Consider the following 121,896-nt stretch of genomic DNA (forward strand, 5'->3'; position numbering starts at 1 on the left):
TGATTTCCCTGGGCTTTTACAACTACATGTAGGATGAAGACATACGCTGAAGACCAATGGAAAGTTAAGTACCAGTTATCAGTTCCCTTTTCTATAAAGGGTAACCATAAAGTTGGGAAACACAAACAATTTTATTTTTTTTACAGATTTATATTATTTTATGTTACATTATGTATCAACTTTACAGATAGAACCCCTCTGATTACTTGCTTCTTCTGCAGTATGCTAAAAATAAATTATTTATTTATTTTTAAAGATTTTATTTATTTGAGAGAGAGCGAGCTTGAGCACTAGCTGGGGAGTGAGGCAGAGAAAGAGGAAGAGGGAGAAGCAGACTCCCCACTGAGGATGGAAGCCCCATGTGGGATCATGACCTGAGCTGAAGGCAGAAGCTTAACCTACTGAGTCACCTAGGCACCCCGAGATTTATTTAGTAAAAGTGAGAGAAGTCAACTGAGACAACATATTGAAGATGCTTCTGCTAGGATTGAGGAAAATGTATTACTGCACCACACTGATTGCAACACAAACTATACATCGGTAGAAGGGATAACGCACTTAGCATGCCAGGTAATGTCATGGAACGTATCATATAACATAATGGTAAAGCAAGAAACCATTTATTATGCATATTCACCTGAGTTTCCTGAATTTATGGTCAAGTTATAAAGCTGTCTAATGTTGTTTTATGCACACCCCTTTGTAATTCCATAGGGTCACTTTAGCCTTTCTAGGATATAATAAAATTCCTTAAGTTTCATTTGACCTAGATTTAATCTTTAACTTCAAAGAAAAGGGGTTTTTCATTTTGATGATTTTATTTTGATTTGACACAAGTGAACTTCTGGAGAATTTGGTTCTTTGCTTCGAGAAGGGTAAAGTTGCCTGAGTTTTGGCAGTTAAAATATGTGCACACTCTGCAGCTACAGAGAAACAGACATGCTCTTTGCTGTATTTCCCCAAGGACTTGTTTTGTCAGTGCAGTCATAGTGGTGGGTTGGATGGCACTTCTAGGGTACAAGTTTGGGGACCTTGTGAGAAGAGAAATTTTCATGAAAGATGTCACTTCCTAAAGACATTATTGCATGCATCTTCAGGGACACAGCAAAGCTCATTCCAAAGGCTTTCTTAGGAAATGTTCAACCATCCAATCTTTTTAACCTATATGATACTACTGAGGTTCTTATATTTAAGGTGGTTGTGCTTTATCCAAATAGATTGATTTTTACAAATGCAGAACTAATTTATGAATAGTTTTAAGAAACACAAAAATAGTCATAAAGGCTGTAAGCTCTTTGTAAGCAGGAATAATGCTTCTTGTCCAGCAATACATATAGAAGACATTGGCTAAAAATTTAATAATTATTTGATTGATGGCAATAATGATTTACCATGGTTTTCTCCTTCCAAGTTATTTTTCACATTAATAAATCAATGCCGTGTGTTATAGGACAGTTTTCAATAAGCTTAGATAATTCAGCCTGGGCAAATATATAGGCTCTTGGGTAAACTGTATTAAAGAACAAAAAATAGTGAAAACATGTAAAAAAAGGACGCCTGGGTGGCTCAGCGGTTAAGCGTCTGCCTTCCGGCTCAGGGTGTGATGGTGGAGTCCTGAGGATGGAGTCCCACATCGGGCTCCCCACATGGAGCCGGCTTCTCCCTCTGCCTATGTCTCTGTTTCTCTCTCTGTGTGTGTCTCTCATGAATAAATAAATAAAATCTTTTTAAAAAAATGTAAAAAATGTTTTACAACCAATTTTTCCTTTGAATATTGACTAGATGGACAAAATGAGTATTTGGGGCACGGGGCTGAGAAACACCTTTGTTGTTAGGTAGCTTTACAGGGTGTGCATGAATTACCTGTCAAATAATCAGTACTTTCCTTTCCCAGAGGTGAAGATACTTAATTCTTCAAAAGTATACCTGAAAGACAGAGTGTTGTGGCCAACCTGTGTTGTCCCCACAAGTTTGCTGTCTCTAAGTTTGCCAAGTTCATGTTTGTCTGCCGGGCAAGTAAGTTAAACACAGAAAACAATGATCATTGAACAGTATTCCTACTGTATTGAGAATTTCTTTCAATTTGAAATAGGCATATGCATTTCAAGAAGTGAGCTATAAACAAGGGGGCAAATGGGTATCTGTTCAGATGGAAGCACAGCAGCACTGGGTATCATCCCGTTGTCACTGGGATTCCTCATCTGTCCAGCATTAGAGCTGGTCCACACGATCCCTTCTGCCTGTCAAAGGTTACAGTTACAATTTATCACATCTCTTATTATTTATTTTTTGTTTTCCAATATTTTTTAATGTTTTTTAAACAGAGAAGTTGGAAGTAATGTACAATGAACACCCATCTACCTACCATGTAGAGTCTATAACACGTTGGTATACTGGATTGGTCACATGTATATCCAGCTATCCATCCCTCTATCCATCCTTCAATCTTTTAGAACGTACATTTCAAAAGAAGTCGCAGATATTAGTATACTTCCTCCTAAATACCTCAGTGTGTATAGCATTAACTGGAGGTCAATTTTGCTTACAGTTGTCTTTTGGGTTAAATCTTTTATTTTTAAAAATATTTTATTTATTTGAGAGAGAACAAAGAGGAAGGGCAGAGGCAGACTCCCCACGGAGCAGGAAGCCCAGCGATGTGATGTGGGACTCCATCCCAGGACCTTGGGATCACGACCTGAGCTGAAGGCAGACATCCAACTGACTGAGCCACCCAGGCACCCTAGGTTAAATCTTTAATCTTTAACATGAATGTTTTTCTTTCCTAACATTTATCATGGTTAGCAACTATGTACTTTTTGGTATGTATATTTGGTTGATGTTTGCCTCTCCCTTTAAGGCAACAAGGGACTATGCCATTTTGCTTACCAAGATAGCCACAGGAGCTAGTATTCCAGTAGATGTTCAGTATACTGTATATTTGTTGGGTAACATATAAAAAGCCAGAAAGAAATAGATAAAGGATGAAGCTATAGAAATGCTAAGAGAAATAAACTATGGCCTCTCAAGCCAGTCTAAATGTCTGTTATTATGACTGTTGTTTCTGTTGGGCCATTTAAAGCCATTTTGGTAAATGGAGCAGGACATGATTGCTAAGGAAATTGGCACTGTATGTTGGTTCAATTAAGAAAATAAAATGAAGTACTCTGAGGATCTTCACTGATTGTTCTACATATAAGTAAGTTCCTAGGGTTCTGGATGTCTATTTGGTAAGGAAGCTTACGGTATCTCAGGTTGTAATTTAGACATACATACATCCTATCCTCCCTCCAGGCTTGAGTCTTTGATAACCAACTTTTTCCTCAAGATGAAATTTCATATGAAAAACACTTAAGCCATGGGCAAATATATTGACCTAAATGCTGATTGATTACAAACCTCACATTTCGTACTTGAAGATAGGATCTCCCTCTCTCCTCAGCCATGGGGAACCTCCCTTCCTACCCTGACTCCTCTTGGCTATTCTCCTCGCTCCTTTTTGTGATACCATCTCTAAATTGGGATTATGTCTTTGTGAGATATCTAGACTTTGGTGAAACCGCATAATGGATTCTTGTTAATCTTGTCTCCAGTGTTTTTGAGGGTGTCCAGTGTGGAATTTTCTTAGGTGACCTTAGCTACCCGATCATTTGAGATTTTGCTTTTCTTATCTTTCTTGCCTCAGGAGCATTTGACAACTGGCTTTATATCATTGAGCGTCCAGAGGCCAGACAACAATGACCCATCCTCAGGATACATCACTCCTCAAAACTTTTTTTTTTTTTTTTGGGGGGGGGGGGGAGGATTTGGTCGATCTGTTAGATTTCCAGAACAGGTAATTGCAGATTTGACCTCATGTGAATGTCCTTGGGAAGAATCTGACCTCAAAGGACCTTTCCAGTTCACATGACAGGTTACAGAAATTTATCCGTTCTTTTTGAGTTAGTGTTCTGCTCCTGTGCTTCAAATGTAAGGATGTGTGTGTGTGTGTGTGTGTGTGTGTATGGGGGGGGGCGCAGACACACGAAGTCATCTTTGTGAGAATGGTTTCTTCAAAAGGACAAGAACCAGGGGGACTCTGAAAGCACTGTGACCTTGGGGAGGAGGAGAAAGCTCCTAGATTCGGTGCCAGGGCCAGTAGGGGAGGGCAAACTTCTTTATCCGGGAAAGCAGCCACACGGTGTCCTTCAGATGATGGGACTGAAGACCCGCTCAGTGGCTGCCTTCCTGCGCTCCAGCGCCGCCCTCCAGCCGCCAGCCCTCCCGGCCGCCGCAGCGCCTCTCCGCCCGCCCGGCCCCGGTCTCCAGGGGGGCCCTCCGCGCCCAGCCGCTCGCCCACCGCGCAGCCCGCTTCGGCCGCGCCGCCTCCAGTCCTCGGAAGAGGGATGAGCCCGAGGACTCCGCCACCGGGCAGCGAAACGCTCCGTAACTCACCGTCAGGCGTCACCCTCTAGATGTTCCTCCCACGCTCACGGCTTTGGGTCACCCCTGCATCAACCCGAAGAGCCAGAACCCGAAAACCACCGAGCGCGGAGCCGCCCCGCGCTTCCCCGCCGGCGACGGGCGGTCCGGCTGCGGCGCCCCCGCCCCCACCCCCGCCCCGCGTCTCGCCGCCGGGCCCGGCCGACTCCCCGCCGACTCCCGGCCGCGCCGCGGGGCCCTCGCGGGGCGCGCGGGTCCCGTCCCCGCGGGCCGCCCCCGCCCCCGCCCCCGCCCCCCGCCCGGGCCTGGGCCTCTCTCCGCCCGCCTCCCGCTCGCAGCCCGCGCCGCCCCGCCTCCCGCCCCGCCGCGGCTGCCATTGGTGCCCGTCCGCCCCGGGAGCGCGCCCATTGGCCGGGCGCGGAGTCACTCGCCGGCGCATTCCGCCGCCCGCAGGCTTGCGGGGAAACTTCCTTATTATTGTGACGCCGAATCGGAGAAACCCCGAGCGGGGCCGGAGGGGCTGTCACGGGCGGGATCCCGGGCGGCGCGCTGTGCTCGCGGTCGCCGAGGTACGCGGCTCGGGGCCGGGCTTCCGGGGAGGGCGCGCCGCGTTCCGCGGGCTCGGCTGTCGGCGCGCGGCTCCCGGAGGGGCGGCTGCGGCTGCGGCTGCGGGGCGCTCCCCGCGGCGACGCGGAGCCGGGCGCGCGGGCAGGTCGGGTCGGGTCGGGGCGCGGCGCGGCGCGGGCGGCGGGGTGGCCGCGGCCGGGCGCGCCGGCCTCGGTTCTCGGGGCTTGCGCTCCGACCGACAGAGCCCCCGCGCCCGGGAAGGCCGGAAGCAGCCGTGAGAATGGGAGCGCCCCCCGCCCCAGGTCGGCTGCGTGCGGCCCCGGAGGGATTGCGACGCAGCAAGTCCCGGGGAGGACCCTCCCCTTCCTCCTCGCCGGTCCCGCTTTGCATTCCGGGGCTGCGGGGCCAGCCTCGCGGTGAGGGGCCGCGGGAGCCGGCGGGGCCTCGGCGGCCGCGAGGAGTTGGCTCGGGGGGCGCCGCGCCCGGCACCCCCCGCCCCGCGGAGGCCGTGCCGGCTCGCCTCGCCCGGGGGCGCCTGCGGGGCGGGGCGGGGCCGGGGACGGTGTGTGTGGACACGTGCGTGTGTGTGCGGGCGCGCAAGTGCGGAGCGGGCGCGGGCGCGGGGGGCCGGAGGCACCTGGAGCCGCTCGCGGACGTGTGCAGTGGGCCGGGCCGGGCCGGGCGGGGCGGGGCGGGGCCGCTGACGGAGCCGGGCGCGGGCGCGGGGCAGCCGGGGAGCGGCCCCCGAAGCCGCTGGATGCGCCCGGGCATCCGGGGAACGTGTCTTTGAACTTTGCTTTTGGCCTGTTCGCGGCTTGGGCGCTGTTGTCGGGTTACCTTGTACTTCAGCTTTTAAATCCTGCCCATTAGGAAGGAAGTACCTTGAATTCACAGCCGGGCAAAGCCTTTCAGGATGTGCTCGCATTCGTTACACGCGGAATGCCTGGGGATAGACGATTCGAGAGCCCTCTTCCATTTTTGTGTGTCTTCTGGCTCCTTCCACAAATAGGAAGCTATTTCTAGAACCTTTCATTTGATGATCTGATAACATCAAGAGAGCTGATTTTTAACTCCAGACCGAGAAGAAGAGAGACAAGTGAAACGAGGATTGGCAGCCTCTTTAAATGCAGTGACTCTGGAGAGAGATGCCTTGTTTCAGTAGGCAGATTGCTGTGAAGCTCGCTCCCTCTCTCTCTTTTGTACTTTATTTTACTCTGGGGGCAGGGGAATGGCATTATTAATCAGAAAAGGGGAGTAATGTGTTTAACCTCCTTTGAAAGCAAAGCAGATGAATTACACATTATTGTCTTGACCACACTAGAGGCTAGGAACCTTCTGGAGAGCGTATGCAGGAATCAAGGAGGAAGGCTTGAAGCCTCTTTGGCAAAATGCCTCCTTTGGCATGTAAAAAAGAAACAGTTGATTAGCATACAGTTTTACTTGTTCTGTAAGTAGAAGTAGTTGGGTTTTTATTTTTGAAAAAAGAAACAGAGATTCTAAAATGTTCCAAATGGTGTGGGGAGTCGTCGGTTATAGCATTTCATTCTGAGTAACAAATTTAAATCTCTTTAAGATTTGCATAATAATTAAAAACATCTTTGAAAACTTGAGAGTTGAACTCCTCTTGGAGGTACGAGATAGTTTTGCTGCAGTTTCAGAAATAAAAGTAATGTTCCTCCAAGTTGATTGGGATTTTCTACCGAAGAAGATAGAAACGGTTATGATGGTAATATATTAAAATTATGAAGGACTTTTGAGAGACTTAACCGTGCCTCTCCGATAGTCTCATCTTGTTTTGCATGAAAGAGGATGTGGTGATGACAGGAATGAAAGAGAAAGTCTTCAGAACACAGTTCTGGCAAAATAAGCTATGATGTGTGCAGTACATGGAAACCATGGAGGAAGATAGACAAAATGGAATTATTTTTCGAACTTCTTTCTTTTTTAACCTAAATGGGAGATAGAAAAATCATTTTATTTTTCCTTTATATCTACTGCAAATGCCAGTCATTTTTAAAGGTGGTATCTGTGTCTCAAGTTCCCTTTTAGAGGCGACATCTTTGAGGTTGGTTAGAGGTTATCTTATTGGTATTTAACCAGACTCCTGTGTGGAGATGCAGTGTTTGGGGAATATTCAAGCTGCATGATAGGAAGGTTCTTATTTTTCAGAAGTTTACTTCTCGTTTTCTTTTCAGTAACGTGACAGCACTTTGCGGCACTGTGCTAATAATGGTAATTCTGATTTCTTTAACTTTCAGGTCTGTGAGGGGAGGGAAAACCATTCTGGCATCTACTCCAAATGCCAAGGGTGTGACCTGCGGTGAGTTACCTTATTTCTCTGAATCCAGTTTCCTCATCTTGTACATGGAGATAATATCACAGTTATCTGGGATAACTCACAGAATTGACAGGATTAAATAAAATGAACTATGTAAAGAACTCCCGTGCCGCCTAGAAAGAAAGGGACCTTAACAAATCCTTAGTGACTTCCCTCTGCTGTGATGTAGTGAAGAGAACAAGGTGAGCCCAGGAAGTAGGAGACCTAGTTTTTGGTCTCTGCTTCAACAACTTACTTCTCAGAGGACCGAAGTTACTTGGCCTCGGAAGGCTTCAGCTGCCATTAAAATGAGGTTAGGAGTGTAAGCCTCTTGCCTAGAGGTTGGATCAAATGGACTTTTAAGGTCTTTTTAATAAGATTATCCTTTTGATGATATAACTCTGCTCTCTTTAGAAATTTACTGCCTTTGGAAATAGTACTTACTGGTGTCAGGGGCATATATTTCCATGTTTGAACCAGTAAGTGGATTAATATTATTATAACTCAGGATGGATATGGGGGGGAAGTCTGGTTATCTGTTGAGATTGTTTCGCTCACCTCTCCCCAGGTCTCTGGCTAACATAGGTTCTGTTTGCCTATAAACGTCACCAGTGATTCAGCTAATATAAGCTCACTAACCGTGGGCAGTTTTCTTTAAACATTTATTTTCAAAATTGGTGAAGGGGTGGAACTGACTTCATTCTGTTTGAGAGATGGTATTGTGTCATGTTTAAGAGCATGGACTTTGGAATCTAGATGAGATTTGAACCCTGCCTTTCGCACTTACTAAGTTTCCATTTCAACTATTTATTTACATGTAGTGTCTTGGGCACTTAACCTAAGCCTTGAAGTTATTGTAAAGGGCAAACTACATATCTATGTAAGGTTTTTAGCAAGACTCAGACACATCGTGGGCTTGCAGTAATAGTAACTTTTCTTTATTTAGCGAGTATTTATTGAGGTTTGACTGTGTGGCAGAGACTTCTCTAAGGTTAGGGAAATGAACAAAAGAGGCTTAGTCCTTCCCTCACAGAGTTTACATTCCTGAATTCCTGCATGCTGGCAATATTGAGAAACACCACCGTTTAATGACAGCTTCAATCGTAGAAAGCATTCTACTTTCAGATCTGCTAAAACGTGGTGAGAGGAGGGTGCATTTTAGAATGGAGGAAAAATATTATTATTTTTTTGTTACTGCACAAGGAATGTTTCTCTAGCGTTACCTAGAAAACAAAACAGTTAACAAGCTTAAGTTTCAGGAGTGCTGGTTTTCCCTGATTTGGGTTCAGTTCACTAGGCACTTACCAACCGTCTGCTGTGCTCCTGCACTGTGCTGAAAACTAGAGACACAGTTGAGTGAAACCTATCCCTGCCATGGAGAGGCTCCCAGCCTTTGCATGGGTAGAGGATTGATGGGTGAGATGCAAGAAGCAGCAACACTACCTCAGTAGTACTTTGCATTTCTTTTATTGTGAAGTATAGTTGTAGGTATAAGATAGTATATGTAATATGTGTGCTAAGAAACAACAAAAAAAAGGACAGAAGCAGAACATCAGCCAAGCTATCGAAGCTCCCATTGTGCTTCTTACAGATTGTACCTTCCAACTCTCCTGTCTCCATAATCATTACCTTGTATTTTATATTTAATCAATTAATTAATTAGGTTATTTATTTATTTATTTATTTTTGCTTTTCTTCCTAGTTTTGCCAACACTGATGCTTTTATCTCCAAATGTTTGTTATACTTGTGTTGGATTTTGTAAAAATACATCAGTTTCTAAATTTTTCTGTAGCTCTTTCTCTCCCCTCAACATTGCTTTTAAGGGTTAGCTTCACTGGTGCTTGTAGAGTGCCTTTATTTTTCACTGTTATGCCACAGTTTATCCATTTTCTTATTGATGGACATTTGGGTTGTCTTTGTTTTATCTATTTCAAACAGGGCTAAAAAATGGACATCCAAAAAAAAAAAAAATGGACATCCTTGTGCATGTATATTGAGGTACATGTCTATGGGATTCTTGCTTCATTGTACACCAAGGTAGCCACTAGCCCTAAATGACTTAAACATTAAAATTAAAAATAATTTCGGTCCCCAAGTTGTTATTAACCACATTTCACATGTTCAGTAGCCACATGCAGCTAGTAGCTACCATATGGGACAGTGTAGGTATGCCACATTTCCATCTTTGCAGAAAGATCAGTTTGTAGGTTTCACCCAACTTCGTATCTCCAGTTCTCCGCATAGTGGAGGAGCCCTGTAGATGCTTGGTAAGTTGGAGAGTGTTGGTATATGTGTAGGAGTGAAATTGCCATGCTGGGGGCCTTTCACATCTTCACCTTTACTAGATAATGCCAACTTGTTTTCCAAAGTGGTTATGTCAATTTACGCTCCTCCCAGCTGTGTGTAAGAGTCCTGGTTGCTCCATATTTTTGGCTTGGCACTGTCAGACTTTTCAGTTCTTGCCAGGCTGGTCAAATGTCTTTTAAAGGCAGCCCACAGCTTACACAGACAGCGGAGAGATCATTCTTTTAGCTTCACAAAGCCCAGCACCAGTTAGTGAAGAAGGTACCACCTGTAATGGGATCTTCTGGGGAGGGGTAGAAATGGTTCCTGTGTTGGCTAAAAGAGTCAGAGAAACAGGGATCCCCGGGTGGCGCAGCGGTTGAGTGCCTGCCTTTGGCCCAGGGCACGATCCTGGAGACCCGGGATTGAATCCCATGTCCGGCTCCCGGTGCATGGAGCCTGCTTCTCCCTCTGCCTACGTCTCTGCCTCTCTCTCTCTCTCTCTCTCTCTCTGTGTGTGACTATCATAAATAAATAAAAATTTACAAAAAAAAAAAAATTTTAAAGAGTCAGAGAAACAAAGTCCAGCCAAAGTGGAGTGAACAGCAAGGAGTGGATTCTCATTATTGAAAACTTCTCTTTGCTTTCTGTGCCATTTCTGTCTGGTAGTAACATTTTAAACAATAAAGCGTGTCATCAGAATCAATCTTCTTTGTTGCAGAGTTAATTCTGCATTTGAATTTTGGCTCTAGATTTATTTCAAGCTTGGATTTGGGGAGGGCCTGCAGAGCACTGAAGCCTTGGACATTGCCTTTTCCTGCTGTTGAAAAAGACCCCTCTTCTCCCCGTACACCATTCGGGTAATGGCTTCTAAGCTTATTTGAAAGGACGCTTATCCCTATTATAAATGAGATTAGAAGTCCTGCCCGAGTGTTATTTAGGTTTCTGTGACTTTCAGACAAGGAATAAGAATCAGTCATTAGGCTGCTGTGTGCATAGCCTGATTAATAAGACAAAGTTTAGGAATTGCAGCTTATCTTTTAGCATTCAGCTTACTAGGACTGATAAAAAAGAGCTTTATCTACCTCCACCCCCCCCAGCCCCCCACCCAGAATTTAAAAGAAAAGCATGCAAAAAACTTTCTCCTAGCAACCTCAAATCCCCTTCATGAAAGTTATGGCAGATGGTGGTAGTGCTGCTTTGCTGTGGCACAGATTTGGCGGAACACAGCTAATGCTAACCACAGGGAGGAAGAAAGGAGTCACACCCCCACCCTCTTTTGGGAACTGTCCTGTTTGCAGAGGGTCTCAGGGAAGAGCACTAGGACTAGGGAGTAACAGTGGTACAGCAGTTAGCATTTGTTAGTCACTTAGTTCTGTATGTTGGGCATCAGGCTAAGCACTCTTTCTTCTCCCCATTTTAGAGACAAGAAACAGGAAACAGTGGCAAAATATCTTTCCCAGGGTTTCACAGCTTGCATGTGGTTAACTCAGGCTTGAACTTTAGTTCTTTTGACCCTTAAACCCTGCAGAGATTACCCTGAATCTTTTACCAAAAATAGATGAGGAGAAAGGCTGGGAAAAGTACCAGGTGTGACATCGAGGGAACGGAACAGAATGTCTTTCTTCCTTTTGCTTTGTGATGGGGAAGTAAGGCAGGAAAAGGAGGGGCTGGGACTGCAGTGGCTGGCGTAGGTGCTGAGCTGAGCCAGAGTGCGGTCCTGTCTTCTGCAGCATTGTTCTGAAGTGTGTGTTCTGAAAGGAAGAAAAAGAGTCAATTCCTCTAGGAGTAAGGAAGAGACAGTGAGTGAGGAAAAGCGGGTAGGGGAGGACCTGGGAGAGCAAAATGCCAAGTGATGAAGAACATTGCTGAAGCTAGACCTTCCACTCCAGTCGCTCCTGTGTTTTAGGGCTTTTCTAGGGTGTGCTTTTTTAGGTGAAAGCTGTGTTAATGGCTGCTTCTCTTCACTGCACTGAACTTCTCTCCTGAAAGCTAGATGATTTTAGTACCTCCTGCTATAGTTTTGGCAGAGCATCACAATGACCTAGATCACGTTTCTAATTAGAGTTACTAATCCATTCATGGGAACACATTTTATTTGTGGTTGCTCTTTTGTTACTTCTAGTAAGTAGTTGTTATTTGATTACTTGAAAATTCCATTACTATCACTCAGGTGGGAAGGATTTTTGAAGTTTTCATGAACAATAGTTCTATTTGTATTTTTGGAAATGAATGGTAGTTAAATCAGGATGAGGCCGTACATCAGGCTGCTTACTCAGGCTTGCTATTGGCCAGAGCACCCAGAGTTCGGCTGACTCTCAAGGACTGACTCATGCTAAACAAACTTACAAGAAGCTAATACATCCTGGATGCCAAATTAATAATGAGCAATAGAAATGCCAAGAAGGCTGGGACGTTTGGGTCAGCTGGTCATGGTGTTCTTTCCCCGTAGAAGCTACCTTGGAAACCAAGTTATTTAAGGTTGCTTGTTAATCATGGAATATAAGCAAGGCAAGTGGCTGGGTGAATTTAATGACTAATATTATGGAGTCTGATCTACCCACCACCACTGTTGGGCCGTGATTACTTAGCATTTCACAGGTTGACTGTAATGGTACCCATTCTTCCTGGGCAGTGCTGGAGACATTGGGGAGTTCTGACCCTTTGGCTATCCGTTTTATAGGTTCCTTATTATATGGCATAATGGTCATGAGCACAGACTTTGGGCCTAAAGCCAAACTCTGCTATTACCTAGTTGTGTGATTTAGTTAAGCCCTTTCATTCTCTGTCTCATTATCTCTTTCTTTTCTTTTATCCTTTTTTTTTCAGTTCCACTTTTTTTTTTTTTTCAAGATTTTATTTACTTATGAGAGACACAGAGAGAGGGGCAGAGACCTAGGCAGAGGGAGAGGCAGGCTTCTCACAGGGAGTCCGATGTGGGACTCAATCCCCGGACCAGGGATCACACCCTGAGCCAAACAGACGCTCAACCACTGAGCCACCCAGGTGTCCCAGTTCCACTTTTTTTAATCTATAAATTAGACATGATAATAGCAGCACCTGCCTCATAGAAGATTAAATGAGTTGATATCTGTGAAGCACATAGAAAAAGTGCCAGACTCAGAGAAAGTTCAAATTAAGTCTTACCTGCTGTTATTATTAATAACGTCATTAATAATGTCAGTTAGGACTTTTTTAAAATTTCAAGTGACAAATACAATTTGAACCATCTTAAATAAATAGAAAAGGGAGACCTAGACTATATACAGTTGATTTTCATTATTCATGGTAGTTATGTTCTGTAAAGTTGTTGGAAACACTGAGCTACTGCTCCTATTGAAATACAGGCTTAAAAAAAAAAAAAAAGATATACAGGCTTAGGTTCCTGCTGAGAGTCTCTGCTTAGCCAATCGGTATATAACCTCGTTCTGTGTGTGTTTATGTGTGTTTCTGTTTAGACACCTAATTTAGGGCAGCCCGGGTGGCTCAGCTATTTAGTGCTGCCTTCTGCCCAGGGCCTGATCCTGAAGATCCGGGATCGAGTCCCACATCAGGCTCCCTGCATGGAGCCTGCTTCTCCCTCTGCCTGTGTCTCTGTCTCTCTCTGTCTCTCATGAATAAATAACTAAAATCTTAAAAATTTTAATATATACTTTTTACAAGTGATTAATCATATACAATATTTCTTTATGACAAAACAGTAGTCAAGAGAATTTTCAACATTTTTCTGATCCTCAGTAATGCGACAGCGTGTTTCTTTGGCTATGCCTTCCAGCAGTGCTGTCCACTACACACCATAATCATCTCGTGAATCCACAGATTCAACTACTTCTCCATATTTTCTGTAGCTTCATTACGCACTATAGATGCTACTTGAGCACTTTCCACAGCTGCTACATGTGTAGATCAGTGAATTTCTTCTTCCTTAAGATATACCCTATTGATTTATTGACATTGAACTCACAGCTAACAGTCCTATAACTCATGGGTGAGTGAAGCTCATCTAACACATGTATTTTCTCTGTGAGGCACAGCACAGCCTTCTTGTACTTAACACTGGACAGGACCAGCACTGTGCTTGGGGGGCATTTTATTTTATTTTTTTAAATATTTTATCTGTTTATTCATGAGAGACCCAGAAAGAGAGGCAGAGACACAAGGCAGAGGGAGAAGCAGGCTTCCTGCAGGGAGCCCGATGTGGGACTCGATCTCAGGACCCTGGAACCCAGAGATCAAGGCCTGAGCCAAAGGCAGCCACTCAACCACTGAGCCATCCAGGCGCCCCTTGGGGCATTTTAAATAACAAAAATCATCAACAAAAATGATAAAAATCTGAAAATTGTGGCACTAAATAGACTGCAGAAAGACCCCTTATTTACAGTATGAGAATTGAATTACAAGAAGGCAGAATGTCCACTTGTTTAACTTTTGCTGGGAAACCTGCATGTAGGGTGACTCAAAAGTTTCACTTCTCTGCTTCTGTTTGAGAATGACTGCAGAGATGCTCCAGGTATTGCCCTTGGGGTACTCATACATTTTAGTGAGTAAGTAAATTCACATGTATGGAGTCCACAAATAATGCAGTTAGGAAAAGTGAAGGTGGGTGCTGGCACCAGGCAAGAAAAGATCCCCAGCTAAGCAACACTCTTGGAGCTCTTTCTGTCCCTTGTCTTTGAAACTCTGTGACTAGGAGAGTTATAATGGCTTACAGGTACCCTCATGTGGCAGGAAACAGAGCTTCCAGCAGTCTCAGTTATCCTTCAAAGGCAAAAGGCAGAGCTCTGTCTAGTCAGCTTCATGGGGAAGGACTCTGGCCCCATTGGGAGTGTGAACCTATCCTTGAACCAATCACAATGGCTTAGGGAACGAACGTTCTCTGATTGGTTTGCTGTGGGTCATGTCTTGTAGCTTAGGGGTGACCCTCTCTGACTGGCTTAGTCAGGGTTATGTGTATGGCTTGGGGGCTATTCTCTGATTGCCTTGGCCAGGGTCATGTTCACCCTTGTGCAAGAGAGGGGCGAGTTTGTTATTAAATGAAGAGGGACTTCGGGACATTGATAAAAGAGCAGTTGATAACACCCTTGAGGAATTTTTTTCAAACTCACCTTTATTATTCAGAAATACTGGACACATTGAGTTGCAGCTTTCTCTTATACTAAATACATTTCAGCCATGTCCCCTGCCCCCTGGTTTATTGATGAGTAGTGTTCCTTGTATGAATATACTGCAGTCTGTTTATACAGCCTCCTGTTGATGGACATTTGGGTTGTTGCCATTTTTGTTTAGTATGAATAAAGCTGCTGTGAGCGTTGTTTATAGATCTTTTTGCAGACATACAGTCATAGCTTCTTGATGTCATATTTTTAGACACACTGTTGTACTTGGCTGGTTAAGGGAATGGCTTAATGCTACAGCTGCCTAATCTCACCCATCATCTCTTAATTCTGATTAGTTTCACCCTCAGAGGGCAAATTTATTTTCAACTTTGCAGGGCATCCTGTATTGTATACTGACTACAATTAGTTATTCCGCAAGTAATTTTTGTGTTCTTGCTCCTGTTGGTGACCTGTAAATCTGCTTGGGTGGCAGCATAGCCTCAGTGAGTAAGACCATGGACCTTGGCACCAGGCCTAGATTCATAGCCTGGTTCTGACTCCTAGCTGTGTGACCTTGGGCATGCTTCTCAGTCTCTGAGGTTCGCTTTATCTGAAAATGAAGCTAAAAGTAGTACTTATGGTACAAGGTTGTTGTGAAGATGAAACGAGATAATGATATAAAATGTTCGTTAGCGCAGTGACTTGTATAGTAAGCTCTGTGATGCTGCTTATGTAATTATTGGTAGATGGGGTAAGAAATGTATGAAACATTACAAATGATGAAAAAAGTTAGGGAAATCTTATGAAAAGATCATGTGAGTTTGCTGGTCTTTTTTTTTTTTTTTAAGATTTTATTTATTTATTCATGAGAGACACAGACGCAGAGACACAGGCAGAGGGAGAAGAAGACTTCATGCAGGAAGTCTGATGTGGGACTCCATCCCCGGGATCATGCCCTGAGCCAAAGGCAGAGGCTCAACCGCCGAGCCACCCAGGCATCCCTGCTGGTCTTTTAAAATGTGTATCCTATGCCCCCTGCTCCACTTTGCATTTTATAATTAACTCAAAGAATAACAGTTAAGCTTAATGTCCTTTTAGTTCTAGAGTCTAGACAAGAAATAATCTTGGGAAGAAACAGAACTTTTTGGTTAAGAAAGCATTTTGAGATTCAGTTTTATATTTTATTTTGGGTTTTCCATGCCTTTCCAGAAAGAATAAAATAACATTATCACAGGTAGCCAAATAATATTCGATTGTATAGAAATACTCCATTTTGTTTATCAATTCAATTGACGAGTATTTGGGTTTATTTCTGCCTTTTGGTATTACAAGTAATGTTGCTGTGAACATTCATGTACAATTTTTTTTTTTAAGATTTTATTTATTTGAGAGACAGAGCACGAGCAGGGGGGAGGGACAGAGGGAGAAGCAGGCTTCCCATTGAGCAGGGAGCTGGATGCAGGGCTCCATCCCAGGACCCTGAGATCATGACCTGAGCCAAATGCAGATGCTTAACTGACTGAGCCATCCAGGCCCCCATTGGTTCAAGTTTTTGTGTGGACGTATATTTGCAGTTCTCTTGGATATATACCTAGGAGTGAAATTGCCAGATCATACGGTAGCTATATATTTAGCCTTTTGACGAAGTGCCAGAATGTTTTCCAAAGGACCTGCACATTTTTATTTCCACCAGCAGTGTGGAAGACTCCTACTTCTCCACATCCCCACAAACATTTGTTATTAGCTGTCCTTTTTGATTATAGCCATCCTAGTGAGTGTAAACTGGTAGAGAGTGATGAGATTTTGTTTCTGTTTTTATGAAAGGGAAGCATAAATTCTAAAAGGTAGTGAAACTTTGGACTGGAGTCAGCAGTAATCAGCCAGAAGTTGATTGAGTAGCTGCTAAATCAAAGAGATATGTTATACTGTGGTCCCTATTTGAGGCAGTTAAAATCTGGCTGAGAAGTTAAGTTACAAGATACAGAGGAAGTCTCCAGTCAAGGCAATATACTAGACTTGTCAGAGGCATGCAGGCTAATTGTGCCTGGAATGATCCCGAGACGCTTTTAGGTAGGAAGTGAAGCTTGACTGAGCCAGAAGGGTGTGTAAGAAGAAATGGCAGAGAAGATAACATTTTTCCCCCACTTTGCATTTTTGTTTGAAGTGGTGAATTATTTACTATCCGTGCTAACAGTAGGCTACCTAAAAGAGTTAATTATTTCAAAAAAATTTAAAACATGAAATCAGAAAACTCAAAATATGCAAGGAGAAAGGACAAGATGAAATTATAAGGATAATTTCCAGAATCTTGCTGCCATAATGGTTTGCAAAGATTGTTTTAGTGAGTCTCCTGTACTCGATATAAAACTTGCATTCTGTCTGTCTTTACTGTTCATTTATACAAACAAAATTTGTCTTTTTTGAAATTTTATTTATTTATTCATGAGAGACACAGAGAGAGAGAGAGAGGCAGAGACACAGGCAGAAGGAGAAGCAGGCTCCATGCAGGGAGTCCGATGTGGACCCCTCAATCCCGGGTCTCCAGGATCGCGCCTTGGGCTGAAGGCGGCGCTAAACCACTGAGCCACCTGGGCTGCCCAACAAAATTTGTTTTAAAAAATTTTAAACTCTTTGCGTGGTGGTTGGTTCGGCTGGCATCATGCGGTGGTGCTGTGGCGGCTCGGGGCGGCGCCTGCTCTCCTATACCGGGGCCCTGCTGGGTGAGGGGACGGCAGCCTCAGGTTGAGCAGGATGAGCTGCCCTTACAGACTAGAGTTTCTAATGTGCCCGTGACTCGCCTTTGGGAGCTGACCCAGCCCAGGGCGCGAAGGGGGCATTCGGCTGCCATTGCCCCCCCCCCCCCCCCCCCCCCCCCGCTCCACTGACCTTGGTGTCCTCCCAGACCCCTGGTCCTCGCAGGCTGATCCGCAGCGCCACCAGGGTGTTTGAAGATTTCCGCCGCTGTTACCCTTCAATCAAGGGTTTTGTTCATGCAGAGGATAACTCCTATCTGGTTGGTGTTGGGCAGATCCTAGGAACTTCCATCTAATTTCCCTGCATTAACCTATGTGAGCAGCTGTCAACTTACTGGAGGAAAGAAACTGCCCAGAAATTTTGAGATGCTTAAATACTTTCAGACCAATTAGACTTATTTAACGTGAATACTTGTTTTTATTAAAAGGATTCCAATAAAAATATTTTAAAATTAAAAAAAATTTAAACTCTTACTGAAACATATAAATAGCATCATTATAAATATTTTCAATGATATTAATATGTATTATTTTGAGATGCAGATTATCTGAAGAATAGTAAGGGGAATGTTGTTTTTTCAGTTGATTATTACTTAAAAGTGATTTTCTCTGACCTTTTTTTTTTTTTTAACCTTTTTTACAGAACTCTCTTCTAGGCTACATGACTCCCTGAAGGATAAAGAACAATGTTATGTTGGGGATATTGGTCTCTGGGCCAACCTGGGATCAGCACCAACCTGCAAGGGATTGTGGCTGAGCCACAGGTGTGTGGATTCATATCTGATAGGAGTGTCAAGGAAGTGGCCTGTGGAGGGAACCACTCCGTGTTCCTACTGGAGGATGGGGAAGTTTATACGTGTGGTTTGAACACCAAGGGGCAGCTGGGCCATGAGAGAGAAGGAAATAAGCCAGGTGAGTACACCTAGTCTGCTTCCATGGTTGGTGAGAAAGAGGGAAAGCTGGTTGGAGATGATCTATCTCACAGAATGTTTGTATCTTTTGAGAGGCTTTGGCCTGGTGCAGGGATCCTCTACTCTTTGGAACTTACGTGTTCAGTTCAAGTCTTTTTTTTTTTTTTTTTTTAAGATTTTATTTATTTATTCATTAGAGACACACACAGAGAGAGAGAGAGAGAGAGAGAGAGAGAGGCAGAGACACAGGCAGAGGGAGAAGCAGGCTCCCTGCCTGTAGCCTGATGGTACTTGATCCTAGGACCCTGGGATCATGACCTCAACCACTGAGTCACTCATGTGCCCCAGTTCAAATCTTTTTTAAAATTTTTTTTTTTTAATTTTTATTTATTTATGATAGTCAGAGAGAGAGAGAGAGAGAGGCAGAGACACAGGCAGAGGGAGAAGCAGGCTCCATGCACCGGGAGCCCGACATGGGATTCGATCCCGGGTCTCCAGGATCACGCCCTGGGCCAAAGGCAGGCGCTAAACCGCTGCGCCACCCAGGGATCCCCCTAGTTCAAATCTTTTGTCAGAAAACCAGACTTTCATTTTTTGTCTTATTAGTTAACATATGTAATATTACTGACCAGGGGAGGGAGGTTGACTAGTTAGTTTAGAGTTAAGAGAAATAGATTTTCCCCAGTAATTGAATGCTAAGGTATTATGATCGCTTTGTGGATTTGTAATCCTCATGCAGTCAATATCGGAAGCATGTTCACCTAATTTTTCCTCCTCATTGGGTGTTCATTTGCCAATTTTGGCAGCATGGTTGTGTTTAGCATTTTAGGCTAAGCACTGTGCTAGGTTCGAAGAACTAGATGAAAGGGAGGTAGTGATGATATGGCTTCAGAGAACCCCTGTGGAAGGATGTGTGAAGTAAGTTGAAGAATATGCTGGAGGCACCTGGGGGAGGGGATTCATTCTGCCTTTGGGGGTCAAGTAGGAAGCATGAGTAGAACTTCACCAAGTGTGTATGTGTATGAATGTGGCAGGAACACTCAGCTTATTGCACACACCTGAGTGTACCCTGTGATTGTTTATTTTTAAAGGTATAGGTATCAAGGCACAATCGTTGTTCAGGGAATGTCGAGTAGTGTGGCAAGGCTGGTGGTGTAGGGTGAAAGGAGATCTTTCCAGGACGGCGGAGACAACACAGTTAGGGTGAACTCTGGAGTCAGAGAATCCTAGTGGAGTCATTACCTGTCTCTGACTGTATTTCTGAGCCTCAGTTCCCTTTCCTGTAAAAAAGAGACTTCCTGGGCAGCCCGGGTGGCTCAGCGGTTTAGCACCGCCTTCAGCCCAGGGCCTGATCCTGGAGACCCGAGATCGAGTCCCACGTTGGGCTCCCTGCATGGAGCCTGCCTCTCCCTCTGCCTCTGCCTCTCTCTCTCTTTGTGTCTCTCAGGAATAAATAAAATCTTTTTTAAAAAAAGAGAGAGAGACTTTCTATTGTAGTGTAGCTCTTGATGCAATAGATTCAAATGGTAAAGACTACTCGCAAAGCTACCTGTGGCCTGTGAAGGCTGCCCTGCTCTCACCCTCTTGTCTGTCTGCTCTTTTACTCTGCCTTCCATGGTCGCCTGCCCTTCAGTCCCTCCTCCCACTCCCCATTTATGTCTTAGAACCTGCGGTGAGAGGATTCAACCTGGGGTGGCAGGTGAGAAAGGAAACAGAAAGCTTGCAGTCCAGCCAGAGCAAAGACCTGTGGGAGGCACCATGGTGAACGCATCTCAGTGCAATGTGACATTGTTCCAGTGGAGCCTCCTGACAGCTCCGTGGAGCGAGTGGTGGGTGGTTTATGGGCTCTAGGAATGAGTGAGCAGGAGCAGTCATTGCTTCTGCCTGCACATTGGGTCAGGCCAACGCCTCAGCCTGCAGCCACTCCCTGTAGGCAAGGCTGACTGATAACAAGAGACTTGAGCTAGAGGTGTGTCAAGAAGGCTTTTGGATTCAATCATAGAATCCAGCCTGTGTTTGTAATCTAAATTTGTAATAAGCAAGACCCTAGTGTAAATTACAGTAGATTCCAGAAATTTCTGTTGTTGGTTAAGCTTGTCTGTTAATTATAAACTCCATAGCAGCTGTGAAATAGTGCCTCTTTGAATGGAAAGATTATGTGGGTGGGCACCTCCCTCTCTTTAACTTTTTTTCATTGGTAGATGTGTTCTAAATTGGGGACCATTTGGGTTTATTTTTAATGAGTGGGAAAAAGAATGAGCTTGTTTTCTACATGTGTTTATTGAGAACTGTGACCTGGAGAGCAGCTAGGAATGGTGGCGGGGTGGGGGGGGGTGTGGAATGTCAGTGACAGACAGACCCTGTTTTTGTGAGATGTGCTGGCTCTAGCTCCCAGGAATGCTACCCCCCACCCTGTGCTGTTTTGGGGGCTGGGTGGGACTTGAGAGAAGACCACTTTCTCAGGATGCTTCTGGGGCAGTAGGCAGGTTTGTGATTTTAGGTTGATATCATTGGCCAGACCAAAAAACTTTGTCATATGAGGGATTAAAAAGAGTGAGGGAAAGGTGGAAACGAGGAGGTAGGGGATGCAATGGGATGAGAGTCTTCTGTTAGAACGTGCGCCGTGAGTCTGTCCTGCCAGTTGATCAGTTTATTTACTTTGTCTCTAACTGGCATGGTTGCAAGGTACACACATTCATTTTTTTGGAGGAATCCTATACCTTTGACATAGCAGTGCTATAAAGCACTCCACAATTATTATGAAGGGTTTCTTTTTTTCTTCCTTGAGAGCATCTAATAGTTACCCATTACTTTTGCTGTTCCTGAGGTACTCTCATTTCTCTTCTTTGTACTGCCCTTATGTGACCAACTTTGTACATGTCTCTGTGTGTGATGGGGATATTTTCCCAGCGTGTTGGGTAGCCTGGGCTTCTAGCTGAGGTGTGTCTCTGACTCATTCATTTGTGCTTTGTCCAAAGGAAAGGAGTCCTATGACTGCCAGAAGCAATTTTTTTTTTTTTTTTTATGGACAGAATATGAAAGTCCCACCTAAACTCAATGTCCAGCTTTTAAAAATAAAAGTACTGGCTCTAACTTTTGCATATTACTCTCCCATATGACTTTTCTCTCTTTCATTCTCCCCATCACATTGTAATTATCAACTTTACCAAATCTTCCCCAAAATCAGTGTTAGTTTCAGTGGTGAGGGCATTGTAGGATTATTACTAATTTCCTCATGTTTTTGCCTAGGAATTCATCTCATAATTTTTGAAGACCTAGAGTTACAAAACTACATTATATAGGAAGACCTGTGTGCTTCCTCTCCTTTTAATTTTTTTTATTTTTAATTTTTTCCTTTTTTTAATAAAGCAAACAAAGCATGAGTATTTTTCCAAAATATGATTTTTTAAGTGAAGTACCTAAACTATAACTGAACATTAAGCACATCTTAAAATATTTTGTTAAACTAAAATAGAAACTAGTTGCCCATAGGAAAAAAAATTCAAGAATTTTACCTTAGTTTACTCTGCTTCTTTTATTCCCATCCAGCCACATTGTCAGCACTGTATTCTTCAGCAGTCTCCTTTCCTCATGCATACTCTGATTTTTCATATTGGGATTTTAGCATCAGCTAATCCTTGTGTTATTAGGGTTGTCTGAATTTATGTAGACCTCTTCTAACCTTCCTTCCTATTTTGAGTAGGCAAGGACTGTGGTAGGTGCAATTATTTAATCTAACTTCACTATGTTAAATTTTTAAAATTCTTCATTGACATTCCAGAAAACCTTTTCATAGGAAACCTCAAGGGTAACCATTTATAAGCAGACTTAACATTTCTGTGCAGCCCTGTTTGATTTATATCTATGATTGGTTCCTTTTACTTCCTCCTGAGTTAGTTTCTCTTTCTTGCAGGTAATTTAATCCAATTCACATTCGCATTTTGTATTCAACCTAAGCATTTCCATAATGCCCATCACCATATGTAACAGCTCTCCCGCTGTTTGATAAATGAGGTTTATAAAGCAGAATATCTCAAAAGCATCCATTCCCAGAGCTATGGTTGCTGCTAACCCTGGTAGAAGTAACACTTTCAGCTAGCTTATCAAGTTCCTCTCGGGCGTCTGAAGGACACGGTAACTCTGTCATGTTAATCAGCTTTTGCCGAAAAGCAAAACTAGCTGAGCTGAAAGGAAATAGAAGACATCCTGTAATGACTTCCTATTACTGAAATGCATGTTTCTATGGGCGTAACTCTGATATAAAAGGCAGAAATGTTCAGATCTCAGCATTGCACTGTTAGGAGCCGCGTCCCTTCCTCATTAGGAGTGGCAGGTGGTTTAGGAGGCTGCACAACCCTTTCTGATGATGGTGACGGCAGTAGTAATCAAACCCTATGGCATGTGGTGAATTCTTTTTAGCTGAGCGGACAACTTTCTGTTCAGAGACCTGGAGCTCAGGAGCCACTGTTATTTAATGATTTTATTTTCTGGGGTGGTTCATCAAAAGTTACTTTTTCCTGTCAGTACTCAACCTACTTTCTTTAAAGATACTTGAAAGTTGTAGAAAATGTTATTAATGAGCATATTTATTTTAAAATTTTTTGAAGATTTTAAAAATTTTATTATTTATTTGACACAGAGAGAGAGGGAGAGTGTGCACAAGCGGAGGGAGAAGCAGGCTCCTAACTGAGCAGGGAGCCTGATGCAGGGCTTGATCCCAGGACTCCAGGATCATGACCTCAGCCAAAGGCAGACACTTAACTGACTGAGCCACCCAGGTGCCCTATGCATATTCTTTAATGTGAGGTGTTATTTGTGACTTAAAAATTTACCATGTTACTTTTAAGTAACTAATGGTGTTTTGCATCATGATACAGGAGACTCAGGTCATTTGTTAATTGTAGAAGTGGTTATATAGGTATTATAATCTCTCTTCCTCTGGAGGAGCTTGACATTTTTTTTTTTTTTTTTGAGCTTGACATTTTTAAGCTGATTAATCCTCATGATAGTTCTATAAAATAGGTCAGTATTATCATCCCAGGCGTGTGTGTGTGTGTGTGTGTGTGTGTATATATATATATACATATATATATACACGCAAAGGAGAACAGGAAAAGGAATTGAGTTTCAGTTTTGCTTGGGTGCTGACAGTTTGGTTTTAGTAATCCTAGAATTTTGTTGATGGACATCTTTTTGCTTCAGGTTGCTTGGAAAGGCACAGTAGAATTTTATTCTCTTACTGGTTTTCTTGTTTACTTTTAATTTCTGCTCATTGCATACAAAAGAAACAAAAAGGATATAAATTTGGCCACCAAGAAGCTTCTATTCTTTAATTTACTGGTTAAATGCCAGATATACTCAACGTGTTTTGATTAAAGTTATGGAGAAACAATTCCCTTTTCATCTTTAAAACCATCAGATGACTGCCAGTCTTTTGAGTTATGCTCTTTTGAGTGCCAGATAATCTGGGGGAAAAAACACACATGATAATTCATTTCTCAGGTTGATAGATCTTATTTTCCTTGCAATTTGCCTCTTATTCTTTGTCCCTTTAATTCCTTGAATTATTTACTTATCATTCAGTCATTGATTCAGCAGATGTTTACTGAGTGACTAGACTACCAGGTTCCTCATTTGTTATAGTTACTGTCAGAACACAGCGCATTTCATGTAGATCCTACCCTCTGGGAGTTAACAGGCTAGGTGGGAATGTTAGATGTGTTCCTGTTGTTCCTTTAAAGATTACATAATCTACTTCACCATTTGCTGAGCAAGTGATCAGGGTTCTAAGTGTGTCAAAATAAGAGTTGTAGTGAAGAGTCAGGTCTGAGTTAGATTACCAACAGTGCTACATTCAGATTTCTAACAAATGCCATCTTTTACAACCACACACATAGAAAGTTCAAGTTTATCTTAGGTTTGTGAGGTTGTGGGAAGAGTGAAATATAGCGGTTCAGAGAAGGGGTAGCTTTGGGAATGGTGTCATTCTCCTGGGATTTTCCGTGATATTAGTGGGTAAGTCCACCCCTTACTTTTGCACTTGATCTTAGCCAAAAGGCTGAGAACGATACCCTTTACTTTTGAATTTTTGTGTTGCAGTAACAATTTTGTCATTTTGATGATCTCTCTTTTTTATACCTTGGTGACCTGTGATCTTGATAGATGTAGGATAGGTAGAATGTTTTTAAGGAATTTACCAGTCTGGATGGTATATGTGTATTCAACTGGTATTTTACAGTTCTTTAGGATCTACCGGAATCTGAGTAAATACCCTTTCATAGCATGAAATGTTTGAAATCTTTGGTAACTCTCCAGCAGATATATATGCTCTCCTATCTTTGTGGATTTTGGATTTGTTTTTCACTCATTTTAAGACATGTATTGCAATTTCTATTACAATTATTAAATGACTCAGAGCAGTTGAAATTGTTATGGTGAATGATTTTAATTTGGAATATTAGCTAATTATGGAGACAGTATAATGAATAAGAGCATGGACTCTGGAGCCAGACTTCCTGTATTGTAATCCTGGTTTTGCCACTCACTGGTTGTGTGATTCTGGGAAAGTTGCTTAACCTCTGTGTCCCAGTTTTCTTAGTAGTAAAATGTGGATAATAATATCTACATATTAGGATTTTCACGAGGATTTAATGAGTTTATCTCAGGTGTTTAGAATAATGCCTGGCCCAAAGTAAGGACTCAGGTGTTCCCAGTAGTAGTATACGTTACAATTTTTTTGATCTTACTATTCTAGCATATTAAATGAATGAATTCATTACATATATATACACAAAAATAAGTACTTTGATCATTTTTGTAGGTTCCCTTAACACTGTAGAATTTGATGAATGGTCTGTGTGTGCATACAGGGGAGGGAGATGCTATAAGCTAGGGTTGTTAAGAGCGGCTTCACACATTATGCCAGTTCTTACATTTAGACTTTTAAAGATACTCTTTATTTTCAGCTTCTTGGGGTCTTTTACCTTATTGGTCCCAAGAAAAATACCTTGCATATATATATTGGGCACTCTGTAAAAATGAGTTATCCACATACGGACAGAAGATAGATATATCTTCTCTGTGTGCTATGGTTAACATTGCCTCCAGCATTCTGGTGCAAAATTACAAAAGGAAGTGGAGTGAATTAGGCCACTGTGGACATTATAGTACAGGAAGGGCTACTGTATGATGCTCCTACAGGATTGGGACTGTTTGGCAACAGTTAGCCAGGTGATTTGATCTTGCCACAGGTCAAGAAAATAGAGTACAATCAATTTATGCTGAGCCCACCTGAATATCTGTGTGTCATTACTTTAGGCTTCTTGTTAGCTTTGATGGGGGTGAATCTTTTGAGCAGGGATCTAAATGACCTGAAAGAAGGTAAGTGGTTTTCCTTTCTGCATTTTGCAGTTGCTTAAGAAGAAATCATTTTTTTTGTTTGTTTGTTTTTTTAAGAAGAAATCATTTTGGAGTCTGAACCGGTCTGATCCCTGCTTTTTAAATTTTTATTTAAATGGGCATGTGTTAGGATGCTTTCAGCTGCAGGTAACAGAGTACTAAGCTAAATTCTGCGGGAACAATAAGTAAAAGAGATCTTAATATCTCTTTATAGAGCATTCTAGGATTGGTTAAATCAGCACAAGGACACCATCAAGCATGCAGGTGCTTCCCATCTTTCTGTTTGGCCATCTTCACTTTGTTGTCTTTTTTCCTTGGGCTTGTCCCTTCGTGGTCACCAGGTGACTGCCACAGTTTCAGGCATCACATTCTCACAAAGCTATATTCAAAGGCAGACAGGAAGGGGCGTTTGCTTTTGTGTTACCTTTCAAGAATGGGGAAAATCTTGCCTAGGAACCCCCTCTACCACATCTTCCTTTGACTCACTGGCCAGGCCTGGGTTTCGTGCCTATCATAGACCAGTCACTGGTGTGCCTGAGTAAGTGAAATAGGAAATACCTGTTTGGAATAGTTCAAGGCTCATCCCCTAGGACTGGGGTCCCACCTTTAGGGTTAAAGGGTTCTAGTGCAAGGAGAAAGTAGGTGATGGCTAATGGGGAAGCAACACAGAGCATCTTCCACAAGGCCAATTTCCTATTGCTTGCAGTCTAGGGTCTTTGATGCTTTAAGGTGGAATCATAGGGTCTTATTATTGCTCCATGTTATAATCTATAGTTATTTTATGAAATCAACACCAACACCTTCACATTGACCTCGAACAAAACTGATGGCTACCATTATGAGCTAATGATTTTGTAGTGTTTATTAATATATGATTTGGAATGGTGTATTTCTTTTTTTTTTTTTTTTAAGATTTTATTTATTTATTCATGATGGACCTAGAAAGAGGCAGAGACACAGGCAGAGGGAGAAGCAGGTTCCATGCCGGAAGCCCAACGCGGGACTCCATCCCGGGACTCCAGGACCGCGCCCCGGGCCAAAGGCAGGCGCTAAACCGCTGAGCCACCCAGGGGTACCCCGGAATGGTGTATTTCTTAAGAATTTGTATCTTTGTATTTAAGTGCTAGGCCCAGTGTGGTAGGCACATAGGGTAGGAAATGTGTTAAGTAAATACATGTCTCATAGGTTTTACTATTTTGTCACTTTGCCTGTGCTCTGTATGGGTTCTGGGAGGTTCCTGGACTTAGATCAACAAAGATCAGAGTGATGTTTGTTTAAGAAGATCAGAGAATTTTAAGGACGGAGGATAAAAGAGTGACTTAAATGGTCAATATTTCCATTTATGAGGCTTCACAACTAACAATGTTTCCAACTAACATTGGATTTAGTATCACACAGCAGAACTTCTCTAAAGGGAGCTGCAGTAGACATGGCTACTTCAGCTCAGTAACCTTTATCAGTTTAACCCATTTTTAGAAAGTCTGCAAAGATCATGAATGTCTGAGAATAGTGTCTTTAGCAAGTAGTATCACTTGGGCCATGAATCAGGCATTCATCTATTAGTGATCCTCCTGCATTTAACTGTCAAATTTAAAATCATGAAGCAAACATTAAAATATATCCTTTACAATGCTTCCCAGCCCTTACCACCACACCTTTCCCCAGCTGTAAGTAAATTTCCAGGTGACTATGAATATCCATTTGTTAATATGATTGATATAAATACCTTCCACTGATAGGCTTTTTTTTTTTTTAAAAGAAAACAGAATGTGTGGGTATGAGTTTATGTATAAGGCAATGGTAGATGGATGGGAGTGGAATTTTGTAGTGATGCAAAGATTTATGCTCCTTGCTGATTCTCTAGCTCACTGATGTGGTTGTAAGATTTTTTGAGCCTGACTTAGAGCCTACATTTATCCCCAAGTGCTTTGCCAGCAAGGGTCTGCTTTGCCACTATGCGGGGGTTTTTTTAGATGCCAGAATTAGCCTGTTATATGGAAAGTTTAATTTTCTTTCTTGTGATATTTTTCTCCTTTGATACTCTATCAGCTCTTGAAATGAAAACATTTGCAGTGGACTCAGATTTTCAAAGGAATATGATTTACCTCATTAAAATTTGAGAGTGAGAACTTTCCATGAGGTTTAGTCACAATAGCATTTCAGCTGTCAACTGTTTGGGGTTATTCATATTGCTAGGAAGAGCATCATAAGGCTCTTTTTGTTTTTCTTTAATGCTATTGCACTAACAGTTGACTGTATTTCCTGTGCTGTACTTTTCATCCCTGTGACTTATTCATTCTGTAACTGGAAGCCAACACCTCCTACTCTGCTTCTCCCATTTTGCTCACTCCCCCTTCCCTCTGGCAGCCACCAGTTGTCTGTATTTATGGGTCTGTTTCTGTTTTTTTTTTTTTTTTTTTTTTTTTTTGCTTGTTTATTCATATGGCTTTTAGATTCCTCATATAAGTGATATTATATGGTATTTGTCTTTTTCTGATTTCTTTCACTTAGTGTAATACCCTCTAGGTCCATTCATGTTGTCACAAATGGCAAGATCTCATTCTTACATCTGAGTAGTATTTTACTGTCTGCATATATGCCACATCTTCTTTACCCATTTATATATGGACAGACGCTTGGGTTGCTTCCATAACTCGGCTATCATAAATAATGCTGCAGTACATAGAGGGGTGCATATAGCTTTTCTAATTAGGTGTTTTTGCTTTCTTTGGGTAAATACCCACAAGTGAAATGAATGAAGTTTCTGTTTTTTATTTTTTGAGGTGCTTCCATACCATTTTGGTGCAGCGGCACCAATTTAGGGCTCTTTTTTCCCCCCTCTTTACAAGTCTTGTTAATGAGAGCTTGCAGAGAGTTCTTAACAATTTAAAGAACCTGTTTCCCACTTTGCATGGATTCGTGGTCAATACATTTTATACTGTGAAAAAAATTTTTCATTGATTGATTTGGAATCAGCCTAGTGCTGCATGATCATGGTTAAATAGATGTGCTGAATGAGACAGCAAGTTCTCCATTCTGCCTGTGCTCAGAGGCTGTGGGGCACAGAATCAAAATAGTGCAGAAACGCGGGGGGGGGGGGGGGGGGGGGGAGGGGGCGGTGCATTATGCCTTGGACGCAAGTGCCCTGGTTTCCTTTAAGAAGGTGAAGGCTGCTTGATGGGCCATGCAGGTTCTCCTCCAAGCCCAGCTGGAAGTAAGAATATTGGCAACCAGGAGAAGAGAAAGGAAAGCTAGAAGAGCAGAGATAGCTAGCAGTCATGCTGAGCTCACCAGGAGGCACAAGTTAAATGCTTTTTTCTTCATATGGAGAAAAGTAGGCTGAGGTAATTATGGAATGTTTTTGTTTACTGTGAGGTGGTATATAATAGAGATACCCCAAACCAGCTAGTCCTGTGTGAGAAGTTGGAAGTTTTTTGAGATGTCTTTATGAGTGTTAGCTCACGCTTTACCCATCTTTCTGTTCTTTGTTCTTCACTGAAGCACAGAAGTTTTGGTGAATGTATTTCGTATTTGCACTGTAGAGACATTGGTGGTGAACAATATATGGGTATATATACTCCGGCTATTTTATGCTCTCCTTTTGGTTGTGGCATATAATACAAATTGACTGGATGCCTGTATCCTTTCTTTACTATTCTAGCTTGTCATAAAGGATGGGCTACCCTCTTATATGGAGGAGGACTCATTTATAGCCTTTATAAAGGTTTTATAAATAGCTACTTTTTATATTTCTAAATTGACACAATGTAATTAGGAGTAGGAAGTGGTGGGCCAGGCCCCCAGAGAGCAATGAGCAATATTTCTCTCCCTCTCTCTATCCTGACTTCTCTGTTTCTGTTACACACACACATGCACACGCACACACACACGCATGGGTTGTATCAGCTGCATGGGTTGAATGCGGGGTGGGGGAGAGTGCCTGTACACTTCACCCAGGAATAGGTAGGGCCACTGGGCCCATGGAGTTTCTTTTCCTTGTCATTTTATGAGCTCAAGAAAAAAACCAAACTCTTAATCCATCTCATCATTCCCCATCCCTTTGTTACATCACTTTATGAATTACCATTTAACTGCCTTGATGGAGTTATTTTGGGTCAGAAAAACATTATTTAAAGTTTGTCCACAGTTAAAATGAACCATTAACTTTTGCAGTGTTCCAGCCAAACAGAGCTTTCTAGAGACCTTCTTGGGACTGACCCTCGTGTGTCCAGTTGGGGAGCTTCAGGCTTCAGTGCATGTGGATGAAACCAACCACTAAAAGCTCTGTGACAGGAAAGACTGGAGGTAATCAAAGAATTAAAGAGAAATGAATTCTTTTCTTTGTTGTAGTTTAAGTGCCTCCTCTCCAGTTGTCATCATGATCAGGCCAGAGCCACAAATCAAGAAGAAGCCATTGGTCTTCTTTTGCTTAGATTTTATTTATTTATTCATGACAGACACACAGAGGAGGCAGAGGCATAGGCAGAGGGAGAAGCAGGCTCCCTGCAGGGAGCCTGATGTGGGACTCCATTCCAAGACCCCAGGATCACGACCTGAGCCAAAGGCAGATGATCAGTCTCTGAGACACCCAGGCTCCACTCTTCTTTCACTTCTGTTCTCTTTCTTTATGGAATTTATGTCTCTGAATTTTGTCTCTGTTTTGTGTAGTTTGTATATTTATATTAAGGACTAGGGTGCTTTGACTTTCTTTACACTTGTATACAGAATTTCTTTCTGGTCAAGATTGTATGGCTGCCCAGGTGACTTGGGCATATGATCCCAGAGTATTTCAGTGGGACAGGATGGTGTACTTAATAAGTGAAATTGATAGAGTTGACTCTTTATCTGCAAATAGACCTAGACCATCTAGCTCATTCCATATTCAAAAGTAACTTCCAGATATATGAAGGACATAAATGTAAAAAGTAAAACTACAAAAAAAAATTTAAAAAAAAACTTAAAGGAATGCATTTAGAACCTTGGGGATTCTAAAGTGAGACAGGTGGTCCAGAAGCCATAAAGGAAGCGATTGGCAGATTTTTAATTTTTTTGTGATCTAAGGCAAGAAAAACAAAAGATGAATCTAAGTTGGGAGAAATAGTGTCACGAATTACCAGATAAAGGTTTCATATCTCAAATATAGCAAAGCATCTTCAAGTTGATAAGGAAAAGATAAGCAGCCCTGTAATAAAATGGGCATTTTACAGAGGAGCACTTGTAAATGGCAAATGAATATATGCAAATATGTTCGGTGAAATGAAGATTAAAATGAGATACCATTTTATTCATCCATTTGATTGGCAAAAAATTTCAGTTAGTAATATCCAACTGCTCACTAGTTTTGGAAAATGGTTACTGCCATGTGCTGATTGAGGCAGTGTGGGCTACTGCCGTCTTTTTGTAAATCAACTGTGGTTAGTAAAATTTAAAATGGTTATACCTTTTGAATAAGCAGTTCTATTTTTAAGCTTCCTTACACAAATAAAAGTGTTAATATATAGCAGAAGAAAATACTTCTAAGGATGCTTACTGCAGCAGTGTTTTCAGTGGCAAGGTAATGGAAACAGCTTGCTCATACTCTAGGGAAGAGGTTGAATAAATATGATGGATAGTCACAAGTTAAAGCTTTGGGTACCATCTTTATACTGATGACTCACAAATTATTTCCAGCCTCATTTTAACTGAATTTCAAACTTGGTGTCCATTTAAGATCTTCACTTGGATGTGTAATTGGCATCTTAAATTTAACATCCCAAGCCAAACCTGATTTTTTTTTCCCCTAAACCTGTTCTCCACCTTGTTTTCTCTATATTTGTATATGGCAGTTCCAGCTCTCAGGTCAAAAACCTTGAAGCCATCCCTGAACCCATCTCCCTCACTTCACTGCCCTGTGAATTTCTCCCCTTACTTGGTCCTAGACCTCCTGTTTCTCTTCCTTGCTTATTTTTCTTCATAGTTTTGGCATATCTGTTATACTGCATTCTATCTGGTCTCTCTTTTATTTAACCCCCATGAGCTTTGGGGCTGTTTTGTATTTCCCAATACCTAGAATAGTGTTTGGCATATGTAAGTACAGCCTTCAGTAACAATATTGTGTATTTGAAAGTTGCTAAGAGAGTAAATCTTTTTTTTTTTTTTAAGAGAGTAAATCTTAAAAACTCTCATAACAAGAAAAAAATTGTAACTAGGTATGGTGATGGATATTAACTAGATTTATTGTGATCATTTCACAATATGTACAAATATTGAGTCATTATGTTGTATATAATGTGTATCAAATATTCCTGAAATCAAGAAAGTTCAGTGCAGTTCCCTGAAAAAAAAAAAAAAAGTCAAGCCAAAACTTTATCGAAAAAAATTTACATCCGTTTGATTTTTCCTTCCTGTGACTCTTATGTGGAATTTATTTCTAGACAGGCTTATGTAGCTTCAGCAGTCAGGCATTTGCTTGTTGGCCTGTAGTGATCTCCATTTCTACAGGTGTGAAACTGAGAAAGAAAGGTACTCTAAGAAATACTGCCGGCACTCCAGGAGATTTGCCTGATTTGTTTTTGGGAAGTATTTATGAAATAAGTTGGAATTACAGTAGACTCTTGAACAACACAGTAGTTTGGTACTGACCCCTGTGCTGTCTCAAATTTGTGTATAACCTTTGCCTTCCTTATAACTTGACTACTAATAGCCTGTGATTGACTGGAAGCCTTGCTGATAACGTAAACTGTCGATTAACACATGTTTTGTATGTCATATGTATTCAATACTGTATTCTTAGAATAAAGAGGAAACCTAGAGAAAAATGTCAAGAGAATCATAAGGGAGAAAAAATACATTTATAGTATCATACTGTATTTGTAAAAAAGAAAAATCCACATGTAAGTGGACCCATGCAGATCAAACCTATGTTATTCAGAGGTCAACTAAATATTATTGGTGCAGAGGACCCAAGTATATTGAGTGTTGACATCCTATATGTCTTAGTTTCTTTACCCAAATATGTGTTGAGTTTCTTTTGTATCTTAAAGCTGTAAGTATTCCAGAATGAGAACCCTATGATTACTTCTGTGGTAGGTAATTACACTTGCATTGCAGTGACAGTTGCTGACTTAGGTTTGTACCTATTCTTCCCCCTGAGACCTCTTTATTTTTAATAATAGCTTTATTAGGTATAATTCACGTACCATGCAATTTACCCATATAAGGTATGTAATTTGGCGGTTTTTTAGTATATTCACAGTTATGCACCCATCACCATGATCAATTTTAGAACATTTTCCTCACCCCAAAAGAGACCTCTTACCATTAGCAGTCATCCAGCTCTTCTCCCATTCTCCAACCACTGGCCTTGGGCAACTGCTCATCTTCTTGTCTTTATAGAGTAGCCCATTCTGGATACTTTATGTAAATGAAATCATAAGTATGTGGTCTTCTGTGACTTGCTGATTTTAATTTAGCATGTTTTTAAAATTTATAGCTTCTATTTCACTCCTTTTTGTTGCCAAATATTTCATTGTATTGATATACCACATTTTGTGTGTACTTGGCAGTAGATGGTCTTTTAGGATATTATTAATAATGCTGCTATGGACATTTGTATACAAGTTTTTGTGTGGATATATGTTTTCATTTCTCTTGGGTATATACCTAGGAGTGGAATTGTTGGGTCATAGTGTAACCGGGTTTAACTTTCTAAGAACTGCAAACTACTTTCCAAAGTGGTTGTACCATTTTGCATTCTTGTTAGCAGAGTATGAGGGTCTGAGACATTTTTTTTTTAGAAAATCAGATCTGTCCATAAGAGTGCCTACCTCAGGGTTATTGTGAATATTAAGTGAGAGAAAGCATATCAAGTACTTCAAAGAGTCCTTGGTATGTAGAAAGCAGGGAACAAATGCTAGAAATTTTTAGCATTATTGATATAATGGGTGCTCCATGTGTTGAACAAGTTCAGAATCGATGCAGTGTTTTGTGTGGCAAAATGCACAAAATTCACTATCCTAACCAATTTTCAGGGTATGGTTTAGTAGTATTAAATACATTTAAAATGTGCTACCATTCACACCATCTGCCTCTAACACTCTTTTCATCTTGTAAAACTGACACAATAATGCCCCATGTCCCTCTTCCCCCAGGCCTCTGGCAGCCACCATTCTGCTTTCTGATTTTGACTGTTCTAAACTACTTTATACAAGTGGAATCATATAATATATCTCTTTTTGTGATTGTCTTATTTCATTTAGCATAATTGCCTCAAGTTTTATCCATGTTGTAACATGTGTCAGAGTTCCTTCTTTTTTAAGCCTGAATAATATTGCATACTGTGATGTACTGCATTTTGTTATTCCTTCATCTGTCAGTGGACATTTTTTTTAATGCAACATACAAACCTTATTTTAAAAAGTAACAGGCAAAGTCAAACAGGCACTTATATTAAGAGGAAAAATTCATCTTGAACACCTTACAATAACCTACTTGCAGTTGCATTTAACTGAACTCTGTTGCTGTGAAGAATACAGCTGATGCACAGGTATGGATTAACAATTTGTACATTTTTTCAAGTATTCACTGAATACTACCTTCTATACACATATACATTAAATTTGAAAAACATTTAATTGACAATCCCCAGTTATACTTCATTTTTGTTGCTCTTTTGGAAGAGGTCATCTAAAGAGAAGAAAATGTGGTTCTGGCTCATGAATCATGTAATGAACACAGCCTAGACTCTGTTGGACATAAGTCTCCTCCACGCCTCTTCAGACATCAGATGGGTTTTCAGTACTTGTTTGGAAAGTTCTCTGGGTAACATGACATGCCAGTACTTGTAGTGCTCATCGAAGTACTTGTCTGAGTAGTAGATCTGCTTGTGGGCCATCCTGCGGGTTGGCAGGAGCGACAGTGTACAAAGAGCCAGCATTGTGGGCCTCAATGTCCAGGTCAGGCCGAGGCAACGACTCGACTGCAATCAACCTGTCAATGGACATTTTGGTTGCTTCCATGTATTTGCTATTGTGAATAATACTTCTAAGAACACGAATGTACAGATACTTTTTTGAGACCCTATTTTCAGTTCTTTTCTACCCAGAAGTAGAATTGCTGTATCATATAGTAATTCTATCTTTAATCTTTTGAGGAAGCATCATACTGTTTTCCCCAGGGGCTGTACCATTTTACGTTCCCATCAACAGTGCACAGGGACTCTGATTTCTCCCCATCCTCATCAACACTTGTTATTTTCTGTTTTTCTGATAGTAGCCATCCTAATGGGTGTGAGGTGGTATATTACTATAATTTTGGTTTGCATTTCTCTAATGATTAATGATATTGAGCATCCTTTCATGTGCTTATGGGCCATTTAAGTATCTTCTTTGGAGAAATGTGTTTTCAAGTCCTTTTTACTTTTTGAATTGGGTTGTCTTTTTGTTAAGTTTTAGGAGTTTTCTATATATTCTGGATCTTATTCTCTCTCTTCTTCTTTTTTTTTATCTTATTCTCTTATCAGATATGCAAATTGCAGCATATTTCCCTGTTCTTGGGTTGCCTTTTGACTCTATTGAAAGTGTCTTTTGATGCATAAAATTTTTTTGAATTCTCACAAAGTCCAATTCATCTTTCTTTTCTTTGCCTGTGCCTTTGGTGTCATAGCCAAGAAATCCAAATGCCAAATCCAGTGTCATGAAGACTTTTAATGCAATATTTCTTAATATTAGAATCAGTTGGACAATTAAAAAAACCAGAAAGCATGTGGTCTTCCTAAATTTGCTGATTCAAGGGCTAGGATGGAGCCAGATGTATGTATTCAGAAAAGACTCCCTTCTGAATATTGACTCTGATGAAGCTGTCTCTAGGCCCTTTCAGGCTGATTTGATGATTCATCCTTTGTCTTCATAATATGCTGTGCACAATTTTGTCATTGGATTTCCCTCACTATAATAGTCTGTCTTCTGTTAGAGATTTTTCAATCATGATGGATAGATGGGTAGGTGGGTGAATTAATAACTGGCAGTTTATCACTCAGGGCACACCTGGGATGTTCCCTCTTCCAAGAAGCCTCCTTTAACTCTCTCTCCCCCATGCATAGGCTGGATTAGATGCCTGTCACATGGGCTGCCTTTAGTAGACTGCACATGCCCCTTTCATTACAGTGTGCTATAACATCAGTTTATAGGCCCTGTTTTCTTCTTCAGTTAGAGGGAACTTGAATGCAGAATCATATTTTATTTGATAGCCTCTTCAAACGGTGTTGGGAAAACTGGACAGCAACAATGCAGAAGAATGAAACTGGATCATTTCCTCACACCATACACAAAAATGAATTCAAAATGGATGAAAGACCTAAATGTGAAACGAATCCATCAAAATCCAGAGGAAAACGCAGCAGTGTCTTACTAAACACGTTGCTGGAGGCCAGGGAAACAAAAGCAAACATATATTATTGTGAGAGCATCATGATAAAAAATTCTGCACAGGGGAGCCTGAGTGGCCCAGATGGTTAAACATCTTCATTCGGCTCAGGTCATGATCTTGGGGTCCTGGGACTGAGCCCTGAGTTGAGTTCCTAGCTCAGTGGGGAGTCTGCTTCTCCCTCTGCCTCTCCCGTGCTACCCCCACGCACGTGCTCGCTCTCTCAAATAAATTAATAAAATCTTAAAAAAAACAACAAAACAAAAACAACCACACCTCTACAGAGTGAAAGAAACAGTCAACAAAACTAAAAGGCAACCTACAGAATGGGAGAAGATATTTTCAAATGACAGATCTGATAAAGGGTTAGTATCCAGAATGTATAAAAAACTTATGAAACTCAATACCCCCAAACCAAATAATCCAGTTAAGAAGTGGGCAGAAGACATGGATAGACATTTTTCAAAAGAAGACATCCAGATGGCTAAGAGACACATGGAAGGATGTCCAACATCAGGGAAATGCAAATCAAAATCATGATGAGATACCACCTCACACCTATTAGAATGGCTAAAATTCAAAACACAGGAAACAAGTATTGGCAAGGATGCAGAGAGAGAGGAACCCTCTTGTACTGCTGATGGGAATGCAAACTGGTGCAGTCACTTTGGAGAACAGCCTGGAGGTTCCTCAAAAAGTTAAAAATAGAACTACCCTACAACCCAGTAATTGTACTACTACATATTTATCCAAAGGATACAAACATATAGATTCAAAGGGATACATGCACCCAGATGTTTATAACAGCATTATCAGCAATAGCCGAACTATGGAGAGAGCCCAAATGTCCATTGAGTAATCAATGGATAAAGAAGTGACACACACACACACACACACACACACTAGAGTATTACTCAGCCATCAAAAAGAATGAAATCTTGCCATTTGCAATGACAAGGGTGGAGCTAGTGTATAATGCTAGGTGAAATAAGTCAAAGACAATATATGATTTCACTCATGTGGAAATTAGGAGACAAAACAGATTAACACATGGGAGGAGGAAAAAAATGAGAGGGGTCACAAACTATAAGAGACTTTTTTTATTTTTTTCATAAGAGACTCTTAATGATAGAGAACAAACAGGGTTGATGGAGGGAGGTGGGGGGATGGGTATTAGGGAGAGCACTTGTCATAAACTCATGAGCTCGTGTCATGAGCACTGGGTGTTGTATGTAACTGATGAATCATTGAATTCTCCTGAAACTGATATTGCACATTATATTAACTAGAATTTAAATAAAAATATGGGAAAATAGAATTATATCTTGTCTTTGATTTCTAATATATATAGAATCTTGTATATGATAAACTTGTAGTTTAGTTTGATGGATGTATTGCATTTTATTTTATTTTATTTATTTATTTATTTTTTTTGCATTTTATTTTATTTTATTTTATTTTAAAAAATATTTTATTTATTTATTCATGAGAGACACAGACTGAGAGAGAGGCAGAGACATAGGCAGAGGGAGAAGCAGGCTCCATGCAGGGAGCCCGACGCGGGACCTGATCCCGGGACTCCAGGATCACACCCTGGACTGAAGGCAGGCACTAAACCGCTGAGCCACCCAGGAATCCCCTGTATTGCATTTTAAAATCAGCTTTCTTGGCGTGCCTGGTTGGCTCAGTGGTTGAGCACCTGCCTTTGGCTCAGGTCATGATCTTGGGGTCCTGCGATCAAGTGCCACATCAGGCTCCCATAAGGAGTTTTACCAGTCATAGAGGATCAGGTGGCCATCACAGTCATGATTGAGAACATTTCTTTTATCCTAACCTTTCTTGTGTTTTTTCCCTACATCTGCTTTTTATTGTTACAGTTTTGACTTTTCTAGGATTTTATATAAGTGGAATCATATATAATCTTTTGTCTATGGCGTTTTAAAATGGTGCTTATGAGATTCATATATTATTGCATATGTTTGTCATATTTTGTTGCTGAATAGTACTCCATTTTCCATTTTATGGATATAATGTTTATCCATTTTTCAGGTAATGGACTTTTTTTTTTTTTTCCAAGTTTGGGCTGCTTTGAGTAAAATTGCTAAGAATATCTGAGTACAATTTCTTTTGGTAGACCTATTTTTAATTTTTCTTGAGTAAATTCATAGGAGCTGATTTATATGGTAATTTTATAAGAAACTGCCAGATTTCCACAGTGACAGTACTATTTTAAATTTCTACCAGCAGTTCATCCTTACCATCACTTAGTATTTATTGTCCATCTTTTAAATTTTAGCCATTGGAATAGAATCTCATAGTGGGTTTAGTATGCATTTCACTAATGACTAATGATCTTAAGCAACTTTTTGTGTGCTTATATTTAGCTGTTCATGTGTCTTATTTTTGGCAAAATGAATATTCGAGTATGTTCCCATTAAAAAAAATAAAAATGCTTTCCTTAATCTTTTTTTTTTTTAAGATTTTATTTTTAAGAATCCCTACACCTAGTGTGAGGCTCACACTTACAATCCTGTGATCAAGAGCCATTTGCTCTTATGACTAAACTAGCCAGGCATTCCACTGCTTGTCTTATTCTTGAGATATAATAGTTATCTATATATTCAGGATGAAGACTTTTATCAGATATTTTGCAAATATCCCAATCTGTGGTTTTCCTTTTCATTTTTTTGACAAGTATCTTTTGAAGAGCAAAAAAATTTTTTTTTCTGAAGAACAAAAATTTTTATTTTGTAGAAATCCAGTTATCAATTTTTACTTTTAGGATTCATTTTTTTTTTTTAAGTTTTTATTTATTTATTCTTGAGAGAGATAGAGAGGCAGAGAAACAGGCAGAGAGAGAAGCAGGCTCCATGCAGGGAGCCTGACATGGGACTCGATCCCAGGTCCCCAGGATCACACCCTGGGCCGAAGGCGGCGCTAAACCGCTGAGCCACTTGGGCTGCCCTGTGTTTTGTGTTTTAAGAATATCACCTAGCCCAAGATTACAGTGCTTTTTCTCCTAAATTTCCTCCATCAAATTTTATAGTTTAGCTCTTAAATTTTGGTCTACGTTCTGTTTCAATTTAATATTTTGTATGTTTGTGAGATAATGGTCAAAGTTTATTTTTTGCATATGGATCAGCTCCTACTGAATTACCATGGTACCTTTGAAAATTAGTTGTACTGATCGATGTGTGTACTGATCAATTTCTGGACATTCTGTTCTGTTAATCTACATACCTGTCTTTAATCAGTATTACACTGTATTGATTATTGTAGCTTTACAGTAAACTTTTAAAGTACGTAGTCCAGATAGTTTAAATCTGACCTTGTTTTTCTTTTTCAGAATATTTTGGCTATTGTAGAAATAAGTGAGTCAGAGAAAGACAAATACCATATGATTTCATTCATTCGTGGAATTTAAGAAACAAAACAGATGAACATAGAGGAAGGGAAGGAAAAATAAAATAAGATGGAAATAGAGAGGGAGGCAAACCGTAAGAGACTTTAACTATAGAGAACAAACTGAGGGTTGCTGGAGGGGAGTAGGAAGGGGCATGCATGGGGTAACTGGGTGATGGGCATTAAGGAGAGCATTTGAAGTAATGAGCCCTGGGTGTTGTATAGAACTGATGAATCACTGAATTCTACCTTTGAAACTAATAATAGAGTATATGTTACTTAAATTGATTTAAATAAAAAAATTTAAAAATATTTTGGCTATTCTAGGTCTTTGGCTTTGCATATGAACTTGAGAGTCAGCATTTCAGTTTTTATCCAGAAGTCCACCGGGATTTTCATTGGGATCACTTTGAGTCTCTAGATCAATTTGGGGAGATTGACATTTTAACAATATTGAATCTTCTGATTCATGAACATGGTATACATCTCCATTTTCTGGGCTGTCTTTATTTCCTTAGCAATATTGTGTACTTCCCAAGAAATAGGTCTTGCACATATTTCGTTTCTAAATACTTCATATATTTGATGTAATTATACATGGTATTTTTAAAACAATTTAAGTTTCAATTTCTTTGGTATTCTGTAGAAATTATATAGAATTTTATATAATATTATATAGAAATATGGTTAATTTTTTGTATATTGATCTTAAATCACCTTTTTAAGGTCTCTTACTAGTTCTAGTAGTATTTTTTTGTGCAGTCCTTATGAATTTCTACATAAGTGATAGTGTTGTCTACAAATCAGTTTTATTTCTTCCTTCCTGACCCTATGTGTTTTATTTCATCTTCCTTCCTTAGTTTACTGAGTGATCTCTAGTACAGTGATGAATAGAAGTGATAAAAGTAGATATCCTTGTCTTGATCCTGATTTTAGTGGAAAAATATTCATTTTAACCATGTGTTTTGTTCACACTGAAAGGTTTTTCTTGGATTCCTTTTATCAAGTTATCAAGATCCCTAATACTTACTAATTTTTCTTAAAACTATGAGTGTTGAATTTTGTGAAATGCTATTCTCAAACTATTGAAGTGATTGAACAGATTTTCATTTTTAGTCTGTTGAGTGGTAAATTACATGGATTATTTGTGTATGTTAAATTGAACTTGCATTCCTAGGATAAATCTCACTTGATGATTTTCACATGTTGTTTTGATTTCTAAAAATTTGGCAAGGTTTGTACATCAGCATTACTGATTTTCTTTTAATGTTTTTGGTTTTGTTCTATGGGTAATGCCAGCCTCAAACAATGAGTTGGGAAGTATTCCCTCTATTGTTTTCTGAGTTTATTTATATTTTATCTAGGCTTATTATAGGTTATTATTTCTTCTTTAAGTAGTTGGTAGAATCACCACTGGAGCCATCTGAGCCTAGAGATTTCTTTAGGGATATTTTTAGTTACAATTTCAGTTTTAAAAAAAGATCTAGAATAGTCAGATTACCTATTTTAGGTGAGTTTTTATAGCTTGTGTCTTTCAAGGAACTTGTCCATTTCACTTAGGTTGTCGCATTTTGGGGCATAAAATTTTTTGTAATGTCCCCTTGTTACCTTTTTCATGTCTGTAAGATCTGTTTTTCTGATATAAATAATTTGTGTATTCTCTGTTTCCTGATTAGACTGGGTAGAGGTTAATCAATTTTACTAATATTTTCAAAGGGTAAGTTTTTGGTTTCAGTGATTTTTCTTTTTTTTTCTTTTTGTTTTCTATTTCATTGGTTTGTGCTATTTTCTTCTATTTACTTTGTACTTAATTTACTATGTTTTTTCAGTTTTTTAATGTGGAAATTCAAATCACTGATTTGTCATTTTTATTCTTTTCTAATAAGCATTTCATGCTAAATACTTCCTTTTAAGCTTCACTTTATTTAGCAGTCTACCAGTTCTTACTGGATCTGTTCTTAGTACTCAAAGTACTTTCTAATAATTTCCCTTATGATTTCTTTGACCTTTGGATTATTTAGAGTATGTAGTTTAATATCCAAATACATGGGGATTTTACTGAAATTTTTCATTTTATTTCTAGTTCAGTACTCTGTGGTCAGAATACGTAGTTTGTATGATTTCAGCCCTCGTAAAATTATTTAGATTTGTATTGTAGACCAGAATATGGTCTATTTTGGTGACTGTTCTGTGTGCAATTGGAAAGAATGTGTTTTGCTATTGGTGGGTAGAATGTTTTATAAATATCAGATAGGTTTTGCTACATATATTTTGAGACTGTATTATTAGATATATACACATTAAAGATTATTGACAAATTGTTCCTTTTAATGTCATGAAATGTCATTCTTTATCCCTGATAATATCCACTACTTTGAAGTGTACCTTGCCTGATATGAATATAATAGCTTTAGCTTTCTTTTGATTAGTAGCTAGCATGATGTATCTTTTCCCATCCATTTACTTTTCATTTTTCTATGTCTTTATATTTGAAGTGGGTGTTTTGAAGGCAGAATATAGTTGGGTCTTGCACATCAGTACAGTCTACCTTTGTTTGATTGGAGTTTTTACACACACAGACACACACACAATTTTTAAGAAAAAATGGACAGAAAACTACCAACCTAAAGTAGATGAATTTCAATACAGAGATGTTTTGCCTGTTGTGATAAAATTTTATCCAAAGCTATAAGCATCAGTGGGATTATGTATCTTTAGGAAGCCCCTCAAGAAGCATTTGATCTTGCGTTATGATTGTAGATTTTTACATTTATACTTTATAAGGTAGCACACACTCTAAAATTGGAAAAATAACCTGCAAGCTTGAAAATGGTCTCCTATTGTTAAATTGCATTAACTGAAAAGAATTTGAATTGTTGAAGAAAGTGTGAATAGGACAGAGAAGTGGTAGAGTCTTTAAAACACTTTAAGCTTTTTTTCATATTATATAAGTAGTACATGTATATTGCTCATAATTTAATTGCCTATAAAAAAAGCAAATAGAAAATACTCTTTAATTCTACCATTCTGAACAGAAAACAGTTATTGCTTTGAAATATATCCTTCCAGTATTTAAAACATTAATTTAAAAAAATGAAGTCGAAAAAAAAAAAAATGAAGTCGTATCGTACTACTACTTTGTAACTTTTTTTCACTTGTCTCATAAATATTTTTATGATGATTATTTATACTGATCTTTTAATGACTACATATTTCTATTCATAGCATATAATCCTAATATAATTCTATTTTGTTCTGTTAATAGTAATGTAATATACACTGTTCTTTTAGGATACATTTGTAAAAGTACAAAAGCTTTTATCCCCATGACTTAATCATTCTGTAACTAGTAGCCTGTTATCTCCCATTCCCCTTCATCCATTTCCCATACTTCTACCTTTCCCCATGGCAATCACCAGTTTGTTCTCTGTATTTATGGGTTGATTTCTATTTTTTTGTTTCATTTGTTTTGTTTTTTAGATTCCACATATAAGAGAAATCATTTGGTATTTGTCTTTGTCTGACTTATTTCATTTAGCATTATGCCCTCCATGCCCATCAGTGTTGTCACAAATGGCAAGATCTCATCCTTAAAAAAAAAAAGATTTATTTATTTATTCATGAAAGACACACACAGAGAGACAGAGACAGAAACACAGGCAGAGGGAGAAGCAGGCTCCATGCCAGGAGCCTGATGTGGGACTCAATCCCAGGACCCCAGGATCACGCCCTGGGCCAAAGGCAGGTGCTAAACTGCTGAGCCACTCAGGGATCCCCCTAGGAGACTTATCTAGAAAAATGTTAACTAAAGCCAATACCAAAGAAATTACTGTGTTTTTTACTAGGAGTCTTATGGTTTCAGGTCTCATGTTTAGGCCTTTTATCCATTTTGAGTTTCTTTTTTGTATATGTTGTAAGAAAATGTGGTCTGTTTTTTATTCTTTCAAATGTTGTTCAGTTTTCCCAGCACCATTTATTGAAGAGACTGTGTTTTTCCCATTTTATATTCTTGCCTCCTTTGACTAAATCGACTTCATATAAGCATAGATTTATTTCTGGGCTCTGTATTCTGTTCTGTTAACCTGTGTGTCTGTTTTTTGGCAGTACCATACTGTTGTTGATTACTACTGCAGCTTTGTACTATATCTTGAAATCTGGAATTGTGATACCTCTAGCTTTGTTCTTCTTTCTTAAGATTGCTTTGGCTATTTGGGGTCTTTTGTGGTTCCACAAAAATTCTAGTTCTGTGAAAAATGTTGTTGGGTATTTTGATAGGAATTGCTTTGTGTGGTATGGACATCTTAACAGTATTGTTGCAATTCATGAACATGAATTCTTTTCCATCTGCTAATCTACTGTTGATTCCCTTTAGTGTGCTTTTCATTTCAGTTATTGTATTCTTCAGCTCTGATTGGTTCTTTTTTGTATTTTTACCTCTTTGTTGAAGTTCTCAGTGAGTTCATACATTCTTCTCTCTAGTCCAGTGAGCACCTTTTATGACCTTTATTTTACACTCTTTATGAGGCATGTTGCTTATTTCCATTTTGTTCTTTTTCTGAGGTTTTGTCTTATTCTTTCATTTGGAGCATATTCTTCTCTCTCTTCATTTTGCTTGGCTTTCTGTGTTTCTATGGATTAAGCAGAACAGCTCCTTCTCCTGAACTTGAAGGCATGGCCTTGTGTGTAGTCATCCTGTGTACTGGTGACCTTGCCTGTCTGGCTTTAACTGTGGCTGGCATGGGCTTGAGGTTCCAGGGCACACTGTGCTGGGGCTACCTGCGGGATGGTCAGAGCTGAATTGGGTATGGCTGTGTTGTCTTGGGTTTCTCTATATAGAGGTTTCCCTGGCAGGACTGCTAAAGCTGAAGTGAGTGTGAGCTGGCAGGTTCTGGGATGCTCAGCTCAGGGGGCGCCCTGGTGGGGCAACTGGAGCCAAGGTTGATGTGGGCCAAGATCTCCCAGGGCACTTGACACAGGGAACATCCTGGTGAGGTGCCTGGAGACAAGGCAGGGTACAGGCTCTGGGTTCCTGTAGACGGTGCCCCAGTAGGGCAGCTGGAAATGAGGCAGGCATGGACTGGGGTTCTGGGGTGTTCCATGTGGTGGGTCTGCCAGTGGGATGGACAGAGTCAAAGCTAGCATTAGCCAGGATGTTGGAGCATTCTGCATCGAGGGAACCTTAGCCAAGTCATCTGAAGCCAAAGTGGTGCAGGTCTGGAGTGTTCTAGGGTGCTTTGTGCCTGTGTCACCTTGGTGCATCGGCTGGAGCTATAGTGAGCACTGACGAGGGCTGTCATTCTGTGTGTCTGCTGGGGCCACCTTAGTGGGGTGGCTGGGGCTGGTGTGGGCTAGGGGCTGGTGTGGGCTAGGGGCTTGGGGCTTGCTGAGGCATTAGAACACTTAGGCTGGGATCCCTGGGTGGCGCAGCGGTTTGGCGCCTGCCTTTGGCCCAGGGCGCGATCCTGGAGACCCGGGATCGAATCCCACATCGGGCTCCCGGTGCATGGAGCCTGCTTCTCCCTCTGCCTGTGTCTCTGCCTCTCTCTTCTCTCTGTGTGACTATCATAAATAAATAAAAATTAAAAAAAAAAAAAAAAAAGAACACTTAGGCTGCCTGGACCTTGTTCTCGTCCACTCTTTCAAGGTGGAAGGGGAATGTAAACCATGGTGCTCTCCAGCCCCTCAGACCTGGAAAGAGTTCCAGCAGCTCCCTTGCTGTTTGGCAGGGTTTAAGGGCTACTTGTATATTCTCTTTGCTCTTTTTTTCTGGGCCCCAGGGCATCCAGGAGTGTTGTGCGCTAGCGGCCCTGTGCTCACTGAGGTGGCAGGCCAGCTATGGCATCTGGATCCTGTCCTCGTTTGCACTATCAGAGTGGAGGGGAATATTAACCATGGCTCTCACTAGCCCCTCCAACCTGGAGAGAGTCCTAGCAATTCCCTCACCATTTGGTGAAGTTCTAGAGCTGGATCTTTTACGTACTAGTTGCTCTTTTGAACTGAGGCTTTTTTCCTTTGCCCCTTGGTGGACACACTTGCCCATCGCCCCTTGGAACTATACCTTCCTGCTGCAGTTCACAGTGTTGGGGTGGGCATTCCCCTTGTCACTGTGTCTCCTCTATTTCTTGTTCTCTATGGTCCATCTTTTGATATGCTGAAGCTATTGAATCAGCCCTCAGTTCTTCAGGAGGAATCAGTCTATAAATAAGTGTGGATTTGGAGTGTTCTGTGGAGGAAGTGAGTTCAGGGTCTTCCTCCCTCGCTTTCTTGGACCAGACCCATGCCTCTCTATTAAAGTCCTTTTAAAGCGTCTGATTATGTCATGATTGACAATTTTGAGTTCTTGAAAATAACTGAGTCACTGCAGCTGATCTTATTCTGACCAGTGTAGTGCTAATGACTCACAAACACAGTCTTCTCCCCTCCCATTGCTTGTGACAGGCCTCCATATGTTCTGACTGCCTTACTGTAACTGGTTTATTGCACCCGAAAGCATATATGGTAATTTGAAATTTATAGCTTTCAGAAGAAAATATTCTCAGAAGCATTTTTCATAGTGTGTAAGTGGTTTTATTGTTTTTGTAGTTGTTGTTTAGGTAGGTAGAGAGTTGAACTTTAAAGCCCAAGGTAAAGTCACCTTTCTCTGAACTGAGAAATTCTACTCTGAACTTTATTATAACTGATTTTTTTTCTCTCATTCTTTAGTTGAAAAGGTGGCTTAATGATTGTTTAAACTTGGGCAGTCATACATAGGATTAAGCAAGTAAATGTTTGATATTCCTGGATAATTTAAATGAAATATCAGCTGCTCAGACGCCACTTGTCTCCAGGAATCCAGCCTTTCACTGTAGAGGAAGGTTAGATATAATTTTAGTTGGAGCATTTGTTGGGAGAGCTGTGCCTTTGTTTTTTTCTTTTTGTTTTTTTAATTTAGCCAGGTTGAACAAAGATAGTTTGTGGACTTTCTCTGATTAACCAAAAAACAAAACCAACAAAAAACAAAAGCAAAAGCAAAACCTAAAGCCCACAGATACAGGAAAAAAACATGTTATTTTAAAATTCTGGCTCTGGGGGATGCCTGGGTGGCTCAGCAGTTAAGCATCTGCCTTTGTCCCAGGGCATGATCCCAGAGTCCCGGGATTGAATCCCACATCGGGCTTCCTGCATGGAGCCTGCTTCTCCCTCTGCCTGTGTCTCTGCCTGCCCCCCCCCCCCTGTTTCTCTTGTCTCTGTCTCATGAATAAATAAATAAAATCTTTAAAAAAATCAAAATAAAATTCTGGCTCTGGGTTTCCAGTTTCAGGCAGGATGGGGTAAGCACATTCTTTTCTATCTCTCCTGCTGAGCACATGTGTAAAACCTGAACAAAATGCATGGATTAGCTATTTGAGGGCTCTAAAAAGAAAATGATGGCAGGTAGGTTAGGAAAGAAGACCAGAATTCAGAGTACCACTGGGTTGCCGTTGAGTTCACCATTTACTTGCTCTGGTCCTCCTGCCATTTGGCCCCAGAGGCAGGTACAGCTATGGAAGTGCGGTGTATAGGCTAGAGGGCAACAAAGGAGCCCCAGGAAACCTGAAAATTTTGAGCAGGTTTCATAGATTTCAGGGGAAGAGGAGCTTGAGACAGCAACTGCATATATAATCATCTATGAAATCCTGGGCTCACACCTGAGCTGTGTACAGTGTGTGTGTATCTTATCCTATTTAGCACATAGATCACCACCCGTGTTCCCAACTGGCCACTATGTGGTACACGCAGAGCACAAATTTGAATGGCACTGCATAAACTTTGAAAACTAAAACACAATTTTCAACGTTCTCCAGAAGATTTAAATAAGACCCCAGAGTCTTATAATACTCAACATGTTTATGGTACTATCCCAAATCACTCAACACATGAAAACCAGAAAAGGGCCACCTACTCAGATAAGTGTCTGCCTTTGGCTCAGGTCATGATTCCAGGGTCCTTGGACTGAGCCCCACATTAGGCTCCCTGCTCAGCGAGGAGTCTGCTTCTCCCTCTCCCTCTGCCCCTTCCCATGTTCCTGCTCGCTGTCTCCTCCTCTCCTCCCCTCTCAAATAAGTAAAAATAAAATGTTCAAAACAAAACAGGAAAACTCAACTAATGTGATGATAAGGGACAATCAGTAGATGCCAGTGCTGGAATGACATAGGTGTTGGCATTATTTGATAAAGACTTTCAAGTAGTTATTATACAAATGTTCCAACCACCTGGCTCAAATTCTTGTGAACTAAATGGAAAAATGAAATTTTCTGCAAAGAAATAGATAATATAAAGAACCAATAAGATAGCCAAAATGAAAAAGTCTTTGGATGGCCTCAATAGCAGAATGGAGGGGACAGAGGAAGGAGTCCATGAAATTGAAGATAGGACAGTAGAAATTCCCCAGTCTGAATAACAGCAGAATGAGGGAGAAAGTTAAACAGGATTCCAGGGACCTGGGAGACTAGGACAAAAGAACTGATGTTAATGTCATGGGAATCCCAGCAGGAGAGGAGAAAGAATGTGGTGCTGAAAATGATAATGGCTGACAAATTTCTAAATTTGGCAAAAGACATAAACAGATTCAGTAAGTGCAATAAACTCAAGATAAACTGAAAGAAATCCACACCCAGAAGATCATCATCAAACTTCTGAAAATTAAAAGCAAAGAAAATACTTGAAAACAACTGGGGGGAAAATACATATTACCTGTAGGGGAATAGTCATTCAAATTGTTATGGATTTCACCCCAGAAACTATGGAGGCCATAAGCACGGCATTTTTAAAGTGCTGCAAGAAAAATAAGTCAACCCAGAATTCTGTATCCAGCAAAAAACACTCCCTACAAATCAGTGTAAAACAAAGGCATTTTCGGATGAAGGAAAAGTCAGAAAATCCATAGCCAGCAGACCTGTACTGAACAGTTGTTAAAGGAAGTTATTTCGACAGAAGGGAAATGATACCAGAAGGAATATTGGAACATGAGGAATGAGTAAAGAGCAACAGAAATAGTAGATAATATATGGGTAAATGTAATAAACTATTCTCTCCTTGATTTACTGATTGTGAAAATTATAACATTACGATGGAGTTTTCAATGTGCACAGATGTACTATTTAAGACTGCCGTAGCTTGGCTGGGTAGAATAAAGGAACCTATATAGTGGTAGAGTTTCTACATTTTACTTGAAATAGTATTGATTCTAAGTAGGCTCTGAAAAGATAATTATTTATATTGTAATCCTTAGAGCAATTACTTGGGTCTTGGGTAATTATACAAAGAGTTATAGTAAAAACCCCACAATGAATTAAAATAGAATACTAGAAAGTATTTTAAAAATGTAAACAAAGGCCAGAATGAAAAGAAAGAGCAATGAAAAACAGAGGGAACAAACAAAACAAATAATAAAAAGGTAAAAAATCCAAACATATCAATGATTTTATTAAATACAGTCGAAACAAAACAATCAAAATATAGAACTTATACTAGATTTTAAAAAATAACCCAACCATATACTATACATAAGAAATTGACTTTGAAAATAATTTAGGAAGTTTAAAATACTCTTGGCATTTACTTCAGAGAAATGGAAACTTATTCTCACACAGTAACCTATACACAAATGTTTATGGCATCTCCGTAAAACTGGAAATAGTGCTTTGTGGTACATCCATAATATGATGGAGTACTACTTGCTAATAGAAAGGAACACACTATGAGACACTTGCTACAACCTGGATAAGTCTTCCAGGCATTATATTGAGTGAAAGAATTCAGTCTTGAAAGATATTATAGGATTCCATTATGTGACAGTATTGAAAATATAAAACTATAGTGCTAGAAAACAGATCAGTGGTTGCCAGGAGTTAGGGAGGGAGGAGAGTATGTAACTAAGGGACAGCTCACAGAACTTATTTTTGGAATGATGGAACTGTCCCATATCTTCTGTGTGACATGTCCTTACATTCATAGACGTGTACATAATAAAAGATCAGTTTTACTGTACAGTAAATTAAAACATTTGTTTTTGAAAAACAGACTCTGGTTTGAGTCTCTTGACTCAGAAATGACATAATTCCTCTTGTGGAGATAACTCTTATTGCGGGGGATCACTTTAAATGTGAGTTGTATTATAGAGTTGAGACTCCACTAAGCATAGCCTAGACTCCCCCTCCCCCAAATGTTTAGATGAGAATAATTAAGAAAGTAGTTGGAATATGGCTTAGGACAGACAATACAGATACAGAAGCAAGCAATGGAGAGAGAGCATAGTCATGTTGTGGGAAGACAGCGGACTCCAGGAAGAGAGTCAGGCAGTAGGAAGTACTCTTTTTGGGATCTGCAGGAGAATTTGGATTATATTCTATTTTGAGTGGTTTGCTGAGATAGTGTTTACTTCCACCATCCCAGATTTTCAGGAAAAGTCAGCTGTATCTCTCAGGCTGGGTTGATAGTACTGAGGGAACACTGCCAGGGGAGAGCAGAATGTAGCAGAAAGAGGTAGCATGTGCACTAGGGTGAGTTCAAGGGGAACAGGAACCAGGGTTGAGTGAATGGGAGGACTTACTTAAAATTCACAGGATTAAAAAAAAAAAAAGAATTCACAGGATGGCAGGGCAAAATTTCTCACAGGATGGCCCTTTGTTTTCTACTATTAAAGAAAAATGTAATCTTAGAGTAGATAATTTGGGGAAACTAAGAAAGGAGATATTTCAGTAATGAGAATTTATTGGCTTTTATCATACCAACTGCTGTCATTTAATTTATTATAGTTTTATTAAAAGTTTAGTGGCAACTATTGATCACTAATTTTGTATATTCTGTATACTTTCCACCTAACTGCAAACTATTGAATATATTTCTCACCTGAACAATGAGGAAAAAGCGTCCATTTCCCATTTTCCATATCTTCATTGTTACTTTTACCAGTTTAATATCTATCTAATCTTTTTCCATGACAGGAAATATTACAGCCTAGTGGGTATAATGGGCTCTGAAGTCAGAAGGACTTGGAATCCAGTTCTAGCTGGAATCTAGAGCTTCACTCATTAGCTGTGAATCTTGGCCAAATTACATGTTTTCTGAGCTGGGACTTATTATAACCCTGCCTCACAGAGTTGTTGCCGGATTAAGGAAGTGTTGGCATCATGCGTCTATCCCCTAGGCTCATATCATCCTTTGCTGTGACCACCCTTTGATGGTTTAATGCCCAATTCACCATTAACTTGAAAATACATTAAAAATTATGATGGGCTCAAAAACCAAGTAGAAATAATCATAATATTATAAGTCCAGTTGAACTGCTGACTTGTTCTTTTTTTTTTTTTTTTTTTTTTTTACTGCTGACTTGTTCTAAGCAACACTCCACATTTGTCACTGTTCTGCCCTATTACCTTGGTTCACTCAGAGTCAAGAATATTGCTAAAGATGTTAAAGACTTTAAAGGGTTGCTATGAGAGGATCAGAGAGAAAATACACTTTTAGCCTCAAAAAATGCCAAATAGTTTTTCAGTGTGTTTAATTATTTTAATGTGTGGGTTGAAGTTCTGTCATGATCTGCAAAATATAGCATAAAGTCTTGACAAAATGAACCAGAGAGATTGCATGTGAAAATGTGCACTGCAGCCTGAATGCTCCCAACTGGAGCAAGGGAGTGTTCAGTGAGAGGTGTGAATGAAGCATTCATTCCCATGTTGGCCTGACCTAGGGAGTGAATTCTAGAAGAGGGATTATAATTTCACTGTAACAGATCCTCAGTCTGAATCAGATGAGCTTAGTTTTCTGGATAGAAGATATAAAATACGTTGGACTTTGTATACATAGGACAGTCACTGATTTGATTCTTCACAAATTTTTGTATTACTTATTGAATGTTGCCTTTGGGGCTGTAGCTTTTGTTTTGGCAGTGGTGGTTTGACGTCTGTTTTGATGGCTAATATGGATAGGAGTTGGTTTGTCTTGGGTTTGGCCAGGTTGGGAGTAAATGGTATTTGGAATTTAGACATGCCCTTTTGAGGCTGTTCAGCTGTGATAAACAAGAGGAATGCTACTGATGGGTTTTGAGGCAAGAAAATAGTGGCCGATCAGGTAGAGAGTGAGTGTCCTGTCAGACAGTGGAGAAACTTATTAATGTCATGTTAGGCTGAATGCTAACATCCGCACAGGAAAGGCTAATAGTTGGCATAGGAAGTCAGGTATTAGGGGCTAGACCTCAGTCATGGCCAAGGTGTCAGGCCAGGTACCCAGGCCCAGGAGGACATAAAGCTGCCCAAATCCTGGAACTGTGGTAAAGGTGGTTATTTGGGCAGAGGAATAGAGTCCGAATTAACCGAGGTACTTTGGTAGGAGTTTGTTATCTTATTCCAAAATAAAGACTGTACTGTTTGTAGTGCATGAGGCAAAGCTGAGTTGGGATATAGGGTCTAATAATGAATAGAGGTTAAAGAAGTTGGGCAATGGGAGCTACAGGAGTTAAAGCATCTTTCAGGAGATTTCACGGATGTGAGCATATTTTCAGTTGCTTAATTTTAAAAAAAGCTTTTGTTTCCAAGTAATATATTTACACAAATTATGTTTAGGTCAAACAGTGGCTGCCTGCCTCTCTTGTGTCCACCCTGGAGTCTTACTAGCAGAGACCATTTCTGTCAACAATTTTAGCTCGTTCGTTCTTTCTTTCTTTCTTTCTTTCTTTCTTTCTTTCTTTCTTTCTTTCTTTCTTTCTTTCTTTCTTTCTTTCTTTTAATATTTACCTTTTCTAAATGACATGCTTATAATGCTGTTTCTTCATTTTTTTTTTCCCCTAGTATTGTACCTAATGTAGAGCCACTAGGGAAGATTAGCATTCCTTTATATTCCCCACCCACTCTTTCTTCTTCCTCACCTCTAGATATACTCCTTTCCCAAATAGTTGATTGTTTAAATCAATGGACAATTAAATTTTTGATTATGTAAATTATATTTATTTGGTTATTATGGTTCTGTGTTCAGTGATTGCTATTGTTGCCTATAAAACACTTTATGTGTTTCCTGGAGTTAATTGTATCTTTTTGTTTGTTTTTATCCTTTGCATAGCAATCTCTGTATTATCTGACAGAACTGTAAACTCATAACAATATAAAACTCATTAGACTATATTTAACTTTTTCACCTTGAAGACATTGCTTCAATTTTCCTTCATGTGCCTACTACATAATAGCAGTTTTAGAAATGTTTTTTACCTCTTCGTATGTAAGCTTTCTGTTTCCTGAATCCTGTATCTTCCTTTCTTTTGGAGGCATTATCTTAATGGTAACTTTCTGAGAGAGACAGCATTGGAGGTAAATATTTTGAGAGCCTTACATGCCTGAAAATTATTCCTTTTCCCCCTCATCTCACATTTGATTCATATTTGGTTAGGTATAGAATTGGAAGTCATTTTCCTTCAGAATTGGGTAGACATTGCTCTGTCATCTTCATATTGCTTCTGAGAAATCTGATACCATTCTGATGCTTGTTCTAGTGTATATAAACTGCTTCCCTTTCTAGAAACTTTAGTCTTTTTTCACATTCTAAAAATTTAAGACGAAGTGCTCTGAAGTAGGTCTTTGCAAATATCTTCTCTTGTTCTGTAGGTTACCTTTTAGTTTTGTTTTCTGTTTCCTTCATTATACAGAAGCTTTTTATTTTGATTAAGTCCCAATAGTTCATTTGTTTCCTCTGCTTCAGGAGATGTATCTAGTAAGAAGTTGCCCTGGCCAAGGTCAAAGAAGTTGCTGCATATGTTCTCTTCTAGAATTTTGATGGTTTCCTGTCTCAAATTTAGGTCTTTTACCCATTTTGAATTTATTCTTGTGTATGATATATATAAGAAAGTGGTCCAGTTTCATTCTTTTGCATGTCACTGTCCAGTTTTCCCAACACCATTTGTTGAAGAGACTGTCTTTTTTTCTATTGGATAGTCTTTCTTGCTTTGTTAAAGATAGTTGACCGTATAGTTGTGGGAATTTCTTCAATTCTGATTTCCTGTCCTGCTTTTGAAAGTTTTTTTCCTTTAAATTTATGCTGCCGTATTTTTATTTGCTAAGATGATTTTGTTCCTCAAACATTTGAATGGTCCTTGTCTTCTATTTCTCTAATAACTTTCTTTTTCTGCTTCCAGCAAGATCTTTATCTTCAGATTCATTTTCTGTTTATTTTGCTCTTTTTCTTTCATGGTAGTATTTTCCTCATATGTGATAATCCTTGGCCAACCTTTTATATTTAAGAGTGTGGTTCTAAAATGTGAGCAGAGCTATGTGTGGGCAAAGCTTGTTAACTAACAGGAAGCTGGACTTTTCATTGGGGGACTCACAGATGTGGGATCTTCTCTTTTGGCCTTTTTTTTCCTCAGAGAAATCTTCCTTTTTCTTGGCTAGATGTGTATGAGGCTGTGTTCTGGAACTGTGGGAAGAAAGGTATTTTCTGGGTTAGGGCAGGCGGGCTCTGGGAAGGGAGTCTTGTTCCCAGGCAGAATTTTACTCAGTCCCACTGCTTAAGTAATATGCCTCATTCCCATTCATATTTTGGGCCTCTTTTGTTCAATATCTCCAAGTAGTAAGCCTTCAGGCATCTCCCTGGAGAGAAGCACCAGTGAGATGAGGGAACATTTGTGATGTATGTGCTGCTACAGGCAAATATGCTACCCAGTGAGGCTGGGATCTAAATTGATAGCTTTAAGAAATGTATACAATTTTAATCTCTATGAATATATAGATTTCGTGGTCCTAGGTGTATAATTCTGTGTATGAAAATTTTGTGTGATTCCTGTTTCTAGGCTGTACATTTTCCTCCTTGATTTGGTCTCTTTCAGAGCAAATTGGAGCTTTGGCAGACCAGCACATTGTCCATGTGGCATGTGGCGAGTCACATAGTCTGGCCCTCAGTGACCGGGGTCAGCTGTTTTCTTGGGGTGCTGGGAGTGATGGTCAACTAGGACTCATGACTACTGAGGATTCGGTGGCAGTGCCCAGGTAAGAATGTCACAGACAGGAATCGGAGTTTTCAGATGTCAGTTTTATAAATACTATCTCCTGCTGTTGCTTTGTTAGACTCTGTGTTGGTTCTGCCTATTTTTTTTTTTTTTTTTTTGTGCCACACTAGTGTGCCTTATACTTTATAGCACTTGTCACAAAAATTGTAATTATTTATAGAAGTGTCTATCTCCAGGTAAAAACTGTGAGGTGTTCAGGAATTGCACTTTATTCTAGTAACCTAGTTGTTAGCATGGTGTTTGACATTCAATAAATGTTTGAATAAAAAAAGCATATTTTCCCTTGCTGGACTTACTATCCTTTCACTTAAAATTATAAGCCTAAATCAATTACTCATTTAAAAACTCTACAGTAGAATCAAAAGGTTGACCCATTACTCTAATAATAGCCATTTATAAGCATTATTTTACATATGGTTTAAAATAAGGTTTTTAAATTTATTTATTTTTATTTTTTATTTTTTTAAAGATTTTATTTATTTATTCATGAGAGACAGAGAGAGAGAGAGGGGCAGAGACATAGGCAGGAGGAGAAGCAGGCTCCATACAGGGAGCCTGACATGGGACTTGATCCCCGGTCTCCAGGATCACGACCTGGGCTGAAGGTGGCACTAAACCGCTAAGCCACCCAGGCTGCCCTAAAATAAGTTTTTTTTTTTTTTTTTTTTACACAGAAATACCAATACAGTGGTTTTGAGTCTTTTAAATATTTACTTAATTTCTGACTTTTAGATAATTTAATTATCTAACAGATGCTTCACCCACTAAACATCAAAAATAATGAAGTTACTTTGAGGTGGACTTCTTAGGGTGGAGTCTCAGTTTGTAGAGGATTCTTGGTGATCAAAGAGGCCCCTAGTTTATTTCCTTCACTTAATTCTTGTTCTTTTATAATTATAAACATATATAACTTGTTATATACATATAACATAAACCTTGTACTGTCATAGTTGTCATAGTCTCTATAACTGTGTATTTAATGACTATTTGTCATACAATACTGGGAACTTTTGATGACATGAGACCTGGATTATTCATTTTGTATCACCATTGTTAAGAATGTCCAGAACATTTATTGCTTATTTATTGTTTAAATAATAAATTTAAACCTCTCCTCCCCGTCCAATTATTGTCCCCTTTAAAGGACAAAATACTCTTCTTCCTCTTCCTTTTTTTGCTCCTCTTAGATTTTTGTCACTTTAATCAAAAGCTGTTTTAAGGAAAAGAGGAACATGGAAGTATGAGTGATTTGAATTATTTCCTGATTTAGAACAAGTAGTATCTTGGATTCATTTTTCAAAAAATTAGTTGAATCTTTGGGAAGAAAAAAGGGTGCTATATATGTTTTAATGAAATTATGTAAATATTAAGGACAAGATTTATAACATAAATGATAAAAATATTTCAGTTGAACAGAGAGTTCATTTCTAAAAACAAAGTAATTTGTGTTATAGTAATTTAATTTTCATTAGTTATGTCTGGATTATGGATGATTTCTGAGGCTTTGGTTTGTGTATGATTTTATAACTTAATTGAAGTAAATTTCTTAATTCATACCTTTGTATTGTGGAAATTAACATAGCTTTGAAGTCAAACAGCTCTCACATTCTAATACTGGTTCTATTATTAATTAGGTAAGTGGCTTTGGGCAAATTGTTTAACTTATCTAAACCTTGATTTCTTATCTTAAAAGTGGAGTTATGTATCTTTACGAAGTTATTGGGAGGAGATAAGGAGATGCATGGGTAAAACACATTGTATGTTATACCTTTATATATATATATATCTCCTCTCCACTTCAAGGCTGTAATTTTCCTATTGTTTTTTTGACCTGCTTCCTTTCTGTAACTGATGAAGGTTGTGACAAAGGTAATGGCTGACTCATAAAGAGAGAATTGTGGGGAATTTGAGTAGAAACTGGCCAGGAAAAAAAGGGCTGTTACTACATAAAATTTCTGAAACATTGGTCCCCTAGGCAGTAATGCATTTTCCAATTTAAAAAAATAGTGGGGTTCTACAAACTATTGATACATGTAACAACTTGGATGAATGTCCAGGGAGTTATTCTGAGATGGAAAAAAAAAAAAAAAAGCCAACTCCAAAAGAGTACCTACTATATGATTTGATTTATATGACATTCTTGAAATGACAGAATTTTAGAAATGGAGCATAGATTAGTGGTTGTGAGGGGCTACGGATAGGGGGAGGGCAGTCATGGTTGAATCCTTATGGTATTGCAGCTGTTCAGTATCTTGACTGTGGTGGTAGATACATGAACCTACACAGGTGATAAAATTAATACACAGAATTGAGTACAGATAAAACTGGGGAAGTACAAATAAAATTTGTAAATTGTATTAATGTTAGTATCCTGGTTATAATTTTTACTATAGTTTCACAAAATGTCACCACTGGGGGAAACTGGACAAAGTATGCAAAGGCTATTTTGTATTATTTCTTACAAGTGCATGTGAATCTGTAGTTACGTCAATAAAAAACAGTTGTATTCTTTTTGGTACATATGCATATTGGGACTCTGTTTTATAAGCTTTGCGTATCTGAGAAAATAAAACATTTACAAAAGCAGTATCTACTTGTCACCCTAAATAATCTCTTTCTCCGCCAGTGGGCATCTATCTTCTAAGATGCTCCTCTCCTGAGAGTGTGTCCATCTGACTGCTTTGTTCCCATGGCATGGACTTAATGAAGAGGATCGGGGCAACTTGCAAGCTGTTGTAATAGAGAGCAGGAGATATTCCCAGGTGCCCAGTTCTGTGGGGCAGCACCAAGCACGTTGTGTGGATTTTTTTCATTCATTTTTTACTACAGCTATGTGAAATAAGTACTGTTCTTGTCCCTGTCTTTCATAGGAGCAATCAGAGGAGTAAGATTTGAAAAGTACTTCTATGATCTTCCTCTTTCCCATTCTAGGGAATTTGGGTTTTGTCCTTTAAAAAAAAAATTCTGATAAAAAAATTTGTGGTAAAGTACACCTCACATAAAATTTTGCATCTTAACCATTTTTAAGCATATAGTTCAGTAGTGTTAAGTGCCTTACCATAGTTGTGTAAACAATCTCCAAAAATTACAAAGATTTATCTTGCAAAAATTAAAGTCTGTACCCGTTAAATAACAACTCCCCATTTCTCCTCTCCCAGCCACTGGCAAGCAGCATCAGACTTGATGTGTATGAATTTGACTATTCTGGATATCTCTTAAGTGCACTCATAAAGTGATTTGCCTTTTTGCTACTGGAGAGAGGCAGAGACCTAGGCAGAGGGAGAAGCAGGCTCCATGCAGGAAGCCTGATGTGGGACTTGATCCCAGGACTCTTGGATCATGCCCTGAACCAAAGGCAGGCACTGAGCCTCTGAGCCATCCAGGCATCCCTTCCATTTGTCTGTTGATGGACACTTGCATTGCTTCTACCTTTTGGCTATTGTGAATAATGGTGTTCTGAATGTGGGTGTACAGATATTTCTTTGGGATTGTGCCTTCAATTCTTATAGATCTATACCCAGAAGTAGGATTGCTGGATCATGGCATTACCCTCATTTTGAGAGCCATATAGAAGGCAGCCACATTCCTAGGGATCTCTCTTCTATAGCTTATTCTGTTTGCTCTTCAGTTGGAGATGACAGGTGGAATTAACAGAGTGTGGCAGTGAGTTTAAGTGCAGAAGTGTTTTTTTAATTTTGGTTTTTTTTAAACAATAACTGCCTAAGAGGTAGGAAGGTAGGAAGTTAGTGAAAGACCTAATAGAATTATATCATGTAAGATTATATATTTTATTTTTAAAAAGTCTTTTAGGAAAGATGTTATTTATTACAACTGTTGGGAATATTTCTGATTACTGTTTGTGAATACCTTCTTAAGAAGAAAGCCTTTTCTGTTTTAGGTTAATACAAAAGCTGAACCAGCAGACGATATTACAAGTTTCCTGTGGCAACTGGCATTGCTTGGCTCTTGCAGCTGGTAATGTAGCATTGAAATATATGCTAATGTTATGTTGATTTGGGAACTATTTCTCTTTGCCTTGTATGTGATGTTATCTAACTGGACACCTTTAACTAACTGGTTAGCGTCTACACACTCCTGTTGGACAGTGGCGTTTCTTGGGCAGCCTTTGTGTAGCTCATATATTCCTTGGGCTGTGGATGATGAAGAAGGTGGTCATTGTTGCTCCCTCAGGAGAGAATGAGTAGGAGGAAGAACTGCTCTTAAACATATGGAAGATTGTTTTTTCTTAGCTATAGTCACTCAGGCTCCCAAATAAAGGGAAAAAAAAAAGGAGTCAGGGAAACCAAAGCCAGCAAATCCATATTAGATTTGCTATCCATATTAGAATAAATTTGAAGGGAAGTCTGTACCAACATGTCATGCTTGATGCTCTGTGGGATAGTCCAGGTTGAATCTAGACCTTATGAGCCCTGGGTTTCATGAACTTGGTGTGGTTAGAAATAGTTCAGCTCTTCTAGTGGATCTAAGCCTGGAGTTTGGCCCATTCGAAACTGATTCTTTTTTTTTAAGATTTTATTTTATTTATTCATGAGAGAGGGACACAGAGGGAGGCAGTGATATAGGCAGAAGGAGAACTCCTCTCATGGAGCCCAATGCAGGACTGGATCCCAGGACCGTGGGATCACGCCCTGAGCGGAAGGCAGATGCTCATCTGCTGAGCCACCCAGGCGTTCCTCAAAACTGAATTGTCTTAAACATTTCATTTTTTCTTATCTTTGTATAAATATTAATAGCCTTTGAAGGGCAATAAGACTCAGTTTCTCTGTTCTAAGGACAAGTGAGTATTTTGGTTTTGGCAGTCTTAATGGTATCTCTGTCCCTTGCTCTCAGGAGGTTTTGGTATGTTGAATCAGAGCAACTAACAGATAATTCTACTGGATGACTCTGTTGTTCTAATGAGTTTCTTTTTGTGAATGGAATTTGTATCATGTCTGGTAATACCAGTTATCCTGTTTTTATTTCAGATGGTCAGTTCTTCACATGGGGAAAGAACAGCCATGGACAGCTGGGTCTGGGAAAGGAATACCCCTCCCAAGCCAGCCCGCAGAGGGTGAGGTCCCTGGAGGGCATCCCCCTGGCTCAGGTGGCTGCAGGAGGAGCCCACAGCTTTGCCCTGTCTCTCTCAGGAGCAGTTTTTGGCTGGGGGATGAATAATGCAGGGCAGCTAGGGCTCAGTGATGAAGAAGGTAAGCAGACACTTTATACGTACCTCTTTAGCTTCAAAAGCATGTTCATTTGTTTAACACATGCTTCTTGAGAATCTATGTGCTGGCCCCATGTTAGGTTGTAAGGGTGCAGTAGTGAACAAAACCGATAATACTGTTGGCTTAGTGGAGATTGCATGCTAGTGGGTGGAAATATAGTATGTCAGATGGTTTGAGAGGAGAGTTTCCTGTTTTATATAAGGTTTCCAGAGAAGGCCTTTTGATAAGACATTTGAGTGGAGCCGTGTAGGAGGTCAGGTTAGAAAAAGAGGACATGTAGCTATGTGGACCAAGAATGTTTCAGTCAAAGGGAACAGGGTGTATAGAGTCTCGAATGTGGAAAGCTTGGCGGTGTATTCAAGAGTGGGATGAGAGAGGGTGAGAGTAGCAGAGCTGGAGGTCAGGGAGGTAATATAGGCCTGATGATGTAGGGACATGTAAGGCAAAAGTAAGATGGTGGCTTCCCTCAGTGAAAGGGGAAAGCACTGAATGTTTTTAGGAGAAGAGTGATCTAATTTAACTTAGCACAGCTAGCTATGCTAGCTGAAAGGAGGCTGGAAGACCAGTTTGGAGGCAGTGAGAATAAAGTGGGATTTGAATATACTTTGACCGTGGGACTAATTTGTTGGTTTTGCTCATTGTTGGGTGTATGGTTGAAATAGAGGAAAAGTGGAAAGATAAAGTTGCCATTTATGGAATGTGGGAAACTGTGGGGGGGGGGTGTGGGGGTGTGGAGAGTGGACAGAGTTGGGGAGTGTGGGGAAACAATGAGATAGGTTTTGGATGTATTAAAAATGAGATGTCTGTTAGACATTCAAATGGATGTGCAGGCAGGAAGCTGAGTCTGAGTCAGGAATCCAAGGGGACCCAAAATTCATGCTAAGAGAGTTGTGTATGTTTCATCTCAAAGACAAATGGTAGTGACATTCTGATTTTTCTCTTATTTAAGATCGAGAGTCTCCCTGCCACGTGAAACTCTTACGAACGCAAAAAGTCGTCTATATTAGTTGTGGAGAAGAACATACAGCGGTACTCACAAAAGTAAGGGACTCAGTGTTTTGGTTGGTTCTGTGATGCTTTGGTGTTGGAGATGGCATAGAAGATTATTATTGCTTATTTTTGATAGTATCTTTTAGAGTAGTGATGGTTTAAATATATAAATATTCAATATAGATAACCTTAAAATATAGTATATAGCAACATTCTGTGTTCCTTTAAAACAAATGTGTGAAAAATACAGAACAATGTATTTAATGTTTTAAAATTTTCAGCCTAATTTTTCTAAAACTGTCATGTAGGGAATGAAAATGTATTTTTATGTTGAACAAATACTGTTATAGATTTTCTTTAATAAAATTCCTTAGCATTTGTTAACGTATGGCTATTTAAAAAGTAGCTAACTTGCCAAGGAGCTTGTGGAGCATTTAATTTATTATATCTGAATGACTGTGCAAAATCGTCTCACTTCACCTGTCTCTGTTCCTCCTTATTTTGTTTTGCTTCCTAGTATATCATTGTACTTCTAAACAATTTTCAAAATTTACAGATGACACATGTTCCCTTGAGTAGTATTGTCTTTATTTCATAAAGATGTAGTCTTAATTTCCTTAAAATATTTATTTATTTATTTATTTATTTATTTATTTATTTATTTATTTATTTATGAGAGAGAGAGAGAGAGCATGAGAGAGCACAAGAGGGAGAAGGAAAAGCAGATTCCCCACTGAGCTGGGAGCCTGATATGGCTCCATCCCAGGACCCTGGGATCATGACCTGAGCTGAAGACAGATGCTTATGTAACTGAGCCACTCAGGTGCCCCTTAATTTCCTTTTTAAATTATTTTTCTATTTAATGAACAATCTAAAGAAGTCATTTTGGTGAAGGATCAAGTGAGTGTAGTGTTCTTACACAGACTGTTGTGATATGAATCTTGTGTACAGAGGCTTTTAGAGGAGAGTACTCAAACTTAGAGATAAAATGCAGTTGTGTGATGTTTGTCCCTTTTTAGAGTGGAGGTGTGTTTACCTTTGGTGCGGGTTCTTGTGGGCAACTTGGCCATGATTCCATGAATGATGAGGTTAATCCAAGAAGAGTTCTGGAGCTGATGGGCAGTGAAGTAACGCAGATTGCTTGTGGCAGGTGAGTGCTTAGAAGACCTTCCAACTGTCTGTTAAGACCTAGAAATGAATCTTGTCTTTGTAGTGACAGAGCATGTAGTTAAACCTAACACTGGCATTTTTTAAAAAAGATTTTTACTTAGAGAGAACATGAGCCAAGGGGGAGGGGCAGAGGGAAAAGCAGATTCCCCATTGGCCAAGGAACCTGACCTGGGGCTCCATCCCAGGACCCTGGGATCATGGCCTGAGCTGAAGGCAGACACTTAATTGACTGAGCCACCCAGGTGTCCCTCCAACCACCAGCATTTTAAGAGATCTTAACTGTATACACAGCTATAGTGAAAGTTTGGAGCAAGTCCAACCTAGGCAGAGTGCGGCAAGGATGGGTTTTAGATGAGTAGAGCAAGATGGGGACATTAGGCTTCTTTTGGGATAAAGATTAGCAGAATGGGAAGACATGAAGAAAGGAAAGTGAGAGAGCCTCAAAGAACTTCTTGGAAATTTTGCCCAGTCTATCCTGCTTCTTCCTTGTCATCTCAGAGGCCTAATGCAGCAGGCCATTCAGCCTTTTCCAAGTCTTGCCATCCTCGTCATTGCCTAGCGTCTCAGAGGATGATATTACAGAGAGCTTACTACTGCAAAAACAGTTACAAGTGTAAATGTGGGGTGGTATTTCTGGGGGGCATCCATAGGGATTGCTGTGCTCACATGTTGGGGTTAAAAGACAGTCTGAGTGCATATCCCTATCAGTAGAAACTGTGCTGATAAGTTGATTTATTTTTCCCTAGACAACACACCCTAGCCTTCGTGCCTTCTTCTGGACTCATCTATGCATTTGGTTGTGGAGCGAAAGGTCAATTAGGAACGGGACACACTTGTAATGTTAAGTGCCCATCCCCTGTGAAAGGCTACTGGGCCGCTCATAGTGGCCAGCTTTCTGCCAGAGCTGGTAAGAGTGATTTTCCTTGGAATATCATGGTATTTTAAGTGACAAAAGAATGACTTAGCACATACCTATTTTTTACCTTGGAGTCTTATGGAGGAAATGAGTATGAGATCTTTTCTTTTAACATTGATCAACATTTATTTGAGTAGTTACTATGTATGAGGCTCTATAATTGAGATCCTGGAGATCTCAACTGAGATGAAGCAAAAAATGTTACTTTGGCGCTAAGGACCTTGCTAGTGGTGTATAAATTTTGTTTATTATTACTGCTGATAATGAAAGTTAATGTTTATTGAATGCTTAACCAAGCTCCATTACTTATGCTAAGCACTGAAAACAACCTGAAGAATTAGTGGTTATTATTTCTATGTTGGAGATGAGGAAATTGAGTCTTAAGGAGGTTAAGTAACTTGCCCAACATCTCATAGATTCTGGGGGCAGGAATTAAACCCAGATCTGCCTCCTTCTTTTTTTTTTTTTTTCCTTAATTTTTTTTAAATTTTTATTTATTTATGATAGTCACAGAGAGAGAGAGAGAGAGGCAGAGACATAGGCAGAGGGAGAAGCAGGCTCCATGCACCGGCAGCCCGACGTGGGATTCGATCCCGGGTCTCCAGGATCGCGCCCTGGGCCAAAGGCAGGCGCAAACCACTGCGCCACCCAGGGATCCCCAGATCTGCCTCCTTCTAAAGCCTGTACTCTTAATGCTTTTCCCTTTGCTTTTGCTATTCTGGTCATAACATAACATGATTTCTATTTATACCTTTTCTTTTTCCTCTTAAGAGTAGTTAAATAGCACAGTGTCTGCTTTGTTGGAAATCAGAATAAGGCAATCACTCATATGAATAACTTGGAATAATAAATCCAGCGGTTAACAAGAAGCTAGAGAGTCATTAAAAAGAAGTGTGATTTAATAATAACCTTGATTTTGAAGACTATAAAGTGACAACGGCTTGATTAGGATTTTTAAAAATTTTCTTTAAAAAATTTTTATTTATTTATTTATTTATTTATTTATTTATTTATTTATTTATTTATTTATTTAGGATTTTTTTTTAAACAATAACTACCAAAAGTTTCCTACTGGATTATAAGAAACTTAAGTGCAGGGACTCTTTTCCTCTTTGTAAATCTGGCATACAGCACAAGGCCTGGCATGGACTTCTCAGTCAATAAAGATTTATGGAATGAATATATGAACATCTAAAAATGTAGTGGAACTTGAAGTATAAAATAAATAAGATTTGGTTTTGATGATGTTCCCAAAAGTGAAAGAATGGCTAGGTGTCCTCTTCTCTGTCATTTGTGAATTTCTTTCATGCCAAGGCATTGTAGACCTGGCAGGAATGCATGTATTTAAGAAATAAAGCAACTTAATAAATTCAAGTGTTGTATAGGTTAATTTGAATTCACAATTTTTGAAGTTTAATTAGAACCTAACTTATGTGATCATAAATTTGCATTTGGATGTTTACCAAAATGATTTTATAATGTAAGTAGGTAAATTTCAATTCATTATATAAATGATATGGTTTTAGGACCCTTCATGGTAATTTGGGAGCACAGAGGAAGGCATCAAGGAATGTTCTGGCTAGAGGAAGTTTGAACTGTGTCTTAAAGGATGATTTGGAGTTAGCCAGGTCGAGGACTGTGAGGGAGTGGGCAGTGGTGAGTAGCACAGAATCACATGATGCCAGGAGCACCATTGCAGCTGTGCTCTAGAAGGCACCATCATTGAAAGGACAGCGTGCATCTGGGGTGGTGGAAGGAAAAGATATAGGGAATATTCTGGTATATTAGGAATGAAAGCAGTGTGGTGGTACTGGAGGGTTACTGTGAATATGATGTGATGGGGGATAATGCAGGGAGTAGGAAATGGAGGTCCTTATATGACAGGCTTCATCCTGGAGGGGCTAAAGAACATGACACTCAGATGTTGAATTATTTCTTGGGCATGTTACTGTTGATTTTAGTGACTTTTAAATTTCACATCAGTGGCTTAAAAGATTAGAGTGAAAATTGGAAACATCAGAATTAGCTTGCAGTTGGGGAGGGGGTGGGATAGAGTTGGAGTGAGGATACCATTTTTTACATTTATTTTTAACTGAGGTAGGGGTAGTTTGGGGCAGAGAGCCAGGAGAGATTTCTCTCTGACATAAATGAATAGGAGACCATTCTGAAGCATAGTTTGGAGTATTAGAAAAGGGGAATCAAGGAAAAAGTTTTATTTCTGAAAAATATGCTGTTGAAAATTTTTTTGACAGATCGCTTTAAATATCATATTGTTAAGCAGATCTTCTCTGGAGGAGACCAAACTTTTGTACTTTGCTCCAAATATGAGGTAAAAAAAATTTTCGACTATTATTTTGGGGGTGGAATAATGGTGAACCAATATTTGACAAGTAATTACATTAGAGCAATTTTACTCTTTGTTGCTACCAATTTTATCTTATTAAGGTAAGCCTTGATGTCCTCTCCATTTTGCAACCTTGAAGTGCCAATAATTTTCTTGGTATTTTAATCATAGAGTTCTAATTTATAATTTAAAAATCATTTATGTTTACATTTGTTCCAAAAGATATTTAAAGAGGCCTAGGGAATTTGTACTTACTTTGGCATTTTTTGACTTTCCATTTCTTCCCCATTAGGTAGCAACAAATGCTAGGTATTTGAGAAATTAGTGGGTTTGAGTATATGCTAAATATAAAAGAGATAACATAATATTCAGATATCATTTGTTATTTATCATCTGCTCATAGTACCACTCTAACATTTCACATCGTCTCCTACATCACTGTAGTGGGTAAGTCAAGGAAGAATGACATTCCAGTATCTTTCAGGGTTGAAAGTAGAGGAGAATATGGTCATATGGTCCAGGTATCTGTTGCATCAGGGCTGTAATCCATTCCCCTCCTCCTGGACAAGGGGAATCATTCTGAAACCTGGGACACAGATTTGTTTTATGCCCTCCACTCCCTTCCTTGCTATTGTGCTTTCTCCTCCTCTTCCTCACCCACCTACTTTTATTCTATAAGAATGGAGGGAGGACTAGCCATATATGGTGCACTGATCCTTATCCTGTTGTGGAGGCACAGGGAAGAGCTGTTCATGATGACGGAGGAATCAGAATTGCTTGGGAAGAAAATAGGAAGTGTGGAGACAAGGGGACCCCTTGAGTCCTGGAAATTCTCCCCATTCATCCGTTACTTTGCTGTCTTTAAGTACACGATGTTCTTGCCTCCCAGGCAGTATAATTCTGTGATTTGGTAGAAGAGATTGTGCCGGAGCCCAAGGCTGCAGGTTGGATGGTGGAAACTGACAACTAGATATTTTCCAGGTCAGGAGCCTGGAGAAGGTTCTGTTTAGTGCTGCCATCTGGGGTGATTTGAAACTGCTGCTTTAGACCTATTTTAGGCCCGGCTTAGTGCTTCACAGAGAAATCCTAAGGAATGCTGAGATTATTTTTTGTGTCTTCAAAATGCCAATGAAATGAAATATGAAGAGCACCGAATCTCTGCAAGGTGGTAACTTATGGTCCATGAGTAGAGTTTGAAGTATTTGTTTCCCTAAGAAATTGACTTGAGTAATATCCAATTTTAATTTTCCTGTGAAAGCCACCATAAAACTCGATTTTACTACTTTTAGAAATACGGTATCTGATCTAAGTAGTTGGATTTAAAACTTACTGTAATTAGCACTGTTGGGACTGGAAAACAAACATTGATGAAAAGGATATAAAATAATGTAATTCTAAAGAAATAGGGCAGGTTAAGGGTTAAACAGCTGGTAAGAGTAGTATGCATTAAAACTGTAAGATAACAAAAAAGAAACTAAAAATAGACTATCACTAGGAAGATACTGCTCTTTTTAAACGAAGGCTGTACATTTTTACTTATGCATAAATATTTGTTTAGATACAGAGACTGATGAAATAATGTGTTTCCCCTGTCACCATAACACTCGAAGAATCACTTAAAGACCTAAGAGAAAGCATCTGTGTATTGACAGGCTCCATTTTTATAAATGCAACTTACTCAACTAATGCCAGGTCTGAGGTAATAGCAGAGAGGGCAGGAGTTCTTTTTTTTTTTTTTTTTTTTAATTTTTATTTATTTACGGTAGTCACAGAGAGAGAGAGAGAGAGAGAGAGAGAGAGAGAGGCAGAGACACAGGCAGAGGGAGAAGCAGGCCCCATGCACCGGGAGCCCGACGTGGGATTCGATCCCGGGTCTCCAGGATCGCGCCCTGGGCCAAAGGCAGGCGCCAAACCGCTGTGCCACCCAGGGATCCCCAGGGCAGGAGTTCTGTATAGATATTGTTTTGCCACTTTGCATCCCATGTCTTGGCAATTTAGTGAGTGCAAACCATAGCCCCTCCTTTTGCTTTCATGTTGTTTGTTCGCTAGATAGGATTGAAGAGGGAATGTGGTTGGGATATTAGGTGTGCTTATGTGTGTCTGCCTGCAAGCCTGCTAGGTGACAATTCTCTTTTTTCCAACAGTTATTCTCAATTTGGGTTGCCCATTGAAATCACCTAGGAACTTTAAAAACAATAAGAACAACAACACTGGTGTCTTTAGATTCTGATTTAATTGGCCTGGAGTGTGCCTTAGCTATCAAGATTTTGTAAGCTCTGGTGATCCAAAGTTGAGAAACACTGACCCTAGATGAAATTTTTTTTTGGCCTGTATATAATTAGAAGGTAGAGAAAATTGATAACCTTTTCTTGAGTCTTTAAGTGATTGAGATTATACTTCATTCAAGTCACCTATAGTTTATTGGACATACAATGAAGAATGAAAAAATAGTTCCATGTTTATATTTTATTGTAAGTATGTGCTGGAGTTTCTGTTCAGCTACCCCTGTAAATGGGGAAAGTAATTAAAATGTAGATAACAGTGGTGTTAGGACCAAGGTGAAGAGGCAGTCCTGCTTGTGTGTGCTCAAGTGTCCATTTTGTCTTGTGATTCTTCTCTGTGTCATTCAAGATGATTTTTGTCCTCTGATAGATGTCTGTGGCCATTTTAGTAAAGTAATGATCAAGACACAAACAATAAAAAATGTTGGCAAACATCTCTGATTTGTTAAATGCCCTTCTCCTTTCCCCTTATTATGATACCTTAACTCACAACTATGGGAAAGTGACCAAGAAAATTTACTTTGGAAGTTGTGTTTTCATGTGTAGGTACAAAGAAGAAAAAAAGAATCATCTTATGAATTGATAAACATGAATGGTTTAATAGAACTTTTTCCCCTCTTTTCTCGTGGCAGGTATAGAGGGTATAAAGCACTTTCGGCTTTCCTTAGTTTTAGATCAAGAACAGGATTTGGGGAATTTCAGTTGAATAAGATAAATTTTAGAAAATAAAAGTGCTTATTTTTGTTAGAGCTCACTGAATAAAGGATATATAATGCTGTGCAGCATTGGGAATTTTCAAGACTATTATTGACAGTCCTTTCTGCCATCTTTGTTATAAATGTATAATTATATACCTTCAATAAGAAATTAAGAGGCATTAAGTTTTCATAGATTGTTTGCACTATACATTATAACTGAACTTTTTAATAATATACTTTGTCAGAGTTGAGTGAACAGTTAAGGCAAATGAATGCTTTAAATGCACTGATGTTACAGTGCTTCAAAGCAGAGGGGAAAGAAATGTGGAGAAGCCATGTTGGGGTTGTTTATCTGGTGAACAGTCTCTGAGACAGATTTATGTTGAGAAAGTTTTTCAGGGTAGCATGCTCTAGAAAGGCTTTTATAGGAATGAAGGAGGCAGGATTGGGCAGAAGGGAAGCTGCAGGTCAGTGTAACAGGCTTCAGCCAGTCTCCTTGAGAGCTCTGAAGTTGGGCTGGCCCTTCAGCCAGTCCTGAGTGGTGACAAGGGGGCCAGGCCTTTGTGCTAACCTTGCCTGCCCCTCGCGCGCCCCCCGCCCCCCCCCCCCCCATGTTGATGGAGAGAACCAATAGCCAGGGGAATTCTCAGAGAGCAGCCCAGCTAGGAGGAGCTTTTAGGAGCTGACACACTCAGCAGCTGAGAGAGTGAAGAAGGGGATGTGGGCAGTGCACCCCAGCTCCTGTGAAACCCAAATGGAGAATATGTCAACAGAAAGAGAAAAAATCCATCCTACATAATTTCTCTGTTTTACTATTCTATTTAATCCTCCAGAATTCTTCCCCTGCTGTTGACTTCAGGACGATGAACCAAGCACATTACACCAGTTTAATAAATGATGAGACCATAGCAGTTTGGAGACAAAAACTCTCAGAACACAACAATGCAAATACAATGAAGTATGTGGCCCCTTGTTTTCATTTTGTTTTTTCCAGAGAATATTGGAATGTTCTAGCTTAGTAATTTTCCTTACTTTCGTTTTGAGGTTGTGAATATACATGGAGTTTTATATTTTAGGGAATCTTTTTTCTTTTCTTTTCTTTTTTTTTTTTTTGCACATATTTCTTGAGAATTTGGTGTCCTTAGTCTCAGATAACATAATAGGTGGCTCCCCCCAATCTCTCAGATTGTGTGCCTTAAACTTACCTTGTTCAGATCTTAAAAATCCTGACTGATGAAGGTGTGAGTTGGCCTTTCTGCTAAAAAAACTCAGTGTTATGGTTGTTTAACCCAAGAGTTATTTCATATGCATATGCATATTACAAAGCAACCCAAAAGTAAGACAGCTGTTATCTTACCTATTCTTGAATAAATTCTAGCATTTTCACATTCAAAATGATTAGTTGATATGGTATTTTAATGTCAGATTGAGAAAATAGAAGTAAAAACGATTGAGATCTTTTATCAAGTTTATTTTAAAGGATAATTTTGTCCTGCATGTTTTAATACGTTCTCATTGACTTTCCTTAGCATTTCCATTTTTCTACAGAATCTAATATTTGGGAATGAATGAATCACACTATGTGTACTCAGTGGTATACACTGAAATGTGCATAATACGTTTTGCTTTACGACATAGATTATAGTAGGGCAAATGACCAGGGCTGTAAACTTTGGGGTGCACCAGGGGCTCATTGGGAATGACCTCAAGCAGCTCATGGAGGTCCTCAGAGTTTCCCTAACTTTAGGTGGCTCTGATGGGGAATTCAGCCTGGAAGGATGTAGGGGTAAGGGAAGGGAACTAGACTCACTGTGGGAGGTGTAGGGTGGCTTCCCCTCTGCTGGGGCCTTGACAGTTACTCATTCTTAGTTTTCTTATTTATAAAATGAGGGGATGGAAGAAATGATCTCTAGAGAACTTGCTTGAGCCAGATTCTGTCATTACCAGAAGTTACTGCAGCCCCCTCCTTAACCATGTTTTTGATGTATTTCTTCCCTTTTCCATATCCTAACTGAAAGGGTTTAGGACTTTTCATATGCATTTGCTTTCTAGCTGTTTCCCCAGAACCTCTGCTATCTAGGTGATAGGAATAAACACTTGTTTCACTTATTTTCAGTTTCTTTCTCAGATAGGAAACACAATAGAAGGAAATGGCTGTTCATTTATTATTTTGCAAAGACAATTTCTGTGTTTGGGAGATAACAGCTCAGCTTTTCTTTTGTGGTTATATTTTATATTTGGAGATGAATTGGGGAGTATCTTAGATGGTTGATGGTAGAAAAATATTCAAGATCATTATCAGGTGCAAGAGCTGTTCTTTCAGTAGTACTTTTAACATGACTTATGGAAAACTTAAGTACTCATCCATTTTGAGATACAGTGTTTTTCCACAGCAAATGTACATTTTCCAAGGCTTTATCTGGGTAAGGACGAGCTGCTATTAATGAAATCCTGGAATAGATGACTAACCTGTTGTTGAGGCTTGAATAACCATTTATTGGTAATTATTAAAGGTTTGCCTACCTTTTTCTTTCTGAGCAGTGGTGTTGTTCAGATATTATCTTCTGCAGCCTGTTGGAATGGAAGTTTTCTTGAAAAAAAGTAAGTGATTTAGAATCTTAAAAAAATACCCATATGTGATTGCAAATACTCAGCAAAGGCCGTGAAAGACTTCTGTTCTCTTTGATGGTGGTTAGCTTTAATTCAGTGGCTAAGTTAATGTGCAAAAATTGGAATACCTAATAATGATGAATGAGAGGATGTCAGGAACGGCAATGCTGATTGATGCCTGGTTGGCCAAGAAGCAGATTAGCAGAGAGACTATCACAGAAGGAGTTGATGTAATAATCAATAGAAAGATTTCTTAGGGTATTCTGAAATGTTACCCCCAACATGTATACTGCATTTGTTCTTAAATTCTTAATTCTCTAAGTAATCTCCTCAGTTTCATTGATTTGCTTTCCCATAGGTTTTTCTTTTCTCAAAAAGAGCGAGCTTAGGGGGATATTCCAAGGAAGCTTCAGGAGCTTCTTGGACTCAGATCTAGGCCAGCTCACCAAGAAATTACATTTGGGCTGAATTTCTAGCTAGTAAATAGTGTTTCTTTGCCTGGCCTTATCTTTTCTGTAAATGTCTCCCTCAGGTATCTATCTCAAGCAGCACAAAGCTCTTGTCATGAGTTTTGATCTTTGGTGATCCCAAGTCATGACCATTTCTCATCCATTTTTGCCAGTGACTAGGTGGATGAAATCCCAAGAAGATTGAGAATTCAATTCTGTGTGTGAATCTCACTCCCTCCCCCACCAAAAATTTTTGTCCCTAACTGGGTTACAAGAGGTCACTTCAGAAACTCTCTTCAGTTACAGCTAGAGATTGCCAAGTCATTTACTTGTATCATTAGGGGAGCGGAAATGAGCTCATCCAGTTTATTTCATATTTAATATTTAGCCTTTCCCTTCAGGGAAAAGTGTTCTGGATTGTGCTAACATTGGTCTTTTAGAACAGTGGTTTTCAACCAACCTGATTTATCTTCTGAGAGGACATTTGGCAATGTCTGGTGACATTTTTTGATTATTACAATAGGGAAAGGTATACTACTGGCACCTAGTGGATAAAGACCAAGGATGCTGCTAAGCACTTCACTACCCTATCCACCCAACAAAGAATCATTTGGCTCCAAAAGTCAATAGCACCAAGGCTGAGAAACCTTGTTCTAGAAGGATAGCTTTTGTGAAGGTTGGGAATGGCCCTTGGCCAGATTTGTTAGGTTATTCATCCTTAGTATCATGAATTCCATTGAGATGTGGGTAAAGCTTTTTTTTTTTTTTTTTTTTTGACCAACTGTGCTACTTCAGGACTCCTGCTTATGTAGCTTATGCAGAATTACAAAATGCCTCACAGGAAACCAATTAAAGTGAAGACCACTTTTACAAAGCATAAATACATTTAGATAAAATATTTTGTTTTTTCTTAACAGCATGGCAGAAAATACCTCTAAGCATATGGAAGGTTTCATAAAGGACACTAGAATTAATTTGTGTGTTTGGGGTAGATTTATTTTTATAGTAACAACAACAAAAGACCCAACAAAGCCCAATCATCTCTTTATTTGACTATTTAGGTTTTAATACATACAATTATGATTTTTTCAATGTTAGAAACTCTACTTATGTTTTTACAAATTACAACATTGCTGTCAGATGGTGTTAAAACTATTTGAATATGTCCATTATTCATAAACAGAAGCCTGTTTTGCAGATAGTTCTTTTGTAATTAATAGATACAGTAATGTTCAAGAGTGGAAAAGTAGAAGAGACATTCTCTAAGTCTCTAAAAGGCTAAAATTTTAAGGTTAGAAAAAATGATTAGTTGCTAGGAGGTTAAAAACAGTAGCAGTGAAATTAGTCTCTGAGTGTATGTAATTGTATCCCTTGTGTAAACTAAGAGAGACATTAACTTTGTCTTTGTTGTAGTTCTGATTTTTAAAAAAAATACTTGATTATGAAAAGCTTTTTAACAAGGAGGTTTGTTCTACCTGCCATTTGTTGATGAGTGGGCCAGTTTACACCAGGAATGTTTTTTGCACCTTGGTACAGCATTTACATCTATCTAGTTCAGGGCATCCCAATTACAGAAAAAGGCAAAAATACAAGAGTAAATCAGGGAAATAACACTCTGCTTCTAAATTTCAGGATAGCCTCAAAGTGAAATGATGATTGTTGTTTGTACTTTGAATTGAGGGAAAAAACACTTGAAAAATTTAAGATCATCTTGTAAAAAGGGTTCCAGAGCTTGATTCTGTTGGGCTTTTCTGAAGTGTGGCATTTTTATGCAGCTTGTCTACCAGGTCAAATTTAAATCCAATCAGTATGGACAGACTATTTTGTTTCCCTTTTCTAATTTCTATTAGAGTGTTTGCTTTGTTTTTCTTTTATTACACACTTTAAATTTTTTTGTTTAGAATTGATGAACATTTTAAAACAAGTCCCAAAATCCCTGGGATTGACCTGAACTCAACGAGAGTGTTATTTGAGAAGTTAATGAGCTCTCAGCACTCAATGATTCTAGAGCAGGTAAGTTCTTTACATTTACAGAGTATATTTTTAAAATGCATTTTTGTGTGCAGTAATACAGCTTTCAAGAGAAACAAAAGAGTAAGATACAAAGGCAAAAATCTTGTATAAATCTTAACTCTGAAATACTCACTTTGGGAATTTGACCTACCTTTAACTTTCTTCTTAGCTTAAATCTTTCCAAGGAAATATGCTTCTAGAGCAAGGTCTGCATGCATTGGCCTTTCATTCCACTGATGTATCTCCTGAGCACCTCCAGTGTGGTTCTCAGTGTATACTGAGTGAATGGCAGTTGAGAGTCTATCAAAGAACTTGTGAATTTAGAGATAAGGTAACTAGATATTATGCATGTTAGAATTTCTCAGTATTCTTTTCTCTCATACAGATCTTGAACAGCTTTGAAAGTTGCCTGATTCCTCAGTTGTCGAGTTCACCACCAGATGTTGAAGCCATGAGAATCTATTTAATACTACCCGAATTCCCTCTGCTCCAGGATTCCAAGTATTATATAACGTTGACTATTCCCCTGGCTATGGCCATTCTGCGGCTGGATACAAACCCTAGCAAAGTACTAGGTGAATTTGCGAAACTCAATACCAGTGGTTTTGGACTTTTATTTTATTGGTGTGACCACTGGCTCTCAGTGGACTGAGATCCAAGAATCTGTTGCCATTTCATATGCTTAACATTCAAATCTTATCTTTCTTTGTTCCTGTCTTCTAACTCGCCATATTTGCAATATGAGCAAATAGAACCATTATTTAGGTTATTTGAAATGATTCACTCCAGACTAATCTTGATTTTTAAATATTCACAAGGTTAGATTATCCAACTTTATTTTTTCACCTCCTACGTTTGCTAGTAGTTAATAGTGCCTCAAAATGTAGTGTCCATCTGTTGCTCTTTCTCCTATACCTAATTTAGGGGGTGGGAGTGAAATGAACAGTTTGGTGTGATGCGCAGGTCTCCAAAAGAGGAGAGGAAGAAAATTACCTAGTGGAGACTTACCAAATGTTTGTTCTGTTTTTCTTTTTTAGGACAGTTGAGTCCACACTGATTTTTGCAGGCCACGGACACTTTGCTGAGATAAGAACCTTCCGTTCCTCAGTGAATTGGAGAGTGTCTCTCATGGGAGTAGCGCCTGAGATGTTTTTATTAATCAAGTGCAGAAAATCTGTCACCTGGCTTTTTCCTATTTTTTTCCCCTGGTAAATTTTTTTAGGTGTTCATTGTAGCTCAGTAACTTCTGCGTCCCATGTGGATTGGGTTGTTACTTGAGTCTGTCTCCCCATGAGTAAAGAGACTTGTATTCCTGAGGATGGAATACCAGCTTTTCTGTATTTCCGTATTGTTTCCACCTTTGCAGAAGATACAAAAACAGAAAGACTAATGAAAGCACTAGGAATATGTTAGTTTTTCTTTTCTGTTTTTTTTTTTTTTTTTTTTTTTAAGATCAAAGCCCTTTGGAGCTTTTTTTTTTTTTTTTTTTTTTTTTTTTTTAACTGGAGCATATTTTTTCAGGTATTCTAGTAGACTATGAGGTGGAGAGATGGCAGTCTCCAAAGGAATATTACTGACATTTAAGTTTGGGTCTTTTTGTAATTTAAATTTTTTCCAGGTGGGCTAGCACAAAGAGATCAGAGTTGTTCAGCTTTACACTTGTTTTTAACTTCTAAATAAAGAAATTTAAATGTAAAAGAATATCCCAAAGTACAGAAAACACTGCAGGTACCCACTCACACAGAAATTCATGATTATCAATATTTTGCCGTTTTTATTTTATGTGTTCCCCCCTACCACCACCTTTTTATTTTTGCTGAAATATTTTTTAAAAATCGTAGGCACCCTGTCAGTTCATCCTTTAAGTATTTCAGTATGGCTGAATTTATTTCTGACAAGTAGACACCAGTATAGCCTTCTTGTCTGGTTATGACACATCATGGTTTGGGGAAATAACAGAAATAGTAGTTTTCAACTAATTATGCTTCTTGAAGGGAAGGCACTGTTGCCATACTGGTGCTGCTTTCACAGGTGTGTGGTTGCTTGTATCCCTGGTACAGGATGTAAATGGAGGGTGAGTTGAGGGCAGCAAGGATGATGATATCTGAGTGCTTTTGCCCACAGCATGTGCTTTAGCATCTTATTTACATGGACCTTTTTGGAATTGAAATTTTAGCTTCTGAATGAGTCTTTGAGGAAAAATCAGATCAAGCTTTACCAAAAAAAAAAGCTCTAGGGATTCTTGTACAGCTCCTGCTCTTTCCAGAAATGCTTTAATGGATTCTTTTTAAAATCAGTCTTGGGAAACTGTATTTTAGACTAATGTTCATATTCTAGCTGGAGCAGTTTTTAGCTAGTAGGCAGAAGACATAAATACTTGATCAAGGATACATGTTGAAATATGTCTTTTCTTTCTTTCTAAAGATAATTGGTGGTCTCAGGTATGCCCAAAATATTTCATGAAGCTGGTAAACCTCTATAAAGGTGCAGTCGTTTATCTACTGAGAGGAAGAAAGACATTCTTAATTCCTGTACTGTTTAACAATTATATTACAGCAGCTCTCAAGCTCCTGGAGAAATTATATAAGGTGAGCATAGAGAGGAGCCAGTGGGGAGAGGGGTGAATAATAGATGGTAGGCTCAAATGTCCTACTGAGGTTGTCCATGGAGAGCCCCTTTTCAGTTGTCTGAGTTTCAGTTTTCCTTATTTGTTCTTTATTAGGTAAATCTCAAAGTGAAGCATGTGGAATATGATACATTTTACATTCCTGAGATTTCCAACCTTGTGGACATTCAGGAAGACTACCTCATGTGGTTCTTGCATCAAGCAGGCATGGTAAGAATTCATGTAAAGCATATTTTAAAGCTTTAGTCTTTTCTCAGAGTACAAATAAAGATAAGAGGAGCACATCTGAGCCCTATAATTTGTCCTTCATTTTGGTGTTAATGTCACAGTGTTTTGGCTTTGCATTCTTGAATCTTGGAAGTGCTTTGAGAAATCATAAACGGTCAGTAAGGAGTCATAAATGGGTAGTGAGAATGGCACAAATCTTAATTAGTTGCCAACGTTTTAAAAATCAAGGTATCTGAAGTAGTCATAGCTATAGAAGCAGCAGAAAGTAGGGTGATGGTTGCTGGGGCTTAAGGGAAGTGGAGAGTTGTTTAGTAAGGAGAGAACTTGAGTTTTGCAAGATGAAAAAGTTCTGGAGATCTGCAAAATGAATATGGTTCACACTACTAAATTATATACCTAAAAATGGTAAAGATGGCAAACTTTATGTTGTGTGTCTTTTACCACAAAAATGTCAAGATGCGTAAAATGAATTTCTATCTTTTCTTGAAACTTGGAAGATCTGGCAACTTAACTTGTCCTCCCAGATGGTATCAATTGGCTGGAGTTCAATAGTGGCTCTTTAGACGAGGCTTATATGTGGCACAGTCCCCACTGCCACTTGATTTTGACATTGAGGAAAGGATCATTTGCTAATTACCATCTTCTAATAGCTAGCTTTCTTCAGTGTCTTATATTGGCTCCTAAACTCTGAAGGCCACCTCTGATTTGGGATTTTGGGTATGAAGATGTCACATATCCTTGAACTAGCTGTCACCATATGTTAGATATACCATCCAAGGGGCTGTGGATTCCTGCCTGCCACCATGACTTGGGAAGAAGTGCTCAGTTTGATTGCAGACTGGCTTGGGATCTATGCAAGGGTTTTTAGGACCTTCTATCTGTGGAGTAAGTGTAAAATTGAGTTATGTCAAGAAACAGAATGATGATTTGGTTACTGTATTTAGTGAAGTAACATGCGGCAGATACATTTGATGTGACTCCTTGCCAGTTTAACAGATTCATCACCAACACTGAGGCAGTATTTTTCCATGTAGCATTTTTGGAGGTCAGTATCAGTATGTAATAGCAAGGCCTGTAAATAGGTTTATTTAACTTAGAAGATTATTTTCCTTGTCAAATAATAGATGATCAGGGCTAGACACAATAATGTGTTTTTAATAAGCTTTATGATAACCTTGATAAAACAAAATACTCTTCAATAAAAATGGGGTCGAATCTTCTAAGTTAGGTTTACATGGGAAATTTAACATGCAAGCTAACAATGAACTCTGCTTTCACCTGTTAATTTAGAAATTGTAAAAAGCTTTTCTGTTTTATCAACTCATAAGTAATTAGTCATGGGAAATAAGAGCTGAAATAAGCTTTATGAATTATTTAGGCTGTTTTGTTTCTAGGTGAGGAATTGGAGGCCCAGAGAAGTTAAACAATTTTTCCAATTGCTTAAGCAATTTAGTTAGCTTCATAAAAGCCAATTCTTCTGACTTTGAATCTACCCTTTCTGTGACTGGATGCTGAATAGAATACCTCTAATGAATGCTAATTCCTTTTGCCACTGAAAAAGCAGTTGCTGGTGTTAGAAATGTAGCTTATCATGATTGCAGTCTGTGAATGGCAGTACTTAAGTGAGCAGCTTTGGCTTTCTTTTAGATTCCATACAGAAGTGATACCATAGAGTATTTGTCTTTCTGTTTAGCTCATTTCACTTGGTATAATGCCCTTCACATTCACACATGTTGCTGCAAATGGCAGAATTTACTTCTTTTTTATGGCTGAATAATATTCCTGTGTGCTTGCATGTGTGTGTGCATATGCGTGTATATACACCATAATAAATAGCTTTACATGTTAAATTTTTAGCGTGGTAGTAGCCAAGGCAGTCTAGCATATAGTTCAGAGCACATGTTATAGTCAAAAAGAACTGGATTCAGATCTCAATGGTGGCCTACCTTTGTTACCTTGAACAAGTTACTTAATTTCTATAGTCCTGGTGTCCTTATTTGTAAATAAGAATTATGACACTATCATGAGAATTAGATGGGATAAAGCATGCAAAGTGGCAGAGGGAAGGGAGAGTTGTTCCCTTTTACTTGGCAGAGTACTTAGTGTGTGGCATATATAATAAGCCCTCAATAACTATTTTTCAGTAAGCCGCTCTTGGGCACCTGTATGTCATGAGCCTGCTGGTCACTAGGGATGGAAACATGTATAGCACGTGGTGGCTACCTCTGTGGGGTATTCAGTGCAGAGGCAGCAGTGAAAAAGGCATTACAAAACTGTGTAACACTTATGTGTAAAGGACTATGGAGCACAAAAGGAACATTCTAAAGTGCCTGATTTTGTTTGTTTTAAAGATTAAAAAAAAATTCCAGAGAGAGAAAGCAAGCAAAGGAAGGAGCAGAGAGAGGGATAAGCAGACTCCACACTGAGTGTGGAGCATGATGTGGGATTCCATTTCAGGACCCTGAGACTTAACTGATTGAGCTGCCCAGGTGCTCTGATATTTGCTCATTTTAAAGAAGTGGTAGTGGTTTGTTTATTTTAGTTAATAAACCACCATCTTCTAAGCTTGAAAACCAAAGAGCACGTAGAATGAGTGACTTCGTGGGCTCCCACAGAGGGCAGCACAAGGGAGAAAGTCAGTGACACAGAGTAAATGCTTCAGAGGCAAAAACTAGAATCCACTTGACACCTTGCTGGATGTGTCCCATGGGGACAGTGTTTTGGCTTCAGGTACCGGGTTGTGCATGGGCGAGACACCACAACTATTTTGCCTCAGTATGCAGTGATGCTGGGAAGCCAGATTTGCTTGTGGTCCTGCAGGCACGCCTGGTGGCAGGCCCCAAGGCAGTGTTAGTTGTGTGTTGTTCTCATGCCGCACGGGTTTGTACAGTACTTCCTGTCCCCAGCCATAGCCACACTTAGGAAATGTTGACTTGGAATTAAAAAAAGAAGAAAAGGATATTCCCAACTACCGCAACTACCCCATTCTGCACCATGTGCTTTTTTGGTGCTTCTATTTAATACACTTTTGTGTTTTTTTATTTTTTTATTTTTTTATTTATTTGTTCATCAGAGAGAGAGAGAGAGAGAGAGAGGCAGAGACACAGGCAGAGGGAGAAGCAGGCGCCATGCAGGGAGCCTGATGTGGGACTTGATCCCGGGTCTTCAGGATCATGCCCTGGGCCGAAGGCAGGCGCTAAACCGCTGAGCCACCCAGGGATCCCCTGTTTAATACACTTTTGAAAGTGAGATAAGGTCGCCGCATAACCCCGTTTCAAGCAGGAACACTTGAAATATCCATCACTAATACTTTGCTAGTTTTATGTTTGTTAGACTCGTTTTTGGGGGAGTGGATGCCCCTCCTCCCTGACAGGATCTCATATCTTAACAGTTCGTACACATCCTTCTAGGTTAGGGAGAGCAGCCATAGAGTAAAATCATAATGCTGCTCTTTGAACATTTTTGTTATGTAATACAGAAATGCCAGTACTAATAACATTTTTAAAATATTTAGCATTTACAAAGTAAAAATCTGTGAAATCAAATAATTATATTTCAAGTACAAAAACACACAGACTAATACAAAATTATAGACTTTCTATATGTAAGTAGACCTTTATAGGGGCTCTTGGGTGGCTCAGTCAATTAAGCAAATAGCTCTTGATTTCAGCTTGGGTCATGAGATTGAGCCCTGCATCTGGCTCTGTTTTCAGCCGGGAATCTGCTTGGGATTCTCTCTCCCTCTGCCCCTCCCCACCTCCAACTTTCTCACTGTCTCTCTAAAATAAATGGATAAATCTTGAAAAATAAAAATAAATATACCTTCATATGGGTCTGTTCCTTCTTTTGAGTGAAGAGCCTTCCTTCCTGTGCCTCCTTTAGACCTGGCACTGTGGCCCTCCCCTGGAGGGAGGAGAGTTCTATCAACCATCAGCTGGCCTTGGCTCTGGTTCCTAACTCAGGCAGTTCTGGACTTTTTTGCAGCCAACTCCCCTACCTGAGAGGATAGTAACCTTGCCCTCAATTTAACTTCTGTCCTTCTGCAAAAGGGACATCAGCCTACTTCCAAAACTGGGCTCTTGCAGGGGTGAAGGCATCTGGTAAGGGGCGAGGGGAGGGACCAGGACTGAGGAGGTAGATGTCTGAGGGGCCTGGGAGGGCTTGTTGTGGGGTTTTCAGCAATAGGGCAGCAGAATAGTTGGAAAACTGCAGTGGGCCTGGCGAGAGCCAGGATCAACAGACAGAACTGCTGACTGACGTCTGAAATCGCTATATTGTTCTAACAAAAATACCAGTATCTCTGAATACTAAGTATGTTGGGATGCTGTAATGCCAGCAACTGTTTTTGTAGTCACTGTGGTCATTTCTCTCCCAGTCACTTTTACATTTGAAGTGTTCAAAACTTTATTGTGCTTTATAGACCAACACATGTTAAAGATCTCTTTTCTCTTGAGAATAAACAAATAATGCTTAGATTAAATAATCTATTCTGAGAGAAAGATTAGAAAATTCTGCATATTGCCACAGCTTGTAAACTCCCTTCCCTAGGATGCTTCTACTTCAGGTTCCTAGACTTAGAAGATCACTTTGTGAAGTGCTGTTTTATGGTGTGCGGACTTCTTAAAATTTTAGTGATTTCAATTCCTAAATTCAAAGTAATTAGATATATAGATAATGAGAATGAGCCAAATTAGCCTGGCTTACATATGCTTGATTCCATACCTTATCTCACTGGACTAGAATCATCTCTCCAGTTAGGGTTTCTTAGTTTACAGAAATGTTCTGAGGTCTCTAAAGGAACCTAGTTCCAAAGGATTAGCAGGATGGATTTTAATGAAAATTGCTATTAAATGATTTTATCGAATACACACAAACACTAAAGGAGGTAGTTATACACTTCTTATTCAGTAGCCTTTAAACAATTGTAGAACCAAACCAAATCTGCAAATTGAAGTACAGACAACTCTAAAATCAATAAAATGCATATTTGCCTCATGATTAAATATTGCAGCAGAAATGTCTTATTCAAACCCATTGCATTGTGGAGAGGAACTGCCAGCTCCCAGGCCTTGGGTGCCGGAGTTCCCCGGCCTGTCAGCCCTGGGATGACTCAGCTCTATTCTCTTTTAAGAAGCTATTAAACCTTCCTTCATGAAGTAGGCCTGGACTATTCTGGCCTTCTTTTGGGCACAGATGCATCACTTACAAAGGAAGACTGCTTTTCTTCTTTTTCATTTCCCTTCGACAAGTATATATAATGTGGTACCAGTGCAATCATTAAAATAAGTGAATATCATCATAAGGAGGTTATTCATGCATTTTCATTAATTTTGTTTAGAATGTCATTTTAAAGAACCCACAGAATTTTTAAAAATTCATAGAGCCCTTTGAGCACTCTCAAATCTCTGAGAATAAGTCTGCAGTTTTCTATTTGAGAAATACTGCTACAGATCAATAGAATGTATATTGTTGATGGTTTTGTTTCTATTAAGTCAATAAATGTTACATAATGTAACAACTTTCAGAAAAAAAGTTTTTTTCTTGGTAAATGAAATGGTAACAAACCTTGTAGATATGTTTCTTTTGTGATTGTTATTCCTGTCCTCAAAATTTTATTTAGATTTATTCACATATTGATGGAATATCTTCTATAGGTTAAGCTCTGGTCTAAGTGCTAAGTCAGGGACAGGTTTCTAAATATTTGTTTTTCCTAATCATAACAATTGTGTGTGTGTGTGTGTGTGTGTGTGTGTGTAAGAAGGAGATGTAACAAGTAAAATGCAGTCTGTATCATCCATTTTACCCAACAAAATTAGTGTCTGAAGTAAAGATTGTAAAGCTTCTGTTTTGGAATTAGATTTTTATAAAAGAGCATTCTATTAATGCTATAAATTATGGAATCAGTGAACTGGTCATTAAAGGTCTCTTAAAATTTTTTTAATTGTTTTTGTATTTTTTCTCAGTCTATACCCATCAAAACATCTGGTCTGTTCCATCAAAAATCTAATCAGCCATTCAAATGGTGTTTACTCTCTGCATGACCAAATAGTGGGATTGATTATATGTTTTGTTACTTATATTTTATATTTGCAAGGGGTAGAAAGTTCAGGTTTTACAATCCAAGTAAGAAAACTTTTTATTTTTCTTTATCCAGAAGACTAGACCATCTATAATACAGGTAAATGATCCTTTTTTCATTTACTTATATATTTTTCCAGCAGTATTCTCTATGGAACATTATTATATTGCCAATAATATGTTTTATTGTAGGATACTGTAACACTTTGTTCCTACCCTTTCATCTTTGATGCCCAAGCCAAGACCAAAATGTTGCAGACTGATGCTGAACTACAGATGCAGGTATCATATTTTAAAAATAATTTCCTCTTCTTACTGTGTTTTCTTCATTCTGAGCATTTAGTTGTAACTTTTAATAACAGGAGAGGGTATAACAGGGCCATTGTAACTTTTTAGAACTATTATAAGTTTTTTCAGCAATTTTATGTTGAGTATAACACACATACATGAATGCATGTTTACCCGGATCAGGGGTTGGCAAGCATTTTCATAAAGGGCCATATAGTAAATATTTTAGTCTTTGTGGACCATGCAGTCTATCTCAACTATTCAACTATTTCATGTTGTAACACAGAAAACAGTGATAGACAATAAGTGAATGAATGAGCATGGCATTTTTCCAGTATAATTTTCTGTACACTGAAATTTGAATTTTATATAATTTTCACTTGTGAACATTTTTTTTTTCATGTTTTCCAATTACTTAAAAATGAAAAAAAAATTGTTATTTTAAGAGCTGTATAAAAACAGGCAGTGGGCTGGATTTGGTCTGCAGGCCATCATTTGCTGCCCTGGTAGAGATAGGGCAATAATTAAATGGAGCTTGGTAATTCTTTATCGAATAAAAACATAAGTTACAGAGATTTGTTTATTTTAAATATACACTTTTATTATAAAATATAATTGGTTTTAATAAGCCTACAAAGACATTTTATGAATTAATAATCCAAATCTACCAGTTCCTGTTGGTGTATTACCTTATTCATCCCTCTCTCTCTGGCTCTCACTCTCTGTGTGCACCGGTACATATGTCCGTTTTCACAGTGACCTATCCATGATATTGTTAATTTAGAGGTTTTTTAGAGAAAGTAAACAGTTTTCAAAGAACAAAAGCTATTTAACAAATGACAATTAGGTTTCTTTAGTGCCATTTTGAAAGTTATGGTTTTTACCAATTCTCCATCATGTTTCTTCTACTCTGACAATTACCTCAGTCTTAATTAGCTGGTCTCAGTCATTTTCGTGGAACTGGTTATGGGTCATATGGTTCATAAACTGTTTGATTTAGTTTATTTTGGTTCACATTAGGAAGATTTGTGTGTTTTATTTTTTTTTTTTTTTTTTTTTTTTTTTATTTTTATTTTTATTTTTATTTTTTTTAATTTATTTTTTATTGGTGTTCAATTTACTAACATACAGAATAACCCCCAGTGCCCGTCACCCATTCACTCCCACCCCCCGCCCTCCTCCCCTTCCACCACCCCTAGTTCGTTTCCCAGAGTTAGCAGTCTTTACGTTCTGTCTCCCTTTCTAATATTTCCCACACATTTCTTCCCCCTTCCCTTATATTCCCTTTCACTATTATTTATATTCCCCAAATGAATGAGAACATATAATGTTTGTCCTTCTCCGACTGGCTTACTTCACTCAGCATAATACCCTCCAGTTCCATCCACGTTGAAGCAAATGGTGGGTATTTGTCATTTCTAATAGCTGAGTAATATTCCATTGTATACATAAACCACATCTTCTTTATCTATTCATCTTTCGTTGGACACCGAGTCTCCTTCCACAGTTTGGCTATCGTGGCCATTGCTGCTATAAACATCGGGGTGCAGGTGTCCTGGCGTTTCATTGCATTTGTCTCTTTGGGGTAAATCCCCAACAGTGCAATTGCTGGGTCGTAGGGCAGGTATATTTTTAACTGTTTGAGGAACCTCCACACAGTTTTCCAGAGTGGCTGCACCAGTTCACATTCCCACCAACAGTGTATGAGGGTTCCCTTTATCTCCGCATCCTCTCCAACATTGGTTGTTTCCTGCCTTGTTCATTTTCCCCATTCTCACTGGTGTGAGGTGGTATCTCATTGTGGTTTTGATTTGTATTTCCCTGATGGCAAGTGATGCAGAGCATTTTCCCATGTGCATGTTGGCCATGTCTATGTCTTCCTCTGTGAGATTTCTGTTCATGTCTTTTGCCCATTTCATGATTGGATTGTTTGTTTCTTTGGTGTTGAGTTTAATAAGTTCTTTATAGATCTTGGAAACTAGCCCTTTATCTGATATGTCATTTGCAAATATCTTCTCCCATTCTGTAGGTTGTCTTTGAGTTTTGTTGACTGTATCCTTTGCTGTGCAAAAGCTTCTTATCTTGATGAAGTCCCAATAGTTCATTTTTGCTTTTGTTTCTTTTGCCTTCGTGGATGTATCTTGCAAGAAGTAACTATGGCCGAGTTCAAAAAGGGTGTTGCCTGTGTTCTTCTCTAGGATTTTGATGGAATCTTGTCTCACATTTAGATCTTTCATCCATTTTGAGTTTATCTTTGTGTATGGTGAAAGAGAGTGGTCTAGTTTCATTCTTCTGCATGTGGATGTCCAATTTTCCCAGCACCATTTATTGAAGAGACTGTCTTTCTTCCAATGGATAGTCTTTCCTCCTTTATCGAATATTAGTTGCCCATAAAGTTCAGGGTCCACTTCTGGATTCTCTATTCTGTTCCACTGATCTATGTGTCTGTTTTTGTGCCAGTACCACACTGTCTTGATGACCACAGCTTTGTAGTACAACCTGAAATCTGGCATTGTGATGCCCCCAGATATGGTTTTCTTTTTTAAAATTCCCCTGGCTATTCCGGGTCTTTTCTGATTCCACACAAATCTTAAAATTATTTGTTCTAACTCTCTGAAGAAAGTCCATGGTATTTTGATAGGGATTGCATTAAATGTGTATATTGCCCTGGGTAACATTGACATTTTCACTATATTAATTCTGCCAATCCATGAGCATGGAATATTTTTCCATCTCTTTGTGTCTTCCTCAATTTCTTTCAGAAGTGTTCTATAGTTTTGAGGGTATAGATCCTTTACATCTTTGGTTAGGTTTATTCCTAGGTATCTTATGCTTTTGGGTGCAATTGTAAATGGGATTGACTCCTTAATTTCTCTTTCTTCAGTCTCATTGTTAGTGTATAGAAATGCCACTGACTTCTGGGCATTGATTTTGTATCCTGCCACGCTACCGAATTGCTGTATGAGTTCCAGCAATCTTGGGGTGGAGACTTTTGGGTTTTCTATGTAGAGTATCATGTCATTGGTGAAGAGGGAGAGTTTGACTTCTTCTTTGCCAATTTGAATGCCTTTAATGTCTTTTTGTTGTCTGATTGCTGAGGCTAGGACTTCCAGTACTAGATTTGTGTGTTTTATAAACAAGAGTAACTTAGAAAATCTGGAAAAGTTAAGGGGAAAAATTAGAAAGAACAAAATGGAGATGCAGTCGCCTGCTCCCTATGCATCCCAGGTCCGAAGGCACAGCAGGCTGCTGTCCCATCCACACTCACACGTGTACTCTGAGTAATTGTGTTCCTGGGTCTGCTGTTCCAGGTGGCGGTCAACGGAGCTAACTTGCAGAATGTCTTCATGCTTCTCACCTTGGAGCCTCTGCTGGCCAGAAGCCCCTTCCTGGTCCTTCACGTTCGCAGGAACAACCTTGTTGGAGATGCCCTAAGAGAGCTGAGCATTCATTCTGATATTGATTTGAAAAAGCCTCTCAAAGTGAGCCCTTCATTTTATTCCTCTAAATATTTCCAGAGTTTTCTTTAAATAGTGTCAATGAAACAGCAAAGGTCTTATTACTAAAACTGTGGAGTACAACCATTCATTATTTCATTCATTTTAAAAGAATTTAATCCCCTCCTTCTGTCAAATCATCAAACAGAACATCTCAACATAACATACACTAAGAATGCCGGTGGATTACTTGAGGGATCATAGGGCTTTCTTCGTCCACTCTTGGGTGTACCTGCCCCACCTCTACCAGAAACAAGAGCAAAACTAAAGGTTCAACTAGGTGAAACTATCAAGTCAACATCCAGGAAGTCTTTGGTTGTCAAACATTGAAGAGAAAGAAGAAAAAATGTAGAATGGAAAGGTAGTGCAATTGTCTGGGAAGCTGTTGACCTATCATAATAGACACTCTTAGTTCCCTGAAATGACTGAATTAAATTTTTTCTTTCCTCATAGACTATGTATTTGTGTCACTACTTATTGTATTTCCAGGGCTTAGCACAATGCTTGGTGCACAGTAAGTGTTCGATTAGTGTTTAATGGATTATTTGAAATAATTTTCTTAAGCCCTTTATTTTTCACCTCAGATGATTTCCAGATCTCTGTTGCCATTCCTATCGTAAACTCTGATTTCCAAAAGGTAGTAGGCAAGAAATTGATGGTCTCCATGCCATTGTCACCCTTTCCAGAACATCCTATGAAGGGCATTGGTCTCCTCAGTCTGCCTGGGAGTTCTCCCAGGAACTTCTGTGTTATATTTTTGATATTGCAGAAAGAGGGGGCCTCCCTTTGTCCCCTGTTTTCTTTTTCTTTTTTTTTTGTCCCCTGTTTTCAATCAGTAATCAGATGAGACACTTACTGCTTCACAGTACATCTGAGTTAAGTATTCCCCTGGCATCAGAATCCTGGTGTCTGTCCCCACCTTTTCTCCTGTCCTGCTCTTAGCAGCTGGGAACTCAACCACAAGGATATACTTTTTCAAATGCTAGTTTTAGCTTGTGTCTGAGTCTTTGCCTATAAAGTGAGGATGGTAATAGCAATCCCTACGAATGAGGCTGTTCTGAGGATTAAATTAATAGAGTTTAAATGCTGGCATGTAACAAACTCTCAATAAATCTCATTTGGCTTTCTGTCTCATTCGTTGGCTTGCTGTAGCTGTTACTGTGATAATCCTTGTGGGTCCAGGATGCCCTGTATAGATCTGATTATAGCCCTCACAGAACCCAAGTCTCTACCTCCTTAGAATGTTCTCCTTCCTTCCATAAGCATCAGTTACTTCAAGAGCCCCACTGAGAGATTTCTTTAGAAAAAAGAAAGTGTTCCTTTACTCAATTTAATCATTGCTTTTCTCTGTGTGTCTGGACATGAACCTCTCAATATATTTGACTCTCTGAAAATAAAATATAGGGGCACCCAGGTGGCTCAGTCAGTTAAGCTGCTGCCTTTGGCTCAGGTTATGACCTCAGGGTTCTGAGATGGAGCCCTGCATTGGGTTCCCTGCTCAGCAGGGAGTCTGCTTTTCCCTCTCTCTGCACCTCCTCCTGCTCGTACTCTCTCATTCTCTCTCTCAAGTAAATAACATCTTTAAAAGAAAATATATTCTCCAGTTGACTCTCTTATGTTTACCTTACTGCCCCAAATAGATGGTAAACTTCTAACTTCCTTTATATTCCTTGGAGTACCTAGTAGAAATTTTGTGTGTCTTTAAGTGTCTTTAAGTGTTAATAATCAGCACATACACCTTGCAGTTTTCATTGCATTAATGTATTCTCTGTTATATATTTCTTCCTTGGTCCTGACTTTGGAAAGAGTTTGCTAAAAATAAAGATAAAACATCAAAGATTTTCCTGAAGTATTAATTTTACTTTCATTATTTTAAGGTAATCTTTGATGGTGAAGAAGCAGTGGATGCTGGTGGTGTTACAAAGGAATTCTTTCTTTTACTGTTAAAAGAACTTTTGAATCCTATCTATGGAATGTTTACCTACTATCAGGATTCAAATCTCTTGTGGTTTTCAGATACGGTAAGTTAGTGATACTGCAATTAAACAGATGGATTGTGTTAGACTTTCTTTTTGTGGTCACACCGATCCCTTGACTTCTGAATTTATAAAGGGGAGTATAGCAAAGATAATGTAAACAATCTAAGTAATGTATCTAGTCTTCATTTTTCACTTGTTGCCAGGATCTCATGTGTTTTGTCACCCATCAGCCCTATTTCCTTTTCTAGTAGATAGGATCCAGGTTTTATTATTTTTTGAAGGATAAAAAGAACACAGCATGGTGAAGAAATGAGTTTTATGACATGTGGGAAGTGGTAGTCAAGTATGTCTTACATTAATAATAATAGTGGTATGAGTGTAAATACTTACACAGATACATGTACACACTTTATTTTTGAAAATTCAGTAGGAGAGCTAAGCTTTAAATGGCATCTAATTTTAACCAAACTATAATTTAGTTCTTTTTTTCTTATTGGAGTTTTCTCCCTAGATCTGCCCTCTTCTAAAAAGGTAGCCATTAGCCACATGTAGCTATTTATATTTAAATTTTAGTTAATTAAAATGAAATATTTAAGATTTATTTCCAAAGTTGTGCTAGCCACATTTTAGGTGCTCAGTAGGTATAGCTAGTGGCTGCAGTATGACATACAGTGAAGACTGTTTCCTCCATTGCAGAAAATCCTATTGGACAGTGTTGCTCTAGAAGATTATACAGTATTCTCTCTGTTAGTAGATGAGCTGTGACTTGCTTAACTTTGTCTATGTTGCAGTTTTTGGTGGGATAATTGAACTTTTGTCAGGGTGTTTCTCTGCTTCAGAAGGTAATTAAATATTTATGAGGTCTTTATTCTTTTAATACTGAAAAAATTGTGAGGCAAATGGCAGAGTGTTTTGAGGGCTGCAAGCATTGCATTTCTTTTTTTAAACATGTTTGTGTATGTACCGAAAAGTGTTTTGTAGAGCACAATTGGTTTCACTTGATTGGCATAACCTGTGGACTAGCCATCTACAACTCCACTGTGGTTGACCTCCACTTCCCATTGGCTCTCTACAAGAAGTTACTGAATGTAAAGCCTGGCTTGGAAGACCTAAAGGAGCTGTCACCCACTGAAGGAAGGTACAGAGCTAGAAGATGGGCAGACCGGTGTGGGCAACTGTTCTGGCTGCCTCTGACACAGGGATTAAAGGTTGGAAATACCACATGCATAAGCTTGAGTTTATCAAACCATATGGTTGGGCTCTCGAGATGCAGGTGCACTACTCCTTGCTTGAGGCATTGCCTGTGGCACTCTGAAGGCAGAGGGGGCAAAGGAAAAGGGAAAGGCAGGTCGTGGTTGCCCAGGGGTACAAGGTAATCTCAGCTTTCCTTATTCTGAACAAAAGATAAAGACTCAGAGATTTGTCATGATCCAGAAATACAGAGGAAGGAAGGACTGAAAAGAGAGCATTTAAAAAAAATTTGAGATATAATTTATATACCATACAATCCACCTGCTTGAAGTATATGATTCAGTGACTTCTAGTATTGTCAGAATTGTGTAGCTGTCACCACAGTTTTAGAGTCTTGCCTGATAAAGAAACCTGGTCCTCCTTAGTTGTCATCCCCCATGCCCTAGACAATAGCTAATCTACTTCCTGTCTGTGTAGACTTGCCTATTCTGATTATTTCATATAAGTGGAGTCATGTAATATGTGTTCCTTTGTGGCTGGCTTCTTTGGCACAGCATAGTTTCAAGTTCCATCCATGTTGTAACATGTGTCAGTATTGAATTTCTTCTTGTTGCCAAATAATAATCCATTGGATATCCATATGTATGACATTTTGTTCATCCATTCATTAGTTGATAGCTGATGGAAATTGATGGTTCCCACTTTTTGGCTGTCACAGATGATGCTACCGTGGACGTTCTTGTACAGCTTTTTATGTGGATATAAGTTTTCTTTCCTCTTGGGTGTATACCTAGGAGTGGGATTGCTGGGGCCATATGGTAGTCCTGTGTTTAGTCTTTTGAGGGACCGCCAGACTGTTTTCCAGAGTAGTGCAGTCATAGTTTTATGTTATTCTCTTTCTGGCTCTTAAAACTCCTTTGATTCTGACTTTTTCTGCCTTGATTTCAGGTAGCATAAGATCAGATATATAAGAAACACCATATCCTTGGATTTCTGTAAACAGTATAATCCTTTGGGTTTAAAAGGAAGGAACAGCCCGTTTTATGGAAAAAGAATACCGATTTTAAGATGGAGATAGAGAAGGGGTTGTTTCTAAGGTCCCCTCTGGCAGTGAGACTGCCACACCACATGTAGGACACCAATACTGAGAAACCATAAAGGATGAGAGAGGTGGGGACCCAGAGAGAGAGGAAAAGAACATGTAGAAGGAATATCGAAAAATAGCCAAGGGTTATTAATTCTGGCAGGGTTAATTTTGGGGTACCTTAAGAAGGCTAGAGAGTGGTTGAAGTGTGTGATTTACTTAGCCAGCCTGACAGAGAAGAATTTATTTGAAGTAGTGATTTTGGGTGATTAATTGGTAGTGGATTTAAATTCCACACTAAGAATTTTCTTCCTGGGCACCTCTTAATGGAATTGGACTTGGAGCTCACTAAAGAAGGAAGTGTGGATGAGATTTGATTACAAGAACATATTCTCTTAAAAGCTAGGATATGATCATTGTCGCATAAACGTAAGTCTTGTTTTAAGAGTATATGTTTGTGTTCATTAGTGTGGCAGGTAATAGCGTGTCTTTACCATACAGAGCCCTTTGCATTGACAAGTAAGCCGTTAAGATTCCTACGTGGGTGCTCGCTTCGGCAGCACATATACTAAAATTGGAACGATACAGAGAAGATTAGCATGGCCCCTGCGCAAGGATGACACGCAAATTCGTGAAGCGTTCCATATTTTTACGGCTTTGGGGATCCCTGGGTGGCTCAGCGGTTTGACGCCTGCTTTTGGCCCAGGGTGCGATCCTGGAGTGCCGGGATCAAGTCCCATGTCAGGCTCCGGCGTGGAGCCTGCTTCTCCCTCTGCCTGTGTCTCTGCCTCCCTCTCTCTTTCTCTTTCTCTCTATGTCTATCATGAATGAATAAATAAAATCTTAAAAAAAAAAAATGATTCCTACGTGGAGGGATTCCTGGGTGGCTCAGTGGTTGAGCATCTGCCTTCAGCTTGGGGCATGATCCTGGGGTCCTGGGATCCAGTCCCACATCGGGCTCCCTGCATGGAGCCTGCTTCTTTTCTCTCTCTGCCTGTGTCTCTGCTTCTCTCCCTGTCTCTCATGAATAAATAAATAAAATCTTTAAAAAAAAAAAAAAAGATTCCTATGTGGATAAGGTAACTTTGTGGCTTTCTTATGATGGAAGGATTAGTCTGATACATGTGGATGAAGACATTCTGCAGGGCCAGTATAGTACCATATCCTCATATTTAGATTTCCAAGCAATATCAGAGTTAAAAGAACCCAAGTGTGTCGGATACAAATCTTTCTGAGTTTCTTCATAAATTTAGTAAGACTTGTCAGTGGGAAAAGAGAACAATTAACGAATGTCTTACAGATCTGGCATTTTTTTTTTTTAAGACTTTATGTATTTATTCTAGAGAGGGTTGAGGGAGAGAGAGCAGGGGGAGGAGCAGAGGGAGAGGAACAAGCAGACTCTGCACGGAGTATGGAGCCTAGTGCCGGGGTTGATCTCAGGACCGAGATTATGACCTGAGCTGAAACCAAGAGTCGGATGCTCAACTGACTGAACCACCCAGGAGGAGCCCCTGCCCTATATATATATATATATATATATATTTATTTATTTATTTATTTAAGGGTATAAGTAACACAATTTTCTGTCAGTCTGGACTTATGTTTATCCTAGAATCTTCTTTTAGTTTTTCCTTGCAAACAATCTGGATACATGACTAAGGTAGAAACACTATTACAGTGTCTAACGCGCCTCTTTTCCTTTCTCTATTATTCTATGACTAGGAGTCTTCAAGAACTTTTAGATTACCCTGGGGAAGATATTGAGGAGACTTTCTGCCTCAATTTCACGGTAAGGATTTCCACAGTTTAATTCTGATTGTGGTGTTCCCCTTCCTCATGCTCACAAGTCATAAATGAACATAGTTGTTCTCCAGATCAAAGAATAAATTCAGGGTCTTTTCTGAGCAGGTATTATTTTAGTTATAATTGATTGTTAAAAGAATTAAGTAAATATGTTGAGTAAATGAATGATTCATCTGTGAACTTAAAATCACTGAAGCACTAGCCCTCTTTACTCTTGATACATAGATTTCTTTTCTAGAGTTCATATTGTTTGCTCTTTGGTTGCATTTATTGGCAATTGCATGCCTTAAAACACAGGTTATCTTTTAAGGTGCTGATGTTTTCTGAATCAGGTTCTCTTTTCCCAAGAATTTTCTGTGTAATAGGTAATGATTAAGCTACATTTGTTCCTAAAACTTCTCTCAGTCATTTGGATTCTAGGAAGATAAGTGGTAAACAGAATTGAAACGTCTCTTTTTTCCTCCTTAAATATAGATTTGTCGAGAAAGCTATGGAGTGATTGAACAGAAGAAGCTGATACCTGGGGGAGACAAAGTAACTGTGTGCAAGGATAACAGGTTAGTCCTGACTTTGGACCCTTGCAGATGTTGCTACATTATTTCTCTGCACTTTTAAGACCAAGATAGAAGTTAAATGTTAATCCCTTCTTCAGAGGATGCAAGGGTGATGGAGCAAGAATTTGTAGATTTTAATTAATTTTTAATATTAGAGAAAGCACCAGGCCTAGATTCAGGAGATAACTGTTGTAGATCTAGAAAAATGGAGAGACTTCTTCTTGCATCTTTTCACATTTTTAAAGACCGCTAGAGGAGTCTAATGTAATATTCAGTAACCTTCTTTGTCATGTAAACCTTCCGGACTATCCAGGGAGCCTCAGCATTGGGGAAAATAAGTACCCAACAAAAATGGCTCAGATAATGAAATTAGCTTGATTCCAGGAACCTAATATAGAGGCTAGTCTTGTGTCCAGTAGGTGTTTCAACCAAGACTCAGTAAGAATCCCTTGGAGCTAAACGTACTGTCCTGTCTTTATCTGCATAGCATTAATATGTTGTTCACAGCAAATGATGTTTATTTTTTCAAATAAGAACAGACTTATATATTCCTTGTAGTCTGATGTTTTTAGAATTGGGAAATTTAAGGTAGATCATAGAGTGTTTTTTTCAAACCAGAAGATTTCTCTTTTAGTTTTAGTGGTTGTTTTTATATATATGATATGTATTCAAAGGATGTCTGAGCTTTTGCATCAGGTTTTATACAAGATAATATGTGCATCATTTTATAGAAGCTAATAATGGGCTAGGCCTGTGGCCTGTGGAAGGAGCATTCAGAATGTCTTTATACTGTGATGAGTCATCATAGAGCTCTGTGTGTTTGATACACTGGGTTGTGCAGTGATCTAGTGCAGATGTAGGCCATTGGAATGCAGTCTGTAGTTGAGGCAGTTCTTGGGACTTAACAATTCTTTTGTATCTTCATAAAAGTATTTCTCTTTGAGTACTTTTTGTCTGCTTTTTTTTCCCCTCTCTTTCTGGGTCTGAATTTTTCCCTCTTCCTGTCTTTGCTTCTCCTTGCCTATCATACTCACTGTCTGTCCTTATTCAATAGATATTTCTTTGTATCAACAATTGAATTGACTGCATAGTTGAGAGACAAACTGTGCAGGAAAACCGAAATATAACACAGTCTCTTTAGGGAGTAAGCTGTTCTCATGAGCCAACCATATTTCAAATGTGCAGTAGACTAAATTGGGTGATTGAATCTGAAGAGTTCAGAGAAGTCAACTTGGACTGGGAGGACAGATACGGCATAGAACTAAGTTGGAAAGCTTCCTAAGATTGAGTAACAGAAAGTAGAGACAAAGACTACAGTAAAAAGTGAAAGGTGCTCCAAAGAGTGATCGCTTAACCTTGGCTGTTATTTTAGGGAGGGAACAGTGAGTGGTGAGTGTGTGGGGTATGAGTACTGGTTGGGGGACATTGCTAGGGGGACCCATACTAGCTTAGCCTTGGGGGTTATTAGATTGTGGAAGTCTTTGGAAATTAGAGAATTTTAGACTTCATTCAACAGGTAATAAGAAGCCACTGTTGATTTGTGAGCAGAGGAGTTGCATGATAGAAGTAGGTTCCTGGCAAGCTTTCTTTTTTCATGCTTTCTCCACTGTTTATATCTGTGCTGACACATACATACTCATGGACAGTGCTTAACCCTAAGAATGGTACTCAGAATTAGTGTGGAAGAGTGTGCTTTTGTTTAAAAGGCATGTGGGAGGGGGATGGTGGGGTGGCCCGGTCAGTTGAGCATTGGACTCTTGTTTTCTGGCAAGTTGTGATCTCAGAGTCATGAGCCCTGTGTTGTTGGGCTCTGTGCTCATCGCAGAGTCCTCAAGTTTCTCTTTCCCTCTCTCCTGCACTCTCTCTCTCCCTCCCTCCAATAAATAAATAAATCTTTAAAAAACATGTGGGTTCCTTTTCTCTTACTTTGCAGTTGTTTGCTACTAATTGACTTCAGGGCTGCTCCTACAACACATTTTCAATAAGGATGTTTGGATGCCACAGAGTTTCCTTAAAAGAAAGGCAATACTTAAATCCAAGAGTAAAAAGAAGGGAGCCCGCATCATTCTCTTACTTGTATTATGAAGCTCCTATTTACATGACTTCTAAAAAGTCGCTTCAAAAGTTTTCAAGTCTTTTTACTTGCTGTAGTTTTAAAAATTGCCAGGCAGAAGGTGGTGGACTCCTGTTTTGATTGCCAACACACGGTGTTTGAGATTAACACGTGGAACTTCTGTCTTTGGTGAAATTTAGGTTTTGGCTTTTCTGGGTCACTAGCACTCAGCAAGCACACAGTGAACTCATCCATTCTGTCTTAGGCACTGTGGTACATGCCTTTGCACTAGTGACAGGAGGCAGACCTTATTTCTGTCACACAGTTACCTATTGGAGAGGCTTCTGAGAACCTAGTATAGTTATTGCCACATTGCTTAGTATCACTGTCATGGTGAAGCACAACTGGAAAGGCATGAGTGCATTTCTCTTCTTTTTATTTTGTTCTGCAAAAGCAGAAATATTACCAGCAAAGCCTATTGAGATCCTGGCAAGAAATGCATACAACTGTGAAAGATTAATCATTCCAGCTGTTTTTCCCTTTTATCTAGTATATGTCATAATCTCATCCCTAGGAGTTGGGGTCCTTTTTGGGAATTTCTTAGATGGACCTAAGAAAACTAGATAAAAGAACTATAAAAATAATGCCTGCTGGATTTTTAACTTGTGGAGAGTAGAATACACAGATACTGCTGGTATTGAAGCTGTTTTGTTAACAGTGAAGTATTTGCTGTCACCACTGCCCTGGAGAAAAATGCTAGAAAGATACTAATTCTATATCCGTAATTTATTATATTTCATTTGATCTTAAAATTGCATTCTGTCCTTGGACAAGAGCTGCAGATATCAAATGAGTTACAAGCATCCAAGTAAAAGAACATTCATGGGTGAATGCTAGTGGCTACATCATAGCTAAATCTTCCCGCAGCTGCTAATCACATCTGCATAGTGACTACTCATGGTGAAGTATTTCTCACATTGTGTAACATGGTATTATTACCATTAGTGAAAAATCCACATATCATTTTAGATTCCCCCAAATTGACCTCAATTTAATGTAGTCAAATTAAATACAATAGAGGTCTTCTCCCATTTCTGCCATATTAAGGAAGGGATGGGGAAAATAATAAAAAGACCACCTAGTAAGGCATGCAAGTGCTCCAAAGGGCACCCAGAATCCATAGTGAGAACCTGAGGGAAAAAAATCATACGTGACAGACACCTTGAGTTCCTTAAGGTCTGCTGAAATTAGGACTGCTGACAGACTTGAGTTGATCTCTCAAGATAGTCTATAGGACTTTAAGATCTACTTTGTATTTCTCATTGGGCTGTTCTCGGAATAGCAGATAATTAAAATGCCAGTAACATTTCTTGAGTGCTTATATTTGTCTAAGTACTTCACACGGAATGCTCCCCACTTCACGGATGCAGAAGCTGGGGCACGCACAGAGAGGCATATGTTACTTGTTCAGGGTTACACAGCTAGAAATCTAGGATTCAGAGCCAGGCATTGTGAGTGAGAGCTTGTGCTCCACCCCTCTTCCCCAACCTAGGAAGAAAAATGACTTAGAACGTTTGCTATTTTCCTTTCAGGCACAACTACGGAGTTTTTAAAAAACAAAGTTGGCATAGTTAAAAATAAACTATATATATAAAATTATATGTTGGAATTTTTAAACTTAGCTTGAGACAATGCTTATATTTACCATATATTTACGGACACCCTTCATGATGACTACACAGTCTGCCATGTGAATGTGTATGTTCTGTTCTCTCACTTTGGGGTATTTGGCTTCTAAATTCTATTTCTCTCCCTCTTCCTTAATTTTTAATAAGACCCATGAAGCATCTTTTGTGTAAAAAGCTTTGTTTGCCTTTAAAATTGCTTTTTAATGATAAGATCTCAAGGGTGAAATTGAATTAGTGTATATCATTTTGAATCAGTTGATAGATGTTTTTGCTAAATTGATTTTATTAATGAATTATATATCAACTTGTATATTATAAGTGTATGAGAGTACTCATTTTACCTAATCCTTATAAACACTGAGTATTCTCTTAAAAAAAATTAAATTCTGTTGCATTTGTAAAATTTTGCGTTTCTTGCACACAGGCTACTTTTCGTATTCTACAGAGCTTTGATGCATTTGACTGTGAATTAGATAGAAATGGACAATATTGTGAATGTACTAAATGCCACTGAATTGTTCATTTAGATGGCTAATTTTATGTTATGTGAATTTCTCCTCAATAAAAAGTGTTTGTGTACATGTGTATGCACGTGCAAATGTGTCTCTGTGTCTGCCTTGAGAGGAAACTCTCAGGCAGGGAGAACTGCTGTGTCATGCTTTGGTAGTGAGCATCAGGAATGCGACACTTTTCTGCGTAATGCTCTGAGAAACTAAATTGAATGTGTAATGTGTGCTCCTTTTCTTCCTGCCAGTTATTTGGTGTATTGCTGACAAATTTGGGCATATAATGGATTAACACTGAGTGATAGTGCTTGATCCACCTTGAAGGCAGAGTATCCTGCTAGATATTAACATGCAGGTTTTATGGTTGCCTGAGGAACTATCAAATAAGCAGTGCAGGAAACAGGGTAAATATCAACCCAGTTAGGAAACGTTGTAAACTGCCTGACATTGTGAAGGGCATCGTTGAGTGTCCCAGTGTCCTGGGAAAAGTGGCCAACAGTGGTGTGACTGGTAGCTAGAAAACCCTACAGCTAAAGTCTTACCCTAAGTGGAAGGAAGACTGCTGGCCAGAGCACTCGGCTGGAAATGCATGTGTTGCAGAACTCACCGGAGCCTGGGTCAACTTAGGTCTGCCCTCTCAGACCCCTGCCTGCCCCTGGGTCTTTCTGCCCCAACCAGGGTTGTAGTATTTCCTCTTTTTAAACTAGTCTGCTGGCATTCTTTATGTATTCCTGTATTGAGACTAAATGATCTTAAAATTTGTGGGAACTCTTTATTATATTAAGATTGTTAAACCCTTTGCCATTCATATTTATTGTAAATTGTATCCCTAGTTGTTTGCTTTTGAAAATGTGGAGTGCTTGTGTTTAAATCTCTATAACTTACGAATTTCTGTGTTGTGTCTGTTGATTATTTCTTTTGGTCTTTTATCACCAATCTCAGCCTTTCCCTGTCCAATGATTGATAAATACATAATGTATTCTCTTCACTTAAAAAAATTTGGGAGGGGTGGAACTTGTAGTCTAAGGTAAAAATCTGAATTGTTCCTATATTGCTAGCTTCCTTAGCTATTCTTATAGGTAAACGTTAGATTAATTACATTAAGTTCCAGATTCAGTTTGGGTTTTGATTTGAAGTGTGATAAAAGTTAATTTGGGAAGAATGGACACTTTTGTGGTATTCAGTCTTACCATCCAAAGGCCCGTTTTACATTTCTTTTTTTTTCTTTTTTTTTTAATTTTTATTTATTTATGATAGTCCACAGAGAGAGAGGCAGAGACATAGGCAGAGGGAGAAGCAGGCTCCATGCACCAGGAGCCTGACGTGGGATTCGATCCCGGGTCTCCAGGATCGCGCCAAAGGCAGGCGCCAAACCGCTGCACCACCCAGGGATCCCCTGTTTTACATTTCTTTCTGATTTTTTCACTTTTCACATAGGTTATACCTATTTTTTATTTGAGGTTTTTATAAATGTTTTATTTCTATTGTGAAAGAGTCTTTCCATATATTTTGATCATTATTGGTACCTAGAAATAGTTAATAGTTTTGTATATTTATCTGGCAGCTGGTCAACTGCTCGAATTTAGTCAATGTTAATAATTTTCAGTCATTTTTCTTGGGTTTTCTATATATAATTACATGCTTAGAAAAAAAATTTTCCCAGGTAGTTAGACTCCTTATTTGTTTCATTCATTTTTTTTTTTTTTTACTAGATGGATTTAGAAAAATATTAAAGGAGTCTCTTATCCCTAGAGATAAGAAATACTGAATTTTATTAGTTTTTGCTTCTATTAAAATAATCATATAATTAAGATAATCATTGACTTCTTGCATAATATGTTACCTTGATTTTTCTCTTTCGGCTGGCCTGGTCCTAAGGATGATTAACATTATGTTAAGGTTTAACTCTACTATTGCCATTAGCAACAGGTCGGAGCTGCCTTCCTGTCCTTAAGGAAAAGTGGCATAATTTCACTTGTGTAATTTTAACCCTTAAGTGAAATGGAAGAAATGCATCTGAATTTTTAAGTTTTAGGGGGGAGGGTTAATTTTTAGACTATTTTGCTTCATTCAGGATGCCCAGATGTTAAGGTTGAAGTAGCCTTGTTTTGCATATGCATAATATCACATGTAAAAGTCTTTTATCTATTCTGGGAGGAAATCAAAACCTTATTATATATTGAGGAAACCAAAATGAGATAGATTATTGAATTTCCTGTTTTCAAATTAAAGTCCACATTCTTTGAGGAGGAATCGATAAACTTAAGAATACAATGATGTCTGTTTTCTCCCCCTTTTGTACCTGGGGAGGGAAGGAAGATTGAATTTCCAATCAGTGTCTTTATCTTTCATGTAATAATAAAACAATAATTAAATAATAATAGCTGAAATTTCTTGAGCACTGAGTGTGTGTCAGACCTTATCCTACAGAACTTGTGTATTAGCTGACTTGTTCTCCATAATTGTGAGGAAGAGGCTGTTACTATCCCCTTTTATAGAAGGAGAAACTGAAACAGATCAACTGACTTGTGTAAGGTTCGTTGCTTGTAAGAGGCAGAGCTGGGATTTGATTCCAGGCAGGCAGGCAGAGTATTCCGAGTCCTTTTGTTTTTTGAAAATACTGTTTTATTAACACTACAGTGGTAAACAACTTTATGCTTATGTTTTTTTATAGATCACTGAATCACACAAAATTCAAAACCCACAAGGAAGCTTAGGAGTCTTTACATTTAATGTGTCCTTCCTGAAAATCCTTAACTGTATGCCAGTCTGTCTTCAAGCATTAAAATTTGAATATGCACCATTTTTTAAATTTATTATGTCACATTTACATAGCAAAATAATGAAGGCACAGCTAATACAAGCAAACTTAAACCCTTCTACTTCTGAGCTGGGGGTGGGGACACACACTTGTATTGGTTCTTCAAGTATTTATTTTTTCCAACATTAGCTTCATTGAAGAGTTCTGATAATTTTCACAGCTACATTCTAAAAGCTACATGACAAAAAGACTTCACAAGGATCAAACTACATAAAACACTGAATACACATGCTTTACAGGATTTGCTACATTCTACATCTTTTCAAGTAAATTAATATTTCTAGAAAGCTAGGTAAAGGGATTGAATACTTAAAACATTTTGGGTTTTTTTTTCCACCTTTGTAAACAGACGCTACCAAGAACACACATAAACATAAGACTGTAAATAACGAACACATACGTTGACAATATTATACAGGTTATACACCCTCCTTCTCAGAACCATGTTGCTTGTCTTAAATTCAAATATTCAGAACATTCTTTAGAATGTGAAGTGGCAGTTTTCCAGACCTCATTAAACAGTACTGTCATGATCTCCATCACAGGCTTCCACAATTCCATCACTCTTCTCTGAAGTGTAAAGCTGATGTGTGGGTTACAAAAGCAAAGACTTAAAGATGAGAGTCTTCTGCTTTTTCCGCACTGGAGAATGTCCGGACTAAAGAAACTGAAGAATTAAGCATTGAGAACATGTTCATTCAGTCTTGGTCTGGGTGTTCCGTGTGTAGTGTGATGATGGTGGGATGAATAGGTTTCAAAGTGACATTCTTCACATCTACTTGACACCCTTAAGCCTCAATTGCAGTCCGTGCAGAAGAGATCATGGAAAAAAAAAAATCATTTTAAATTTAACTGGTTTTCTTCAACACCTTTTGATACATTTATTGTGTTCAAAATGAAAAATGTGAAACGGGCTGGCCAGGATCTGATTGCTTCAATTGAACTTAATTTTAGGAACGTCAAAATTGATTCACATTGTATTTTGGTCCCAAACCTGAGCCTTATTTTTAGAAGTCCACCAATATTCAAAAAAAAGAAAAAGAAAGAAAGAAAGAAAATAGGGGGTTTTGTTTTCGTCGTCACTCTTCCTCTTCCATCTCTGGCCCCGCTTATTTCTTGGCGTCATCAGGCACTGCAGAGTGGGGACCCTCATCTTTGGCAGCCGCCGCCTCCACAGCAGCCTCCGCCGCAGCTTCCTCCTCCTCCTCCTCCTCCTCCTCCCCCTCCTCCTCATCCTCGTACTCTTCCTCGTCGTCGTCGTCCTCCTCCCCCTCTAAGGTCCATGCACACCCCTCCATCTCACCGGTGAGCTCTTGGATCTTGGCAAGTAGGGGCTTATAGATGTCGTTATACTTTTTTTCCAGAGCCTGAAATTCCTTATCAAATTTGGCTTCTATCTTATCGCAGCGCTTCTGCAGCTTTTTGAGGGCCAGGACTCGGCACTTCACCGAGTTGGGCAGGCTCTCGATAAAGTCATTTTTGGGCTTCGGCGCGTTGTCCGCGGGGGTCTGGGGCTCCTCGGCCGTCGGACCGGCCGCGCTGTCCGAGTCCCCCCCCTGCGCGCCGCCTTCCGCCATTACCTCCTCCGCCGCCTCCGCCGCCGCCTGGCTCGGCTCCGCAGGCCCCTGGTTTTCCGAGTCAGCCATGTTACAGCAGCAGCCGCGGAGCTCTAGCGTGGCTCCCGCAGACACCCGCGCCCGCGCTGCGCCAGAGCGGTCCTGCGGCTGCGGCACGCGGCGGTGACGTCGGCCGCGGCGGTGACGTCGGCCGCGCCGCGCCCCGCCCCCCTGCCGCCGCCCCCGACTGGCGCTCCGCCGTCAGCTGACGGGCGCCCGCGGGCCCTGGGGCTGCCCGCCGCCTCCCTGGCACCGCGGCTGACGTCCAAGCGCGTTCCTTAGGCGCTCGCCCCCGCGGAGCTGGGCTGGGAACGGCAGCAGGTGCCCGAGGCCCCCTCTTCGGGAGCCGCTTGGGCGGCCTCCGCCCTCCTGAGTCCGCCGCTCTGCCCCGCTCGCGTCCTCGGACCCCACCTCGGGGCTGTCGGCCTCGGCCTCTGCAGCACCGCACAGCTGGCCTTGGTCTGGCGTCAGTGGCTTCGGCCGCCTCCCTTCCAGACGGCGGAGGCACGGGAGAGCGGACCCTCCTCTGCCCGCCCTTCGGGGACGGGGGCCTGTGTCGGAGAGGGCAGCCCACGCGGGCAGATGCCCACCCAGCGGCCTCGGTCGTCCTCAGCTTAGTGCCCTGTGTGTTGGCGGCACGTCTCTTAGCAAGAGGCACCCTGGAAGCAGTTTTGCAGCCATTTGGATAGGGAGTCTAAGGACCCTTGGTATTCTGGGGTGTGTTCTGGAAGTTCCCTCAGATCCTTGTCCTGAGGGCAGGAGTAAAGCTGGAGAACCGCCAAAGACCGGCAAGGCCCCCCCACGCCCGGGGTAAAGCGTGTGTTCAGTGCGGCTGTTCGTAGGGGCGCCCCCGTGTGCTCTCAGACGTGGTCCCCCAGTGCACTCCACGGTTCAGTCCGCTTTGTGGTCTTGCTGCTGATTTGCATCTGAGAACACTTTTTCAGAAAGGTCCTAACTAGAGAAGTCTCCTTTTCTGATAGCAGGGTGAGTAGTCGCTTTATGTTACTTCTTCCCCCTTGCTTTTATCAGGCCGAATGTAGCTTCTTGAATTAAAGATGACTGCACATACTTGAGGTATGGAAGAAGACGAATGATCCTTCCAGGGATTCCGTAGGAATGTTTTCAAATGCGACAGGAATTGATTTAAATGTTTTTCATTCACCAAATTGGGACTTACTAAAGCTCTTCCATCAAGCGTATGAATGTTAGGAAATTACTTCCCAGAGTACATTTGATGTTATCTTACGGTTTTTATGAATATTAGTTAATATGTAAAGCACTTAATGCTGACACGTAGCAACCACTTGGTGTGTGTTTTTTTTTAAACAAAATAATTGCATTCATGAATATGCAAGGTAACCTGCATTAATGTTCCCTTTTAAGAAGGACAATTTTGTGCCCTTCCCCAAAGAAAGGAACCATTTACAAAAAGCCCAATATATTCCCATTAGCAGACATTCTAGGGTGTTTTTGTTTATGTATTGGTGATTCTTGTTGTCTGTTTACTTTCTTAATTCTGTTCCAGTAATTTACTTTCCCCTTTTCTGTTACCATTTGTAGTGACTGGGTTTTATTGGTAAGGCTGACATATCCGTTTTAGCTCCGACTGAATTTAATGTGATAATACATCTATATTTAGTTGGTGACATTATACATATTCTATATATCTCCCATTGTTAGGAGGTGGAAGGATCCCCCAAACTGAGAATGATTCCCCAAACTGAGAAGGCACTTTGAGACCAGAAGATGAAGCAAGCCACTCCAAACAGTTTACACAGAGCTTTGTTCAGGGTAACTTACTAATAGAGGGGATTGGGTGGGGGATGATCCATGGCAGCTGCATAGTTACTCTCTGCAAAATCCAGACCATAGTGCCAGATTCTAGAGAGTGAGGAGCCACACAGGAGAGCATTATGGTGAGTCAGAGGGTTTGCATACATCTCAAAGGGCTTGCATGCACCTGATAGCTCACCTTTAATTGGATCTTGTGACACCACCTTTGCATCAGGAAGGGAAAGACCAAGGGACGCCTGGGTGGTTCAGCGGTTAAGTGTCTGCCTTTGGCTCAAGGCATGACCCTGGTCCAGGGATCAAGTCTCACATCAGGCTCCCTGCAAGGAGCCTGCTTCTCCCTCTATCTCTCTGCCCCCACCCGCCCTGTCTCTCGTGAATGAATGAATGAATGAATGAATGAACAAACGAACGAACGAATGAATATCTTTAAAAAAAAAATGAAGGGGAAAGAATCATGTTATCTCTAACAGATTCATGGGCCATCCTCATGGGCCTCCTCATGGGAGGCCAAAACAAGCCTCCCCCATCTGGGCCTTGGTGGTGAATTCTAAGGTATGTAGATTAATTTCCAAGGGGCCTAAAACATGTAGCCCCCCAAGAATGGTCACTGAGCAAACATGAGAAAGATGGAAAGCCAAAGACTGAGTCAGTATTGTCAGCATTCCTACACCCATATATTCTGTTTATCATCTCCTGATGGTTGCAGTTATCTTGAAGTTAGGAATACCTTTTCACATTTTAAAGATAAGGAACTTAGAAGCAGAAAACTAAAGTGAAGTAAATATTTTGTTACTATATGTATTACTTGATTGGCATAATCAGAGACAGAAAGTGGGCCTTTTAACTCCTATAGTGTAGAAATTGTGACAGACTTTTAAAAAAGCCCCACTTTTAATAAAATCCATATGACCTATTTGACTTACTTGAGACAAATAGGATGTGCTCATCTTTCAGGATTTTTATGTTGTCTTAAAAATCTTAAAATTTCGTGTTAAGCTAGGTCTGTTCTATTGAGATAGGATTTATATATTATAAATAGATGTATTTCATGTATAATAAGAATATAATTAATCGATGTGTAATAAAATTCATCCTTTGCTTTGGCAAATACAATCATGTAAACACTACATTAATTGAGATGCAGAATAGTAACATCATCCCAAAATACTCCATCACAGTCCTTCCCTTACTGTCAGCCCTGGTGATCACTGATCCATCTCTAAAAAATTTTTTTTCCAGAATGTCCTATAAGCGGAATCCTATGTGTGTGAACTTTGGAGTCTGGCCTTTTTGACTCAGTATAATGCATTTGAGATTCGTCCGTGATGTTGTACATTAGTCGTTTGTTCCTTTTTATTACTGAGTAATAATATTCCCATTTGGGTTGTTTCCAATTTTTTGTGATTACAAAAAATGCTGTAGTGAACATAAGTTTTTATTTCTCTTGGCTATGTACCTAGAAGTAGAATGTTTGGTCATATGGTAAATATACATTTAACTTTTAAGAAAGTTCCACAGTTTTCCAAGGTGACTATACCATTTTACTTTCACATCAGCAATGTACGAGTTATAGTTACTCCACATCTTCAACAGCATTTGGTATTGTTGGTTTTTTTCCCCCCTAATCTGCTAGCTGTGTATGGTATCCTTAATGGCTAATGATGCTGAGTATCTTCTGATGTATGTGTCATTCATGTATCTTCTTTGATGAAATGTCAGTTTATAGCTTTTGTCCATTTTCTGAGTTTTTTGCTTTCTTATTTTTAAAAAGCTTTATAGATTCTAGATACAAGTCCTTGTGAAATACTTTCTACCAGTCCATAGTTTGTCTTTTTCTTCAAAAAACAAATTCAAAATTTTGATAACTTTTTTCTTTTATGGATTGGGCTTTTGGTGTCATGTCTAAGAGATCTTTGCCAGATATAAGATCATAAAGATTTGTTCGTTTTGTTTTTTAAAAAATTTAATTTTGGGCAGCCTGGGTGGCTCAGCGGTTTTAGCACCACCTTCGACCCAGGCCTTGATCCTGGAGACCCGGGATCAAGTCCCACATCGGGCTCCCTGCATGGAGCTTGCTTCTCAACCTCTGCCTGTGTCTCTGCTTCTCTCTCTCTCTCTCTCTCTCTCTGTCTCTCTGTGTCTCTCATGAATAAATAAATAAAATCTTTTTTTTAATTTTAATTTCAGTTAATTAGCATATAATGTATTATTAGTTTCAGAGGTAGAGTTCAGTTATTCATCAGTTGTATATAACACCCAGTGCTCATTACATCATGAGTCCTCCTTAATGGTCATTACCCATTACCCTATCTCCCCCATCCCCCTACCAGCAACCCTATTTGTTTGCTGTGGTTAAGAGTCTCTTATGGTTTGTTTCCCTCTCCGATTATGTCTTGTTTTATTTTTCCCTCTCTTCTTCTATGTTCCTCTGTTTTGCATCTTAAATTCCACATGGAAGTGAAATCATATAATTGTCTTCCTCTCATTGACTTATTTCACTTAGCATAATAGTGAAATTTAGTTCCACCCACATCGTTGCAAATGGCAAGCTTTCATTTTTTTGATGGCTAATGTCCCATTGTATATTTATACTACATCTTCTGTTGATGGACATTTGGGTTCTTTCCATAGTTTGGCTATTGTGGACATTGCTGCCATAAACAGTGGGGAGCAGGTGCCCCTTTGGATCACATTTGTACCTTTGGGGTAAATACCTACTAGTGCAATTGCTGGGTCATAGGGTAGCTCTATTTTTAACTTTTTGAGGAACCTCTGTTCTGTTTTCCAGAGTGCCTGTCCAGCCTACCAGCAGTGTAAGAGGGTTCCTCTTTCTCCACATCCTCGCCAACATTTGGTATTTCTTGACTTGTTAATTTTAGCCGTTCTGACTGGTGTGAGGTGGTGGTATCTTATTGTGGTTTTGAGGTGTATTTCTCTGTGCTGATGATGTGAAGCATTTTTTCACGAGTCTGTTGGGCATTTGTGTGTCTTCTTTGGAGAAATGTCTGTTGGTGCCCATTTCTTGACTGAATTTTTTGTTATTTGGGTGTTGAGTTTGATAAGTTCTTTTTTTAAAGATTTAATTTATTTATTCATGAGAGACGCACAGAACGAGAGAGAGGCAGAGAGACAGGCAGAGAGAGAAGCAGGCTCCATGCAGGGAGCCTGACGTGGGACTCAGTCCCAGGTCTCCAGGATCACGCCCTGGGCCGAAGGCGGCGCTAAACCGCTGAGCCATCCGGGCTGCCCGAGTTTGATAAGTTCTTTATAGATTTTTGGATACTAGCCCTTTTTCTCATAAAACATTCGCAAAAATCTTCTCCCATTATGTAAGTTGTCTTTTGGTTTTGCGACTGTTTCCTTTGCTATGCAAAAACTTTTTATCTTTTTTTTTTATAAGTACTTTTTTTTTTTAATTTATGATAGTCACAGAGAGAGAGAGAGAGAGAGAGAGAGAGAGAGGGGGCAGAGACATAGGCAGAGGGAGAAGCAGGCTCCATGCACTGGGAGCCCGATGTGGGACTCAATCCCGGGTCTCCAGGATCGCGCCCTAGGCCAAAGGCAGGCGCCAAACCGCTATGCCACCCAGGGATCCTGCAAAAACTTTTTATCTTGATGAAGTCCCAGTAGTTCATTTTTGCCTTTGTTTCCCTTACCTTTGGAAAGGTGTTTAGCAAGAAGTTGCTGTGGCTCAGGTCCCAGAGGTTGTTGCCTGTGTTCTCCTCTACAGTTTTGATGGTTTCCTGTCTCACATTTAGGTCCTTCATACATTTTGAGTTTATCTTTGTGTATGGTATAAGAAAATGGTCCAGTTTCATTCTTGTGTATGTGGCTGTCCAATTTTCACAATACCATTTGTTGAAGAGACTGTCTTTTCCCCAATGTGTATTCTTTCCTACTTTATTGAAGGTTAGTTGACCCATTTCTGGGTTCTGTTCCATTGACCTATGTGTCTGTTTTTGTGCCAGGACCATACTGTCTTGATGATTCCAGCTTTATAATGGAACTTGGAAGTCTTGAATTGTGGTGCTACCACCTTTGGTTTTCTTTTTCAACTTTCCTTTGGCTATTCGGGGTCTTTTCTGGTTCCATAAAAATTTTAGGATTATTTGTTCCAGCTCTGCAGAAAATGGTGATGGTATTTTGATAGGGATTACATTGAATGTATTGATTGCTCTGAGAAGCATAGACATTTTAGCAATATTTGTTCTTTCAGTCCGTGAGCATGGAATGTTTTTCCATTTGTGTCTTCCTCAATTTCTTTCATTAATGTTTTATAGTTTTCAGGTTATAGATACTTTACTTCGGTTAGGTTTATTCCTAGGTATCTTACGGTTTTTGGCGCAACTGTAAATGGGATCAATTCCCTAATTTCTCTTTCTTCTGTCTCGTTATTAGTGTATAGAATTGCAACTGATTTCTATGCATCGAATTTGTATCCTGCCACTTTGCTGAATTCCTGTATGAGTTCTGGCAATTTTGGAGTGGAGTCTTTTGGGTTTTCCACATGGAGTGTCATGTTATCTGCAAAGAGTGAGAGTTTGACTTTTTCTTTGCCTGTTCAGATGCCTTTTATATCTTTTTGTTGTCTGATTGCTGAGGCTAGGACTTCCAGTACTATGTCGAGCAACAGTGGTGAGAGTGGACATCCTTGTAATGCTCTTGACCTTAGGCTGAAAGCTCTCAGTTTTTCCCTATTGAGAATGATACTCTCTGTGGGCTTTTCATATATGGCTTTTATGATATTGAGGTATGTTCCATCTCTTTAGTGTACAGAGTTTTAATCAAGAATGGATGTTATACGTTGTCAAATGCTTTTTGTGCATCTATTGAGAGGATTGTATGGGCTTTTCTTTTATTAATGTAGTGTATCACATTGATTGATTTGTGGATGCTGAACTACGCTTGCAGACCAGGAATAAGTCCCACTTGGTCATGGTGAATAATCCTTTTATTGTACTGTTGGATCATATTGGCTAGTATCTTGGTGAGAATTTTTACACCCATGTTTGTCAGGGATATTGGTCTGTAATTCTCCTTTCTGGTGGGATCTTTGTCTGATTTTGGGATTGAGGTATTACCTTGTAGAACGAGTTTGGAAATTTTATTTCCATTTCTATTTTTTGAAACAGCTTCAGAGGAATAGATATTAATTCTTCTTTAAATATTTGGTAGAATTCCCCTGGGAAGACATCTGTCTGGCCCTGGATGCTTGTTTGTTGGGAGATTTTTTATGACTGCTTCAATTTCTTCCTGGTTATGGGTCTGTTCAGGCTATTTCTTCCTGTTTCAGTTTTGGTAGTTTATATGTTTCTAAGAATGTATCTATTTCTTCCAGACTGCCTAATTTGTTATCGTAAAATTGCTCATAATAGTCTCTTATCATTGTTTGTATTTCTTTGGTATTGGTTGTGATCTCTCCTCTTTCATTGATGATTTTATTTTCTTGGGTCCTTTCTCTTTTCTCTCCTAGTTTTTTTTATCTGTTCTACTGTTCTCTGGGCTTCTATTTCATTGATTTCTGCTCTAATCTTTTTAATTCTCTTCTCCTGCTGGGTTTAGGCTTTATTTGCTGTTCTTTCTCCACCTCTTTAGGTGTAAGGTTAGATGGTGTATTTGAGACCTTTCTTATTTTTTTGAGAAAGGCTCGTATTGCTGTATACTTCCTTCTTAGGACCTCTTTTGCTTCATCCCAAAGGTTTTGGACAGTTGTGTTTCCATTTTCATTTATTTCCATGAATTTCTTTAATTCTCTAAGTTCCTGGTTGAGTCATTCATTCCTTACTTAGTAGGATGCTTTTTAACCTCCACGTATTTGAGTTCTTTCCAAATTTCCTCTTGTGATTGAGTTGCAGTTTCAAAGCATTGTAGTCTGAAAATATGCAAGGAATGATCCCAATCTGTTAGTACTGGTTGAGACCTGACTTGTGATCCAGTATATGATCTGTTCTGGAGAATGTTCCATGTGTACTCGAGAAGAATGTGTGTTCTCTTGCTTTAAGATGGAATGCTCTAAATATATCTGTGAAGTCCATCTGGTCCAGTGTGTCATTCAAAGCCATTGTTTCCAAGTTGATCTTCTGCTTAGATGATCTGTCCATTGCTGTGAGTGGGATGTTAAAGTTCCCTGCTATTATTGTGTTATTGTCAATGTGTTTCTTTAATTTTGTTATTAATTGGTTTATATAATTGGCTGCTCCCATAATAGGGGCATAAATATTTAGAATTGTTAGATCTTCTTGTTGGATAGACCCTCTAATTTTGATACAGTGTCCCTCTTCATTTCTTATTACAGTCTTTGGTTTAAAATCTAATTTGTCTGATGCAAGGATTGCTACTCCAGCTTTCTTTTGATGTCCATTAGCATGATAAGTGATTTCCCACCCTCTCCCTTTCAATCTGGAGGTGTCTGGGTCTAAAATGAGTCTCTTGTAGATAACATATGGATGGGTCTTGCTTTTTTATCCAGTCTGATACCTGTGTCTTTTAATTGGGGGCATTTAGCCCATTTACATTCAGAGTAACTATTGAAAGAAAAATATGAACACTTCACAGATTTGTGTGTAATTCTTGCACAGGGACCATGCTAATCTTCTCTGTATCATTCCAGTTTTAGTATATGTGCTGCTGAAGCAAGCACCCTATGTGTTCTTCCAGAAGTTTTATAACTTTAAGTTTTACCTTTAGACCATGATCATTAGCTTTTATATAGGTGTGAGGCATATGGATGTTGTGTCGATTCAGCACCATTTATTGAAAATGCTATCTGCTGAATTGCTTTGCAGAGTTGTTGAGAATTAATTGACCTTATTTGTGTGGGTTTATTTCTGGGCTTTCTGATTCTGTTTCATTGATTTGTGTGTCTGTCCTTTTACCAACACTATACTTGGCAACTGTAACTTTATAATAAGTCATGAAATTAGGTAATGCCAGTGCTCTAACTTTGTTCTTTTCCAAAATTGTTTTGGCTCGTCTAGTTACTTTACCTATCTATATTAATTTCACAATCAGCTTAGCAAAAACATTTTTTTTAAGACCCTTACTACAGTTTGAATTCAGACTTTTAAAAAACCGTTGGCAATGGATATAGTACTTGCTCTTTTAAATTTATGTCTTAAAATGTCAGCTCATTGAGGATTGTTTCATTTTGTGGGCTTTATGGACTCTAGTGTACAGTTGGGGCTGCCGTAACACAGAATTGTGAATAATGTAGATGAGCTATCATGTTGTGAAACCTTTATCTCAGCATATGATAATTTCTCATGTTGCTGTCACAGTGGAAATGAAAAGAATCAGGATCCCTGGGTGGTTCAGTGGTTTAGCGCCTGCCTTTGGCCCAGGGCATGATCCTGCAGTCCCGGGATCAGGATTGAGTGCCGCATCAGGCTCCCTGCAGGGAGCCTGCTTCTCCCTCTGCCTGTGTCTCTGCCTCTCTCTCTCTCTCTCTCTCTCTCTCTCTCTCTCTCTCTGTGTGTCTCTCATGAATAAATACATAAAATCTTAAAAAAAAAAAAAAAGGAAATGAAAAGAATCAAGTTAGAGGAAAGGGAGGGCACTTAGATGAGGTGGTTGGGAGCACAGGTCTGTATTCAAACATCTGGCTTCAAGTTCTGCCCCTGCCCATGTACTAGCTGTTTGTCTTGGATTTAGTTCTGAAATTGGAATAATGACAATTTATCTGAAAATTTTTGAAAATGAAAAATTACTGAAAATTTATCTCTACAACCTACAAAGCTGTTTTTTTTTTTTTAATTTGTGTGTATTTTTATTGGGACATAATTCTCATGCCATTAAATTCACTCAAAGGTAGTTTTGAATATTCATTGCGTTAGTGTGTATCTAAGAATGTATTGCTGTGACGAGCACCTACTAAACACTTATAACTATTGATAATCATTGTTAAAGGAAAGAGTGTGTTGAGAGGAATACTAAATGACATACAGAAATTAGAGTCTCTGAATGAGTTTGCGAGGGCTGCTATAACAAAGTTCACCACATTAAGTGCCTTAACAATTTATTGTCTCAGTTCTGGAAGCTAGAAGTCCAAGAACAAAGCATTGACAGGGTTGGTTTCTTCTGAGGCTTCTCCCCTTAGCTTGCAAATGGTCATCTTCTTTTATCTCTTCCCTTTGTCTTCCCTCTGTGCATGTTTCTGTGTCCAAATTTCCACTTCTTATAGGGCATATATTGGATTAGGGTTCACCCTGATGATCCTGTTTGAACTTGATGACCTCTGTAAAGATCCTATATCCACATAAGGTCATCTTTTGAGGTAGGTAATGGGAGTTAGAACTTCAGTAGATGAATTTTAGAGGGATACAATCCAACTCATAACACTCTATCCTGCAGCCTCCAAAAGTCATGTCCTTTCACCTATAAAATTCATTCACCCTATTCCAATGTCCCACAAAGTCTTAACCCATTCCAGCATCAACTCTAAGTGCTAAAGTCTCATCTGTGATGGTTAATTTTAGGTGTCAACTTGACTGGGTTATTGGGTACCCAGATATTTGGTCAGATACTATTCTGGGTATATCTGTGAGAGTGTCTCTGAATGAGGCTAAGATATGAATAGGAAATTGAATAAATATCATCTAAATCAGGTATGGGTGAGACTCAGAGTTTGATTAATCCTGAGGTAAACTTCTTCCACAGCTGTGAAGCCAGACAAGTTACCTGCTTCCAAATATGATCATGAGCACAGACATAGGATGAACATTCCCATTGTAAAAGGGAGACATTCAGAGGAAAGAGGTCATAGGTCCCAAGTAAATCCTAAACCTAGCAGGGAAAATTTCCCTAGATTTTGAGGCTTGGAGAATAATCCTCTTTGGATCCAGGCTGTGTCCTTTGGCCCACAGGAGTGGTGGCCCCACCCTCTACGGCCAAGAAGTTACTGGCCCTGGTTCTTCAACCTATGTCCATGGTGGCATTGATAGGCTCACTGGACTCTGATTTGCCTTTGGGCCATTCTTCTCTTTTCTTAAAGATAACACTTGTTTGCAGCCAGATAGTTTTGTATGCTCATTTCTTACCAGGAGAATCCCAGAAGTCCAACAGCCTTCCTTCCTTCTGTCCATCTCTGCCTCTTTGGTGCAAACTGGTAGTATTTCTGCTCTAATTTTTTTTCTTTAAACTTTGTTGGCTTCCCAGGCAATTCATGGGGGTCCAAGCCATCATACAAGAGCGTTCTTCACAAATCTTTCCTGGATAACCACATTTCTATTCCTACCTTCTCCTGAGATGACTGATAGGATTCATGAGTCACATGCTTGATCTCTTCAGCAAACCATTTTTCAGACACACCTTTCGCCCTGTTTCCAGAGGATGTTATCTGGATAGGCTAAGAATTTCCCAAGCCTTGAAGTTCTAATTCCTTTCCACTTAGCAATTCCTTCTTCAGTGTATCCCTTTCCTCTTTCATTTTACTAATAAGCAGTTTCAAGAAACCAGACCACACGTTCAATACTTTGGTTGGAAATCTCCTGAGTAGAATAGGCAAGTTTATCACTTACAAGTTCTCCAAAAACACTGGAACACAATTTGGCCAAATTCTTTGCCACTTTATAACAGAATTGCCTATAATTTCCAATAAATAACATGTTTTCCATTTCCATCTGAGACTTCACCAGAAGCATTTTAATATTCAAATTCTAGCCAGATGATGTTTATGATGTCTCTCTATTTTTCTGACAACAAAAGTTTTCTTTATCACTCTCTTCTTTTCTTTCTGAGCCTTCACCAGGATCTCCTTTGCTGTTCCTATCAACTGTCTCTTCAAGGCAGTTTAGGCTTTTTCTATCAACTGCCTCAAAACTCTGACAGCCCCTACCCATTACCCAGTTCTACAGTCATCCTACATTTATAGGTATTTGCTATTATAGTACTCCACTTCCACCTACCAGAATCTGTATTGGGCTTCTCCAGAGAAACAGAACCAGTAGGAGATATATATATACTTATATACACACACACACACACACACACACACACACCCTCCTACGCTCCTCTGCAGGTTCACAGCTGTGGAAAAATTGTACCTCAGGATTAATCCATCTCTGAGTCTCGTCCATATCTAATTTAGATGATATTTACACGATATATTTAGTCAGGGTTCTCCAGAGAAGCAGAATATGTGGGGAGCACATATTTGTGTGCAAATATGCACATGTGTGTTCATGTATATAAATACAAGGAAACAAGGCGGAGGATCTGCAGTCAGCAAGCTGCAGGCCCAGGAGAGCCAGTCGTGGTTCTTCCAGTCCAAAGGCAGGTAGGCTTGAGACAGAAATGGCTGATGCTCTGTTACAGTCTGTGGGCAGGAAAAAACTGATGTCCCAGTTCAAAGGCAACGTGTGTGTGTGTGTGTATGTGTGTATGTTAGAAGAAAGAAAGAGAAAGAGATACTGATCCTCGGGAATCTGCTCACATGATTGTGAGGCTGGCGAGTTGGAAATAGTCAGGGCAGGCCGGCATGCTGAAAATTCTGGCAGGAGTGGATGTCACAGTCTTGAGTGAGAAGACAGTCTAGAGGTCAAATTCCTTTCTTTTTGGAGGATGCGGAGGATCCTTAGTCTTTTAAAGCCTTCAGCTGATTGGATGAGGGCTACCCACGTTTTGAAGACTAATCTGCTTTACTCAAAGTCTACTGCTTTAAATGTTAATCCTATGTAAAAAATACCTTCACAGCACCGTCTTTCCTGGTATTTGACTAAATAACTGGCTACCATAGCCTCGCCAAGTCAACACATAGAATTAACCATCACAGTCTGTAATAAAATATGTTGATGGTGCTTCTCTTAGGCAGTTGTGCCAGGAAAATCCTCTTAGTTTTATCTAATGGGTTTTAGGTAAGTAGTGCATTGAATGCAGTGTAAGAAACTTTTAGCATCTGTGGTTAAGATGTACAATAATCTTTTATATTAGTGGCTTTTATTTTAAAAATTGAACATTTAGCCTGTTTCAAAGATGAGAAAAGAGAGGCTTAGTAGGCAGCATACAGCACATGGCAAAGCCTGGAATGAATTCTTGTCTGCTTCACTTACCTGCTGTATGACACCACCTGTTGGTTAGTTATGGGTGTATGGTGAGCATGGGGGAAGTGTTTGCTTGGAGGAAACCTAAGATGTTCAAGGGTAGTTTTATGAAGTAGTCCATTACAGTGAAGGATAAGTAGAAAGGATCTGTCTTCATAATGTCAAATTTTAATTTTTAGAAAAATTTAAAATACAGAAAAGTACAAAGACTAAAATGACAGACATCTTTGTATCTATGAACCAAAGTAAACAGTATTTGCTTTAGATTTTGTAATGTAAGAAAACGGTGACCAAAATTCCTATGCATCCCCTTCCTTCCTTCCCTCCCTCTCTTCCACTCTTTCTCACACAGATAAAATCCTGATGAATTTGATGCCTGTTCTTTCATGTTTTTATACTTTTATAATGTGTATTAAGACCAATTAATTGCTTTTATTTTTAAAAATTACCCCACAGTTTTTACATACACCAAATACACAATTTCACATTCAAAATAAAATCTTATAGCCACAAACCATGTAATAATTGCTAGTATTTACCAAGCAGCCTTGGTTCTAAGACCATTACATGTATTAACTCATTTAATTTTTCTAACAGTCCTATGAGTTGTATACTCTTATTTTTTCCCATTTTACAGTTGAAGGGATCGAGGCAAAGAGAGATTAAATAACTTACCCAAGGGTCACAAAATGTAAGTAGCAGAGCCACTGACTCCTATAGATAGTGTTGTTATAAATATTTGAAAACACTGAATGACATCCCACCAATTGAGCAGTCAGTAGTTGGTTTGGTTGCATATGATGCGGTTAAATTGATCCAAGATGGGACTGATACCAGGGAAAGAAAAATGTTAAAAAAACTATTTTTTATGCAACTTATGTAAATGCTGTCATATTGTACTTAACATTCAAAAACTTGGGTTTCACTCAAACGTTGTTTTTGAGAATCTGTTCATTTTGATAAATCGGGCCTAGTTAATTCCATTCAAGTGCTGTGCTTTATGCTTTTGGTCATATGACCATACCATCTTTTTTTGGTCCTTCTCCTATTAATAGATATTTAGTTTTGTGTCTTCCAATTCTCTATATTACAAGAAAATGCTGCAGTGAACATCTGTGTACTTATCTTGTGCACTCATGTGAGAGTCTCCCTGGGCCACACGTTCACCCCCCACCAACCCTGTACTGGAGTAGCTCAGTCAAAGGGTATTTACATTTTCAACTTTTCTAGATATCGGCAACTTACTCTCCCAGATGTTTACGTCTCAGTTCATAGTTGACATTCCCACCAGTGAGAGGCTGAATGCATGTGAACAATGGCCAGACAGTGTATAAAAATAGAACTCTGCCCTGCAGCCTGCAGAAACCTGCCCAAGAAGCCAACCCCTCATCTACAAGAAGCAGCCCAGGAGGCCAGCTTGCTGTGAGTCAGACTTGCAGGAAGTTACTGTCTTAATTTGCATTTAACTGATTATTAGTGAGATGGAACCCATTGTATGAGGCAGTCCCTTCCAGAAAGGAATTATGAAGGATAAGTATTCTACCTTTTACCTTTTAGAATAGGCGAGGATACCAATAGGAGATTATTTAACTTTACTCATTTCTGAAGAGAAGGGAAGAGGCCTACAATTGTTATAGTAGACTTTTTCTTTTAAGCAGAAAAAGGTTGTATTTTTTTTCTAAACTGAAGTCTAAGTAGAGTTAGCAAGATGAGAACTGGAGCTCCTCAGGTAAAATAGTCAGTGGTATGGTTCTCCCTTTCTGGCCTCCTCTGCATCCAACCTGTTCTCTTCTGCCCCCAAGTCACCCAACTCAGTGGAACCCTTGGGCTGGGTGGCGATCTACGGGATGCCTCCTGGCATGAGAATTTGATGTAATCCCATTTTTCATCTCTCTCAACCTCAGAAATTCTGCAAGACTTAAGGCTAAATGTATTCTCATTCTTTGGTTTTCTGGCAGGCAGGAGTTTGTGGACGCTTACGTGAATTACGTCTTCCAAATCTCAGTTCATGAGTGGTACACGGCCTTCTCCAGTGGCTTCCTGAAGGTGTGCGGTGGCAAGGTGCTTGAGCTCTTCCAGCCTTCAGAACTGCGGGCTATGATGGTGGGAAACAGCAACTACAACTGGCAGGAACTAGAAGAGGTCAGTGTGAAGGGCCCTGTCTTTCCCTCCAAGGAAGCTGTGGTGGCCAGGCTGGGGTTGCCCAGAGTCTGCACTCTTCCCTGGTGTTCTGTGGTTGAGTCAGAAGTGGAGGCCTCCTTGTCTCAGAGCTTAGTTCTTACTCTCAACCGCAGATGGTACATAAATGTATGTCCTCTGTAATATTCTTCTTTAAGGTAAGTGTTCTTCTTTTTGTTTTTTGTGGGCAGACTGCCATCTACAAGGGTGACTACTCAGCCACACATCCCACTGTGAAACTATTTTGGGAGACGTTTCATGAATTTCCATTGGAAAAGAAGAAGAAGTTTCTCTGTAAGTATCAGTCATGTTAGAATGGTGTCGCATGTGGTAAATAGGATGATATACCCCTAGGTTAAGGCCCACCCTATTAAGTGAAAAAGAGTAAGGGAAATATATTTACACGTCTTAACGAGATCTCAGGCAAACGGTTCTTCCATGTTTGTTACCTAACAGGATGTGTTGCGTGAAAGAAGAAAGAAAAGCATCTCACTGATTTTCAGTTGCTTTAAAAATATGTGTTATTTAAGGGTCGCCTGGGTTGCTCAGTAGTGAGCATCTACCTTGGGCCCAGGGCGTGATCCCAGTGTCCTGGGATCGAGTCCCACATCGGGCTCCCTGCGAGGAGCCTGCTTCTCCTTCTGTCTCTGCGTCTCTCTCCCTCTCTCTGTGTCTCTCATGAACGGATAGATAAAATCTTAAAAAAAAAAAAAAAAAAAACTCGTTATTTTATATGTGAGTGTGATGAAGTAATCCGTTGATAAAATCTAATTGGATTAACTTCCTTGATCTCTCTAGGCTTTTGAAAATTTTACAGTGTCTGCCACAGATGTAACTGGGGAGATGTGATTTAGAATAGCTTCATTGAGATACAATTCACAAAGCCTACAAATCACCCAGTTAAAGTGTATAATTCAGTGGTTTTTAGTATATTCACAGAGTTGTGAAACTATCAGTAATTTTTAGAACATGCTCATCACTGCAAGAGGAAACCCTGAACTTACTAGCACTCCTTCCCCATTTCCTCCCAACTTCTCATGTCCCCCTCTGCTTACCAATCTTTCTGGCTCTGTGGACATTTCACAGAAATGGAATCATACAATATATGGTCCTTTGTGACTGGCTGGTGGCATTTGAGAAGGGTAATACATTTGGAAAGGAAAATGAAGCCTGGTTTATGTGAATAAAATTCAGGCTTTTCAAAATAGTTGAAATCTTTGTTCCATATATAATCAGGGTCAGCAATTTGCCAGTGACCAGTATAAGATTTTTATCTATATAAAACAATGGGAAAAAAAAATGGGATTTGAAAGGCAATCCTTTTTGCTTTATAAGAGTGAGCATATATTAATATTAATGCAAGATTTACCCCCAGATTCTACAGCTCCCATGGAGTAAGGATGAGAGGAAGTGGAAAAGGGGGGCCCACACAGGGATGCTTAAAAAAAAAGCCCTGCTTCTCCACCACCTAATTACATTGGCTCTTGAAAATGAGTGGCATATAAGTCAGATGACAGGTGAAAATTTGTAAAGGGAGCTTGAAGGGCTGTAACCACCAAGAGGAGCCTGCTTGTAGTCATGGAGATTTCCGTAAAAGACATTTTTCTGTTCAGAGATCATTAGACTTGTGGAAATTTTCAGTCTCTACAGATTTTGGCAAAAATGGTTATATACCGTAGCCTCAGGTAATAGGTTTTTTGAAAGTGCCCCTTCACCAATGATTTGTTTGTAGTAATTTTCAGCAGTTTAAGTCTGAGGTTATATAGTGCTAGAAAACATGGAAAGAGAGCTGCATTGGTCTCTCTCTTTTCTTTGCCAAGTCACAGCATGTTACAAGACAAGAGTGAAATGTCTCACATAACATCATTGTCAGCTCTTTTGGTTTAAAATGAAAAATAGGGAAAGGAGTGAACAGATCCCAAATGATATTCACTAACTCAGGAGGGGTACATTCACTAGACCTTTGGCAAGAGGAGACCTTGAGGACACAGATGATGGTCTCCTTCTTGCTTTCCCCCTGAGGTCAGCTCTTCTTTTTCTCTATCTCTGATTCCTTTGAAGGCTCATAACATTTATGAGGATGTACATTTGACTGAGCCCATTTTTTTTTATTTGAGGGTATTTCTGGGCATCTTACATTTTTGATGGATTCTTTGTGTCCATGTATAATCAGGGTTTGAAATGAGCCAGTGAAAAACAGGCATTTTATCCATATAAACCCAAAAAAACAGGATTGTAAAGGCAGTCTCTTCAGCTTTATAAGAACGAGCATAAACTAATATTCTTGCAGTACGTATTGGTACATAACAGTGTACTTCTCGGGCAAGCCACAGGGTGTCATGCCTTCCTTTCCTTTCTGCAGAGGGCTGCGGAGAGCAGCTCCTTCGCTGCGGTGCTGGTAATGCCATTTCCCTTTCTTCTCAGTGTTCCTGACAGGCAGTGATCGGATTCCCATCTACGGGATGGCCAGCCTGCAGATCGTCATTCAGTCCACAGCCAGCGGGGAGGAGTACTTGCCCGTGGCCCACACTTGCTACAACCTTCTTGATCTCCCCAAATACAGCAGCAAGGAGATCCTGAGTGCACGGCTGACCCAGGCCCTTGACAACTATGAAGGGTTTAGCTTGGCTTGAGGCTCCCCCCCCCCCCAGCCCCAGATTGCCCTCCCGTCCTCAGCGTCCACATGGGGGCCACCACAGAAAACAGCAGGGAGGGAGTTCTATTTTTTTATTGTCTAAGTGGGTTGGGACTTTTGAATCCTGAACCTGGTCGATGTGTTTCTGGGCTTGTGAGCAGTAAAGCCACCTTTTTGAAAAATCAGGGGTTGCGGATGGGGTGACAAATTGGCAATTTTGTCTTTAAACCAAATTACCTAGTAGTGTCGCTTGCACTTGTGAATATGTTGCACTCTGCTGGAGAAAATGGCAGTGGATTTTTAACCTCTCACTTCCCAAATGTCTCTCTCGGCCCTGCTGTTTCCTCACAGTGCTTCCCGTCCTTCTCATTCCTCTGCAAGAATGATTTGGACTGATGCGTCCTTTCTCACCTGCACGTGCAGAATGGCTCCTTTCTCTGCAGACCTGGACATGCTTGTTGCAGCCCTGCTCTAAGGACTAGGAGGAAAGGACTACTTACTTCAGAAAGTCCCAATCCCAGCAAGCTGAATCTGGGTCCATTATTTTGGCTGAACTCTTGAGAATTTATGGAAGCCTTTAGGAACATATCTTGCTTTAAAAAGAAGTTATCAAGGGACTAGCAATCTCCCCCTGGCTCTGCCTATTCCTGGACCTACTCAAAGATGTGCAGAGCAGCTTAGCATTTGCAGCTGAGCCGAATTTTGTTTTGTTGTTCAGCCGAGTCCCTTCGACGATAAGGTGAGGTGATAGACCCCCCCCTACTCCTTCGGTTATCTCGCTTTTGGAGCAAGTTGCATTAATTTTTTTAAGAGTATCTTCTCCAAGGAAAGTAGAAATAATAAATTTCTTGTTCTTGTTCCCTATCAATTTATGCCCTCTGCCACCTTCTCTTGCCTTCCTCTCCTTCCCTTTCTCTCTTATTCACTTCGCCCCATTGTTACCTGACTTAATGCTCCCTTCCTCTCCTAGTGGATGCATGCGGTCTATTTTTTTAATTTCTATTTAAATTGCAAAATTTCTATTTTTTTTTTCCTTTTCCCTAATTGCTAACACTTAAGGACATTCTTTATTATGGGACTTTTGTTTATTGCATTTGAAATGTTTGTTTACAGTGGGATTTCAGGGGGATTGTGTTTAGAGCAAATATGTATCAAAAATAGCGACATGCTCAACCTTCTTCATCATGGGATAAGAAAATTCTACATGATCAAAGAATCCATGGCAGCCTAATTTTAAATTCCTAGTCACTAGAGGAAAGACTTATTTATATAAAATGAAGTATTTATGAACCGTGATACAGCATCAGATCTCAATGAAGGATGTAGATTTTTGCTTTTTTTTTGTTTTTAAAACTTATTTCAATTGCTAAATTGGTAGTTTTTTCAGTCTTTATAATACAAGATTAAAAAAGATATACAGTTAAATGAAATGTTTATTTTCTATGTGTGTGCATATAGTTCAATATTATGCAATAAATTTGGTGTTTTAACTTAAATCTATTTCTTATTGTATTTGCAGAGTGCGTAGCTTGCTTTCAGTAGAATTATCTACTCAAGTAACATAAAGTCAAATTTGGTTCCAATCATAAGACAGTAAAACCAAGCAGTAGGCAAATGAGAAAGAGAGCAGGGGCAGGACCCATGGTAGGGGGAGCAGGTAGCCTTAAGGATGGCTGGGATTTCTAAAGGTTGGGATGGATGAAAAGGGATTTTACTTGGAGGGGAAGATCTTAGCAAAGGCTTGAAATGGGAACATATTTAGGGAAAGAGCATCAGAGCAAATAGAATAATGGTAAATTAGGGAGAGAGGAAGAAGGTAGCTTTGGGGCTGAGGAACCAGGCTGAGCAATGGAACTTGAGTTGGTAGCCAAGCAGGATTTGTCAGAATGTTCAGAACTTTGGAGTAGAGGCAGGAGGCAGTGATAGGACTTGAGTCTGATTTAAGAAGAAAACTAGAGGGGGGGTACATTTGTAGGAATTAGCCCTTTCCATTCTGAGAGCAGTGAGAGTGGCAGCAGTGGCAGTAGAAGAGTGAATGGGAGGAAGATCCAACATGGTAGCACAGGAGGACCCTTGACTCACCCCCTCCATGGACACACCAAGTCTCAACCTATCTATAGAGAAATTCCTCCTGAAAAACATCTGAGGGCCGACTGAGAGCTCTTGCACAACGAGGGTTAGAGGGACCACATAGAGAATGGCAGGAGACTAACAATAACCACAATCCCCATACTGTCAGCTGCAGTGGGGAGGAGGTCTACTAAGGGACTGTGACTAGATTTATCTGCCCAGGGGGGACAGAAAAAAGTCATGGCTTAAAAGGGCAACTAGAATATAAAGGAACTAACTGTCCCAAAGTGGGATGTTGGAGAAGCTAGTGAATGCCACTGCTTATGTTTCCCCTCCACCTTGATAGCAACAGAGAGGGCAGAGTCTGGGTGCCCTAGCCACTCCACTGCCCAGAGCGAGCCCTGGGCCCCTAAACCATACCAGCCCTGGCACCTGTGGCACAGAAAAAAACAAAGCGTAACATGGTTTAAAGAGCAACTAGACTATAAAGGAACCAGTCCTAGAGCTCTACTAAACAGTGGGGGAGCTGCAGAGAGTGTACTCTGGGGTCTTCTGAGAGGCAAGGGAGTGCCACTGTTTATATCCCCCCTTTACCTTGATGGCGCAGATGGAAGAAGGATCTGGACCATCCCCTAAAGAACACTGCAGAAGGTGCCCCAGTACAACATATGCTGGGACACCCCTAAACATCACCCACGATAGCTAAAGCTGTCTCACCACTGTGCAAAGCATCCCAAAACACTCCAGGCCTGAACTTGCTTTGGCTCAAGTTATCTTGCCAGAACCTCGGGGGAAGGAGTGTCCCAAGACATTCCATCCTGGCACATCTCAGTTCTGGTTACAGTAACACATAGTAACACAGTTACTCCCAGTGTGGAGAACACTGGGAGCCCTTTGCACAAGTCTTCACCCACTT

At 39.6% G+C, this 121,896-nt stretch overlaps 2 protein-coding genes, 1 long non-coding RNA gene, 2 other non-coding genes and 1 pseudogene across 12 annotated transcripts; 2 read left to right on the plus strand and 4 right to left on the minus strand.

Moving 5' to 3' along the window:
* Window positions 1–2,040: 2,040 nt before the first annotated feature.
* Window positions 2,041–4,691, minus strand: LOC112645507 (uncharacterized). The gene is made up of 2 exons (XR_003127104.3): window positions 4,432–4,691; window positions 2,041–2,240 (listed from the first exon to the last, which is right to left on the minus strand). It is a non-coding gene; the product is annotated as an uncharacterized LOC112645507 (long non-coding RNA).
* A 144-nt stretch (window positions 4,692–4,835) lies between these two features.
* Window positions 4,836–120,406, plus strand: HERC3 (HECT and RLD domain containing E3 ubiquitin protein ligase 3). Of its 8 annotated transcripts, XM_025424994.3 has the most exons (26): window positions 4,837–4,988; window positions 7,245–7,306; window positions 18,080–18,348; window positions 54,379–54,538; window positions 58,457–58,533; window positions 59,544–59,765; window positions 60,733–60,824; window positions 61,793–61,923; window positions 62,690–62,850; window positions 65,112–65,188; window positions 69,017–69,141; window positions 70,725–70,784; window positions 73,144–73,255; window positions 73,641–73,830; window positions 75,680–75,843; window positions 75,978–76,091; window positions 82,264–82,287; window positions 82,380–82,469; window positions 85,787–85,957; window positions 87,850–87,993; window positions 88,923–89,089; window positions 91,949–92,015; window positions 92,504–92,586; window positions 116,056–116,239; window positions 116,467–116,569; window positions 118,700–120,406. In XM_025424994.3, exons 3-26 carry the CDS (start codon window positions 18,123–18,125, stop codon window positions 118,906–118,908), a joined length of 3,153 nt encoding a protein of 1,050 aa, XP_025280779.1. In that variant the 5' UTR covers window positions 4,837–4,988; window positions 7,245–7,306; window positions 18,080–18,122; the 3' UTR covers window positions 118,909–120,406. The 8 variants fall into 8 exon arrangements, 7 of the variants coding, with proteins under 7 accessions (XP_048960779.1, XP_048960781.1, XP_048960777.1 ...); XR_007407714.1 differs by lacking the exons at window positions 116,056–116,239; window positions 116,467–116,569; window positions 118,700–120,406 and adding exons at window positions 114,735–114,788; window positions 115,328–115,400 and having other exon boundaries at window positions 4,836–4,988; XM_049104818.1 differs by lacking the exon at window positions 82,264–82,287.
* Window positions 34,379–34,619, minus strand: LOC118353079 (cyclin-dependent kinases regulatory subunit 2-like; annotated as a pseudogene).
* LOC112647419 (U6 spliceosomal RNA) lies at window positions 90,771–90,877 on the plus strand. The gene has a single exon (XR_003128316.1). It is a non-coding gene; the product is annotated as a U6 spliceosomal RNA (small nuclear RNA).
* NAP1L5 (nucleosome assembly protein 1 like 5) lies at window positions 99,433–101,403 on the minus strand. Its single transcript, XM_025425064.3, has one exon. It carries the CDS (start codon window positions 101,295–101,297, stop codon window positions 100,761–100,763), a length of 537 nt encoding a protein of 178 aa, XP_025280849.3. The 5' UTR covers window positions 101,298–101,403; the 3' UTR covers window positions 99,433–100,760.
* LOC112647442 (U6 spliceosomal RNA) lies at window positions 109,595–109,701 on the minus strand. The gene has a single exon (XR_003128326.1). It is a non-coding gene; the product is annotated as a U6 spliceosomal RNA (small nuclear RNA).
* Window positions 120,407–121,896: the final 1,490 nt, after the last annotated feature.

Source organism: Canis lupus, chromosome 32 (assembly GCF_003254725.2).
Source record: "Canis lupus dingo isolate Sandy chromosome 32, ASM325472v2, whole genome shotgun sequence".
Classification (NCBI taxonomy): Eukaryota; Metazoa; Chordata; class Mammalia; order Carnivora; family Canidae; genus Canis; species Canis lupus.

Coding starts and splice junctions, on each gene's coding strand:
- HERC3 (XM_025424994.3), top strand. CDS start 18,123: ATGTTATGTTGGGGATATTGGTCTCTGGGCCAACCTGGGATCAGCACC. Junction 85,958..87,849: donor ATTTGAAAAAGCCTCTCAAA/GTGAGCCCTTCA, acceptor CATTATTTTAAG/GTAATCTTTGATGGTGAAGA. Junction 89,090..91,948: donor CTGTCACCCACTGAAGGAAG/GTACAGAGCTAG, acceptor TTCTATGACTAG/GAGTCTTCAAGAACTTTTAG.
- NAP1L5 (XM_025425064.3), bottom strand. CDS start 101,297: ATGGCTGACTCGGAAAACCAGGGGCCTGCGGAGCCGAGCCAGGCGGCG.